At 46.1% G+C, this 144,179-nt stretch overlaps 1 protein-coding gene and 1 long non-coding RNA gene across 8 annotated transcripts; one reads left to right on the top strand and one right to left on the bottom strand.

Annotated features, from left to right (window-relative positions):
- Positions 1 to 23,547: 23,547 nt before the first annotated feature.
- On the bottom strand, positions 23,548 to 66,028 carry LKAAEAR1 (LKAAEAR motif containing 1). Of its 5 annotated transcripts, none has more exons than XM_056549386.1 (4): positions 65,930 to 66,028; positions 49,816 to 50,159; positions 38,396 to 38,518; positions 23,548 to 23,920 (listed from the first exon to the last, which is right to left on the bottom strand). In XM_056549386.1, the coding sequence occupies exons 2-4, from the start codon at positions 50,125 to 50,127 to the stop codon at positions 23,858 to 23,860; spliced, it is 498 nt and encodes a 165-aa protein (XP_056405361.1). In that variant the 5' UTR covers positions 50,128 to 50,159; positions 65,930 to 66,028; the 3' UTR covers positions 23,548 to 23,857. The 5 variants fall into 5 exon arrangements, with proteins under 5 accessions (XP_056405361.1, XP_056405359.1, XP_056405360.1 ...); XM_056549384.1 differs by lacking the exon at positions 65,930 to 66,028 and adding an exon at positions 65,560 to 65,684; XM_056549385.1 differs by lacking the exon at positions 65,930 to 66,028 and adding an exon at positions 65,431 to 65,514.
- Positions 64,613 to 98,072, top strand: LOC130297113 (uncharacterized). Of its 3 annotated transcripts, none has more exons than XR_008849400.1 (3): positions 64,613 to 64,724; positions 90,612 to 90,785; positions 97,883 to 98,072. It is a non-coding gene; the product is annotated as an uncharacterized LOC130297113 (long non-coding RNA). The 3 variants fall into 3 exon arrangements; XR_008849399.1 differs by lacking the exon at positions 64,613 to 64,724 and adding an exon at positions 65,373 to 65,464; XR_008849398.1 differs by lacking the exon at positions 64,613 to 64,724 and adding an exon at positions 65,901 to 65,963.
- The last annotated feature ends 46,107 nt before the right edge of the window (positions 98,073 to 144,179 follow it).

Below are 144,179 nucleotides of genomic sequence, written 5' to 3'. Positions count from 1 at the left end.
CCCCGGAGCGCTCACGGCGTCTTTCTCCCTGCAGCTCCCCGGTCAGTCCCGCTGACCGGGAGCGCTGCTCTGTCATGGCCGTTGGGGATGCGATTCGCACAGCGGGACGCGCCCGCTCGCGAATCGCATCCCAGGTCACTTACCCGTTCCCGTCCCCTGCTGTCATGTGCTGGCGCGCGCGGCTCCACTCTCTAGGGCGCGCGCGCGCCAGCTCCCTGAGACTTAAAGGGCCAGTGCACCAATGATTGGTGCCTGGCCCAATTAGCTTAATTAGCTCCCACCTGGTCCCTGACTATATCTAGCCTCCTCCCTTGCACTTCCTTGCCGGATCTTGTTGCCCTTGTGCCTAGTGAAAGCGTTTGTGTGTTTAAACCCTGTGTACCAGAACTACTGCTATCTCCCCTGACTACGAACCTTGCCGCCTGCCCCCGACCTTCTGCTACGTCCGACTTTGCTTCTGCCTACTCCCTTGTACCTCGCCTATCTTCAGCAGCCAGAGAGGTGAGCCGTTGCTAGTGGATACGACCTGGTCACTACCGCCGCAGCAAGACCATCCCGCTTTGCGGCGGGCTCTGGTGAAAACCAGTAGTGTCTTAGAACCGGTCCACTAGCACGGCCCTCGCCATCCCTCTCTGGCACAGAGGATCCACCTCCTGCCAGCCGGCATCGTGACACGTACTAATTTGGTTAAAAAGTTTGTGATTTTTTTAAGCACAACAATAATATAAAAGTATATAATAATGGGTATCATTTTAATCGTATTGACCCTCAGAATAAAGAACACACGTCATTTTTACCATAAATTGTACGGCGTGAAAACAAAACCTTCCAAAATTAGCAAAATTGCGTTTTTCGTTTTAATTTCCCCACAAAAATAGTGTTTTTTGGTTGCGCCATACATTTTATGATATAATGAGTGATGTCATTACAAAGGACAACTGGTCGTGCAAAAAACAAGCCCTCATACTAGTCTGTGAATGAAAATATAAAAGAGTTATGATTTTTAGAAGGCGAGGAGGAAAAAATGAAAACGTTAAAATTAAATTGTCTGAGTCCTTAAGGCCAAAATGGGCTGAGTCCTTAAGGGGTTAAAAGGATATCCTATTAATATAGGTTTGATTTTGTATTACTTCTGAAAAAATCATAACTACATGCAGGAAAATGTTTAAAATTGTCCTCTTCTGACCCCTATAACTTTTACATTTTTCCATGTACAGGGCGGTATGAGGGCTAATTTTTTGCGCCGTGATCTGAAGTTTTTATCAGTACCATTTTTGTTATGATCGGACTGGACTTTTTGATATCTTTTTATAAATTTTTTTATGGTATAAAAAGTGACCAAAAATACGCTATTTTGGACTTTGGATTTTTTAGCGTGTACGCCATTGACGTGCCATTTAATTAACAATAGATTTTTATAGTTCGAACATTTACACACGCGGCAATACCACATATTTTATATTTATTTTTATTTACACAGGTTTTTTTTTATGGGAAAAGGGGGGTCATTCAAACTTTTATTAGGGAAGGGGTTAAATCATCTTTATTAACTTTTTTTTCAATTTTTTTTATAGGGGGCTATAACATGCAGTTAATTGATTCAATACACTGATCAAGGCTATTGTATTGCAGTGCATTGATCAGTGTTATCGGCAGTTGATTGCTTAAGCCTGGATTTCAGGCTTGGAGCAATCAATTCCCGATCGGATGCACAGGAGGCAGGTAAGGCACCCTCCTGTTGCGTTCTAGCTGATCGGGACATCGCGATTTTACCATGATGGTCCCAATCAGCCCAACTGAGCTGCCGGGAAGCTTTTACTTTCAATTTAGACACGGCGTTCAACTTTGATTGCTGCGTCTAAAGAGTTAATGCCTAACATAAGCCCGATCGGCGATGTCCGGCACTAGCCGTGGGTCCTGGTTGCTTATAGCAACCGGGACCCACCGGGTATGATGCGCGCTCTCCGGCTGAGCGTGCATCATACCTCGGGAGCCGCTTATGGAAGTTTATAAATGTCCATATGCAGCAAGGGGTTAAGCATGCATGGGATAGGCATAAGTCTGTCCTTCATATAAGATAAGGCCAGGGACTATTCAGAATATTGGGCAGACAAGATGGGCCAAATGGTCCTTATACACTGACACATTATATATTTCTGCATAGGGGCAATATTATAGTAGTTTTTTTTTTTGACGTACATAGGGGGAGATCTATCAAATCCTGTGCAGAGGAAAAGTTGCCCAGTTGCCCATAGCAACCAATCAGATTGCTTCTTTCATTTTTCACAGGCCTTCATGAAAATGAAAGAAGCGTGCTGATTGGTTGCTATGGGCAAATGGGTAAGTTTTCCTCTGCACAGGTTTTGATAAATCTCCCCCACAGGGGGCAGTATTCTGTTACATTCTTTTACATAGAGGCAGTATTATTGTGGTTGTATTCTTGTTAATGAGAGGCAGTGTTATAGTAGTTATATTCTTGTACATATACAAGTATACAAGTATTATATTACATTGTACATATAGTTGAAAAAAGACAAGAATCCATCAAGTTCAACATACCGTATTTATCGGGGTATACCATGCTCCGCCCTATAACACGCACCCTCAGTTTTCCAAGGAAATTTGGGTAAAAAAGGTTTTTATCACAAATATCCTTGTGAAAATGAGGGTGCATGTGAATGCGTGTATACCCTTTTAAACTCTTTCTGGCCCCACAGAAGCCGCTGCAGTTCATTGATTTAAGGAGGCCGCTTTAAATCATGTAACTGCAGTGGCTTCTGTGGGGCCAGAGTCCTCAACGCGACGTCACTCCTCAGTGCGGAGTGTAGAGCGACAGTGCAGTATGCCGCCAGAGCCTGCAGGAGTGCGCTGACAGGTAAATATGAAAGCCGTGGATGGGAACGAAATGGGAATCTGGTGGCGGTGGCAGGACTCTGGCCCCACAGAAGCCGCTGCAGTTACATGATTTAAAGCAGCCGTGTTAAATCAATGAACCGCAGGGGCTTCTGTGGGACCAGAAAGAGTTTACTGGTGTATAACACGCAGATAGACTTTAAGTTTAAAATTTTAGCTTAAAAAGTGCGTGTTATACGCCGATAAATACGGTATATCCCTATTGTGTCCGTACTGTGCTGATCCAGAAGAAGGAAAAAAATCCTTATGAGGCCCAGGCACAAGCGCTCACGTGACCAGCCACCATGAATATTCAAATTCAGCCACCGGGCCCGCCTCCAGCGTGCAATTCAGAGAAGATAGAAAGGGATCTTCAGATGGACCGGGCGCTGGACAGAAGCTATGGATATTAGTCATCGACTCCGGTCTCCTGTTCACCCACACTATAACCCGGTGTATTGGGTTTGGTGTGGGTGAACAGGATGACTGTTTTCCTTTAATGTTGTTGTATTTTTGTGCAAAGTCTACCAGTATCAAATGGGTGGGGGTCTAACTCCTAGCATATCTGCCAATTATCTGATTAAAGGTCTAGAACGAGGGAAGGCAGCAGCCTATACATCCCCTGTAGTGGATTTTGCAGTTAGTACTGGAAAACTCCTTTAAAGGGGTACTCCGCCCCTGGCATCTTATCCCCTATCCAAAGGATAGGGGATAAGATGTTAGATCGCCGCGGTCCCGCTGCTGGGGACCCCAGGGATCACCGCTGCGGCACCCCGCCATCATTACTGCACAGAGCGAGTTCGCTCTGTGCGTAATGACGGGCGATACAGGGGCCGGAGCAGTGTGACGTCATGGCTCCGCCCCTCATGACATCACGGCCCGTCCCCTTAATGCAAGTCTATGACTGGGGGCGTGATGACCGCCACGCCCCCTTCCCATAGACTTGTATTGACGGGCGGGCCGTGTCATCACGAGGGGCGAAGCCGTGACGTAACGATGCTCCGGCCCCTGTATTGCCCGTCATTATGTGCAGAGCGATCTCGCTCTGCGCAGTAATGATAGCGGGGTGCTGCAGCAGCGATCCCCAGGGTCCCCAGCAGCGGGATCGCGGCGATCTAACATCTTATCCCCTATCCTTTGGATAGGGGATAAGATGTCTAGGGGCGGAGTACCCCTTTAATGTGTTGTAAAATATCTATGTTCAGATCAGGTAAATAGGTGTGAAAAATCACCTTTGTGACACAGAAATACAGTCAGATCAGTTGTTATTTTCCTCCCCCTACATATACCTTAAAACATAAAAATACAAAAATTGCTGAACAAGGCCTAGATCACAAAATGTCTTTTATTGCCATTTAAATTGCATTAAATAAGCATTTTAATACAACAACAAAAAATTACATTTTATCTTTATTCTGTAGGTCCATACGATTAAAATGATATCCTACTTATATAGGTTTGATTTTGTCGGACTTCTGGAATAAATCATAACTACATGCAGGAAAATTTATACATTTAAAATTGTCCTCTTCTGACTCCTATAACTTTTAAATTTTTTCGTGTAGGGGGCGGTATGAGGGGTCATATTTTGCGCCGTGATCTGAAGTTTTTATTGGTTCAATTTTTGTTCTGATCAGACTTTTTGATTGTATTTTGTAAATTTTTTTATGGTATAAAAAGTGACCAAAAATATGCTATTTCGGACTTTATATTTTTATAGTACGGACATTTACACACGTGGCGATACCACATAGGTTTATTTTTGTATGTTTATAAGATTTTTATATGGAATTTGGAAAAAGGGGGGTGATTTAAACTTTTAATAAGGAAGGAACTGGATAAAGGCACCTTTAGATGCCGCTGTCAGCTTTGACAGCGGCGATCTAAATGGTTAATAGCCGGCTGCTTCGGCTATTAACGCCGACCCCCAGCTACAGGAATCAGCTGGGGGCCAGCCTGTATGATGCGAGCTCGATTTGGGAGCCTGCTCCATACCCGGTTGACGGCACATGGATGAGTATAGACGTCCATGGTTGTTAAAGGGGTTATTCAGGAAAAAAACTTTTTTTTATATATGAACTGGCTCCCGAAAGTTAAACAGATTTGTTAATTACTTCTGTTAAAAAATCTTAATCCTTTCAGTACTTATGAGCTGCTAAAATTGAGTAGTTCTTTTCTGTCTAAGTGCTCTCTGATGACACCTGTCCCGGGAACTGTCCAGAGTAGAAGCAAATCCCCATAGCAAACCTTTTATACTCTGTGCAGTTCCAGAGACAAGCAGAGATGTCAGCAGAGAACACTGTTGCCAGACAGAAAAGAACAACTCAACTTCACCAGCTGGTAATTATTGGAAGGATTAAGATTATTTCATAGAAGTAATTTACAATTCTGTTTAACTTTCTGGAGCCAGTTGATCCTGGAATACCCCTTTAAGGTTGCAAGTCCTGGCCCGAGCATGAGTCTAATAGCCCAAACTGACAGCATTATAGGTCACTGTGAAGCTGTCAGTTTTGGTAATGAAACCCATATTTGGGCTGGGACATGCAGCCATAATATAGATGCAAAAACATGAACATATTACGTTCTTGTGAAACCAGCCCTATATTGGATACATATAACCTTGCCCATACTGTGGGAATGTAACTGTACATTTCTACTAAGAATTGTGAATCCTAAAATTCACACTTTCATAAAGTACTGTACCTCCAGGAGTACTAGTGCTTGCAGTATGGGGGCGCCAGACTAGATTGCCTATATCATAAATACATACCTTGTTAAAAGGAAACTACATAGAAAACATCTTTGGGGCATGTGTCCTGTGCAGAGGCAAATGTATATCTTTAAGATAAGCAGAGAAGGACTAATAAAATAATAGTATATGTATAGTATATTTCACCAGAAGTCTCTGTCTTTAAAAAGTATTTGGGAAAGAGCGTCTCAGTTTGGATCCTGGACGATTGGAATCTTGCTGCGTTCCCCTGTCTGGCGATCACAAACAATGGATGCTGGATGATGCACAACTGATGCCAACTGATGCACTGCTGGCATCAGTTGTGGCATCAGTTATGGTTGTCAGTATTATTGATCTGATCTACGATGGGACCTACCAAATAATGTCAGTATTATCCTATCTCGGTAGGACCTGCCAAAATCGGTCCGTATTATTGATCACACACGATGGTGACCCATGTGCGGACCTCCTTAAATTTGTGGGAGGAGATCACAGTGAGACCACTATTCATATGTAAATCATCCCTGTGGGCAACTCCCTGAATATAGGATTAGTCCTCAACACAGGATGACCCCCCTATGAATGTTGTGTCTATACCGCTATGCCGGGCGGTCATTACGTCATTGTGACATCATGACCTACAGTCACCAGTAATTTAATATATATGATCTTATGGATTGCTAATATATCTATAATGCAATTCATATCTCTGGGCCTGACTATTTACCCAGAATATTTAAAAGCTCATTGATTTACGCTATGGCGGTATGTTTTGCAATATCATGAAATAACACACAGGTATTATTAACTTATGCAGATTTATTGATTATGAGTAACAAACAAAATGAGTATATAAAGAGAAAGGTTATAAATATATGTATCCTAAATCAATATGACACATATAGGACATTATTTAAACGTTATTAATATATAAGCGCAATGGCTACATATATGAAGCATGTAAAATAAGAAATGTATAGAACATATATAGAAGCACTCTAAGCTTATGCAGATAGTTGCTATATAGAGGCTACAGAATTACAGTAGCTACAAGTGACTGTGTTGTATACACATCAGTAACCACACGGTCAGCAAATTAAATCTATGGCATCACTCCCCAAGAGAAAATTATACCAGGATGAATACAGAATGGACATCCCCCCCTACTTTTTAGATATAGGAAATACAAGTGACACAATCGTTAACACTATTGGGGGATATAAGTGACATAATCGTTATCACTAGCCCATCTGCCTAACCCCACACAGCCGGTACAACAATTTAGATACAGCACAATATCTAATGGTACTAAATTTGACAGGAGCACCTATCAGAAACTCTTTGGATATATTTTTTATTTATGACAAATAAAGTAGCGAAGGATCGGCAACAGTGCTAAATGTGCACTAATGTTGGTGCATTGATATGCATAGTCCATGCCCCCTTTCTCCGCAGATGAAAGTGGGATGATCGCTATATACTAAACATACTACAATCTCTAAATGGAGAGTTAATATATATATTCGCTATTTCAATTGCCTTAAGGACATCCACGTCTTAGGCTGCATTCACACCTCGTTTTCAGCCTACGGTTGCCGGATCTGGCTGAGGGAGGGAAAAGAACGGGCGCTCCCATACCCCAGCCAGACTGGCTCTGAAATTCATTTACTTTAATGGGCTGACCGGAGTCAAACGGTGACTCCGGTCGGCTCATTTTTGACCCGTATCCAGTTTTGTGACCGGACCTAAAACCATAGTATACTACAGTTTTAGGTCCGGTCAGGAAACCGCATATGGGTCAAAAGTGAGCCGACCTGAGTCACCATTTGACTCCGGTCGGCTCATTAAAGTAAATGGATTTCAGTGCCGGTCCAGCTGGGGTACGGGAGCACCCGGTTTTCCCCTCCCCAGCCGGATCCGGCAACCGTAGGCTGAAAACGAGGTGTGATTGCAGCCTAAACTCTGATTCTTACCATCTAAGAAGTTAACTTGTTGTTACCAGTTGCATGTAACAAAGTAGCTATTGTATATAGGAACAAAGAAAAGAGGAAAAGACGTAACTATAATGTTACCGGGTATCTTTCCAGGACACACAGCAGCACCTGGGATTGTCTCTCAGGGCCCTCATCTTGGCATGCGCCCCCCTTGGGGCGGGTGGAGACGGCTTACTACCTCATGACATCTTCTGGTGTCCTCTGTTCCCATTAACCACCCTTACTTCCTGTCCCCAGGTGCTTTTATGATCTCTTGCTGTCAATCAAGTAGATCTCATGCTATGGACTTCTTAACCAATGGGTATAAATGACCTCCCCAGGACAAAGGAAGGCCCCCCCCTTGACAGCACTGTGCAAAGTCCCCTGCAGATGGCACTATGCAGTACCCATCTACAGGAAAATTACCAGTGGCCACACAGATATAATGAGACAAGTAAACCTCGTCCTGTATGTCAACAACAGTCATATATTTTGGCTTTGTTAAATGATAGCGGCCACCTGGTCTAATTTACCGCAAGATTTGGCTGTAACCTTTAGATTGTTTTGGAACTTTCTCACTTTCGGCCTTTGTTATTGTAGAATTGGGAACTTGTGGGAATTGACCTCAGCATATTTCAAGTAACTCCATTTTATGTATTTTAAAGCTAATCTTTGACTAATGCAGTTTACACTTCATATAAAGATGGCTTGTTGGAGGCAAAATGGAGTCTTGCACGTTGGCTCAAATATGTCTGACAAATCCCCCCTTCCATTCCAGTGAGTCAACTGGAAGCTGACTTTACTGAAATGTAGGAAAGAGGGCTAAGTACTCCAACTCATTTCAGTTTTGAGAACTTAAATTTTACTCATAATAAATAGACCACAACACAACGCGTGTACTTTTATGACACAAACCCGACATACAATTAAGGTTATACCAAAACTTCAAATACGTTCTTTTGCCGAGTTATTAGGTGTGGGCTGTAAATTACTATAATGTGTTTTAATTATAGCAAAGTCATTTGGATGATCACTGTAGTACAGAATCGTTTTGGTCACTGATTTAGAGGAAACGTGTCTCTGGTGAACTTTTCTTGGGCCCCCTAACCAAAGGATGTACGAGTGGTGCTTTTGCATCAAGTGAGTCAGGCTGAATCTCCCCTGTGTGATGGATTGATGGCATGGCATAGGAAGGAAATCTTCTGGGCTTTGCCCACTTGTTTCTCCAGGATAATCATTGCTGTGTCGACTCCGATCCTTCTCGGTTTGCTCAATCCTCAGTCTTACACAACGCCATCCACCATTCTGTCACATGTCACCCATCTTGGGATTTACACATAGGGCTGCATCTAGGTGTGAGAAAACAAGACACATCACATTTGCACCTGCGAAGGCTGTGGGACATAGCTATATATTGGCTAAGAGCTGGGTGAAGGATACTCAATGTTACTGCCAAAGAAAAGAACTACTTGATCGGCCATTAACCAATTTTAACTATTAATCTACTGCAAGGCCAATGATATCCCAGAATTTACTTTTATCCATGACAGAAAATCATATTGGAGATATCCTCTTAGCGGAGTAACATGATACATGGAACATGGTGACAATTTTAGTCACGGATGAAAACAAACACACAAACAAACAACATGGGATAAGTACAACTGGACAATATAAAAGTACAATATAAAAGTACACACAAGATAATTTTTATCCTGTGGAGAAAAGTGTTAATTGGTAGCCAATAACAAATGAAATCTCTATTGCAAGAGCCCCCGTCATTCTGCACTGAAATTGCAAGGAAAAAGAAAAATATGAATAAATCAATAATAATTGGTAATCGATATTGATAATTGTTATTCAATGCTATTTCAATCAATGAACGGAACAAAAGCAGGAGGTCCAGCACTTCGAAATAGGCAGCTTTCATTGTTGAAACGACACACGTACAAACAGTAGTCAGACGCGTTTCGAGCGCATGCGCTCGAAACGCGTCTGCCTACTGCTTGTACGTGTGTCGTTTCTACAATAAAAGCTGCATATTTCTCCTGCTTTTGTTCCGTTCTGTGGTGTATGCCTGGCCGGGCACGGGTCCGTGTGGTGTGTGCCTGGCCGGGAACAGGTCCGTGTGGTGTGTGCCTGGCCGGGCACGGGTCCGTGTGGTGTTTGCCTGGCCGGGCACGGGTCCGTGTGGTGTTTGCCTGGCCGGGCACGGGTCCGTGTGGAGTGTGCCTGGCCGGGCACGGGTCCGTGCACCGAATCGGGAGAGGCGAGCTGAATATCGTCTTTACTTTGCTATATCAATCAATAATTGGTATCTCAGCTTGTTCTAGCTTGTATTAAAATTTTATAGCTTTAGCTGAAATTGTTTATAACTTCTACAGCGGTTTAAACTTTGTTTACAATACACGCTAGGAACCTCACTGATAACACTTCACAGCGAGCTGAAAAAGAATTTGTTTACCTCCCGCTGCAAGAATCTTACATGCTAGTCTCCTAGTTCGTGGCTAAGCCCCCCCCCCTTGCTTGGTCCACAAAGGGTGTATAAGACTATCGAGAGATTAAAACGCGTCCTCTTTCCTCCTCACAAGAAAAGAAAACATATTACACTATGATTTATATTATATTGGTGAGCGTTTACTTATCCTGCTATTTGGGATTTAATGGGGAGACTATGGGGGAGATTTATCAAAACCTGTGCAGAGGAAGAGTGGTGCAGTTGCCCATAGCAACCAATCAGATCGCTTCTTTCATTTTCCACAGGCCTCTAAAGAGGCCTGTGGAAAATGAAAGCAGCAATCTGATTGGTTGCTATGGGCAACTGCACCACTCTTCCTCTGCACAGGTTTTGATAAATCCCCCCATATGTTTTTAAAAGTTCCTATTTTATCCCGCCTTCCTAAGTAACTAATTTATTTTCCCTGTAACGAATTTTCCCGATATTTATCATTTCAGTGATCTGTTAGCTTATGGTCCACTTCAATTATGGAAGCTAATTTAGCAAAGGATTTTATAGGAAAGTTTAGGAGTTCAGAGTGCTAACTATTACACCATGGAACCCTATATATCGACTCAGGCTGATTAAATCTGTATTTAGGCTGCATTCACATCTGGTTTTTGCATTACGAATCCCGTATTCCGTTTCGATACAAAAAACGTATGTCTCCAAACCGGACCGAAACGTATGCAACTGCATATGCCTCCTCACGTTTTTAAACCGTATACGGTTTGAAAACGGATGTGCGTTTGCATACGTTTTAATACGCTTTCCTTGAAAAAAACGGATACGGTTTTATGTTTGTCAACATTTTAAATAAAGTTCTTTTTTTTTAATTGATTTTCACCCACCAAAAAAAAATAAAAAATGAAAAACAGTATTGTGCAAACCGGATGTAACCGTACGCACATACGGTTCAATATGGTTACCATAGAGCTCCATTTTAAAATAACCGTATACAGGTTGGATACGGTTTTTGACCGGGACACAAAACCGTGGTAGACTACGGTTTGGTGTACCGTTAAAAACCGTATAAACCCGTAAATGATGCAAAATGTACACAACCTGATGCTACGTTTGGCATACGGTTTACAATGAAATGTCTATATATACGGTTTGCAATACGGTTCGATACGTTTTTTTCAATGAAACCGGATACGGCAACCGTATTGCAAAAACGAGATGTGAATGCAGCCTTATTCTCCTAGGTTATTTTTAACATCACGGGACAAATGTGTAATCAATTTTAGGCTTTATATAACAAACAAAAAGAAACATTGGGCCTCATTTACTAAGCTAAAACCGACCAGTTTTTGTCTGGTTATTTTAGCGCAGAGTGTCTGAGACATGTCTGCGCAAGTGTGCGACAGTGTGTTATTTGCAAAACACAGCATCATTTATGGTTTTTAGGGGTTTAACCCTTTTTAGTGACTTGGCTATGTATAGACCACGCCCTATGGGACATTTCTAATCCGTGGTCGGGATTAGGCACGGTGAGACCACTATCCATATGTAAATCATAGACGATAGCGGCCACCTGGCTCATTTACCGTGAGATTTGGCTGTAACCTTTAAATTGTTTTGGAACTTCCTCATTATCGGCCTTTGTCATTGTAGAATAGGAAACATGCGGGAATTGGCGTCAGCATCTTTCATGTAACTCCATTTAATGTATTTTAAAGCTAATCTTTGATTGAAGCAGTTTACACTTCATATAAAGATGGCTTGTCGGAGGCAAAATGGAGTCTATCATGTTAGACTCAGCCCAAAATGTCCGACATGGTGATTTTCACCCAGTTTCGCCAGAGCCGAACGCCACATATATGTAACTCTAGCCTTAAAGGAGGAGGCCCATTTGCAAAAGTAGAAGTACCCCCTCTTTTTGGTGCCCGATTATGTCAGCAGAATCAAGGAAACACTTGTTTTCTCCCCTTCTTTGTCGGAGAGGAGGATAGCCTAAAGATGACGGTGGTTCTAAGCTCTTCAACTACTGGTCCATGGGGGGGGGGGGGGGGGGGGGTAGGACCATAGTGCATAGAGACATATTGGGGGACATTTATCAATGTTTGCTTATGTATTCCTTTTTTTAGTAATTTTTTTCTTACAATTTTTTTGTTTTGTGCGACGTATTTATCAACTGGTTGCAGCCTGTTGATAAATTTCTTTCACATAAGCAATTTTTTTTTTTTTTTTTTGCTTTGGTAGTGGCTTTTTCTGCTCCATGTCTGAGCTGGACTAAATTTAGTAGGTTTTTTCATGCCATGCGACTTTTTTTGCGACTTTCGCACTTGATAAATCTCTGACCACTGCAAGTCAAAAATCACTTTTTGCTTTGGTAAGCAAGATTTTAATTTTTTGTTTAGGACACTGCACAATCAAAAATAGTTTGGCATGACTTTTTGCGACAATTTTAAGCAAACAAAAATCTACTATATGCTTTGATAAATCTCCCCCATTGAGACTATATAGGACAGGGGTCTCAAAGCGGCCCTCCAGATGTTGCAAAACTTCAACTCCCAGCATGCCTAGACATGCCCAGAGAGCCATTTGCTGCAGCTAATAGCTGTCAGGAATGCTGGGAGTTGAAGTTTTGCAACATCTGGAGGGCCACCAGTTTGAGACCCCTGATATAGGAAGACCTGGCTGGGTCCCTTTACTGAGATCAGTCTGAGCTGAGGCTCTTTGATGATGTTGTTTTTGTGGTACAAAGGCTCTTGCACCCTGACATTGATACATCCCTAGATTTTCTGCTAATCTTCTATCATGGATTATATTAGTAGTACACATTTGTGATAATTTACAGCAGCAATATATACAGTGGTCCCTCAAGTTACAATATTAATTGGTTCTGGGACGACCATTGTATGTTGAAACCATTATATGTTGAGACCATAACTCTATGGAAACCTGGTAATTGGTTCTGAAGCCCCAAAATGTCATCCGAAAATAGGAAAAAGTGAGGATTAAAGATAAATAAGTAGATAACTAATACAGATAAAGCAAATCCTTCCATATAAAAGTAAGAAAGATCTGCTGGGAGCTGTAAATCACTGTCTATTTTAGTGTTTCCCAACCAGGGTGCTTCCAGCTGTTGCAAAACTACAACTCCCAGCATGCCCGGACAGCCTTTGGCTGTCCGGGCATGCTGGGAGTTGTAGTTTTGCAACAGCTGGAGGCAACCTCTTTGGGAAACACTGGTCTATGTAGAGGACAGAAGCGTCTTCAGGGTCCAGTAAAGAACACGCAATGTCCTAAAAAAAAAAAAGGAAAATGGAGCCGCCCTCACCTGATGCCCAAAGGAGCAGGTAACCCTGGCACAGGTAAAGAGTACAGAACATGTAATACCTCCCTGCTCTGTAGGGGGCGTTACCAGACACCAGTCAGTGCATGCACTTTAGGTTTTACCAGTGAAATATCCATTCTGATTGGTCGGTTCTTCCAGCCATTGACACGTTTCGCAGATTCCATAGCATTGTATGTTGAGTCTGGTTTCAAGTTACAATGGTCCAGAAAAGACCATTGTATGTTGAAACTATTGTATGTTGAGGCCATTGTAAGTTGAGGGATCACTGTAGAAGCATAGAAGACTAGGCCCACACTGTGGGAATATTCCCAGCACTGCAGATGTCACTGCTCATTCTTTAAATCTGTTGCTATTTTAACAATAAGAGCATTAAGTGTCCAGATAAGATTCATCCAGTTATAGAGAACTTCCTGCCAGCCGAGGCCAGGGAAATACAGTGTAGGCTCCTAAAGAATCCCAGCAAGTCATTCTTACTGTAGGCCCCACATCATAGGACTAGATACACAGCAGACAGTAGCACACATTATATGATTAGATACACAGCTCAGCAGACAGTAGAACACATGATAGGATTAGATACACAGCTCAGCAGACAGTAGCACACATGATAGGATTAGATACAACAGGTCTGTAGACAGTATCACACATGATAGGACTAGATACACAGCTCAGCAGACAGTAGCACACATGATAGGATTAGATACACAGCTCAGCAGACAGTATCACACATGATAGGATTAGATACAGCAGGTCTGTAGACAGTATCACACATGATAGGCTTATATACAGCAGGTCTGTAGACAGTATCACACATGATAGGCTTAGATACAGCAGGTCTGTAGACAGTATCACACATGATAGGCTTAGATACAGCAGGTCTGTAGACAGTATCACACATGATAGGCTTAGATACAGCAGGTCTGTAGACAGTATCACACATGATAGGATTAGATACAGCAGGTCTGTAGACAGTATCACACATGATAGGATTAGATACAGCAGGTCTGTATACAGTATTACACATGATAGAATTAGATACAGCAGGACTGTAGACAGTATCACACATGATAGGATTAGATACAGCAGGTCTGTAGACAGTATCACACATGATAGGATTAGATACAGCAGGTCTGTAGACAGTATCACTCATGATAGGCTTAGATACAGCAGGTCTGTAGACAGTATCACACATGATAGGCTTAGATACAGCAGGTCTGTAGACAGTATCACACATGATAGGCTTAGATACAGCAGGTCTGTAGACAGTATCACACATGATAGGCTTAGATACAGCAGGTCTGTAGACAGTATCACACATGATAGGCTTAGATACAGCAGGTCTGTAGACAGTATCACACATGATAGGATTAGATACAGCAGGTCTGTAGACAGTATCACTCATGATAGGCTTAGATACAGCAGGTCTGTAGACAGTATCACACATGATAGGCTTAGATACAGCAGGTCTGTAGACAGTATCACACATGATAGGCTTAGATACAGCAGGTCTGTAGACAGTATCACACATGATAGGCTTAGATACAGCAGGTCTGTAGACAGTATCACACATGATAGGATTAGACTTACATTGAGGGGGCGGGGTGTGACATCACACAGGGGCGGAGCCGTGACTTCACGATCTTCCGCTCCCGTGGTCGGGACCCAGACCCTCCAGCGCTTCCGGAACAGAAACAGGTGGGTGCTGCATGCTATATTGCGGGGGTCCCCAGCGGCGGGACCCCCGCGATCAGACATCTTATCCCCTATCCTTTGGAGAGGGGATAAGATGTCTAGGGGTGGAGTACCCCTTTAAGTAAGCCATATGTCTGGCTGCAGCTTTGGGTGTGATAGGAGTATAATAGCATAATCATGTAATCATTCTTGAGTATAACACATTGGGTGAGATAGACTGTCTAAGAATTAGTTGAAACTTTTTGTATATTTATATATCTATTATTATTATTATACAAACAACATTGTACAGTATAACTAGATAAGTGTATATATGAATAATCAATACGCTTAACTTATTTTCTTAAGGATTGTCCCATTATAACTAATTTAGTCCAGAAAACCTTTTTATTTTTATTTGTTTAATTTCCCTATCAATCCTAACTGAATCAAAATTCCAGTCTAATTTCCCACAGCAAAGTGTCCTAAACCAAGCCGAGGGTCCTAAATAATGATCACTATTCACAGGAGATAATTCTGCCTACCCTATAATTACAACTAGAGATGAGCGAACTTGCAGTAAATTCGATTCGTCACGAACTTCCCTGCTTGGCAGTTGATGACTTATCCTGCATAAATTAGTTCAGCTTTCAGGTGCTCTGGTGGGCTGGAAAAGGTGGATACAGTCCTAGGAAAAAGTCTCGAGCCCACCGGAGCACCTGAAAGCTGAACTAATTTATGCAGGATAAGTCATCAACTGCCAAGCAGGGAAGTTCGTGACGAATCGAATTTACTGTAAGTTCGCTCATCTCTAATTACGACCTTATATGACTTGTAAGACTCAAAGATTCACCTAAAATGCATTTGGAAAGTCTTCAAACTCTTTAATTTTTTTGTATCACACTTTGTTATGTTGGGGCCTTCAGCTGAAATAAAAGAAGAAACAAATCATGTTTTTTCATCATTCTACACTCAATACTCTATAATGTGAACACGAAAACAGAATTTTTACATTTTTTTGCAACTTTATTAAAAAAGAAAAAACTTACATGTTGCATAAACACACATATTTAGGACCTTTATCTCTGATACTTTTCTACATCTTCATTAGAGTCACTTGTGGTAAATTCAGCTGATTGGACAGGATTTGGAAAGACACGGCCCTGTCTATATAAGGTCTCACAGCTGACAATGCATATCAGAGCAAAAACCAAGCCATGAGGTGGAAAGAACTGCCTGTAGAGCTCAGAGACAAGATTGCATAGAGGTGCTGATCTGGAAAAGGTGACAAAACAATTTAATACTGATAATTTCCAAAGAGCACATTCTTAAATGAAAGACTATGGAACAAACGGGACTTTTCCTAGAGCTTGACCTACGTCAAACTTTGAATCAGTGGAAAAAGGCCTTGGTAAGAAAGATAACGAAGAGCCCAAATGGTCACTATGATTGAGATCCAGAGATCCTGTGTGATTTCCCCTTCTGCTCCACGTGAGGTTTCGGTCCTCCCTGAGCTCGCCTTTGTGACATCACATGGGGGCGTAGTCGTGACATCACGCTCTTCCGCTCGCGTGCCCTTCTGCTCCACGTGAGGTTTCGGTCCTCCCTGAGCTCGCCTCTGTGACGTTACATGGGGCGGAGTCGTGACGTCACGCTCTTGCGCTCGTGTGCCCTTCTGCTCCACGTGAGGTTTCGGTCCTCCCTGAGCTCGCCTCTGTGATGTTACATGGGGCGGAGTCGTGACGTCACGCTCTTGCGCCCTTCTGCTCCACGTGAGGTTTCGGTCCTCCCTGAGCTCGCCTCTGTGACGTTACATGGGGCGGAGTCGTGACGTCACGCTCTTGCACTCGTGTGCCCTTCTGCTCCACGTGAGGTTTTTGTCCTCCCTGAGCTCTCCTCCGTGACGTCACACAGGGGCGGAGTCGTGATGTCACGCTCTTCAGCTCGCGTGCCCTTCTGCTCCACGTGAGGTTTTTGTCCTCCCTGAGCTCTCCTCCGTGACGTCACACAGGGGCGGAGTCGTGATGTCACGCTCTTGTGCTCGCGTGGTCAGGATCCGAAGCCTCCAGCGTTGCCGGAAGGTGGGTGCTGCAGCAGAGATCCCAGCAGCGGGACCCCCGCGATCTGACATCTTATCCCCTATCCTTTGGATAGGGGATAAGATGTCTAGGGGTGGAGTACCCCTTTAAGTACTAAGTAGAGGGATGTCCAGATTTTAGTTTTTCCTCTTCAATAAATTAGCAAAGATTTATAACATTCTGTATTTGTTTTTTTATTTATCGCAAGGTCACAACATAAAAATGTTACAAATGTTTCTGAATGCTCTGTATATAATATATATAAATGTAAAATGCCCCATTTGGTGATCACTCATCGAGTTTCTCTCTGCTTGTTCTTTAGCACTGAGACCCCGACCAATAAAAACCTTCGACTTGTTTCTGTGTTCAGATGTTTTTTTAATATGACAGGGAGACTTTATTAAAGGAAAATGGTCATCCTGCTCACACTAAACCTTATACACTGGGTTATAGTGTGGGTGAAAAGGAGACCGATGAGGGGGTCACTGACTTCTATACGGAACTGCAAATCTGTCCTTCCAAAGATCGTCTTCCATGTTCCGTGAATTGCGCACTGTAGGTGGACCCACTGGCTCAATATGAATATTCATTGTCCCGGGTCATGTGAGCGTTGCACTGACTGAGCGCTCACGTTACCCACGGCAATGAATGTTCAAATTGAGCAGGAAGGCCTAACTCCAGTGCCCAATTCACGGAAGATGGAAGCCGATCTTCGTAGAGACAGATCTCTGGAGTGCAGGTACGTATAGAAGTCAGTGACTCCTCATCGGTCTCCTTTTTACCCACACTATAACTCAGTGTATTGGGTTTAATGTGGGTGAACAGGATGACCGTTTTCCTTTAAAGGGGTTGTGCGCTGCCCTGAATTTCGGAGCTCCGCTCACAGCGTCTGGAAGTTCATTACTCCGAACGCTGTGTGCGGGCTTCCGTGTTCGCGGCCACCGGGTGTGACGTCACGCCCGACCCCTCATGACGTCCCGCCCGCCCCCTAGTGACGTCACGCCCCCTCTACCAAAGTCTATGGGAAGGGGGCGTGACAACGGTCGTGCCCCCTTCCCATAGACTTTCGTTGAGGGGGCGGGCGAGGCGTGACGAGGGGGCAGGCGAGACGTCACGAGGGGCCGGGCGTGACATCACGCCCGGCCCCTCGTGACGTCTCGCCTGCCCCCTTGTGACGCCTCGCCCGCCCCCTCAACGAAAGTCTATGGGAAGGGGGCACGACCGTGGCCGCGAACACGGTAGCCCGCACACAGCGTTCGGAGTAATGAACTTCTTTAAACCATAAGATGGCATGCATGTAAGAAGGAACTCAACATTTACTGGCTAGCCAATATTGACGAGGGCCTCATTTCTCATACTAATATACAGCCCTGCATTGACTGATCCTATTTACCTTGGGGAAATAATCTTGCCTGTCATTGTAAAGTCCTTATCTCATGAATAGCCAAAGACAACAGCAGCAGATCATTATCAGGCTGATTATAAAAGGTTAGATGAAAGACGTGGACACATTACATGGCTGAGGCTTCCTCTTGATGACAGGGCTTGGGGAGGGTCCTCTTATCTTTAGTTATGGGGACCGGGCTGGATAATAGAGAAGATACCATACAAATGGTTATGGGACTAAAGGCCATTTAAATGGGCCAATGGGCTGGGGGGGAAACGATTACAGAGCCTTCAGAAGGCTCCATTAATTGTGCGGCCCTTCAGATTTATCACTGTCGTACACAGATCGATGTGCGGCCGATAATGGTGATTTAATTGGTGGCACAAAAGATATGCTCCGAAATAAGCGTTTTGTCTGTTCAGCCTATTACCTCCCCTTGTAATAGGGCAATCATTTTGCATCCTTTCACCTCCACGTGTCAGTGCAGCTCTGAAAAGGGTCTAGCTGTTATAGAGTAAAAACAAAAAAACAAAAATGGTTTGTTCTATACACAGCACCTCACCTGTCCATAGGTTGTATTTGGTATGACATTACTGCAACAATTAAGTGCAATACCACACACAACCTGTGGACAAGGGTAGCGCTGTTCTTGGAAGAAAGCAGACCAGTTTTTTCATTCCCTACTACCCGCATATTGTGGACCTCCTCTGTGCCGCAGGGAGCCCGGTCAATTTACACCAAAACTCTATGGGGGGTATTTATCAATTTTGCCTGTTGACAGTTTCTTTTTACCCTTTTTTTTTTCACTTTGGTTTTCGTGGACATGCATGAAATTTATCATTTGGTGCAAGTTGTTAGTAATTTTGGCTCAAATGTTGAAATTAGCCGTTCACAGCGCCTTTTACACAGAACTTACCACCACAGAGGACGCGTATTTTACCCTGTAGAGCAGCCATTTCGGAGTCCCTCCTGCAGTATATCAGCAAGAGACGTGAGTTATTTTCTTTTGTGGGGTTTATAGCCGCCATGTGAAATGGATTTTATTTTCAACTTGGGTAGTTTTTTTTTTTTTGGTACTTTAGAGCAGTGGTCTTCAACCTGCGGACCGCCAGATGTTGCTAAACTACAATTCCCAGCATGCCCGGACAGCCGTTGGCTGTCCGGGCATGCTGGGAGTTGAAGTTTAGCAACATCTGGGGGTCCGCAGGTTGGAGACCACTGCTTTAGTGCTTACCTTTCCTGAACCTGTGCGGCCATGTCCAATGCTGGCTCAACGGAGGGTGAAGGTCCCTCAGAGACAACTATGTCGCAGGATAGTATTGCGCAGCCCTGGAGGCGTCGCTGCTTTCAGAAAATAATTTTTATAATGTTTTTTGACGCCTTTACATTTTCTGACATTGCTAAGTGTGTTTTCCATGTGCAAAATTTCTTGGTGGGGATTTGCGCCCAAAAAAAACACTGGAATTTGCGCCGAAATTGCGCCAAAGATCGATTGGCGCAAATGATGAATTACTGACTAAAGTTAAAATCACACACAGGACCGAGTGATTTTGAGAAAGTTGTAAAAAGGACAGTGGAGAAGACACTGTGCCAAAGTATTGCGCCAAAGTTACGTGAAAAAAACCCACATAAATCCTTTGATAATCACCCCCCCTATGACCATTGTCAGAATGGAGATCCATGTATGCTTGACATGTTACGGGCCATCTAACTCATTAGGAAGTGATGATCTCTGGCTGTCATATAGCTATATAATTTGACAGATCTGCCATTCTGAGGTGTGACATCCCTAGCACAATATGTATATATCTATATTTCTACAATATGTTTAGAAAGAATCCTCTTGTATATAGTGATGGCCCTTGCTCACAGGTAGACACTTAGCTTTCATCATACAAGTCCCGACATGAATCCCATAGTACAACGCTGGAGCATTCAGGAATGTGACCGCCTCCAGATGAGGAGATCAAGCGTCTCTGGTGTGCCCTTTAGGCATTGCATTCAGTCATTTTGTCAACCAAATTGATTTTCATGGAAATACAGCCTCTCAGATCACTAGACCGATGTCTCTTCCTTGGATTCCTAATGCTCTGCCTGCACAAAGGGTGTCCAATCCCTATGCTGGGAAAGAAAAGCTTGGGTCACTAGAGATGGCCATATAATTTAGGTAGCTGTTGGTAATACACTTGTTTGGCTGCCAGCTATTCCTCCCAACACCCCCCATACACATACATGTGTTCTCAATAAGGAGAGCCATGTTGAAATCCAGCTCCAATGGGGACAACCACTGATTTATCGGGGTACTCCGCTGCCCCATTTTGTTCCGAACACTTGGACCGGGTGGCGGGGGTCGTGATGTCACGGCCAAGCCCCTTGTGATGTCATGCCACATCCCCTCAATGCAAGTCTATGGGAGGGGGTGTGGTGGCTGCCACGCCCCCTCCCATAGATTTGCACTGAGGGGGTGTGGCATGATGTCACGAGGGGCATGGCCCTGACATCACGCCACCCGCAATCAGAGTTCTAAACGAACATTGGGTGCTGCATAGAGATTGCAGGTGTCCCACCTGCGGGAACCCCCGCAATCAGACATCAAATCCCCTATCCTTTAAAGTACCACTTAAAGGGGCGGAGTACCCCTTTAAGTGAAATAAAAGCTCTGTGGTATATGTTGATACTATCTAAATAAAGAACTATTATTATTATTATTAGGGTATGTTCACATTAAGGTTGATTGGAATTGATTGGAAATAATTTCAGTCAGAAAATTCAACAAATCTGCCATCTTTTGCTTGGTGCAGAATTTTGTGTGGAATTAATGCAGAATTCAACGTGGAATTTAATCAGGAGGAGGATCAAGAGGAGGATCTGAAAATGCAATGGAGGAAGTTCAACCATTTTGGGGTTTGATCCGCATAAAAATTCTGCATCAATTCTGCTCCAAACTTATTTCATGAGGAAAAATAAAGTCCCTTTGACTTCAATGGACTTTTACGGATTCCACCAGAAGAATGAACATGTTCAATCCCCTGCTGAAATATGATTCTGTGTTAAAAGACCCATCTGTGGAAATTCCTCAGTGTGACCAGTGAGACAGAAAGATCAGTAAAGTCAATGCAACTTTCATTCAAGGCGGAAATGGGACAGAATACTGGCGCATATTACACAAGTAAATCCCTCATCAATTCCTTAATGTGAACATACCCTTAAAAGGGTACTCCAGCATTAAGACATCTTATCCCCTATCCAAAGGATAGTGGATAAGATGCCTGATCTCGGGGGTCCCACTGCTTCACAGCCGTCATGCCCCCTCCCATAGGCTTGAATCGAGGGGGAGGAGCCTGACATCACATGGGGCGGAGCCGTGACTTCACAATGCTCCGGCCCCGTGATCGCCAGTAATCAGACCTGGAGTGAACATGCTCCGGGGACTGATTGTAATGGGGTGCTGCGTGCAAGATCACGGAGGTCCACAGTGACGGGACCCCCGCGATCAGGCATCTTATCCCCTATCCTTTGGATAGGGGATAAGATGTCTTAGCACCGGAGTACCCCTTTAAGGCTGTATTCACATGGCAGAATTTCCGCATGCTGATTCTGCGTCAAATTACAGCCCAATAGACTTCATTGAGATTCCACACTCCCATTCACTCTTCAGAATTTCAGCATGCAGAACTACCGAAATTAATGCGGACGCGGAATTGGTGCGGATATGCGGAAATTCTGCCATGTAAATATACCCTTAAGGATGGAGCACTGACTGAGGCGCACACCACCAATCTGCCCTACAAGGGACAGAAAGAGGGTTGCATGAACAAGTACTTGTGCTGATATATGGGACAGTGGGATATTAAAATTTTTGGATTGGGGTCCCCTATCCTTTGTGCACATTTTGGGTTATCACAATTTTGTAGCCTATCAGGGACTCCCTTTGGTGATACTGAGAACTTTGGTTTATCAGAAGTGATCCTTATCCCTTGCTCCACTAAAGCAAGCCTGATTTTTTGACCATCTAATGTGTACAGTGACCAGTCGCCTCTTCCCGGCAGCAGATGTAAGGGGAAAGAAGGTGTGTTTTTGTTAGATTTCAACTTTCTTTTGTTTACTGAGAGATAAGCTACCACCAAGAGTCTGGTAGTAGCTTGCTCTCCTCTTTCTGTTCAGAATACATGAACGCACAGCCGAGCTGAGCGTTCTTATGTATGAGAGGATCAGAGGGCAGGAATTTCAGCAACAAATCTGCCATTTGTAATTAAATCCTTACTTACACATATTTATTACATATTGTACTTGCATTCCTTCTGTGATGATTCTGGATTAGTTGTGTTTCTATTATGTCATGCTGAATTTACAATGCCGGCATATGTCATGCAGGCAAATGTCTTGAAAGAAAGAAAAAGACGCACTCTATGTTTTTTTTTTTTCCCCCATGTCATGCACATATACCAGCACTATTTCTACAGCGCCATCTGTTTCATTCCAGCACAGCAACATCCATATTTTCCCACAGAAAATCAGAGTTTAATATGTCAGAGGAAATGGTCTATCCTGGGTAACCTGACTTCCGGTGAACTACGAGATTACTTCAGCACCTATCAAATCGCTCTTGGCAGTTCACATACCCCTCCCCTCCAGCTCTATCTACCTATATGGAACCAGGATCTAGTAGTTATACACCACTCATGAGTCTGTGTTCACATGTTACATTTTTACTTTGTTTTTCCTGGAGGTCAAATGCCGCAGAAATGCAATGTGTGAACACAGCTTGAAGATTTCAAATTAAACAAAATAATCTTTCATACAGATAGTGAATATTGCAGTACAAAAGGTGGGATAGGCATCAGCAAGGCACCAGGTCCTACTTATTTCGATGGTACATGGTATATATGGTATACATATGCTGTTTATATATATATATATATATATATATATATATATATATATATATATTTATATACACACACTCTCACACACACACAATTGTTTTTGCAGAGAATGTCTTTCTCTAAACATAACTGTCTGGAGGAACTGAGATCCAGTCAGTGAAGGAACAAACTCAGACAGGAATTGTGATTAGAAAGTGAAGCAGTAGGTGGCGCTCAAGCCCAGAGATACACGATGCATATTGGTAACAGTAACGGCTATGTAGACATGCATGATTCCTATAAATGGATTTTCTTATTTGCCAGGGTAAGAACGACTCACAACGTGACTTTAATACGGAGCTGGTTCAGGATGTATAGTTGGTAACAGACTATGGTGGAATATATCTAGATAACACTGCTTGAGTTACATATAATGAGGGCTAGCTCCGACCAGGTCTCTCAGGGGATGCGGTTAGTCATCAGTCCTCGATCATCCTCCAGGAGGCTTTCTACTCGTTCTCTCTGTAAAAGAACACAAGACAATACTAGTGTATGGTGATCTGAACTGATCTGATACCTCCCTCTAATGTACAGATCCCTCACCTTCCTCTAATGTACAGATCCCTCACCTCCCCATAATGTACAGATCCCTCATCTCCCTCCTATGTACAGATCCCTCACGTCTCTTCTATGTACAGATCCCTCACCTCCCCCTAATATACAGATTCCTCACCTCCCCCTAATTTACAGATCCTTCACCTTCCCCTAATGTACAGATCCCTAGCCTCCCTTTATGTACAGATCCCTCACCTCCACAACATGTACAGATCCCTCACCTCCCCCTAATGTACAGATCCCTCACCTCCCCATAATGTACAGATCCCTCACCTCCCCATAATGTACAGATCCCTCATCTCCCCCTAATTTACAGATCCCTCACCTCCCTCCTATGTACAGATCCCTCACGTTTCTCCTATGTACAGATTCCTCACCTACCCCTAATTTAAGATCCCTCACCTTCCCCTAATGTACAGATCGCTCACCTCCCCATAATGTACAGATCCCTCACCTCCCCATAATGTACAGATCCCTCACCTCCCCCAATGTACAGATCCCTCACCTCCCCCAATGTACAGATCCCTCACCTCCCCCAATGTACAGATCCCTCCTCTCCCCCATTGTACAGATCCCTCACCTCCCCCTAATGTACAGATCCCTAACCTCCCTCTTATGTACAGATCCCTCGCCTCCCCCTAATGTACAGATCCCTCGCCTCCCCCTAATGTACAGATCCCTCGCCTCCCCCTAATGTACAGATTCCTCGCCTCCCCCTAATGTACAGATCCCTCACCTCCCCCTAATGTACAGATCCCTCACCTCCCCCTAATGTACAGATCCCTAACCTCCCCATAATGTACAGATCCCTCACCTCCCACCTTACAGATTCCTCACCTCCCCCTGTTATACAGATCCCTCACCTCCCTCCTATGTACAGATCCCTCACCTCCCCCTGTTATACAGATCCCTCACCTCCCCCTAATGTACAGATCCCTAACCTCCTCCTAATGTACAGATCCCTAACCTCCCCCTAATGTACAGATCCCTAACCTCCCACTAATGTACAGATCCCTCACCTCCTCCTAATGTACAGATCCCTCACCTCCCCCTAATCTACAGATCCCTCACCTCCCCCAATGTACAGATCCCTTACCTCCCCCAATGTACAGATCCCTCACCTCCCCCAATGTACAGATCCCTCACCTCCCCCTAATGTACAGATCCCTCACCTCCTCCTAATGTACAGATCCCTCACCTCCCCCTAATGTACAGATCCCTCACATCCCCCTAATGTACAGATCCCTCACCTCCCCCTAATGTACAGATCCCTCACCTCCCCCTAATGTACAGATCCCTCACCTTCTCCTAATGTACAGATCCCTCACCTCCCCCTAATGTACAGATCCCTCACCTCCCCCTAATGTACAGATCCCTCACCTCCCCCTAATGTACAGATCCCTCACCTCCCCATAATGTACAGATCCCTCTCCTTCCCCTAATGTACAGATCCCTCACCTCCCCCTAATGTACAGATCCCTCACCTCCTCCTAATGTACAGATCCCTCACCTCCCCCTAATGTACAGATCCCTCACCTTCACCTAATGCACAGATCCCTCACCTCCCTCTAATGTACAGATCCCTCACCTCCCTCTAATGTACAGATCCCTCATCTCCTCCTAATGTACAGATCCCTCGCCTCCCTCTAATGTACAGATCCCTCGCCTCCCTCTAATGTACAGATCCCTCGCCTCCCCCTAATGTACAGATCCCTCATATCCCCCTAATGTACAGATCCCTCACATCCCCCTAATGTACAGATCCCTAACCTCCCTCTTATGTATAGATCCCTAACCTCCCACCCTACAGGACCCTCACCTCCCCCTAATATACAGATCCCTCACCTCCCCCTAATGTACAGATCCCTCACCTCCCTCTAATGTACAGATCCCTCACCTCCCCCTAATGTACAGATCCCTCACCTCCCCTAATGTACAGATCCCTAACCTCCCCCTAATGTACAGATCCTTCATCTCCTCCTAATGTACAGATCCCTCGCCTCCCTCTAATGTACAGATCCCTCATCTCCTCCTAATGTACAGATCCCTCACCTCCCCCTAATGTACAGATCCCTCACCTCCCCCTAATGTACAGATCCCTCACCTCCCCCTAATGTACAGATCCCTCACCTCCCTCTAATGTACAGATCCCTCACCTCCCCATAATGTACAGATCCCTCACCTCCCCTAATGTACAGATCCCTCACCTCCCCCTAATGTACAGATCCCTCACCTCCCCCTAATGTACAGATCCCTCACCTCCTCCTAATGTACAGATCCCTCACCTCCCCCTAATGTACAGATCCCTCACCTCCCCATAATGTACAGATCCCTCATCTCCCCCTAATGTACAGATCCCTCACCTCCCTCTAATGTACAGATCCCTCACCTCCCTCTAATGTACAGATCCCTCATCTCCTCCTAATGTACAGATCCCTCACCTCCCTCTAATGTACAGATCCCTCACCTCCCTCCTATGTACAGATCCCTCACCTCCCCCTAATGTACAGATCCCTCACCTCCCCCTAATGTACAGATCCCTCACCTCCCTCTAATGTACAGATCCCTCACCTCCCTCTAATGTACAGATCCCTCATCTCCTCCTAATGTACAGATCCCTCACCTCCCTCTAATGTACAGATCCCTCACCTCCCCCAATGTACAGATCCCTCACCTCCTCCTAATGTACAGATCCCTCACCTCCCTCTAATGTACAGATCCCTCGCCTCCCTCTAATGTACAGATCCCTCATCTCCTCCTAATGTACAGATCCCTCGCCTCCCCCTAATGTACAGATCCCTCATATCCCCCTAATGTACAGATCCCTCACATCCCCCTAATGTACAGATCCCTAACCTCCCTCTTATGTACAGATCCATAACCTCCCACCCTACAGGACCCTCACCTCCCCCTAATATACAGATCCCTCACCTCCCCCTAATGTACAGATCCCTCACCTCCCCCTAATGTACAGATCCCTCACCTCCCCCTAATGTACAGATCCCTCACCTCCCTCTAATGTACAGATCCCTCACCTCCCCCTAATGTACAGATCCCTCACCTCCCCCTAATGTACAGATCCCTCACCTCCCCCTAATGTACAGATCCCTCATCTCCTCCTAGTGTACAGATCCCTCATCTCCCTCTAATGTACAGATCCCTCATCTCCTCCTAATGTACAGATCCCTCACCTCCCCCTAATGTACAGATCCCTCACCTCCCCCTAATGTACAGATCCCTCACCTCCCCCTAATGTACAGATCCCTCACCTCCCTCTAATGTACAGATCCCTCACCTCCCTCTAATGTACAGATCCCTCACCTCCCCATAATGTACAGATCCCTCACCTTCCCCCAATGTACAGATCCCTCACCTCCCCTAATGTACAGATCCCTCACCTCCCCTAATGTACAGATCCCTCACCTCCCTCTAATGTACAGATCCCTCACCTCCCTCTAATGTACAGATCCCTCACCTCCCTCTAATGTACAGATCCCTCACCTCCCCTAATGTACAGATCCCTCACCTCCCCTAATGTACAGATCCCTCACCTCCCCTAATGTACAGATCCCTCACCTCCCCTAATGTACAGATCCCTCACCTCCCCCTAATATACAGATCCCTCACCTCCTCCTAATGTACAGATCCCTCACCTCCCCATAATGTACAGATCCCTCACCTTCCCCCAATGTACAGATCCCTCACCTCCCCCTAATGTACAGATCCCTCACCTTCCCCTAATGTACAGATCCCTCACCTTCCCCTAATGTACAGATCCCTCACTTTCCCCTAATGTACAGATCCCTCACCTTCCCCTAATGTACAGATCCCTCACCTCCCTCTAATGTACAGATCCCTCACCTCCCCCTAATGTACAGATCCCTCACCTCCTCCTAATGTACAGATCCCTCACCTCCCTCTAATGTACAGATCCCTCACCTCCCCTAATATACAGATCCCTCACCTCCCTCTAATATACAGATCCCTCACCTCCCCCTAATATACAGATCCCTCACCTCCTCCTAATATACAGATCCCTCACCTCCCTCTAATATACAGATCCCTCACCTCCCCTAATATACAGATCCCTCACCTCCCCTAATATACAGATCCCTCACCTCCCCCTAATGTACAGATCCCTCATCTCCTCCTAATGTACAGATCCCTCGCCTCCCTCTAATGTACAGATCCCTCATCTCCTCCTAATGTACAGATCCCTCATCTCCTCCTAATGTACAGATCCCTCGCCTCCCCTAATGTACAGATCCCTCACCTCCCTCTAATATACAGATCCCTCACCTCCCCCTAATATACAGATCCCTCACCTCCTCCTAATATACAGATCCCTCACCTCCCTCTAATATACAGATCCCTCACCTCCCCTAATATACAGATCCCTCACCTCCCCTAATATACACATCCCTCACCTCCCCCTAATGTACAGATCCCTCACCTCCCCCTAATGTACAGATCCCTCACCTCCCCCTAATGTACAGATCCCTCACCTCCCCCTAATGTACAGATCCCTCACCTCCCCCTAATGTACAGATCCCTCACCTCCCTCTAATGTATAGATCCCTCACCTCCCCCTAATGTACAGATCCCTCACCTCCCCTAATGTACAGATCCCTCACCTCCCCCTAATGTACAGATCCCTCATCTCCTCCTAATGTACAGATCCCTCACCTCCTCCTTATGTACAGATCCCTCACCTCCCCTAATGTACAGATCCCTCACCTCCCCCTAATGTACAGATCCCTCACCTCCCCCTAATGTACAGATCCCTCATCTCCTCCTAATGTACAGATCCCTCGCCTCCCCCTAATGTACAGATCCCTCACCTCCTCCTAATGTACAGATCCCTCACCTCCCCATAATGTACAGATCCCTCACCTCCCCCTAATGTACAGATCCCTCACCTTCCCCTAATGTACAGATCCCTCACCTTCCCCTAATGTACAGATCCCTCACTTTCCCCTAATGTACAGATCCCTCACCTTCCCCTAATGTACAGATCCCTCACCTTCCCCTAATGTACAGATCCCTCACCTCCCTCTAATGTACAGATCCCTCACCTCCCCCTAATGTACAGATCCCTCACCTCCTCCTAATGTACAGATCCCTCACCTCCTCCTAATATACAGATCCCTCACCTCCCTCTAATATACAGATCCCTCACCTCCCTCTAATGTACAGATCTCTCATCTCCCCCTAATGTACAGATCCCTCACCTCCCTCTAATGTACAGATCCCTCATCTCCCCCTAATGTACAGATCACTCACATCTCCCTAATGTACAGATCCCTAACCTCCCGCTAATGTACAGATCCCTCACCTCCCCATAATGTACAGATCCCTCACCTCCCCCTAATGTACAGATCCCTCACCTCCCCCTAATGTACAGATCCCTCACCTCCTCCTAATGTACAGATCCCTCACCTCCCCCTAATGTACAGATCCCTCACCTCCCCTAATGTACAGATCCCTCACCTCCCCCTAATGTACAGATCCCTCATCTCCTCCTAATGTACAGATCCCTCGCCTCCCTCTAATGTACAGATCCCTCATCTCCTCCTAATGTACAGATCCCTCGCCTCCCCCTAATGTACAGATCCCTCATATCCCCCTAATGTACAGATCCCTCACATCCCCCTAATGTACAGATCCCTAACCTCCCTCTTATGTACAGATCCCTAACCTCCCTCTTATGTACAGATCCCTAACCTCCCACCCTACAGGACCCTCACCTCCCCCTAATATACAGATCCCTCACCTCCCCCTAATGTACAGATCCCTCACCTCCCCTAATGTACAGATCCCTCACCTCCCCTAATGTACAGATCCCTCACCTCCCCCTAATGTACAGTTCCCTCACCTCCCCAAATGTACAGATCCCTCACCTCCCCTAATGTACAGATCCCTCACCTCCCCCTAATGTACAGATCCCTCACCTCCCCTAATGTACAGATCCCTCACCTCCCCCTAATGTACAGATCCCTCACCTCCCCCTAATGTACAGATCCCTCACCTCCCCCTAATGTACAGATCCCTCACCTCCCTCTAATGTACAGATCCCTCACCTCCCCATAATGTACAGATCCCTCACCTTCCCCTAATGTACAGATCCCTCACCTTCCCCTAATGTACAGATCCCTCATCTCCCCCTAATGTACAGATCCCTCACTTCCCCCTAATGTACAGATCCCTCACCTCCCTCTAATGTACAGATCCCTCACCTCCCTCTAATGTACAGATCCCTCACCTCCCCTAATGTACAGATCCCTCACCTCCCCCTAATATACAGATCCCTCACCTCCCCTAATGTACAGATCCCTCACCTCCCCATAATGTACAGATCCCTCACCTCCCCATAATGTACAGATCCCTCACCTCCCCATAATGTACAGATCCCTCATCTCCCCCTAATGTACAGATCCCTCACCTCCCTCTAATGTACAGATCCCTCACCTCCCTCTAATGTACAGATCCCTCATCTCCTCCTAATGTACAGATCCCTCACCTCCCTCTAATGTACAGATCCCTCACCTCCCTCCTATGTACAGATCCCTCACCTCCCCCTAATGTACAGATCCCTCACCTCCCCCTAATGTACAGATCCCTCACCTCCCTCTAATGTACAGATCCCTCACCTCCCTCTAATGTACAGATCCCTCATCTCCTCCTAATGTACAGATCCCTCACCTCCCTCTAATGTACAGATCCCTCACCTCCCCCAATGTACAGATCCCTCACCTCCTCCTAATGTACAGATCCCTCACCTCCCTCTAATGTACAGATCCCTCGCCTCCCTCTAATGTACAGATCCCTCATCTCCTCCTAATGTACAGATCCCTCGCCTCCCCCTAATGTACAGATCCCTCATATCCCCCTAATGTACAGATCCCTCACATCCCCCTAATGTACAGATCCCTAACCTCCCTCTTATGTACAGATCCATAACCTCCCACCCTACAGGACCCTCACCTCCCCCTAATATACAGATCCCTCACCTCCCCCTAATGTACAGATCCCTCACCTCCCCCTAATGTACAGATCCCTCACCTCCCCCTAATGTACAGATCCCTCACCTCCCTCTAATGTACAGATCCCTCACCTCCCCCTAATGTACAGATCCCTCACCTCCCCCTAATGTACAGATCCCTCACCTCCCCCTAATGTACAGATCCCTCATCTCCTCCTAGTGTACAGATCCCTCATCTCCCTCTAATGTACAGATCCCTCATCTCCTCCTAATGTACAGATCCCTCACCTCCCCCTAATGTACAGATCCCTCACCTCCCCCTAATGTACAGATCCCTCACCTCCCCCTAATGTACAGATCCCTCACCTCCCTCTAATGTACAGATCCCTCACCTCCCTCTAATGTACAGATCCCTCACCTCCCCATAATGTACAGATCCCTCACCTTCCCCCAATGTACAGATCCCTCACCTCCCCTAATGTACAGATCCCTCACCTCCCCTAATGTACAGATCCCTCACCTCCCTCTAATGTACAGATCCCTCACCTCCCTCTAATGTACAGATCCCTCACCTCCCTCTAATGTACAGATCCCTCACCTCCCCTAATGTACAGATCCCTCACCTCCCCTAATGTACAGATCCCTCACCTCCCCTAATGTACAGATCCCTCACCTCCCCTAATGTACAGATCCCTCACCTCCCCTAATGTACAGATCCCTCACCTCCCCCTAATATACAGATCCCTCACCTCCTCCTAATGTACAGATCCCTCACCTCCCCATAATGTACAGATCCCTCACCTTCCCCCAATGTACAGATCCCTCACCTCCCCCTAATGTACAGATCCCTCACCTTCCCCTAATGTACAGATCCCTCACCTTCCCCTAATGTACAGATCCCTCACTTTCCCCTAATGTACAGATCCCTCACCTTCCCCTAATGTACAGATCCCTCACCTCCCTCTAATGTACAGATCCCTCACCTCCCCCTAATGTACAGATCCCTCACCTCCTCCTAATGTACAGATCCCTCACCTCCCTCTAATGTACAGATCCCTCACCTCCCCTAATATACAGATCCCTCACCTCCCTCTAATATACAGATCCCTCACCTCCCCCTAATATACAGATCCCTCACCTCCTCCTAATATACAGATCCCTCACCTCCCTCTAATATACAGATCCCTCACCTCCCCTAATATACAGATCCCTCACCTCCCCTAATATACAGATCCCTCACCTCCCCCTAATGTACAGATCCCTCATCTCCTCCTAATGTACAGATCCCTCGCCTCCCTCTAATGTACAGATCCCTCATCTCCTCCTAATGTACAGATCCCTCGCCTCCCCTAATGTACAGATCCCTCACCTCCCTCTAATATACAGATCCCTCACCTCCCCCTAATATACAGATCCCTCACCTCCTCCTAATATACAGATCCCTCACCTCCCTCTAATATACAGATCCCTCACCTCCCCTAATATACACATCCCTCACCTCCCCTAATATACACATCCCTCACCTCCCCCTAATGTACAGATCCCTCACCTCCCCCTAATGTACAGATCCCTCACCTCCCCCTAATGTACAGATCCCTCACCTCCCCCTAATGTACAGATCCCTCACCTCCCCCTAATGTACAGATCCCTCACCTCCCTCTAATGTATAGATCCCTCACCTCCCCCTAATGTACAGATCCCTCACCTCCCCTAATGTACAGATCCCTCACCTCCCCCTAATGTACAGATCCCTCATCTCCTCCTAATGTACAGATCCCTCAACTCCTCCTTATGTACAGATCCCTCACCTCCCCTAATGTACAGATCCCTCACCTCCCCCTAATGTACAGATCCCTCACCTCCCCCTAATGTACAGATCCCTCATCTCCTCCTAATGTACAGATCCCTCGCCTCCCCCTAATGTACAGATCCCTCGCCTCCTCCTAATGTACAGATCCCTCACCTCCCCATAATGTACAGATCCCTCACCTCCCCCTAATGTACAGATCCCTCACCTTCCCCTAATGTACAGATCCCTCACCTTCCCCTAATGTACAGATCCCTCACTTTCCCCTAATGTACAGATCCCTCACCTTCCCCTAATGTACAGATCCCTCACCTTCCCCTAATGTACAGATCCCTCACCTCCCTCTAATGTACAGATCCCTCACCTCCCCCTAATGTACAGATCCCTCACCTCCTCCTAATGTACAGATCCCTCACCTCCTCCTAATATACAGATCCCTCACCTCCCTCTAATATACAGATCCCTCACCTCCCTCTAATGTACAGATCTCTCATCTCCCCCTAATGTACAGATCCCTCACCTCCCTCTAATGTACAGATCCCTCATCTCCCCCTAATGTACAGATCACTCACATCTCCCTAATGTACAGATCCCTAACCTCCCGCTAATGTACAGATCCCTCACCTCCCCATAATGTACAGATCCCTCACCTCCCCCTAATGTACAGATCCCTCACCTCCCCCTAATGTACAGATCCCTCACCTCCTCCTAATGTACAGATCCCTCACCTCCCCCTAATGTACAGATCCCTCACCTCCCCTAATGTACAGATCCCTCACCTCCCCCTAATGTACAGATCCCTCATCTCCTCCTAATGTACAGATCCCTCGCCTCCCTCTAATGTACAGATCCCTCATCTCCTCCTAATGTACAGATCCCTCGCCTCCCCCTAATGTACAGATCCCTCATATCCCCCTAATGTACAGATCCCTCACATCCCCCTAATGTACAGATCCCTAACCTCCCTCTTATGTACAGATCCCTAACCTCCCTCTTATGTACAGATCCCTAACCTCCCACCCTACAGGACCCTCACCTCCCCCTAATATACAGATCCCTCACCTCCCCCTAATGTACAGATCCCTCACCTCCCCTAATGTACAGATCCCTCACCTCCCCTAATGTACAGATCCCTCACCTCCCCCTAATGTACAGTTCCCTCACCTCCCCAAATGTACAGATCCCTCACCTCCCCTAATGTACAGATCCCTCACCTCCCCCTAATGTACAGATCCCTCACCTCCCCTAATGTACAGATCCCTCACCTCCCCCTAATGTACAGATCCCTCACCTCCCCCTAATGTACAGATCCCTCACCTCCCCCTAATGTACAGATCCCTCACCTCCCTCTAATGTACAGATCCCTCACCTCCCCATAATGTACAGATCCCTCACCTTCCCCTAATGTACAGATCCCTCACCTTCCCCTAATGTACAGATCCCTCATCTCCCCCTAATGTACAGATCCCTCACCTCCCCCTAATGTACAGATCCCTCACCTCCCTCTAATGTACAGATCCCTCACCTCCCTCTAATGTACAGATCCCTCACCTCCCCTAATGTACAGATCCCTCACCTCCCCTAATGTACAGATCCCTCACCTCCTCCTAATGTACAGATCCCTCACCTCCCTCTAATGTACAGATCCCTCACCTCCCCCTAATGTACAGATCCCTCACCTCCCCTAATATACAGATCCCTCACCTCCCCTAATGTACAGATCCCTCACCTCCCCATAATGTACAGATCCCTCACCTCCCCATAATGTACAGATCCCTCACCTCCCCTAATGTACAGATCCCTCACCTCCTCCTAATGTACAGATCCCTCACCTCCCCATAATGTACAGATCCCTCACCTTCCCCTAATGTACAGATCCCTCACCTCCCCCTAATGTACAGATCCCTCACCTTCCCCTAATGTACAGATCCCTCACCTTCCCCTAATGTACAGATCCCTCACCTCCCTCTAATGTACAGATCCCTCACCTCCCCCTAATGTACAGATCCCTCACCTTCCCCTAATGTACAGATCCCTCACCTTCCCCTAATGTACAGATCCCTCACCTCCCTCTAATGTACAGATCCCTCACCTCCCCCTAATGTACAGATCCCTCACCTCCTCCTAATATACAGATCCCTCACCTCCCTCTAATATACAGATCCCTCACCTCCCCTAATATACAGATCCCTCACCTCCCTCTAATATACAGATCCCTCACCTCCCCCTAATATACAGATCCCTCACCTCCTCCTAATATACAGATCCCTCACCTCCTCCTAATATACAGATCCCTCACCTCCCTCTAATATACAGATCCCTCACCTCCCTCTAATGTACAGATCCCTCACCTCCCCCTAATGTACAGATACCTTGGTTTTTTTCAATCTTTATTGAGTACTCCCCCCACCCCCCCCCCGGTGTGGAGAAAAAAAAGTCCATTATACATATAAAACGTATAGTAAGTATTGCACTATGGCCAATATCCCCAAGATCTTTCAAACAAGATAAGTTTCTTTTTTGACCTTCCTATTCTGAACCTTTGACCTTCCTATTCTGAACCTTTAACATTTTAACCCTACCCACTAGGGCTAACCAGGCCTCGACAGAGGGAGCATTCGGATCGAACCATTTACACATTATTAAGTGCTTAGCAAAAATATATAATTTTGGCAACAACATTTTTAAGACCCCTATCTCTGCGTTGTCACCCAGAATCACCAAGTTGAATTATTTATTTGGTTGCATTTTAAGTTTGTGTTCAGTTATTGAAAGAGCTTTATTGTCCGTTCAGTCATTACAAGTTATACAATAAATTACAGTCACACAAAGCATGACAGTACAGTACACAGCAAAGGTTCCCTAAGCTATACATCGCACATCATGCTACTCTAACACTCCGCTTAAGACTATGCACAGTGATATTTAATTTCTCCTTATTTTGTGTGAAATTATAAGCATGCCTAATCTGGTGGTACCAAAAAGAATTTTCTGGATCCATCCCAAAATCATCCATAAGTGTTTGAAAGGGGATTCATTCCCAGTGCAACACTATTTGTGAGACATAGTTTATGCCATATTGTTTCCAAAATAGACAATACCCCAAACTGTAGTGAATACCCCAAACTGAAATTAATTCCACAAACCCTCTTTATGTTTTGCCATACATTAATATATAAATTTAAATATGAAAAAGGTTTCAAACTACTGTGATGTGCTCATGCTTCTAAAATTTCTCCAATCCAAGAAACTGTCAGGCAGCCTCCCTACAGTGTCCCCTGGGCCCCTTGCATCTGCCCCCCATGTAAATATGTTTCTAATGTACTGTATTATACCATGTAATGTGTTCAGAAAGCGTTGTCACTTTAAGACTGTTTACCATGTGACTTGTCATGTGATTGTTATCCAGGAGATACCAGTGACCAGGTGATCCCAGGGGTGACCTATGGGCTCCCTGCTAGTCTCCCCATATAAGCCCTGGGTGGAGCTAGCTTTTCTCTTTCCTTACAAGTCTTTGCTGAGGTCAAGTCGAGTCCTAGAGTGTTCAGAATCATAGGAGGCCTCAAGTCCAGTCTGCAGCCACAAGCAGCTACAAGTAACCACAGTCTCAGTATTGTCAGTCATCAGTCAAGTCAGTCACAGTCATCATTTGTCAAGTCAACTTGGCCTGCATTAAATTGACCCTATCTACTACAAGTCCCAGCAAGCCATTAAGGTCTCTGAGTCACTGGTCACCTCCATGGGCCCCGGCTGAACTGTATAGACTTTACCACCTGTCTACCCTCAGTAAAGCTACCATTATCCGTAACTTGGCATCGGAGTCATTATTGCCCCTGCGCCTAGCCCAGGATCTAGCGGTATACCTTCGAGTGGTATCGAGGTTAAACCATGCCCTGGCGTCACGAATACAAGGGGTTAATTCCATCTGCCCCTAGGGTAACAACATCTGTCCTCATCACACCCCGTTACCACACTTATGTTTCAGAACTCTTACCTCCTCATATACAGAGCACTAACAACCCTTATGTTGCAGAGCTCCCAACTCCTCATATACAGAGCATTTATATTCTCCTTTTTTTGCAGAACTCTTACCTCCTTATATACAGAGCTCTTACAGTCTCCTATGTTTCAGGGTTGATGTTCCTGGAGGGATCCGCCAAATGGAAAAGGATTTAGGCAAACTAGAAGAATGGTCAGAACTCTGGCAACTGAAATTTTATGTGGATAAGTGCACGATAAGGCACCTGGGGCGTAAAAACCCTCAGGCAGAATATAGATTTTGACACAGCCCTGACCTCAGTATCTGAGGAAAGGGATTTAGGAGTAATTATTTCAGAAGACTTAAAGGTAGGAAGACAATGTAATAGAGCAGCAGGAAACACTAGCAGAATACTTGGATGTATAGGGAGAGGTATAAGCAGTAGAAAGAGAGAAGTGCTCATGCTGCTGTACAGAACACTGGTGAGACCTCACTTGGAGTATTGTGCGCAGTACTGGAGGCCGTATCTCCAGAAGGATATAGATACTCTAGAGAGAGTTCAGAGAAGATACTAAACTAGTACATGGATTGCAGGATAAAACGTACCAGGAAAGGTTAAAGGACCTTAACATGTATAGAAGAAAGAAGAGACAGAGGGGATATGATAGAGACTTTTAAATACATAAAGGGAATCAACACGGTAAAGGAGGAGAGCGTATTTAAAAGAAGAAAAACTACCACAAGAGGACATAGTTTTAAATTAGAGGGGAAAAGGTTTCTGCAGTAATATCAGGAAGTATTACTTTACTGAGAGAGTAGTGGATGCATGGAATAACCTTCCTGCAGAAGTGGTCGCTGCAAATACAGTGAAGGAGTTTAAACATGCATGGGATAAGCATAAGGCTATCCTTCATATAAGATAGGGCCAGGGACTATTCATAGTATTCAGATTATTGGGCAGACTAGATGGGCCATATGGTTCTTATCTGCCGACACATTCTATGTTTCTATGTTTCAGAGCTCTTAGCTCCTTATATACAGTGCACTTATATCCTCCTGTTTTGCAGAGCTCTTAGCTCCCTCTCATATAGACCGCTGCTGTACGCAGACCTCACATAGCCCATTCAATGTGAAGCTCCATAATTACATGATATTTCCTCTTTATTTGACAATGTTATCTGCACAAGCTAGAGAACCGTCCATTCTAAGGATCTGCTCAGACTGGATAACACAGATCATGTAGTAAATTTACAGCTGCGGACTATAAAAGAAGTAGCCCAGACCTGCCCCTATGACCTCCACTCTCACTGTACATGTACACAGTTGGCACGGCCAAGCTTTTGCTTATGTTAAAGAGCGAGAGAGCAAATCGTCTGTATGAGCTTTGGCAGTTGTGCTTTCCCCATACACAGCAGATTGACTGAAATCATCAGTATCCACTAACAAACATCTAATGCGTCTACCAGACCATGAGACATCTCTACCCCCCTATGGACCATCCTTGCATTGAGTTTTTCCACCACTCTGTAATGTGTGATGATGAATTCTGTAGGTATTGTCATATGAAGCATCCTAAATAGTTAGTGCAAAAGAACTTATCAGCAGAACGTTCACCTGTTGCCAACGTAAAGGATCACAGGACTTGTCTGTATGTGGTCGGGGTGGCAAGAACACTTCCAGTCTGATGGCATCACGGGCAGTCGGTTGGCAGGAGATCAGATTGTTTAATTCCTGGGCCTTAAAAGAAAGTGTTAAATTGTTATTGTCAATTTATAGGATATATTCACACCCAACAGATTTCTTCTTAGAAACCCTGTCCTCCTCACCAATACAACCCAATTCAGATGGATTTTTCAGAAAATCTGCAGCAAATCTGCCATGTGTAAATATGCCCTTAGGGTAGGATCATCGTATTTGACACTTTTTCTTTCAGTTATGAAATACACTGTGAATGTCCGTGCCAGCAAAATCTATGGCACTTTATATCTGCAGCGTATTTTCGTACATTAGCACAACATAAATTCGCGACCACTCCAAAGCTAAAACTGTTTGCTACTTTATACATACCCACAAAAGTCGCAAAAAAAAGTGCTTAGGCACATGTGTGACATTTTGTGCGCCCGGTGTAAGAAAAAAAAAAAAAGCTCTAATGCAATGATAAATCTTCCTTATGGTTTCCAATATGGCGCCATGATAGTCTATAGCCTTCCGAGCACCCGTTCTCCCTGCTGCATATTACTATGCATTAGATTTGTCTCGATAGCACCCATCTGTATTACAAGACCCAGCACCGTAGAATCCCGTTACCCTGGGTCTAAGGCTGGAGATGGGTGCCATAGAGACGAGTGGGAAGCTCAGTCTCATAGTGCAGTCCAGCAGCAGGGAGAATGGGTGCTCGGAAAGCTATTCCGGTGCTTAATTCAAAGTCAAAGTGAAAAATTACTATTATTTACAGTACTGCACTAAGTAGAGGTACACTTTAAGGCCCATAAAACCATAGGGTCCCCTACATAGAATTACGGTAGTTGTATATTTTAAATTAAGACATATTTATTTGGTTGGGACTGACCTGTCATCAAATCATATTTTCTAATCTAACTCAGATTATATTCCCTAACTACTCCTAACTGTCACGATTCGGCTGGCAGGAGGTGGATCCTCTGTGCCAGAGAGGGATTGGCGTGGACCGTGCTAGTGGACCGGTTCTAAGTTACTACTGGTTTTCACCAGAGCACGCCACAAATGCGGGATGGTCTAGGAGCGGCGGTAGTAACCAGTTCGTATCCACTAGCAACGGCTCAACCTCTCTGACTGCTGAAGATAGGCGCGGTACAAGGGAGTAGACAAGAGCAAGGTCGGACGTAGCAGAAGGTCGGGGCAGGCAGCAAGGATCGTAGTCAGGGGCAACGGCAGGAGGTCTGGAACACAGGCTAGGAACACACAAGGGAACGCTTTCACTGGCACGATGGCAACAAGATCCGGCGAGGGAGTGCAGGGGAAGTGAGGTATACATAGGGAGTGCACAGGTGAACACACTAATTAGACCAACTGCGCCAATCAGCGGCGCAGTGGCCCTTTAAATCGCAGAGACCCGGCGCGCGCGCGCCCTAGGGAGCGGGGCCGCGCGCGCCGGGACAGGACCGACGGAGAGCGAGTCAGGTACGGGAGCCGGGGTGCGCATCCCGGCTGGGGGCGGTATCGCAGCGCACCCGGTCAGTAGATCTGACCGGGGCGCTGCAGTAGCGAGGATGTTGCGAGCGCTCCGGGGAGGAGCGGGGACCCGGAGCGCTCGGCGTAACAGTACCCCCCCCCCTTGGGTCTCCCCCTCTTCTTGGAGCCTGAGAACCTGAGGACCAGACTTTTGTCTAGGATGTTGTCCTCAGGTTCCCAGGATCTCTCTTCAGGTCCACAGCCCTCCCAATCAACCAAAAAGAATTTTTTTCCTCTGACCGTCTTGGAGGCCAGTATCTCCTTCACTGAGAAGATGTCAGAAGAACCGGAAACAGGAGTGGGAGAAACAAGTTTAGGAGAGAAACGGTTGATGATGAGTGGTTTAAGGAGAGAGACATCAAAGGCATTGGGAATACGAAGAGAAGGAGGAAGAAGAAGTTTGTAAGAGACAGGATTAATTTGGCACAAGACTTTGAAAGGACCAAGATAGCGTGGTCCCAGTTTGTAAATGGGGACACGAAAGCGGACATATTTAGCGGAGAGCCATACCTTGTCTCCGGGAGCAAAAATGGGGGGAGCTCTTCTTTTCTTATCGGCAAACTTTTTCATGCGAGATGAAGCCTGTAAAAGAGAATTTTGGGTCTCTTTCCATATGGTGGAAAGATCACGAGTCACTTCATCTACAGCGGGCAAACCAGAGGACAAGGGAATAGGGAGGGGGGGGGAAGAGGGTGACGGCCGTACACCACGAAAAATGGGGATTTAGCAGAAGATTCAGAGACTCTAAAGTTGTACGAGAATTCGGCCCAAGGTAGAAGATCTGCCCAGTCATCCTGGCGGGAGGAAACAAAATGCCGTAAATAGTCACCCAGGACCTGGTTAATTCTTTCTACTTGCCCATTGGATTGAGGATGATAAGCAGAAGAGAAGTTTAATTTAATCTTGAGTTGTTTACAGAGAGCCCTCCAGAATTTTGACACGAATTGGACACCTCTATCCGAGACAATCTGCGTGGGCAAACCGTGAAGACGAAAAATGTGTACAAAAAATTGTTTTGCCAACTGAGGCGCTGAAGGAAGACCAGGAAGAGGAATAAAATGTGCCATCTTGGAAAATCGATCAACGACCACCCAAACAACAGTGTTGCCACGGGATGGGGGTAGGTCTGTAATAAAGTCCATACCAATCAGAGACCAAGGCTGTTCGGGGACAGGCAGAGGGTGAAGGAGACCAGCAGGCTTCTGGCGAGGAGTCTTATCCCGGGCACAGACAGTACAGGCCCGCACAAAATCAACAACATCTGTTTCCAGAGTCGGCCACCAATAGAAACGAGAGATGAGTTGCAAGGACTTTTTGATGCCCGCATGGCCTGCGAGGTGGGAGGAGTGACCCCATTTGAGAATCCCGAGACGCTGGCGTGGAGAAACAAAGGTCTTCCCTGGAGGAGTTTGCCTGATGGAGGCTGGAGAAGAGGAGATCAGACAGTCAGGAGGAATGATGTGTTGCGGAGAGACCTCTACTTCCGAGGCATCCGAGGAGCGAGAGAGAGCATCGGCCCTAATGTTCTTGTCGGCAGGGCGAAAATGAATTTCAAAGTTAAAACGGGCAAAGAACAACGACCACCTGGCCTGGCGAGGATTCAGCCGTTGGGCAGACTGGAGATAGGAGAGATTCTTGTGATCGGTGAAAATGATAACTGGAAATTTTGATTCCTCCAGCAGATGCCTCCATTCCTCAAGTGCCAATTTAATGGACAGTAGTTCTCGATCCCCGATGGAGTAGTTCCTCTCCGCCGGAGAGAAGGTCCTAGAAAAAAAACCACAAGTAACAGCATGCCCGGAAGAATTTTTTTGTAGAAGGACCGCTCCAGCTCCCACTGAGGAGGCATCAACCTCCAATAGGAAGGGTTTAGATGGGTCAGGTCTGGAGAGCACGGGAGCAGAAGAAAAGGCAGACTTGAGCCGTTTAAATGCGTCTTCCGCTTGAGGAGACCAGGACTTAGGATTGGCATTCTTCTTGGTTGAAGCCACGATAGGAGCCACAATAGTGGAAAAATGTGGAATAAATTGTCTGTAATAATTGGCGAACCCCAAAAAACGTTGGATAGCACGGAGTCCGGAGGGGCGTGGCCAATCTAAGACGGCAGAGAGTTTATCTGGGTCCATTTGTAGTCCCTGGCCAGAGACCAAGTATCCTAGGAAAGGAAGAGATTGACATTCAAACAGACATTTCTCCATTTTGGCATAAAGTTGATTGTCTCGAAGTCTCTGAAGAACCATGCGGACATGCTGGCGATGTTCTTCTAAGTTGGCAGAAAAAATCAGAATATCGTCCAGATACACAACAACACAGGAATATAAGAGATCACGAAAAATTTCATTAACAAAGTCTTGGAAGACGGCAGGGGCGTTGCACAGGCCAAAGGGCATGACCAGATACTCAAAGTGTCCATCTCTGGTGTTAAATGCAGTTTTCCATTCGTCCCCCTCCCTGATGCGGATGAGATTATATGCACCTCTTAAGTCCAGTTTGGTAAAGATGTGGGCACCTTGAAGGCGATCAAAGAGTTCAGAGATAAGAGGTAGGGGGTAGCGGTTCTTTACCGTGATTTTATTAAGTCCGCGGTAATCAATGCAAGGACGTAGGGAGCCATCTTTTTTGGACACAAAGAAAAATCCAGCTCCAGCAGGAGAGGAGGATTTGCAGATAAACCCCTTTTTTAACTTTTCCTGGATGTATTCAGACATAGCAAGAGTCTCTGGGGCGGACAGAGGGTAAATTCTGCCCCGGGGTGGAGTAGTGCCCGGGAGGAGGTCAATAGGACAGTCAAAAGGCCTGTGAGGGGGTAAAGTCTCAGCTTGCTTTTTGCAAAATACGTCAGCATAGTCCATATAAGTCTTAGGGAGACCGGTTACAGGAGGAACCACAGGGTCACGGCAGGGAGTACTGGGAACCGGTTTAAGACAGTCCTTGAAACAAGAAGTACCCCAGCTCTTGATCTCTCCTGTGGACCAATCAAGGGTTGGGGAATGGCGTTGAAGCCACGGTAGTCCAAGGAGAATTTCGGAAGTGCAATTGGAGAGGACCAAAAACTCAATTTTTTCGTGATGAGGTCCGATGCACATTAGGAGGGGTTCCGTGCGGTAACGCACGGCACAGTCCAATCTTTCATTGTTAACACAATTGATGTAGAGGGGTCTGGCGAGACTGGTCACAGGGATGTTGAACCTGTTGATGAGAGAGGCCAAAATAAAATTTCCTGCAGATCCGGAATCCAAGAAGGCCTTAGTAGAGAAGGAGAAGGTAGAGGCAGATATCCGCACAGGCACAGTAAGGCGTGGAGAAGCAGAGTTGACATCAAGAACTGTGTCACCTTTGTGCGGAGTCAGCGTACGTCTTTCCAGGCGGGGAGGACGGATAGGACAATCCTTCAGGAAGTGTTCGGTACCGGCACAGTACAGGCAAAGATTCTCCATGCGGCGTCGTGTCCTCTCTTGAGGTGTCAAGCGAGACCGGTCAACTTGCATAGCCTCCACGGCGGGAGGCACAGGAACGGATTGCAGAGGACCAGAAGAGAGAGGAGCCGGGGAGAAAAAACGCCTCGTGCGAACAAAGTCCATATCCTGGCGGAGCTCCTGACGCCTTTCGGAAAAACGCATGTCAATGCGAGTGGCAAGATGAATGAGTTCATGTAGGTTAGCAGGAATTTCTCGTGCGGCCAGAACATCTTTAATGTTGCTGGATAGGCCTTTTTTAAAGGTCGCGCAGAGGGCCTCATTATTCCAGGATAATTCGGAAGCAAGAGTACGGAATTGGATGGCGTACTCGCCAACGGAAGAATTACCCTGGACCAGGTTCAGCAGGGCAGTCTCAGCAGAAGAGGCTCGGGCAGGTTCCTCAAAGACACTTCGAATTTCCGAGAAGAAGGAGTGTACAGAGGCAGTGACGGGGTCATTGCGGTCCCAGAGCGGTGTGGCCCATGACAGAGCTTTCCCAGACAGAAGGCTGACTACGAAAGCCACCTTAGACCTTTCAGTAGGAAACTGGTCCGACATCATCTCCAAGTGCAGGGAACATTGTGAAAGAAAGCCACGGCAAAACTTAGAGTCCCCATCAAATTTATCCGGCAAGGAAAGTCGTAGGTCGGAAGCGGCCACTCGCTGCGGAGGAGGTGCAGGAGCTGGCGGAGGAGATGACTGTTGAAGCTGTGGTAGTAGCTGCTGTAGCATCACGGTCAGTTGAGACAGCTGGTGGCCTTGTTGCGCTATCTGTTGCGACTGCTGGGCGACCACCGTGGTGAGGTCGGCGACAACTGGCAGTGGAACTTCAGCGGGATCCATGGCCGGATCTACTGTCACGATTCGGCTGGCAGGAGGTGGATCCTCTGTGCCAGAGAGGGATTGGCATGGACCGTGCTAGTGGACCGGTTCTAAGTTACTACTGGTTTTCACCAGAGCCCGCCGCAAAGCGAGATGGTCTTGCAGCGGCGGTAGTAACCAGGTCGTATCCACTAGCAACGGCTCAACCTCTCTGACTGCTGAAGATAGGCGCGGTACAAGGGAGTAGACAAGAGCAAGGTCGGACGTAGCAGAAGGTCGGGGCAGGCAGCAAGGATCGTAGTCAGGGGCAACGGCAGGAGGTCTGGAACACAGGCTAGGAACACACAAGGGAACGCTTTCACTGGCACGATGGCAACAAGATCCGGCGAGGGAGTGCAGGGGAACTGAGGTATACATAGGGAGTGCACAGGTGAACACACTAATTAGACCAACTGCGCCAATCAGCGGCGCAGTGGCCCTTTAAATCGCAGAGACCCGGCGCGCGCGCGCCCTAGGGAGCGGGGCCGCGCGCGCCGGGACAGGACCGACGGAGAGCGAGTCAGGTACGGGAGCCGGGGTGCGCATCGCGAGCGGGCGCCACCCGCATCGCGAATCGCATCCCGGCTGGGGGCGGTATCGCAGCGCACCCGGTCAGTAGATCTGACCGGGGCGCTGCAGTAGCGAGGATGTTGCGAGCGCTCCGGGGAGGAGCGGGGACCCGGAGCGCTCGGCGTAACACTAACACCCCTCCTGCCCTTACATTTTTTTTCTGAGTTTTAAAAAGCTGTGTAGTATATCTTTCCCCTTGCTCACATTGTCTGAGCTCCCGGCAGGAGAAAGTGGGCATTCCCCAGCAGGCACTACGTCACTGAAGCCAATGAGAGCTGTGCCTCACCATGCTCCACACGCACTTCCTGAGTTTGGTCTCCTGCCAGGACGGGAGAAGACCAAACTAACTGTTTGACTTGTGCAGGGAACAGAGCCACCTAGTGGCCGTTTTTTTCAATCACATTAAAAACATTTAAAGGTTAAGAATTTTAACAGCAACTAAATAGCAAAGTGTCTTACAATGATATTAAAACTCAATCAGGTCACAAAAAATAAATAAATGTGGGAGGGGGGCACTTTGGAGGGCACTCTCAAACAGTCTCACAAAAAGTCGCCACTTTGACTTTTCAGCAGAAAAGTCACAGAGGAGAAGATGAAACATATAAAGTGGTGTTCTGAAGTCATTTATAGTTTTTTTTGCTTATGTGTCCCAAATTTATCAACCCCTAACCTAAATAGTATGTTAAATGTTTTGCACATAAGCAAAACCAAATAAAAAAAAAATAAAAAAATGACTTCGAAACTCACTTTCCAAAGACAACAATGATAAATCTCCCCCCCCCCCCCCATATGGATAGGGGGTTTCTGTAGATTTACCAGCACTCTTCTTTTTATTGATCCAGCTTGGTGAGCAGAAGACATATCATAAGTCACCCCTCCCCCTCATGCTTCTGGCCCTGTGGGCCCAGTTTCAGATCTAGCACTGGGTTACACTCAGCCCCTGGCACATTCTTGACCCCGTCTCGGTGAGAGGTATTTCTGGCGCATGTGACATGGGATGGATGAGGATGAAAGCAGGGAGGCTGGATTTCTAATTTTGGGTGTCTAAAAATAACTACAGTGGGGATCTCGAGAGGAAATGTAGAAGACATTCCAGATGTTGTAGGAGATACGGTTCAAACAATATCACCCTGTGCTGGAGGAGGCCACAGGCCTTAACCATTAGCTGGCGGCACACTTCATGACTGGAAGTAATAAAGTTTTTATTGAAGAAAGTCCATTCCAGACATGCTCCCCTTACTTTGTCAAACAGACTACTGTTATAGAGATGTAGACGAGGGAATGGAATGTAATAGACCACAGTCTAGTGCTGCTGCAGAACCTCTTTGTATCACAATCTACCATTGTGAAATAAAATAATCTTAGAAATTTACTAGTGAACGCAAACGCCCTCCAGCTCAAAATGTAATTTCAGTACAGTGACCCCTCGACCTACGATGGCCCTGACATACGATAATTTCAACATGCGATGGCCTCTCAGAGGCCGTTGCATGTTGGAGGCAGCATCAACATACGATGCTTTTGTATGTCGGGGCCATCGCATAAACGGCTATCCGGCAGCGCAGACTGCTTCAGCTGCCACCGGATACCCGTTTACGGTGCCCCGTGTGGTCCGGTGATGATCACTTACCTGTCCTCGGGGCTCCGGCGCATCCTCTTCGGGATCCCCTGCATCGTCTGTGCTCTCCATTGGCGTCATCACGTCGCTGCGCACGCCGTCCTGTCATCCAATAGGAGCGGCGTGCATAGTGACGTCATGGCGGCGACGGAGAGCGAGGATGTCGGGGAAGCAGAGGCCTTGCTGGAGCTTTGGGGACACCTTGGGGACGCGGTGACAGCGATGGAGGGCGACATCCCGGGCAGCAGTGACGGTCCGGAGCGGCGGGGACACGTGAGTACAACTTTCTCTAACAGTGGTCTTCAACCTGCGGACCTCCAGATGTTGCAAAGCTACAACTCCCAGCATGCCCGGACAGCCGTTGGCTGTCCGGGCATGCTGGGTGTTGTAGTTTTGCAACATCTGGAGGTCCGCAGGTTGTAGACCACTGTCCTATACTTTACATTGCATGGATGCCTCAACATGCGATGGTTTCAACAAACAATGGTCCGTTTGGAACGGATTACCATCGTATGTTGAGAGACCACTGTATATGTTTCAGGTTAGCACTGCGAGAGTCCTATTTTACTTGAGAAATTCATAAAAGTCTGTCAGGGCATGATTGGAGTTGTAGTTTAGTAGCAGCTGAAAAGCCCCAATTTTTGGAATAGTGTCAAAATGGTTCTTATACAATCAGCTAAGTTTAATCCATATGCAGCCCCAAGGAATCTTGCCACCCCTTTTAGATTTAAATCTACCCTTGTGCAGCCATAATGCACATTAGTGATGAGCAGCTGGGGCCATATTCGAATTTGTAATATTTCACGAAAATATGGATGAATATTCGTCCTTAGTTCGCGAAATTCGCATATTCGTTCATTCACTTTTTCTGTCCATGCAAAAATTCGTAATGAAATTTGCATAGTGCGCGTGCGTGAGTAAATCTTTCACCTAAAAGAAGGGAGAGATCAGTGTCCTCTGGAAGGGCCGATATTCAGGAATATTTGCATATTCGCGTATACTAAATATTCACGCTCCACACAGACTCATATACCAATAATATTGGAGCCTTCTTTGGACCACAAGCTGGAAGCAGGGAGGGATGATCACTTTTTTTTGTACATGGTACACATTGTTGTGATGTGTACTGTGAAGAAGAAAAAACAAAAACGAATATTCATCATTACGAATGTATATCGCTATATTCAAAATATTCGCAAAATCGCAAACTGCCGATATTTGCGGAAAAAATAGACATTTCGAATATTTGCGCTCAACACTAATGTGCATGCAAAAATGTACTTGTATTATGATTACATAAATCCAGCCTTAGGCCGGGTTCCCCTGACAGAATATCTGCATTGAATTCTGCATGGATTTATAGCCAACACACTTTAATGGGATTCCACTGTCCCATTTACACAGCAAAATTTCTGCTGCAGAAATATCATACAAGTGAATTGGCTATAAATGCATGCAGAATTTTCATGCAGAATTCAGTGTAGAAATTCTGCCGTGTGAACCTGGCCTTAGGGTTGTGGTGTCCCAGCACCAAAGGCTGTCCTGTGGGCTGCGAATCTCCTCAGGCAGACCTGTGGCACAGGTGTTGGGCCCGCTAAGAGACTGGTTGTCATAATTAATATGTTTGAGCACTTTATCAAATGTTTATTATATTTCTTATATGCATTGTATTATGTTATTTATGTGTGTTGTACCTTTAAGAGCAAAGGAGCACTGTAAGCCCATGTGACCCTACCTGCCCAATGGGAACCCCTCAATTGTGAGCTATATAGAGTAGTGTGGGGATGAGTTGCCCAAGGTAGGGGAGAGTTGAGTAAAGTGTGGTAAAGGAGTGAGTGGTGTGTGGAGAAGCTCTGAGGGAAGTCCAGAACAAATCTCTTCCAGAATCCTATCCAGCCATTCTGCAAGGGATCTCCCCGGACAGAGGAAATTCAAGCCCTGGCAGAGAAAGTTACAGGACCTTGTCAGAACACTAGCGACCTAAAAATCTTCAGTCTCATATCAAGTCAGTATTAATCAATTGGGTGAAAAGAACCATAAGTCCCAGCAAGGCAAGAGGATTCCCAAGGGGTTACACTGCATCCTCTCCACTCTGCATTATACTGTTTGTGTGTAATAATGTCTGCACCCTGCTCAGTAAAGACAGTTATCCATAACCTGACTTCGGTGTGTTTCTTTACTCCTCGTGTCTGGCCCAGGAGAAGCTGTCTCCAACCTTGGACCGTGTATAGGCTAACCGTCCCCTGGCGTCACAAAGGGATGAGGTATTCCTAGCACCCCCATGTCACCACAGGGTCGCTGCGGCATCCACAGTTATGTTAATGGCCAACGGCAGTACAATTTTGCTGGTAACAGTTTTCCTAGCTAAGTCATACAGCCATTGGCCACTTTACGTGGGTGTGGTTTTGTCCGCACCCACTATTTGCAAAATGGAGCAACACCATAAGTGTTAGGCTAGGTTCACTAGCATAATACTGATAGATTTTTGTGTCGCAAGTGTGGGTCTGGTGCACCGAACTGACAGTTGCCTGTTTGGGTCACCAGATGGGGACTTGCCATTCAGCAATGAGCATTAAAACTAGTCTTAGGTTGTGCCCCCATGGTGCGGCTGCCGCAGGCGGACAGGACAATGTCTGAATGTGGGAGCATCATTTTGCCAGTAATACAGAGCTTACAGTCTGACCTTGCTGTAGGTAAGAATATCTGCCTGTGCCGTACACTTCCAACTGCATCCATAATAAAACATAATTTGGTACATCCAGAATTTTGCTCAGAGGTGAGAAAGTCATTTCCAGTGACTACACTTAAAAAAGCACATTTATAGATCTCTGCTGAAACGTAATTGCTGTGCATTTAACTAAAAGCACTGAGACCTCTCGGGAAGGCACAAGCGCTGGATTTAATACAAGATGAAAAGCTACCACATTCTCTGCCGCCAGCTTGCTGTTCTGTGTTTATGACCTGTCCTTTTCTTTCTCCACCTGACTAAAGAGTAATGTCTATAGACATGGACATTGAATGTCCAGAATCACTGTGGGGCCCATGTAGAGGAGGACTCCCCAGCCCAGATTCCCCTATCCCCCTTCCTATGGGTGATGTATACCCGTGCAATATTATTAAACTCTACTGAGGAATCAGCTTGAAAGTCAGATCACCCATAGTTCCTCACAAGGGGGGGGGGGGGGGGGAGGCACTTTGGCTATCAAGTTGGATGCCCTTCGGTCCGAGATGGGCTGTATGATGGAATGTCTTGGGTGCCCAGGAAAGATATGAACCCTTTGGACATCTTATGTCACATATCTATTATTGAATCTCACCCTCATGTGCTGAAAACGAATTCTCATCAGACGTATACGGTTGTGAGCTTCTGCGGCTTTTAGCTGCCCAACCACCTTATTCTGCATTTCTTGTTGTGGGTCCAGGACCCGCTGTTTGGATGCTGAGATGGACTTGAGAGCATGCTCCTTCAGTCGGGTCTGAGTCACGGCCAGGGACGCTGCTATTGATTTGCTGGGTTGTTCATAAGCCATGTGTCTTGCCCTCTGTATTGGATCCATCTTCTTGATTTCTCCAGGACCAATAGCCTTCTTGCCTAGAACACCAGGCTTGTTATTTCCTGAAGCCATCATGAGGTATAAGGTCTTCTATCAATATCATATACCTGCAAATGAACACAATATAGTGTCTGTCAAGGTAAGGACTGAATACCAGTGGTGGTCAATCTACGATAGACTTTGGGAGCCAGTTAGCCCCCCTCCAGAAGAGACAATGGGGGACATTTATCAAGACATTTACACAGGTTTTCTGTTTAGATATGTCACTGAAATGTGGCAATTGCGACAAATTGTTCGACTTTTTGATGTACGCCGGTCTGCACGAATTCTATCCGAACAGATATTATACACAGGTTCTTTTTTTTTACTTTGCAGTGGTCAGTGATTTACGGCATGCGACTTTTCTAAAAAGTCACAGATTTGTCGCACAGCCTTTAAAGGGGGTATTCCGGCTTTATACATCTTATCCCCCCCATCCAAATGTCTAAATCTATCTAAAAGTAACAGTATCAGATGGGAAAGTGCACGCACAAATTTCTCACTGTATGGGGTCAGGACTTTGTAGAGCTAAAAAGTAAGAAAAGCCTCTGCTGGTGGAAACAATAAAATTTAGGGGCTTTAACTTTGAGATTTCGATGTTTTAAATAAGAAAATTGATCTGAATGAGAAATAAAATACATTACATTTGAGAACAAATTAGAAGGCTCTTCTGGGAGGTCCTTAAATAGGCCCGCAATCCTGAATCACTAAATACCGCAAGGATTATTTTCTTATTGGAACAACATAGATTTGACAGAATTTTCTTTAAGGGTTTTGCTATTTGCAAGTATAAACTTCAATATATTCCCTCTCTCCCTGTGCCCCCCGAGTACTGAGGCTTCGCTGGAAACTGCTCGGAATGCTGCAGTCAATCCATTACACGTGCGAGGCATGGAAGGAACGGATCTTCTAGCATTCACATAGTGGATCATTAAAAGAACAAAGTGCACATGTCTGAAAGGAGCCTGGGAGGCAAGAAGGTGGTGTTACAGCTGAGATCAAACCAGAGAAGCAAAACGATTTCTATAGATCGGGGTCAAACACTGTGTTCTGCACTTTCCAAAAAGTGTAATGCAATGCAGCTCCATTTCTATTTACTGGGCACTACCCTTATACTTACACTATGTGCAACTGTCTGCAGTGTTGGACCTTGACTATTTACAGCATTTTAGCCTGGAAAAACTTTTGGCGCTTTGACAAAAACACTCCCAAAAACTCCATAGTCGCAACATTGTGTTTTTATGGGCCAAAAACACAGTAGCGAGATGTTAGCTTGGAGTCAGTAGGGAAATATATAATGCCATATAGACGTTTTGTTTGGTATTTACACCCCTTCATTGTGTATTTAGGTTCTGGGGCATTGAAGGGGTACTCCGCTGCCACAGCATTCAGAACATTTTATTCCAAATGCTTGGAGCGGGTGGCGGGGGTCGTGACGTCACAGCCACACCCCCTCATGATGTCACGTCATGCCCCCCTCAATGTAAGAGTATGGGAGGGGGCATGACGGCAGTCACGCCCCCCCCCATAGACTTGCATTGAGGGGGCGTGGTATGACATCATAAGGGGGGTGGCTGTAAAGTCACGACCCCCGCCACCTGCTCCAAGTGTTTGGAACAAAATATTCCAATATATTCGATCAGACATCCCAGCGGCGGAACCCCCGCGATCAGACATCTTATCTCCTATACTTTGGATAGGGGATAAGATGTCTAGGGGCGGAGTACCCCGTTAAAGCTGCAAATGGATCTCTGGGGCTACACAGCAATTGTGGTTGTATGAAGGGTGGTGCACCCAAAAATTGATCTGTCACAATGCAATGATCGTGCTGTGTCAGGGGTAATCGCTGCACTGCAATACAGTGGTTTTTAGTCTTGTGACCCCTGATATGGTCAAAACATTTAATAGCTGAGGTGGGATCTGTCCCATTTCTAATAGCTGAGGTAGGATCTGTCCAAATTTCAATTTCTTTGGTGGGATCTGTCCAATTTCTGATGGCTCAGGTGAGATCTGTCCAATTTTCAATGGCAATCCGTGGTAGGCCACTTCACGCTTCCACATGGATGCCCTTCCTGCCTGGCAGTGCTACTACCATCCCTGTATCATTTATCTGGACTGTGTGTCTCAGAGTGATCTCTTCTATCCTGCATATGCTGATTCTGACACCTAATTAGGAAGGGGGCAGATACTCATCTGATACTGGGTCTGGTTGCGATCCATTTCAACATTTGCAGGTGCCAGGGAGCTGCTTCTCCTCAACTTCTGCTTGCAGCCCTCCCACATCACTTAGGCCCCCTCACCTTTCAAGTTGAAGGTTGTTGCAGCAGCCAGGACCAGCTTTTGTGTTGATTGCTTTTTATAAATTTTGTCGGATATATAAGGCGACCAAACATCAGAAATTATGACATTTTGGCATTCTTTTTCTTTATGCCATTAACATGTGGGATAATAAACATTATATTTACCCCTTTAACCCCCAATTTTTTATCCTCTAGTGTTTTTTCAAGCTATTATTTAACTTCAAAATTTAATCTACAGGGCCATATGAGGGCTTGTCTTTGTTTTTGTGCACTGGACTTTATTGTAAAACTTCTATAGATCAGTATGATTACAACAATACCAAATTTATATAGGTTTTGTTTCATTTTAGTATATAAGTTGAAACAAAAATTACAAATAAATAAATAATAATTAATATGTTCAAAATTGCCCAATTTCGACCCCTACGGAAGTATGTGGGAACAAATTTTTTGGGCCAAGGTCTTTAGTTTTTATCAGTATGATTTTGATGTGATGTTTTGATCACTTTTTATAATTTTTTTTGACCAAAAATCTGCAATTCTGGTGATTGATATTTTTTTGTCTATGCCACTCACCCCACAGGATTGTAAATATCATATATCAAAAGATTGCACATTTCCACATGTGGTGATACCAGATATGGTACCGCTGCTGGGTTGCTGGTCGAAACCCGACTGCTATCTGACATCGGGAGCTCAGGCCTCTCGCTGCGACTCCGGCTGCCACACACCCCTACTTTGCTGCGACCTCTGCCTGCACCTGATGAATGTAGGCCTCTGCCACTCCTCTGTGCACATCCTGGCACTTCTCTGCCTGACATACTTATTGCGTATATCAGGGGAGTAAAATACGCTTCACTACATTAAAACAGTATTTGTCTAGAACAGCAGCAGATGTGTACTATTAGCTGTCTTTTCACAGTATATAGGCCCCTTAACAGATTAACAGGTACAAAATGGTACACTACTTAGATGTAGGTATGTGGTATACAATTATGAGGGCAGAAAAATGCTGTGCAGTACGGTTTAAAAAACAGATTTTAGTACTTTTGCCTGGACTTTCACAGTATGTAGGCCCACAACAGATTAACAGATACAAAATAGTACACTACTTAGATATACGTATGTGGTATGCACTTATAAGGTCAGAAAAATGCGCTATAGTACACTTAAAAAAGAATCTGAGTACAACACCAGCTGGTGAGTACTTTTGCCTGGACTTTCACAGTATGTAGGCCCTTGACAGATTAACAGGTACAAAATAGTACACTACTTAGATGTAGGTATGTGGTATCTGGTATGCACTTATGAGGGCAGAAAAATGCGGTATAGCACCCTTAAAAAAATATTAAGGGTATTTTAGTAAAACACCAGCCGGTGATTACTTTTGCCTGAACTTTCACAGTATGTAGACCCACAACAGATTAGCGGGTAACAAATAATACACCACTTAGAGATGTAGATATGTGGTATGCACCTATGAGGGCAGAAAAATGCGGTACAGTACGCTTAAAAAAACTTCTTTTTGCACAACACCAGCAGTACACAACAGTGCTGGAGCACACAAAAGCTGTGTACTAAATCCAAAATTGCACTCTGTCAAAGACTATTAGGAATGGACTGTTGGATATTATACCATCTACAGACTAGTATAACCAGCAGATGCTTTGTTGTGGACTAATACCCTTCTAATACCCTTCCTGTCAACTAAAAAAATATATATATTTACCCTAAGCGTTTCTGCTAAATAACTACTTTTAATCAGCATCATCAGGTGTATATGTGTAAGCAGCCATGGCCTGGTTCTGGCACAATCATTGCTTTGTGGCAGGGTAGCCATAAAGTCCAAGGATTGACTTCCTGCAGTAAGCACACCGCAATGGTGGAGCTGCATAGGGTGCCGACTGGTTGTTAGTGCCCTGCTGATAAAGAGGGACAATCACATGGATTAATGCAATTCATATATATATTGCATTGATCTACGTAAACAGTGAAATTATTGCTTATGAAAGGAAGTAAAGAAAGTTTTAAAGAGTCTATTCACATGTACAGTATCCTCTGCATATTTAATGTACAGTATTTGAAGTTGCAGATTTGATGCTGTGTTCAGTCATTTAGTTTACATGAACTCTGCAGCATAAAATCTGCTGCTTCAAATCCTGCACATCAAACATACTCAGGATACTGTACGTATGAATACAGGGCTGGTGCAAGGATTTTTGCCACCCTAGGCAAACGCTAATTTTGCCGCCCCTTGACCCCACCCATTGGCTTCGCCCTTTGACACGCCCCACCTTACTATTGGGGTGGCACACTGTAACAAACCTCCTCCTCAGGTAATCACCTTAATAGGGTGACACACTGTAACAAACCTCCTCACCATGTAATCACCTTACTGGGGTGATGCACTGTAACAAACCTTCTTCTCATGTAATCTCCTTACTACTGGGGTGACACACTGTAACAAACCTCCTCCACATGTAATCTCCTTACTACTGGGGTGACACACTGTTACAAACCTCCTCATCATGTAATCACCTTACTGGGGTGATGCACTGTAACAAACCTTCTTCTTATGTAATCTTCTTACTACTGGGGTGACACACTGTAATAACCCTCCTCCTTATGTCATTTCCTTACTACTGGGGTGACACACTGTAACAAACCTCCTCATTGTGTAATCACTTTACTAGGGTACTGCACTGTAACAAACCTTCTTCTCATGTAATCTCCTTACTACTGGTGTGACACACTGTAACAAACCCCCTCCTCATGTAATCTTCTTACTACAGGGGTGACACACTCTAATAACCCTCCTCTTTATGTCACTACCTTACTACTGGGGTGACACACTGTAACAAACCTCCTCCTCATGTAACCTTTGTTACGCCGAGCGCTCCGGGTCCCCGCTCCTCCCCGGAGCGCTCGCAACATCCTCGCTACTGCAGCGCCCCGGTCAGATCTACTGACCGGGTGCGCTGCGATACCGCCCCCAGCCGGGATGCGATTCGCGATGCGGGTGGCGCCCGCTCGCGATGCGCACCCCGGCTCCCGTACCTGACTCGCTCTCCGTCGGTCCTGTCCCGGCGCGCGCGGCCCCGCTCCCTAGGGCGCGCGTGCGCCGGGTCTCTGCGATTTAAAGGGCCACTGCGCCGCTGATTGGCGCAGTGGGTCTAATCAGTCATTCACCTGTGCACTTCCCTATTTAACCTCACTTCCCCTTCCCTTCCTTGCCGGATCTTGTTGCCATCGTGCCAGTGAAAGCGTTCCCTTGTGTGTTCCTAGCCTGTGTTCCAGACCTCCTGCCGTTGCCCCTGACTACGATCCTTGCTGCCTGCCCCGACCTTCTGCTACGTCCGACCTTGCTCTTGTCTACTCCCTTGTACCGCGCCTATCTTCAGCAGTCAGAGAGGTTGAGCCGTTGCTAGTGGATACGACCTGGTTACTACCGCCGCTGCAAGACCATCCCGCTTTGCGGCGGGCTCTGGTGAAAACCAATAGTAACTTAGAACCGGTCCACTAGCACGGTCCACGCCAATCCCTCTCTGGCACAGAGGATCCACCTCCTGCCAGCCGAATCGTGACAGTAGATCCGGCCATGGATCCCGCTGAAGTTCCACTGCCAGTTGTCGCCGACCTCACCACGATGGTCGCCCAGCAGTCGCAACAGATAGCGCAACAAGGCCACCAGCTGTCTCAACTGACCGTGATGCTACAGCAGTTACTACCACAGCTTCAGCAATCATCTCCTCCGCCAGCTCCTGCACCTCCTCCGCAGCGAGTGGCCGCTTCCGGCCTACGACTTTCTTTGCCGGATAAATTTGATGGGGACTCTAAGTTTTGCCGTGGCTTTCTTTCACAATGTTCCCTGCACTTGGAGATGATGTCGGACCAGTTTCCTACTGAAAGGTCTAAGGTGGCTTTCGTAGTCAGCCTTCTGTCTGGGAAGGCTCTGTCATGGGCCACACCGCTCTGGGACCGCAATGACCCCGTCACTGCCTCTGTACACTCCTTCTTCTCGGAAATTCGAACTGTCTTTGAGGAACCTGCCCGAGCCTCTTCTGCTGAGACTGCCCTGCTGAACCTGGTCCAGGGTAATTCTTCCGTTGGCGAGTACGCCATCCAATTCCGTACTCTTGCTTCCGAATTATCCTGGAATAATGAGGCCCTCTGCGCGACCTTTAAAAAAGGCCTATCCAGCAACATTAAAGATGTTCTGGCCGCACGAGAAATTCCTGCTAACCTACATGAACTCATTCATCTTGCCACTCGCATTGACATGCGTTTTTCCGAAAGGCGTCAGGAGCTCCGCCAGGATATGGACTTTGTTCGCACGAGGCGTTTTTTCTCCCCGGCTCCTCTCTCCTCTGGTCCTCTGCAATCCGTTCCTGTGCCTCCCGCCGTGGAGGCTATGCAAGTTGACCGGTCTCGCTTGACACCTCAAGAGAGGACACGACGCCGCATGGAGAATCTTTGCCTGTACTGTGCCGGTACCGAACACTTCCTGAAGGATTGTCCTATCCGTCCTCCCCGCCTGGAAAGACGTACGCTGACTCCGCACAAAGGTGACACAGTTCTTGATGTCAACTCTGCTTCTCCACGCCTTACTGTGCCTGTGCGGATATCTGCCTCTACCTTCTCCTTCTCTACTAAGGCCTTCTTGGATTCCGGATCTGCAGGAAATTTTATTTTGGCCTCTCTCATCAACAGGTTCAACATCCCTGTGACCAGTCTCGCCAGACCCCTCTACATCAATTGTGTTAACAATGAAAGATTGGACTGTGCCGTGCGTTACCGCACGGAACCCCTCCTAATGTGCATCGGACCTCATCACGAAAAAATTGAGTTTTTGGTCCTCTCCAATTGCACTTCCGAAATTCTCCTTGGACTACCGTGGCTTCAACGCCATTCCCCAACCCTTGATTGGTCCACAGGAGAGATCAAGAGCTGGGGTACTTCTTGTTTCAAGGACTGTCTTAAACCGGTTCCCAGTACTCCCTGCCGTGACCCTGTGGTTCCTCCTGTAACCGGTCTCCCTAATGCTTATATGGACTATGCTGACGTATTTTGCAAAAAGCAAGCTGAGACTTTACCCCCTCACAGGCCTTTTGACTGTCCTATTGACCTCCTCCCGGGCACTACTCCACCCCGGGGCAGAATTTACCCTCTGTCCGCCCCAGAGACTCTTGCTATGTCTGAATACATCCAGGAAAATTTAAAAAAGGGGTTTATCCGCAAATCCTCCTCTCCTGCTGGAGCTGGATTTTTCTTTGTGTCCAAAAAAGATGGCTCCCTACGTCCTTGCATTGATTACCGCGGACTTAATAAAATCACGGTAAAGAACCGCTACCCCCTACCTCTTATCTCTGAACTCTTTGATCGCCTTCAAGGTGCCCACATCTTTACCAAACTGGACTTAAGAGGTGCATATAATCTCATCCGCATCAGGGAGGGGAACGAATGGAAAACTGCATTTAACACCAGAGATGGACACTTTGAGTATCTGGTCATGCCCTTTGGCCTGTGCAACGCCCCTGCCATCTTCCAAGACTTTGTTAATGAAATTTTTCGTGATCTCTTATATTCCTGTGTTGTTGTGTATCTGGACGATATTCAGATTTTTTCTGCCAACTTAGAAGAACATCGCCAGCATGTCCGCATGGTTCTTCAGAGACTTCGAGACAATCAACTTTATGCCAAAATGGAGAAATGTCTGTTTGAATGTCAATCTCTTCCTTTCCTAGGATACTTGGTCTCTGGCCAGGGACTACAAATGGACCCAGATAAACTCTCTGCCGTCTTAGATTGGCCACGCCCCTCCGGACTCCGTGCTATCCAACGTTTTTTGGGGTTCGCCAATTATTACAGACAATTTATTCCACATTTTTCCACTATTGTGGCTCCTATCGTGGCTTTAACCAAGAAGAATGCCAATCCTAAGTCCTGGTCTCCTCAAGCGGAAGACGCATTTAAACGGCTCAAGTCTGCCTTTTCTTCTGCTCCCGTGCTCTCCAGACCTGACCCATCTAAACCCTTCCTATTGGAGGTTGATGCCTCCTCAGTGGGAGCTGGAGCGGTCCTTCTACAAAAAAATTCTTCCGGGCATGCTGTTACTTGTGTTTTTTTTTCTAGGACCTTCTCTCCGGCGGAGAGGAACTACTCCATCGGGGATCGAGAACTACTGGCCATTAAATTGGCACTTGAGGAATGGAGGCATCTGCTGGAGGGATCAAAATTTCCAGTTATCATTTTCACCGATCACAAGAATCTCTCCTATCTCCAGTCTGCCCAACGGCTGAATCCTCGCCAGGCCAGGTGGTCGTTGTTCTTTGCCCGTTTTAACTTTGAAATTCATTTTCGCCCTGCCGACAAGAACATTAGGGCCGATGCTCTCTCTCGTTCCTCGGATGCCTCGGAAGTAGAGGTCTCTCCGCAACACATCATTCCTCCTGACTGTCTGATCTCCTCTTCTCCAGCCTCCATCAGGCAAACTCCTCCAGGGAAGACCTTTGTTTCTCCACGCCAGCGTCTCGGGATTCTCAAATGGGGTCACTCCTCCCACCTCGCAGGCCATGCGGGCATCAAAAAGTCCTTGCAACTCATCTCTCGTTTCTATTGGTGGCCGACTCTGGAAACAGATGTTGTGGATTTTGTGCGGGCCTGTACTGTCTGTGCCCGGGATAAGACTCCTCGCCAGAAGCCTGCTGGTCTCCTTCACCCTCTGCCTGTCCCCGAACAGCCTTGGTCTCTGATTGGTATGGACTTTATTACAGACCTACCCCCGTCCCGTGGCAACACTGTTGTTTGGGTGGTCGTTGATCGATTTTCCAAGATGGCACATTTTATTCCTCTTCCTGGTCTTCCTTCAGCGCCTCAGTTGGCAAAACAATTTTTTGTACACATTTTTCGTCTTCACGGTTTGCCCACGCAGATTGTCTCGGATAGAGGTGTCCAATTCGTGTCTAAATTCTGGAGGGCTCTCTGTAAACAACTCAAGATTAAATTAAACTTCTCTTCTGCTTATCATCCTCAATCCAATGGGCAAGTAGAAAGAATTAACCAGGTCCTGGGTGACTATTTACGGCATTTTGTTTCCTCCCGCCACGATGACTGGGCAGATCTTCTACCTTGGGCCGAATTCTTGTACAACTTTAGAGTCTCTGAATCTTCTGCTAAATCCCCATTTTTCGTGGTGTACGGCCGTCACCCTCTTCCCCCCCTCCCTATTCCCTTGTCCTCTGGTTTGCCCGCTGTAGATGAAGTGACTCGTGATCTTTCCACCATATGGAAAGAGACCCAAAATTCTCTTTTACAGGCTTCATCTCGCATGAAAAAGTTTGCCGATAAGAAAAGAAGAGCTCCCCCCATTTTTGCTCCCGGAGACAAGGTATGGCTCTCCGCTAAATATGTCCGCTTTCGTGTCCCCAGTTACAAACTGGGACCACGCTATCTTGGTCCTTTCAAAGTCTTGTGCCAAATTAATCCTGTCTCTTACAAACTTCTTCTTCCTCCTTCTCTTCGTATTCGTAATGCCTTTCACGTCTCTCTTCTTAAACCACTCATCATCAACCGTTTCTCTCCCAAGCTTGTTTCTCCCACTCCTGTTTCCGGTTCTTCTGACGTCTTCTCAGTGAAGGAGATACTGGCCTCCAAGACGGTCAGAGGAAAAAGGTTCTTTTTGGTTGATTGGGAGGGCTGTGGACCTGAAGAGAGATCCTGGGAACCTGAGGACAACATCCTAGACAAAAGTCTGCTCCTCAGGTTCCCAGGCTCCAAGAAGAGGGGGAGACCCAAGGGGGGGGGGGTACTGTTACGCCGAGCGCTCCGGGTCCCCGCTCCTCCCCGGAGCGCTCGCAACATCCTCGCTACTGCAGCGCCCCGGTCAGATCTACTGACCGGGTGCGCTGCGATACCGCCCCCAGCCGGGATGCGATTCGCGATGCGGGTGGCGCCCGCTCGCGATGCGCACCCCGGCTCCCGTACCTGACTCGCTCTCCGTCGGTCCTGTCCCGGCGCGCGTGGCCCCGCTCCCTAGGGCGCGCGCGCGCCGGGTCTCTGCGATTTAAAGGGCCACTGCGCCGCTGATTGGCGCAGTGGGTCTAATCAGTCATTCACCTGTGCACTTCCCTATTTAACCTCACTTCCCCTTCCCTTCCTTGCCGGATCTTGTTGCCATCGTGCCAGTGAAAGCGTTCCCTTGTGTGTTCCTAGCCTGTGTTCCAGACCTCCTGCCGTTGCCCCTGACTACGATCCTTGCTGCCTGCCCCGACCTTCTGCTACGTCCGACCTTGCTCTTGTCTACTCCCTTGTACCGCGCCTATCTTCAGCAGTCAGAGAGGTTGAGCCGTTGCTAGTGGATACGACCTGGTTACTACCGCCGCTGCAAGACCATCCCGCTTTGCGGCGGGCTCTGGTAAAAACCAGTAGTAACTTAGAACCGGTCCACTAGCACGGTCCACGCCAATCCCTCTCTGGCACAGAGGATCCACCTCCTGCCAGCCGAATCGTGACAACCTTCTTACTACTGGGATGACACACTGTAACAAACCTCCTCCTTATGTAATCACCTTACTACTGGGGTGACACACTGTAACAAATCTCCTCCTCATGTAATCTCCTTACTACTGGGGTGACACACTGTAACAAAATTCCTCCTCATGTAATCACCTGACACACTGTAACAAACTTCCTCATCATGTAATAATCTTAATAGGGTGACACACTGTAACAAACCTCCTCCTCATGTAATCACCTGACACACTGTAATAAACCTCATCATGTAATCACCTTACTGGGGTGACACACTGTAACAAACCTCCTCCTCGTGTAATCACCTGACACACTATAACAAACCTCCTCATCATGTAATCATCTTAATAGGGTGACACACTGTAACAAACCTCCTCCTCATGTAATCACCTGACACACTGTAACAAACCTCCTCATCATGTAATCACCTTACTGGGGTGACACACTGTAACAAACCTTCTTCTCATGTAATTTCCTTACTACTTTAGTGACACACTGTAACAAACCTCCTACTCATGTGATTACCTTTCTACTGAGGTGACACGGTGGTGCTGGCTGGGCAGCATCCCCATCTTGCAGCGTGCAGAGTGGTGACCCCATGAAGAGGGCGCTCTAGGCGGCTGCCTATTTTGCCTATACATAGAACCGGCCCTGTCTGAATAGACCCTAAAAAAATCCATTAAAAAAAAAATAATAACTCATATCACCCTCCTTTACCCTACAAATATTTTTTTTCTGGCTTCATATACCTTATAGGAAAAAATGCATGGTACCAGTAAAAATTAAACTTGTCCCGGAAAAAAATTATAGGCCCTTATTCGAAAGTGGAAAAATAAAAATGTTATAGGTAAGGAGAAAGAGTATCTAAGCCAAAAATCTATCTATCTATTTTTTTTTTAAACCAATGACAGCTCTGGGGTTAATTGCTATTTTAGCAATTGCCTTAGGCTATGTTCACATGGTTATTATGTGCCCACATTCTGCACACATGATAGTTCCGACCACTAGGACTACTAGGACCACTAGCACTAGGACCACTCGGAAATGTGCTGTCTCGTAGATAGCAATGCATTTCCGAGCGGAATCCCTCAATCGGACTCTGCAGCAGAGTTTCTGATTGTAATCCCAGTGTAATGCCGCTCAGAAACTCTGCCATGTGAACAAAGGCTTAGTCGTCAAATTGCAGGTTGGAGGACTGTTTGGGCTTGTATCAATGTACCCTATTGACCTTTAGGGTAGTGTAATTGCATTGAGCAGCTGAAGGGGTACTCCGGTGGAATTTTTAAATTTTTTTTATATCAACTGATGCCAGAAAGTTAAACAGATTTGTAAATGACTTCTAGGAAGTTCTTATCTTTTTGAATTTCTTTTCAGTCTGACCACAGTGCTCTCTGCTGACACCTCTGTCCATATCAGGAACTGTCCAGAGCAGCATATATTCGCTATGGGGATTTGTTCCTACTCTGGACACTTCCTGACATGGACAGAGGTGTCAGCAGAGAGCATTGTGGTTAGACAGAAAAGAATAACTCAACTTCCTCTGTAGTATAAAGCAGCTGATAAGTACTGGAAGAGTTAAGATTTTTGATCAGAAAGTGCGCTAAGAGCCTCCATTTTTTGACCTAGAGTGCTGTTGCAACTTTCTTTCTTCTTTTTTGTACATTTTGTATTTGCCACAACAGCGAGCACCTGTGTATTAGGTTGTTGTGCTGGCTATTTTTCCTTTTGTTTTTAATTTACAAATCTTTAACTCTTTAGCACCAGTTGTTTAAAATAAATAAAGTTTTCCACTGGAGTACCCCTTTAAGCCGCATTAGGTTGCAGCATGATAAACTATTATGACGGCACGTATACCTTTATGGAGGTAATAAAAATGTAGTTATTCAGCAGAAATGCGTAGGGAAAACATATTTGTTTATTAATTAAAGGACATGTCCGGTGCTCACTTTTCTTATTGTATCCATTCCGGGCTGCAAAAAAAAAAGAAAATAAGCTTTCTCTTGCCTGCCTACACTCCCCCGGTGCTCCGGTACAGGTGTTCGGTCCCCGGGCTGTACAGTGCTCCCTCAAGTTACAATATTAATCGGTTCCAGGACGGCCATTGTATGTTGAAACCATTGTATGTTGAGACCATAACTCTATGGAAACCTGGTAATTGATTCTGAAGCCACCAAAATGTCATCCAAAAATAGGAAAAAGTGAGAATTAAAGAAAAATAAGTAGATAACTAATATAGATAAAACAAATCCTTACATTTAAAAGTAAGAAAGATCTGCTGGAAGCTGTAAATCACTGTCTGTGTCAGTGTTTCCCAAGCAGGGAGCCTCCAGCTGTTGCAAAACTACAACTCCCAGCATGCCCGGACAGCCAAAGGCTGTCCAGGCATGCTCTGAGTTGTAGTTTTGCAACAGCTGTGGGCACCCTGCTTGGGAAACACTGGTCTATGTAGTGAACGGGAGCTTCTTCAGGGTCCTGTACAGTACAGGCAATGTGCTAAAAAAGTAACATGGAGCCGCCCTCACCTGGTGTCCAAAGGAGCAGGTAACCCTGGTACAGGTAAAGAGTACAGAACATGTAATACCTCCCTGTACTGTAGGGGGCGCTACCAGACACCAGTCAGTGCATACGCTTCAGTAATACAGGGGTTTTACCAGTGAATGTCCATTCTGATTGGTCGGTTCTTCCAGCCATTGAGACGTTTCACAGATCTGTACTGTCTGTACATTGTATGTTGAGTCTGGTTTCAAGTTACAATAGTCCAGAAAAGATTATTGTATGTTGAAACTATTGTATGTTGAGGCCATTGTAAGTTGAGGGATCACTGTATTCTTCTTACTTCCTGTTAGCCCGGCACGTCACATGGAGCTTCAGCCTATCACTGGCCGAGGCGGGACATCGCTGCAGCCGGTGATAGGTTGCAGCTGCGTGTGACGTGCCGGGCTAACAGGAAGTAAGAAGAATACAGCACGGGGACCGAACACCGGGGGAGCCTAGGCAGGTAAGAGAAAGTTTGTTTTCTTTTATTTTTCAGCCCGGGATGGATAAAATAAGAAAAGTGAGCATCGGACACCTCCTTTAACAGAAAGGTTCATTTACTGAGGTGAAAACGATGATAGAATCAGCTTGTTAGCTGCTAAAAAATCATAACGGACCAAGTCATTGCCTGGATTTAAAGAAATAAAAACATATATATCAGTTTTAGGGTGTATTCACATGAACAGAATCCTGCACAGCTTCAAATCTGCAGCTTCAAATACTGTGCATCAAATATATGTGTGAACAGACCCCTAAATATCCTAATCCAGGCAGGATTTAGTTAAAGAGATGAATACCTGAATGTGGTCATGTCTAATCTATGCCAGCACACCATGTCTTCTGGACCTGTACTGCAGAACGTAACCTCTTCTATCTCTGTGGGGCAGAACACGATCTCTAATGCAGGAAAAGATCTCTGCCATCCCCCAATCACAGCCTATAGACTCTAATGTCTCTCACCATCCAGCAGCACGTAAGTCCTGGAAATCCACTGTGAGGTTTTGTTGACAAACTTTACCAAGGAGACGTTTTTCCCTGCCCCCGGCTTGGTCACATGTTCCGCAGGCAGCCAATAGTCACGAGCAAAGATAAGAAAAAAGGGCTGCCCAGTTTCTTAACATATTTATCTCTCATGTATATACTGGTAAGGTGTTGGAGCTGCAGATCCACGTTGGGTGTGGTAAATTCCCATAGCAGATAAAGTTCCCTAGCAAAGTTGACGTGTTTCAAGTCCTACCCTTGGGCTCTTCCTCATGAATAGAAAACAAGGTGACTTAAAGTCAATACCATATTAACCCTTCTAAACTGCACCTACACGGTACCTGGGCTAATACAGTGGTCCCTCAAGTTACGATATTAATCGGTTCCAGGACGACCATTGTATGTTGAAACCATTGTATGTTGAGACCAGAACTCTATGGAAACCTGGTAATTGGTTCTGAAGCCACCAAAATGTCATCCAAAAATAGGAAAAGGTGAGGATTAAAGAAAAATAAGTAGATAACTAATACAGATAAAGCAAATCCTTACATATAAAAGTAAGAAAGAGCTGCTGGGAGCTGTAATCACTGTCTATGTCAGTGTTTCCCAACCAGGGTGCCTCCAGCTGTTGCAAAACTACAACTCCCAGCATGCCCGGACAGCCAAAGGCTGTCCGAGCATGCTGGGAGTTGTAGTTTTGCAACAGCTGGGGGCACCCTTCTTGGGAAACACTGGTCTATGTAGAGGACAGGAGCTTCTTCCGGGTCCTGTACAGTACAAATGGGGGAGATTTATTAAAACCTGTGCAGAGGAAAAGTTGCCCAGTTGCCTATAGCAACCAATCAGATCGCTTCTTTCATTTTTAACAAGGCCTCTGCAAAGTGAAAGAAGCGATCTAATTGGTTGCTATGGGCAACTGGGCAACTTTTCCTCTGCACAGGTTTTAATAAATCTCCCCCAATGTCCTAAAAAAGTAACATGGAGTCGCCCTCACCTGATGTCCAAAGGAGCAGCTAACCCTGGTACAGGTAAAGAGTACAGAACATGTAATACCTCCCTGTACTGTAGGGGGCACTACCAGACACCAGTCAGTGCATACACTTCAGTAATACAGGTGATTTACCAGTGAATGCCCATTCTGATTGGTCAGTTCTTCCAGCCGTTGGCTGTCCGGGCATGCTGGGAGTTGTAGTTTTGCAACAGCTGGAGGCACCCTGGTTGGGAAACAATGGTTTATGTAGAGAACAGGGGCTTCTTCAGGGTCCTATACAGTACACACAGTGGAAGGGGGGGGGGGGATTTATCAAAATCTGTCCAGAGGAAAAGTTGCCCAGTTGCTCATAGCAACCAATCAGATTGCTTCTTTCATTTTTGAAAAGGCCTCTGAAAATGAAAGAAGCAATCTGATTGGTTGCTATGGGCAACTGGGCAACTTTTCCTCTAGACAGGTTTTGATAAATCTCCCCCAGTGTCCCAAATGGAGCCGCCCTTACTTGGTGTCCAAAAGAACAGCTAACCCTGGCACAGGTAAAGAGTAGTACAGAACTTGTAGTTCCTCCCTGTACTGTAGGGGGCGCTACCAGACACCAGTCAGTGCAGGCACTTCAGTAATACAGGTGATTTACCAGTGAATGTCCATTCTGATTGGTCGGTTCCTCCAGTTGTGACACGTGTCACAGATCTGGACTGTCTGTACATTGTATGTTGAGTCTGGTTTCAAGTTACGATGGTCCAGAAAAAAACATTGTATGTTGAAACTATTGTATGTTGAGGCCATTGTAAGTTGAGGGATCACTCTAACGTGCCTAATCCAGTGCTTCCCAACCAGGGTGCCTTAAGCTGTTTCAAAACTGCAACTCCCAGCATGCCCGTACAGCCTTTTGCTTGACTAAATTTTAAAAATTATAACTTTTTGTAAAAAAAATTATATGTTTAAAATTGTCCTCTTCTGAGCCCTATAACTCTTTTATTTTTCCTCATACGGGGCTGTATGAAGGTTATCTGTGATCTGTAATTTTTATCGTAACCATTTCTGTTTAGATGGGACGTTTTGATTACTTTTCCGTTTTTTTCCTCATATATGAAGTGACCAAAAATCAGCAATTCTATACTTTAGTACTTTTACATTTAGGCCATTGACCGTGTGGTTCAATTAATGTTCGGACATTTCCACACGTGGCGATACTAAATATGTTTATGTTTTGCAGTGTATTCACGTTTATTACATTTAAAGAAAACATATGTTATTGACTATTTATTAGCCTCCATAGGGGACTATTACATAGAATCTTACGATACATTGATAGATATGAGATAAATATGAAATGGATAGATATGATATAGATATAGAAACATAGGAACACAGAATGTGTCGGCAGATAAGAACCATTTGGCCCATCTAGTCTGCCCAATAATCTGAATACTATGAATAGTTCCTGGCCCTATCTTATATGAAGGATAGCCTTATGCTTATCCCATGCATGTCTAAACTCCTTCACTGTATTTGCAGCGACCACTTCTGCAGGAAGGCTATTCCAGGCATCCACTACTGTCTCAGTAAAGTAATACTTCCTGATATTACTGCAGAAACCTTTGCCCCTCTAATTTAAAACTATGTCCTCTTGTGGTAGTTTTTCTTCTTTTAAATATGCACTCCTCCTTTACCGTGTTGATTCCCTTTATGTATTTAAAAGTCTCTATCATATCCCCCTGTCTCTTCTTTCTTCCAAGCTATACATATTAAGGTCCTTTAACCTTTCCTGGTACGTTTTATCCTGCAATCCATGTACTAGTTTAGTAGCTCTTCTTTGAACTCTCTCTAGAGTATCTATATCCTTCTGGAGATACGGCCTCCAGTACTGCGCACAATACTCCAAATGAGGTCTCACCAGTGTTCTGTACAGCAGCATGAGCACTTCTCTCTTTCTACTGCTTATACCTCTCCCTATACATCCAAGCATTCTGCTAGTGTTTCTTGCTGCTCTATTACATTGTCTTCCTACCTTTAAGTCTTCTGAAATAATTACTCCTAAATCCCTCTCCTCAGATACTGAGGTCAGGGCTGTGTCAAATAATCTATATTCTGCCTGAGGGTTTTTACGCCCCAGAAGCACTATCTTGCACTTATCCACATTAAATTTCAGTTGCCAGAGTTCTGACCATTCTTCTAGTTTGCCTAAATCCTTTTCCATTTGGCGGATCCCTCCAGGAACATCAACCCTGTTACATATCTTTGTGTCATCAGCAAAAAGACATACCTTACCATCGAGACCTTCTGTAATATCGCTAATGAAGATATTAAACAATATTGGTCCCAGTACAGATCCCTGAGGTATCCCACTGGTGACAAGACCTTGCTCTGAATTTTCTCCATTGACTACAATCCTCTGTTGTCTGTTACTCAACCACTGCCTAATCCACTCAACAATATAGGAGTCCAAGCTCAATGACTGTAGTTTATTGATAAGTCTTCTATGTGGGACAGTGTCAAAAGCCTTACTAAAATCTAGATATGCGATGTCTACTGCCCCTCCGCCATCTATTATTTTAGTCACCTAGTCAAAAAAATCAATAAGATTTGTTTGACATGATCTCCCTGAAATAAACCCATGTTGTTTTTCATCTTGCAATCCATGGGATTTTAGATGTTCTACAATCCTATCCTTTAGTAGGGTTTCCATTAATGTCCCCACTATTGATGTCAGACTTACTGGCCTATAGTTGCTTGATTCCTCCCTACTACCTTTCTTGTGAATGGGCATGACATTTGCTAATTTCCAATCTTGCGGGACGGCTTCTGTTACCATTGATTGGTTAAATAAATCTGTTAACGGTTTTGCTAGCTCACCACTAAACTCTTTTAATAATTTTGGGTGTATCCCATCAAGCCCCTGTGATTTATTTGTCTTCACTTTAGAATGCAAACGTAGAACCTCATCCTCTGTAAAGACACATGCATCAAACAATTCCTTAGTTTTCCTCTCTAATGGAGGTCCTTTTCCTTCTTTTTCGTCTGTAAAAACTGAACAGAAGTATTCATTAAGGCAGTCGGCTAGCTCCTTATTCTCTTCTACATACCTTCCTTCCTTTGTTTTTAATTTAGTTATTCCTTGTTTTAATTTCCTTTTTTCATTTATATATATCTGAAGAATGTCTTAACCCCTTTTTTTCACAGACTGAGCTAGTTTTTCTTCTGCCTGTGCTTTAGAAGTTCTTATAACTTGCTTGGCCTCTTTCTGCCTAGTCTTGTAGATTTCCCTATCTTCATTGCTCTGGGTTGTTTTATAATTAGTAAATGCTAGTTTTTTATTTCTTTATGATTTTGGCCACTTCTGCTGAGTACCACAGTGGTCTCTTCCTTTTTCTGCTTTTACTGACAAGTCTAGTGCAATTTTCTGTTGCCTTCAATAAAGCGTCTTTTAAGTAGTCCCATTTCTCCTGAACTCCATGTAATTTGTTCCAGTCTGATAGGGACTCATTTATGACTAATCTCATTTTTGAAAAGTCTGTTTTTCTAAAATCTAAAACTTTTCTTTTTGTGTGGTGTGACTCCTTCACTGTTCTCATATTAAACCACACTGATTGGTGATCACTAGATCCCAAGCTTTCGCCAATAGATAGATATGAGATAGATAGATATGAGATAGATAGATAGATATGAGATAGATAGATAGATATGAGAGAGATAGATAGATAGATATGAGATAGATAGATAAGTAGATATGAGATAGATAGATAGATAGATAGATATGACAGATAGATAGAGATATGAAATAGATAGATAGATATGAGATAGATAGATATAAGATAAATAGATATGAGATAAATAGATATGAGATAGATAGATGTGATATAGATATATAGATATGAGAGATAGATATGAGATAGATAGATATGAGATAGATCGATAGATATGAAATAGATAGATACAAGATAGATAGACAGATATGAGATAGATGTTAGGGGCAGCGCTCCAGCCTCCATCCTGGCCGTGAGCACTCCCCCTCCTCTGTTCCAGCCCTACCCAGGACTTGCGGTGCGGGACGCGCCCGCACGCGTGTCCCGGGTGTTGCTAGGGGCAACGCTCCCGCCGTTCTGTCCGGCCGTGAGCGCTCCCCATCTTGTGCCCCCCGGTAGCTCACCCGCATCCGAGTACCGAGCGTCCACTCACCTCTTCACTCCTCTGTCCGCCGCCGCGCATGCCCCCGCCTCCAAGGACGCGCGCCCCCGCCTTCAAGGGCCGGCTCTGTAAAATTTTACGGGCCAAAGCACCATTAATTGGTGCTTGTATAGTTTGACCCTATTTAACCATGCACTTCCTTTAAGCCTTGCCGGATCTTCGTGCCTTGTGCCATTACCTTGTGTGTGCGCCATACAGTGTTCCTGACCCTTCGCTTGTGACCTAGGGAGCTATGGCACTGCACACACTGATCTCCTATGCTGATCCCTGCAAAGCCATAGCTTTGCACGGATCAGCGAGATAGGGGCTTGATTGCTCAAGCCTGTAGCTCAGACTTGGAGCAATCAATCGACGATCGGACACCGCGGAGAGAGGTAAGGAGACCTCCACCTGCGTCCCATCTGATCGGAACATCGCGATTTTATCCTGTGTTATGCGGGGTCACGGCATGACCCCGTTTTTCACACCGGGACTGGGCTCAGGGCGTACAGGTACGCCCTGAGTCCTTAAGAGGTTAAACAACACAATGTAACTCCAAGTCAATCACACTTCTGTGAAATCACACTGTCCACTCAGGAAGCAACACTGATTGACAATCAATTTCACATGCTGTTGTGCAAATGGAACAGACAACAGGTGGAAATTATAGGCAATACGCAAGAATCCCGCAATAAAGGAGTGGTTCCCTAGGTGGTGACCACAGACCACTTCTCAGTTTCTATGCTTCCTGGCTGATGTTTTGGTCACTTTTGAATGGTGGCGGTGCTTTCACTCTAGTGGTAGCGTGAGATGGAGTCTACAACCCACACAAGTGGCTCAGGTAGTGCAGCTCATCCAGGATGGCACATCAATGCGAGCTGTGGCAAGAAGGTTTGCTGTGTCTGTCAGCATAGTGTCCAGAGCATGGAGGCGCTACCAGGAGACAGGCCAGTACACCAGGAGATGTGGAGGAGGCCGTAGGAGGGCAACAACCCAGCAGCAGGACCACTACCTCCGCCTTAGTGCAAGGAGGAGCAGGAGGAGCACTGCCAGAGCTCTGCAAAATGACCTCCAGCAGGCCACAAATGTGCATGTGTCAAATGGTCAGAAACAGACTGCGTGAAGGTGGTATGAGGGCCCGACGTCCACAGGTGGGGGTTGTGCTTACAGCCCAACACTGTGGAGGAGGTTTGGCATTTGCCAGAGAACACCAAGATTGGCAAATTCGCCACTGGCGCCCTGTGTTCTTCACAGATGAAAGCAGGTTCACACTGAGCACATGTGATAGATGTGACAGAGTCTGGAGACGCCGTGGAGATTCTGCTGCCTGCAACATCCTCCAGCATGAACGGTTTGGCAGTGGGTCAGTAATAGTGTTTGGAAGCATTTCTTTGGGGGGGCCGCACAGCCCTCCATGGGCTTGCCAGAGGTAGCCTGACTACCATTAGGTACCGAGATCCTCAGACACCTTGTGAGACCATATGCTGGTGTGGTTGGCTCTGGGTTCCTCCTAATGCAAGACAATGCTAGACCTAATGTGGGTGGAGTGTGTCAGCAGTTCCTGCAAAAGGAAGTCATTGAAGCTATGGACAGGCCCGCCCGTACCCTAGACCTGAATCCGATTGAGCACATCTGGGACATCATGTCTCGCTCCATCCACCAACGCCACATTGCGCCACCTCATCAGGAGCATGTCCAGGCATTGTATGGAGGTCATACGGGCACGTGGAGGCCACACACACTACTGAGCCCCATTTTGACTTGTTTTAAGGACATTACATCAAAGTTGGATCAGCCTGTAGTGTGGTTTTCCACTTTGATTTTGAGTGTGACTACTTATCCAGACCTCCCATGGGTTGATAAATGTGATTTCCATTGATAATTTTTGTGTGATTTTGTTATCAGTTCATTCAGCTATGTAAAGACGAAAGTATTTCATACGATTAGTTCATTCATTCAGAACTAGGATGTGTTATCTTAGTGTTCCCTTTATTTTTTTTGAGCAGTGTAGATAGATAGATAGATAGATATTCCCAAATGGCGGAGGACAGCACTACCACTGTAAGTCTCAAGATAGTAATCCGGGTGCAATAGGAAAGAAACGTGGTCCCAGTCGCAGACCACATCCATAAATTCCAGCAATAAATCCAACAGCACTCACGGGTTCAAGTGAAAAAACACAACGGTGTTTATTTAAACCATGTTCAGATGCAACGTTTCAGTGATATCCACCACCTTTTTCAAGCTTGAAAAAGGTGGTGGATATCACTGAAACGTTGCATCTGAACATGGTCTAAATAAACACCGTTGTGTTTTTTCACTTGAACCCGTGAGTGCTGTTGGATTTATTGCTGGAATAGATAGATAGATAGATAGATAGATAAAAGAGAGATCAGTGTTTTTTTCAACCAGGGTGCCTCCATCTGCTTCCTGGATAACCCTGCTGGGAGTTGTAGTTTTCCAACAGCTCTAGGCACCCTGGATGGGAAACACTGATCTAATGGTGTATGCATTAATACAGTGATAGGGTATATTCACCTGTACAGGATCTGCTAGAGGTTTGATCAGTGTAACTTAACTTAAAGGGGTACTCAGGCCCTGAGACATCTTATGCCCTATCCACTATTTGCCACCCACCTGTTTGAGCTGCACGCCGTGGTGCCAGTTCACAAACAGCCGAGTGGCGACCACGGGGCCGGAGTATCGTGACGTCACGACTCTGCCCCCGTGTGATGTCACCCCCCGCTATGCAAGTCTATGGGAGGGGGCGTGACGGCCATCACGCCCCCTCCTCCCATGGACTTGCATAGCAAGTGCGGGGGGTGACGTCACACGGGGAAGGAGTCGTGATGTCACGATACTCCGGCCCCTTGGTCGCCACCCTGCTGTTTGTGAACTGGCACCACGGCGTGCAGCTCAAACAGGTGGGTGGCGAATACAAGATTGTGGGGGTCCCCAGCGGCGAGACCCACGCGGTGAGACATCTTATCCTCTATCCTTTGGATAGGGGATAAGATGTCTCAGGGCCAGAGTACCTCTTTAATGATTGAATGCAGCTTCAAATCTGCATTACATTTTGTATGTGTGAATGTAGCCATATACTGTACAGAATTCAGGCATGTCCAACAAGATAGGTGTCTATTCTTAAAGAATATGCAATAGTGACACGAAAAAAAATTGTGAACAAACCTAATAAATACAGATGTATTAAATAAGAACAAGCATATATTCACATATCAAATCATGTAGGTTCACAGGCAATCTGTTTACATATTTGTAATAAATACTTAATGAGTAAAATAAATCTGACCTCACTTTCAAACCATATGGGTGCCTATTAATAATATCGAAAAAGCATCTCTGTGTCTTAGGGTGTGTTCGCACAATGAGTTTTTTTTTATTGCAATTATTGAATACAAAACCAGGAATGGAAGATATGAAATCTCAGTCTTTCCTGCATAAGCGTTCACCATTTAGGATCTGTTCCTAGTTTTACATTCAATAATTGCAATTAAAAACCTGACGGTGTGAACACAGCCTTACCACGCTTGTCCAGTCACCATCTCTAGATGGTCTATTGAGCGCTTTTATACTTTACTTATAAACTCTCTATGTTACCAGTGTGGTATACTACAAAATGGCGTGACGCTCTAGATAAGTTTCTATCTGTAGGATTCTTTTTACATAATAAATAGGCTCAGTAAGGCCTGCTTCACACAACGGACTTTCCGAATTGAAACTCGAAATTGATTCCCTCGTATGTTTCTGGCTGACGAGTTGGTTTTGTGGCGAGCTGGCTGTGCCGAATTTTGGTTTTTCTGGGTGGGATGCAGGCGGATTGTCTGTGCAGAATTTTTTACGCAATTCCGTACGGAAGATCCGTCTGTATTCTTTGGAAGATCTTCCTACATTTCGCACATCCCGGAAACCAAAAACCAACTCGCTGGCCAGAAATATACAATAATGGGATCAATTACAAACTTCCATCTGGAAAGTCCATCATGTGAACCCAGCCTAATAATTTTGTGTAATGTATGTGTTATGCTACCTTTGTAATGCAGATAACATGATGCATGTGATCCTATTCCCCACAAGGGGTATTCCAAAGGGGCCTTTGTTCTTTCAAAGACAGCACCCTCCTTTTCTCCATTTTGGGTGTGGTATTACAACTTGGCTCTATTCACTTCAATGGAGCTGAGCTGCAGAACCACACCCAAACTGGAGACAAGGAGGGCGCTGTCTTTGAAAGAAAACAGGCCTGTTTTTTTATTCCTGGAATACCCTTTTAAGATTTAAATAGAAGTAATTTACAAATCTGTTTAACTTTTTGGCACAAGTTGATTTGAAAACATTTGTTTTCGACCAGAGTACCCCTTTAAAGTAAAAAACACAATTTTCAACTGCATTCTCACAAGCATACAGCAGCTGATAAGTACTGCAAGGATAAAGATTTATCCTGGTACTTAAGGACCCAGGGCGTACCTGTACGCCCATGGGAATTCCGGTCCCTGCCGCTTGCCAGGCGGGGACCGTGATCGTGATGCCTATTGAATTCAACAGGCACCCTGTGCAAACCCCGGGGGTCAATTCAGACGGGTGATTTGCCACCTCACTCCTACTGGTAAAGACTGTGCCACCTCACTCCTACTGGTAAAGAGTGATAGGTGCCATCTGGAACGCCATCTATAACCCTTTTTTCCGGGTCACCGGAGACCCAGAAAAAAAGAGTGATAGGTGGCGTCCAAGATGGCACCTATCACCCTTTACCAGTAGGAGTGAGGAGGCACGGAACGACCGACCAATCACTGTTCTGCTGTGCAGTGATTACTGGTGATCGGGACGGCAATCAGGGCCCTACTTACCTCGGCGGAGTTCAGCGGGGGTCCCCTCAGGCAGCGACAGGATCGGGATGGTAGCGGCAAGAGCAGCGGCGGTCGAGGCGGCAGGATACAGCAGGAGGTGAGGCCTGTTTGCCTCCTGCTGTTGCTAAGAAACAACTCCCAGCATACACTGCCAAAGGGCATGCTGGGAGCTGTAGTTTTGCAACAGCTGTTGCATAACTACATCACTCAGCATGCCCTTCGGCTGTCAGTGCATGCTGAGAGTTGAAATTTTGCAACAGCTGTAGCCACACTGGTTGCGAAACACTGAGAGTTTGTTACCTAGCTCAGTGTTTCGCAACCAGTGTGCCTCCAGCTTTTGCAAACTACAACTCCCAGTATGCACTGACAGACCGTGCATGATGGGAGTTGTAGTTTTGCAACAGTTGGAGGCACACTGGTTGCGAAACACTGAGTTAAGTAACAAACTCTGTGTTTTGCAACCAGTGTGCCTCCAGTGTTGCATAGCTGCAACTCCCAGCATGCACGGACAGTCAAAGGGCATGCTGGGAGTTGTAGTAGTGTGCCTCCAGCTGTTGTATAACTACAACTGCAAGCATGCCCTTTGTCTGTCAGTGCATGCTGAGAGTTGTAGTTTTGCAACAGTGGAAGGCACACTGGTTGCGAAACAGGGAGTGTGTTTCTTAACACAGTGTTTTGCAACCAGCGTGCCTCCAGCTGTTGCATAACTACAACTCCCAGCATGCACGGAGAGCCAAAGAGCATGCTGGGAGTTGTAGTTTTGCAACAGCTGGAGCGTTGCCCACCCCCCCTACATGTGAATGTACAGGGTACATTCACATGGGTGGGGGTTTACAGTGAGTTTCCCGCTGCAAGTTTGAGATGCAGCAAATTTTCCGCACAGCTCAAACTACCAGCGGGAAGCTCGCTGTGAACCCCTGCCCTTGTGAATGTACCCTGAAAACACTACACTACACAAAATAAAAAGTAAAACACTACATACACACACTCCCCTACACAGTTACACTCCCCGCCAATAAAAATGAAAAACTTCTCATACGGCACTGTTTCCAAAACAGAGCCTCCAGTTGTTGTAAAACAGCAACTCCCAATTCTTGCATCTGGGTCCGTCCCTATGCAAATCCCTCATTTAGGCCTCAAATGCGCATATCGCTCTCTGACTTCGGAGCCCTGTCGTATTTCAAGGAATCAGTTTAGGGTCACATATGGGGTATTTTTCTACTTGGGAGAAATTGTGTTACAAATTTTGGGGAGCTTTTTATCCTTTTACCCCTTATGAAAAAGTAAAGTTGGGGGCAACACCAGCCTGTTATTGTAAAAAAATAAAAAATGTTACACTAACATGCTGGTGGTGCCTCATACTTTTTATTTTCACAAGAGGTAAAAGGAAAAAAAGACCTCCAAAATTTATAATGCAATTTCTCCTGAGTACAGAAATACCCCATATGTGGACGTAAAATGCTCTGCGGGCGCACAACATAGCTCAGGAGCGAATTGGAGATTTGGACAGGGGTGGTTGATTTTACAGCGGTTCTGACATAAACGCAAAAAATTAAATACCCACATATGACCCAATTTTTGAAACTACACACCTCACAGAACGTAACAAGGGATATAGTGAGCCTTATCACCCCACAGGTGTTTGGGGAATTTTCGTTAAAGTTGGATGTCAAAATTTTCACTAAAATGCTGGTGTTACCCAAAATTTTTCATTTTCACAAGGAAAAAAGCCCCCCAAAATGTGTAACCCTATTTCATCTGAGTATGGAAATACCCTATATGTGGATGTAAAGTGCTCTGCGGGCAAACTACAATGCTCAGAAGAGAAGGAGCAACATTGGACTTTTAGAGAGAGAATGTGTCCGGAATTGAAGGCCATGTGTGTTTACAAAGCCCCCATGGTGCCAGAACAGTGGACCCCCCCACATGTGACCCCATTTTGGAAACTACACCCCTCACGGAATGTAATAAGGGGTGCAGTGAGCATTTACACCCCACAGGTGTCTGACAGATTTTTGGAACAGTGGTCTTTGAATTTGAAAAATAAAATTTTTCATTTGCACAGATCACTGTTCCAAAGATTACCCCTTTAAGGATCTGATAGGTTTAATATACCAACACACTGCGCATCTTTTCTGCATTTAAAGGAACTTCTGGTCATTAACTATTGAGATTCAGCACGGGTCAATGTAAATGTGGTATAAATACTAGGGGATATACTTCTTATGGTTTTATCCCTATGTGCGACAAATCTCAGCCTCAGGTGAGACCATATATAGAAAGGGGCGTGTCTTTCCAGATCCCGTCCAATCAGCTGAATTTACCACAAGGGACTCCAGTAAAGGTGTAGAAACATCTCAGAGATGATCCAGAGAAATGTGAGGAGCCAGAGCTAAATATCAAGTGTTATAGCAAATGTTTTGAATACTAAAGTTTATGCAAAATTTTTGTTTATCCTTTAAAAAAAATGTGTTAAAATGTCTAAAATTCAGTTTTCACTTTGTTGATATTGAGTGCAGATTTATGGGGGGAAATTTCTTTTTTAGTGCAAAGCCTTCACAAGTGGGAAATAAGGGAAAGAGTCTAAAGAATTCCCGTATGCATTGTACACGGATCCTATCAGGAACCATAAAATGCAAATGGTTAAAAACAATATTATTGTCATAATCCCTTATTGATGGGACAGTACAACGATAAGGAAACACATGAGCACAGCCAGTCCTAAAAAAAGAAAAGCACAATAATATCAGTTTCTACATTTAATTAAAAAGATTTCAGATATTCCCTCCATATTTTGTTTGGCTATTGTTCCATTAAATTAATTACTCTCTTACTGATACATAATTTAATAAATCTGAATTAGCATCTATTCATATATAGTATTACTGGATGCCATTCACAAGCCATCCAATTATAGCTTTGGCTCTTCCATTCCATCCATATGAATAGCGGGAGATATGGGACAATATCCCTGATATGAGGATATTATTCATGTGACAGGCGCCAGGCTTTTTAATAGAGCTGTTCGGCTCAGGAGAGGACACTCTGGTGTAGACCTCTCTTAGAAACTAATAATGCGCTTTGCCGAGGTGAGATATTATCTATTAATGAATGAAAGAAGAGAGTTCTGTGTTGCTTTGATGGCGGAGGCCTTTCTGTTAAGTCATTCTGCAAAATCGGATCTAATCCTTCATAACCATTCACTGACAAATCCATATGAAAGGAGTGAGGGTGGAGAGGGAGTGAAGAGGTTTAGTTGAACATCAACAACCAATCGTGCTTTATATTTGATATGACATTGGTGGAATATTTAAAGGGGTACTCCGGTGGGAAACAAATGTTTTCAAATCAACTGGTGCCAGAAAGTTATACAGATTTGTAAATTTCTTCTATTTAAAAATCTTAATCCTTCCAGTACTTATCAGCTGCTGGATGTTCCAGAGGAAATTGTGTAGTTCTTTCCAGTCTGACCACAGTGCTTTCTGCTGACACCTCTGTTCGTGTCAGGAACTGTGCAGAGTAGGTGAGGTTTTCTATGGGGATTTACTTCTACTCTGGACAGTTCATTATATAGACAGAGGTGTCAGCAGAGATCACTGTGGTCAGACTGGAAAGAACTTCACAGCTTTCTCTGTAGTATACAGCAGCTGGTAAGTACTAGAAGGATTAAGATTTTTGAATAGAAGTAAATATAAGTCTGTTTAAAGAGTTCCTCTCATGATCTTGTTAAATTTTATAATCCTCCCAGTTCACTGCCCCCATCATGATAAACCACCCCCTACCTTTATTTTTATAATTTTTTTAGTTTTTTACCTTGATATTGCTCTGTATTTTCTGCTCAGTCTCAGTCAAATTCACAGACTGGGAAGGGGCGTTCCCCAGCAGACATGACATCATCTGAAGCCATACAGGGGAGAACTTCCTCTCTCACTTTGCTACACTCAGCCTAGAGCAGTTCAGTGTGAGATGAGCTATAATTGGCTAAGGCTGCACGGGGCCCCCCTCAGCATGTTCTGATTTTATGCCAGCAGGAGTGCAAAGACTGTGCAAAAGATGGGGGGAAAATGTGCTCTAGACAAGTAGGGAGACACCTAGTGGCAACTTTTTTAAACACAAATAAAACATAGAAAACTTTTTTTAAAACAAAATACATGAGAAATATTTTTTTATTTATCATAAGGAGTGCAATAGCAAAAATTAATTTTAATGAGCGTGCCCATTTAACTTTTTGGCACCAGTTGATACCCCTTAAAGTGAAATGCACAATTTGCAGCTGGGTTCACACGCAGTGTGAATTGTAACATGAGGCCAAACTCCAGGAAGCAAAACCACACTTCATGTACAAGATTTGCTACAGTTATTGGCTACATGGCTTAAAACAACATGGCCAAAAACTGTACCGCAAAAATGTTATACATTTTATATGGTTTTATGTAAACAATGTGGTGTATTTTTTGTATAGGACAGTGCATCAGGTTATGCCTTCCTAGACAGAAAAAAAGGTACGGAGGCGCATACCAGCCCAGATGATCCCAAAAGGACACTGCCGGGTTAACTATACACTTCCCCTCCAGCTCTATCTGTATACTGATGCTATCTCTATGGGATCAGGATATATAGTAGTTATACACCTCCCCTCCAGCTCTATCTGTATACTGCTGCTATCTCTATGGGATGGGGGGCCTATAGATATATCAACGCTCTCGGTTAGAGGCAAGCAAATCTACAGTATTTTCACGTAAATCTGATTCTTCCTAGAATTGTTTTGCAAGATTTGTTCAGCTGTCAAAGTGCGACAATTTCCCGGATGAGTCAGGTATGACCCTCTTAGGTTTCCTAGGACATGGCTGCAGCCCTAGGAGACCTAATAATGTCATACTAGACTTTTCTGTTCAATTGCAGCACTTTAACAGCTGAACAAATCTTGCAAAAGAAATCGTCAGAAGATTTAGAATAGAGCGGAAATATTGTAGATTGGCCCATCTTCTGTCCCAGCACAAACACAGAACATAGGGAAAACATTATGTAAAAGCAGCCTTACATAAATCATCAGTAATACAGCAGCTGCCAGCAAATACTGTCCTCTTCTGTGTGCGCATTCTGCCAATGTCATGTCATGCCAATCAATAGCTGCCATCCATACAAGACAATTGGCGCTATGTGTGATCTTCACAGCTGGACAAAGGTCTTCACACATTTTTATTGAGAACATCGTGCAGTCATATTGTGTGACACTCTTGTGCTAAAGGGTGCATGGCAAAAATGCTTATGATATTGGAACACCACAGCAGGGAAAATGACAGCACGTGCAAAGCCACTTCTAAACGCATTGATGAGCGGAGTACATGACTTTGGCCAAATGATATTCCTTTCTCAAGCATTTTGAAAGGTGTCGATTAAAAGGGCTGTGTCTAAGAGTGCAAAATGTTTGTGAAGATTCACTCCGACCATGAGGTGGCAAATGGAAAAGAATTGTCTGATAAGCATAATACTCTTTTTGGATTGGTAGTTGTGGTGTTTTTGTCACATATCATGCTGGATACTTAAAGGGGTACTCTGCTCCTACACATCTTATCCCCTATCCAAAGGATAGGGGATAGGATGTCTGATTGCAGGGGTCCCGCTGCTGGGGACCCCCGCAATCTCCCTGCTGCACCCGGCATTCGTTTAGAGTGTCGGGTGCAGCGCCGGAGGCTGGTGACATCACGGCCACGCCCGATAGTGACGTCATGGCCACGCCCTCTCAATGCAAGTCTATGGGAGGGTGCGTGACGGTGGTCATGTCCCCTTCCATAGACTTGCATTGAGGGGGTATGGCCGTGATGGCACGTCACGAGCCTCTGGCCCATATCGCCAGTCATCCTGCACAGAGCGAAGTTCGTTCTGTGCACCGGATTTCTGGGGTGCCGCAGATCAGACATCTTAGCCCCTATTCTTTGGACATGGGTGGAGTACTTCTTTACCCCTATCCAGCTAGAAATGTTTTTAATAAAATTACCCAGGCTGTGTGATAACATTAAAAAAATGTACTTACCTTCCTTACTCCCCACAGCCTCCGGTATTACAGTTCCCAGTCTGCACTGAATGTCACCTCTCTGAGCTGCAGACAATTCTTCACTTTGGCGCTCAGGTGGAACACTATTGCAGTCAGAGGCCCTCTGAGGGGCACCAAGGCTGCCATGGGAGATCTGCTATTACATACTAGATCTTATCTTGTCCAATTTGAATTTTATGGCCACTAGACCTTTGTTCAAAAAGGTGAGATCTATAATGAGCCTCCACCTGTTGTTTGGCTTCAGAACCACAAAGATTCTGGAATAAATGCCTTCCCCTCTGTCATAGTTTAGGACCTCTTCAAGAGCACCTTTTTGAGGAAACTCTTCTACAAGAGGAAGATGTGTGGATTCTGCTTAGTTTATAGTGATGTCGGGAACTTACGTAAATGTTCGCGAACCGCCATTGACTTCAATCAGCAGGCGAATTTTATAACCCACAGGGACTCTTTCTGGCCAGAATAGTGATTTAAAAGTTGTTTCAAGGGTACTAACACCTGGACTGTGGCGTGCTGGAGTGGGATCCATGGCAAAACTCCCATGGAAAATTACATTTGATACAGTTGATGCAGAGTCTGGTTTTAATCCATAAAGGGCATAAATCACCTATTATTCCTAAATTCTTTGGAATAACGTGCTTTAGCCCCCTTTAGGCAGCACATAGAGCCCCCCTTTAGGCATCACATTGTTAGATCCCCCCTTTAGGCAGCACATAGATTCCCCCATATTAGGCAGCACATAGTTAGAGCCCCTTTAGGCAGCACATAGGTAGAGCCTCCCTTTAGGCAGCACATAGAGCCCCCTTTAGGCATCACATAGTTAGATCCCCCCTTTAGGCATCACATAGTTAGATCCCCCCTTTAGGCAGCACATAGATCCCCCCATGTTAGGCAGCACATAGTTAGAGCCCCCCTTTAGGCAGCACATGGAGCCCCCCACTTTAGGCAGCACATAGATTCCCCCATATTAGGCAGCACATAGTTAGAGCCTCCCTTTAGGCAGCACATAGATTCCCCCATATTAGGAAACACATAGTTAGAGCCTCCCTTTAGGCAGCACATAGATTCCCCCATATTAGGCAGCACATAGTTAGATCCTCCCTTTAGGCAGCACATAGAGCCCCCCTTTAGGCATCACATAGTTAGATCCCCCTTTAGGCAGCACATAGATTCCCCCATGTTAGGCAGCACATAGTTAGAGCCCCCCTTTAGGCAGCACATAGAGCCCCCTTTAGCCAGCACATAGATTCCCCCATATTAGGCAGCACATAGTTAGAGCCTCCCTTTAGGCAGCACATATATTCCCCCATATTAGGCAGCACATAGTTAGAGCCTCCCTTTAGGCATCACATAGTTAGATCCCTCCTTTAGGCAGCACATCATAGATTCCCCCATATTAGGCAGCATATAGATAGAGCCCCCCTTTAGGCAGCACTGGTTTTATTTCACAGCCAAATAAGGTATTTATTTTATTTTATTTGAACAACTGTCACACGAAATGTGATTTGCACTAGTGTGACAATAAGCAAAAAAGGTTGCCAGCGGAGTTCCCCTTTTAAGCAGAGGTCCCCAACCAGGGTGCCTCCAGCAGTTGCAAGACACACGGACTGAACTTATAGTCCTTTTAATACTGTAGTTAGTTGCTTGAAGGAAATTAAGTTTTACACTGGAGTACCCCTTTTAACCAGCGGTTCCCTCCCAACCAGGGTGCCTCCAGCTGTTGCAAGACACAAAAACTGATATTTGAGCCCTAAAAAGGGCTTTTTTGGGTGCTGTCCTTAAAGCAGATGTTAGACTAGTGCTTTAGGAGTAAAGTGGAACCTAAATACACCACCTAGCAGCAACCTAGATATCGCTTTCCCTATTACTCCCTATTACTCCTTTCTAAGCCTGCAGCATGCCGAATGATGGTAAAATGGCATCCGTGCAGGAGGTAGGAGGGTCTGGAAGGGAGGGACTGCTGCTGATTGGCTGTAATGTGTCTGCTGACTCACAGGGTCAAAGTTTACCGCAATGTTAAAGTATAGGAAGCGAATCAAACTTCACATATGTTCGCCCGGCGATGCGATGGCGAACATGCTAAGTTCGCCGGCGAACAATTTGCGACATCTCTATTAGTTTAGCATATAACTGTCTGCTGGAGTCTCTTTGAGCTCCTAGGGTATTTTCACACTGCGTAATTCCCGCAGAATTCCGCTCAAAAGTGGAATTACGCACAGTGAACATTACCATCAGTGTGAATGGGTCTTTTGCGGATCCATTCACACTGAGGAATTTCAGCGGCGGACATGTTCTGTGCGGAAGTCCGCGAGCAAAGATTCCGCAGTGTGAACATACCATTAGGCATAGCCTATGTTTATCATGGAAAGAACCCAGACATTCTTCTGCATTCTCTGCCCAGATTGGGGCTAACCTTGATCATTTTGCTTCTGTCTAGAGTTCTGGTGTCAATGGTAAGAGGATTTTGGGAGTAAACTTTCTTCTGTTTGAAGATGCTGTTTTTGTTTAAAGTTGAGAAATGTGTCCACTTTAAAGTTTCTCTTGACTTTAGGAGATGTTCTTTCTCTCTGACAAAAGGGCTTGGGTGGTCATTTTCTTCCAACAGAAGGAAAACACAGTCACAATCAAACATGGAGGAAGAGTTCACCTTTTTTTTTTTTTGCTAAAGAGTTCACCTTTCTATCTATATAATCCCTGAGGAGAAATAATTCCTAACATAGAAAAACAGACTTTTTGATGAGCTTAGCTCCTGCTAACTCCAAGTAAGGTTGCCACTCCCAGGACACTGTCTAAGGCTACTTTCACACTGTAACTCGGCTCCACCACTAATGGCCGTTAAGGCTCTCTTTTTTTTTTTTTTACCTTTAAAGGCCGTTAGTGTGACGGAGCCCAACGGGAGGCATAACAGGCACAGAGGATCCCTTTCACTTGAATGGGGTTCTCTGACATCTGTTATTGCGGTTGTTATTCCGCCAGAAGATAGCGGGAGAAAAAGATGTTGCAAGCACAATTTTTCTCCCACCATCTTATAATGGCCGTCACACTGCTGTGCATCATCGGCAGTGTGAAAGGAACCTAAGCAAGATTTAATTTGTATACATATTGTTTCTCAGGTTTATTCCAGATCATTAGGCAAGAGGGGAAAAGAAAATACTTTATTAGTGGATAGGGGCAATAGTAAGGGGCTTTCTTTTTAGCGTTGCCTTGGTTGTCTTTTTTCAAACTCCACTGCAGACTTGACTGCCTAAAGAAGTTGAGATAGTTCATCCTTATGGAATAAAGGAAAATCTTCCGGGGCCCCTAGATCAGAATCACCAGATGAACTGGAATCATCCTCTACTACTGAAGTAGGGAGAAGTCTGGGAGACAAACACTTGGTACTCAGCTTAGGATTCTATTAAAGGGGTACTCCGGTGGAAAAGTTATTATTATTTTTTTTTAAATCAACTGATTTGTAACTTACTTCTATTAAAAAATCTTAATCCTTTCAGTACTTATTAGCTGCTGAATACTACAGAGGAAATTGTTTTCTTATTTGAACACCATGCTCTCTGCTGACATCATGACCACAGTGCTCTCTGCTGACATCTCTGTCCATTTTAGGAACTGTCTAGAGCAGCATGTTTTCTGTGGGGATTTTCTTTTACTCTGGACAGTTCTTAAAATGGACAGAGGTGTCAGCAGAGAGCACTGTGCTCATGATGTCAGCAGAGAGCACAGTGTTCCAAAAAGAAAAGAATTTCCTCTGTAGTATTCAGCAGCTAATAAGTACTTGAAGGATTAAGATTTTTTAATAGAAGTAACTTACAAATCTGTTTAACTTTCTGGCACCAGTTGATAACAAAAAAAAAAAGTTTTCCAGTGGAATACCACTTACATATCCATAAACTGATCCTTAAAACGGGAAAAAAACTATTTAGGTTCAGAATGGAAATGTCTTTTAAGATGGAGACATACATGAAGTTGTCAGGATTCGGCAGGCAGGAGGTGGATCCTCTGTGTCAGTGAGGGATTGGCGTGGACCGTGCCGGCGGACCGGTTCTAAGTTGCTACTGGTATTCACCAGAGCCCATCGCAAAGCAGGATGGTCTTGCAGCGGCGGTAGCAACCAGGTCGTATCCACCGGCAATGGCTCAACCTCTCTGACTGCTGAGATAGGCGCGGTACAAGGGATTTGGCATGAGCAAGGTCGGACGTAGCAGAAGGTCAGGGAAGGCAGCAAGGATCGTAGTCAGGGGCAACGGCAAGAGGTCTGGAACACTGGCTTGGGATACACAAGGAACGCTTTCACTGGCACAATGGCAACAAGATCCGGCAAGGAAGTGAAGGGGAAGTGAGGTAATATAGGGAAGTGCACAGGTGAAGACACTAATTAAAACCAGGCGCCAATCAGTGGCGCACTGGCCCTTTAAATCGCAGAGAGTCGGCGCGCGCGCGCCGGGACAGCACAGACGGGGAACGAGTCTGGTAAGCGGGCCGGGATGCGCACCGCGAGCGGGCGCGTCCCGCATCGCGAATCGCATCCCGGCTAGGGACATTATCGCAGCGCTCCCGGTCAGCGGGTCTGACCGGGGCGCTGCGAACAGGAGAACGCTGCGAGTGCTCCGGGGAGGAGCAGGGACCCGGAGCGCTCGTCGTAACAGAAGTGATCAGGTTATCTGGGAAATGATCTGGCACTGTCCATGTTTGATCTTAGATCTTTTCTCCAAGGTAGCAGAGGACTTACCATATTTTTCGCCAAATAAGACACACTTTTTCTTCCCCACAACTGGGGGGGAAAAGTTGTTGCGTCTTATACGGCAAATACACATTAAAACCCTGTCCTATCGCAGCGGTCCTTGCGGCCATCAACGGCCGGGACCCGCGGCTAATACAGGACATCACCGATCGCGGTGATGCCCTGTATTAACCCTTCAGACGCGGCTATCAAAGCTGACCGCCGCGTCTGAAGCAAAAGTGACACTAACCCGGCTGCTCAGTCGGGCTGTTCGGGACCGCCGATGTGAAATCGCGGCATCCCGAACAGCTTACAGGACACCGGGAGGGACCTTACCTGCCTCCTCGGTGTCTGCTCCGTGCCGGGATCCCCTGCATGGCTGGCGCTCTCCTTCGTCGTCATCACGTCGTCGCGCACGCCGTCCCGACATCCAATAGGAGCGGCGTGGGTAACGACGTGATTGCGGGGACAGAGAGTGAGGATACCGGGCAGCAGAGATGTTCCGGAGCGACGGGGACACTCCAGGGACATCCACAGCGATGGAGGGCGACATCCAGGGCAGCGGTGACGAACGGTGACGGGTCCGGAGCAGCGGGGACACGAGAGTATTACCTCCTATACCAGTGGTCTACAGCCTGCGGACCTCCAGATGTTGCAAAACTACAACTTCTGGCATGCCCGGACTGCCAACGGTTGTCCGGGCATGCTGGGAGTTGTAGTTTTGCAACATCTGGAGGTCCGCAGGTTGAAGATCACTGTCCTATACTTTAAATTGTATTTGGTTCAGAATCTTTTTTTTTCTAGATTTTCATCCTTTGACCCCTTACAATGAAGGACGTATATTTACTTCCTCCGCCGGCACTAGGGTTGCCACCCTGCCGGTATTTTACCGGCACAGCCGGTATTTTCATCTACATTCCGGGCTGTGCCGGTAAGTTTGGATGAAAAATACCGGCCATGCAATGGCCGGTATTTTTCATTCACTGACGGGGGCGGACTGAGCAGCATCCCCAGAAGAGAACTTCTTTCATGACCGGCAACTAAATTTTTGCCTGTGACCTGCAGGCTGCCGCACTACAGTTTCTGCCCCCGACACAAAGCCCACTGACTGTCGGGCCGTACAATGCCCAGGTCTGACACCACCAGCCTGTGACCGGAAGAGATTGTACAGTGCTGGGGAGGGGGCGTGACCTCCTGTCTCCTCTCTCCCCCTCCCCCTCCTTCTCTCTGCCGTGCAGTCTTACAACCCTCCATAGGCAGAGCAGGGAGGGGAGAGGAGGAGAGGCCGTGTATCCTGTCTCCCTCTGCTGCGCAGGGCGGGTGAGTGTATATATGTGTATGTGTCTGTGTTTACATGTGTATGTGTCTCTGTGTATATGTGTGTCTGTGTATATATATATATATATATATATATATATATATATATGTGTATTTGTGTGTGTGTGGAGCGGGTAAACTGCCTAATCTGGGGGACAACTATGCTGCCTAATCTGGGGGACAACTATGCTGCCTAATCTGGGGGACAACTATGCTGCCTAATCTGGGGGACAACTATGCTGCCTAATCTGGGGGACAACTATGCTGCCTAATCTGGGGGACAACTATGCTCCTAATCTGGGGGACAACTATGCTGCCTAATCTGGGGGACAAATATGCTGCCTAATCAGGGGGACAACTATGCTCCTAATCTGGGGGACAACTATGCTCCTAATCTGGGGGACAACTATGCTCCTAATCTGGGGGACAACTATGCTGCCTAATCTGGGGGACAACTATGCTGCCTAATCTGGGGAACAACTATGCTCCTAATCTGGGGGACAACTATGCTCCTAATCTGGGGGACAACTATGCTCCTAATCTGGGGGACAACTATGCTCCTAATCTGGGGGACAACTATGCTCCTAATCTGGGGGACAACTATGCTCCTAATCTGGGGGACAACTATGCTGCCTAATCTGGGGGACAACTATGCTGCCTAATCTGGGGGACAACTATGCTGCCTAATCTGGGGGACAACTATGCTGCCTGATCTGGGGAAAAACTACCCGGCCCTCCACAATCTTTTTAGTTTCTCATGTGACCCCATGGGATAAATAATTGCCCCCCCTCCCCCCCATTCCTCCTCAACCCCGGACATTCCTTAACCTGGAGCCGCCCGGGGAAAGGAGAAAGTGAAGACAAGAGACTGGTGAGACCTCTCTGCAAAATTGTGTATTTAATGCAGTGTTTCCCAACCAGGGTGCCTCCAGCTGTTGCAAAACTATTACTCCCAGCATACCCAGACAGCCTTTGGCTGTCCGGGCATGCTGGGAGTTGTAGTTTTGCAATAGCTGGAGGCACCCTGGTTGGGAAACACTGATTTAATGTTTTAATGTGTGAAACTATCTGCTGCGCTCTGTATCTAATCCTGTCATGTGTGATACTGTCTGCTGAGCCTGTATATCCAAATCTGTCATGTGGGATATGAGCCAGTGTATCTAATCCTGTCATGTGCGATACTGTCTGCTGAGCCTGTGTATCTAATCCTGTCATGTGTGATACTGTGAGCTGAGCCTGTGTATCTAATCCTGTCATGTGTGATACTGTCTGCTGAGCCTGTATATCCAAATCTGTCATGTGGGATATGAGCCTGTGTATCTAATCCTGTCATGTGCGATACTGTCTGCTGAGCCTGTGTATCTAATCCTGTCATGTGTGATACTGTGAGCTGAGCCTGTGTATCTAATCCTGTCATGTGTGATACTGTGAGCTGAGCCTGTGTATCTAATCCTGTCATGTGTGATACTGTGAGCTGAGCCTGTGTATCTAATCCTTTCATGTGTGATACTATCTGCTGAGCCTGTATATCCAAATCTGTCTTGTGGGATATGAGCCTGTGTATCTAATCCTGTCATGTGTGATACTGTCTGCTGAGCCTGTATATCCAAATCTGTCATGTGGGATACTATCTGCTGAGCCTGTGTATCTAAATCTGTCATGTGTGATACTGTCTGATTAGCCTGTTTATCTGACGTTGCGCAGGGGGACGTCACTCGTCATCAGAGAGAGCCAGCGTTGCTGTCGCGCACCACCACTACCGCCGCCGCTGGCATAAATAGGGTTTTGGTAGGTATTCTCTAAATGTAATTTTTTTGTGCGATATAGGAAAATTCCCCCCGCATATATATTGTATCCCTCCAATCCCCTATGCCATTTCTTAAACCCCCTCCCATCCCCCGTGCCATTTCTTAAACCTCTGATCCCTCAGCCCCTGTGCAATCTGGCCCCTCCCCTTTGTAGCTCCACCCCCACATAGCCACACCCATGACCGGTATTTTTTTGAGGGAAAGGTGGCAACCCTAGCCGGCACCCGCGATATGCCGCGTCATATCGGGTCGGTCCCGGCGGCTATCAACGGCCGGGACCCGCGGCTAATACAGGACATCACCGATCGCGGTGATGTCCTGTATTAACCCTTCAAAGCTGACCGCCGCATCTGAAGTGAAAGTGAAAGTATCCCGGCTGCTCAGTCGGGCTGTTCGGGACAGCCGCGGTGAAATCGCGGCATCCCGAACAGCTTACAGGACACAGGGAGGGCCCTTACCTGCCTTCTTGGTGTCCGATCAGTGACTGACTGCTCCGTGTCTGAGATCCAGGCAGGAGCAGTCAAGCGCCGATAACACTGATCACAGGCGTGTTAATACAAAAAAAGTAAAAACATTTGTTAATAAAGATCATTTAACCCCCTTCCTAATAAAAGTTTGAATCACCCCCCTTTTCCCATAAAAAAATAAAACAGTGTAAATAAAAATAAACATATGTGGTATCGCCGCGTGCGTAAATGTCCGAACTATAAAACTATATAATTAATTAAACCGCACGGTCAATGGCGTACACGTAAAAAAAGCTTCTTTTTGGTTTAAAAAATGAATAAAAAGTGATCAAAAAGTCCGATAAAAACTTCAGATCACGGTGCAAAAAATTAGCCCTCATACTGCCCTGTACGTGGAAAAATAAAAAAGTTATAGGGGTCAGAAGATGACATTCTTAAACGTATAAATTTTCCTGCATGTAGTTATGATTTTTTCCAGAAGTGCGACAATATCCAACCTATATAAGTAGGGTATCATTTTAACCGTATGGACCTACAGAATAATGATAAGGTGTCATTTTTACCGAAACAAGCACTGCGTAGAAACGGAAGCCCCCAAAAATTTTTCTTCGATTTTGTCGCACAATTATTTTTTTTTCCGTTTTGCCGTGAATTTTTGGGTAAAATGACTAATGTCACTGCAAAGTAGAATTGGTGAGCCATAAAATAAGCCATAAAATTGATTTTTAGGTGGAAAATTGAAAGGGTTATGATTTTTAAAAGGTAAGAAGGAAAAAAATGAAAGTGCAAAAACTGAAAAACCCTGCGTCCTTAAAGGAAAACTGTCACATATTTTCTCCCGCACTATCCACATGTACTGGTGGATAGTGCCGGAGACGCTTATTAAAACGAGCCCTACCTTGGTCTGATCCGCGCCGCCGTTCGCCCGCAATTGTAGTTTTAATCTCTGTGTATATCCGGCTGTTACATAGTTACATAGTTAGTATGGTTGAAAAAACACATACGTCCGTCAAGTTCAACCAGGGAATTGAAGGGTAGGGGTGTGGCGCGATATTGGGGAAGGGATGGGATTTTATATTTCTTCATAAGCATTAATGTTATTTTGTTCCAGGAATGTATCTAATCCTGTTTTAAAGCTGCTAATTTTTCCTGCTGTGACCAGTTCCTGAGGTAGACTGTTCCATAAGTTCACAGTTCTCATGGTAAAGAAGGCGTGTCGCCCCTTGAGACTTAACTTTTTCTTCTCCAGACAGAGGGAGTGCCCCCTCGTCCTTTGGGGGGGTTTAACCTGGAACAGTTTTTATATACTTATATACATTTATCATATCCCCCCTTAAACGTCTCTTCTCAAGACTAAACTGTAACTGGCAAAGGCGGGGCTTCTGTGGGCTAACTGACACTGACGTCAGCGCCGCTCATGAATATTCATCCCTCCCTCCGGTTAGGAGTGGCGAAGAGAGGGAGAACAGGAGGGATGAATATTCATGAGCGGCGCTGACATCAGTGTCCGTTAGCCCACAGAAGCACCGCCTTTGCCAGTTACAGCAGGATATACACAGAGATTAAAACTACAAGTGTGGGCAAACGGCGGCACGGATCAGACCGAGGTAGGGCTCGTTTTAATCAGCGTCTCCCACACTATCCACCAATACCGGCGGATAGTGCGGGAGAAAATATGTGACAGTTTTCCTTTAAGGGGTTAAAATTGGGTGCGTCCTATATGACGAAAAATACAGTTGACATCTAAATAAGAGAACGGACAGTGTAAAAAATATGATATGTGTATTTTCACAGGAGGACAAAGCCTGAGTGCAGAGAAAAGCCTAAATAAGATGCTGACGCATGTGCAAACAAATGTGGACACCTAAAAGTTACTTTTGGTACCGGCTGACTTGACTAGAAGGATGGCAGCGCCCAAGGACAGACAGCAAAAATGGAGCTGGCCCCTGACCTCAACCCTGGTAGTAGGTAAATACGTACGCCCACAATGTTAAGTGCAAGCAATAGGGGCAAAAAAAAGAAGGAATATACTAAATATAGATACAATAGAAGCCCGGCCATAAGGTAATAGCTTACCTTTATAAGGGCATACATGCAACGGTCACCCAAGAATGAATGCCAATGAGCACCCAAAGGGTGGGATCAGCCACAGAAAGTGAGCAGGGTGTGTCACAAAATGTGCAACGTGACAGGAATCACTTCAATGTACTGACACAGACAGATGATGAATAGTGTTGCTCGCGAATATTCGCAATGCGAATTTTATTCGCAAATATCGCATATTCGCGAATATTTGCGAATATAGCACTATATATTTGTAATTACGAATATTGTTTTTTTTTTTTTTTTTTCACAGTTCACATCACAGTGATCATCCCTTTCTGCTTCCAGCTTGTGTGGTATATGCGAAAATTTGCATATGCTGATTTTCGCATATGCAAATTTTCGCATATGCTAATTTTTGTATATGCTAATTTTAGCATATGTTAATTTTCGCATACGCGAATTGTCGCATATGCGAAAATAAAACAAGAATATTACGAATATGCGAATTTAGCGAATATATGACGAATATTCGTCCATATATTCGCGAATTCGAATATGGCCTATGCCGCTCAACACTAATGATGAATGTTCCAATGAGGGATAATACAGGAGGTCTATTCTCTTTTCCCAGCACAGAAGAATAAAAGCTCAGAGTGTCAGTGCTTAGTGAGGTCATTTATTCTGTATTATTGGTCTATTTGATTACTTACAGGGTGGTGGAAAACTAATTTTTTTCAGATCAAATGGCTCCAGAAAGTTAAACAGATTTGAAAATTACCGTATTTTTCGTCATATAAGACGCTCCGGCATATAAGACGCACCCAATTTTAAAGGGTAAAAATCCAGAAAATAAAGATTCTGAACCAAATACAATGTAAAGTATAGGACAGTGATCTTCAACCTGCGGACCTTCAGATGTTGCAAAACTACAACTCCCAGCATGCCCGGACAGCCGTTGGCTGTCCGGGCATGCTGGGAGTTGTAGTTTTGCAACATCTGGAGGTCCGCAGGTTGAAGACCACTGGTATAGGAGGTAGTACTCACATGTCCCCGCCGCTCCGGACCCGTGACCGCTCGTCACCGCTGCCCTGGACGTCGCCCTCCATCGCTGTCGCCACGTCCCCGTCGCTCCGGAACGTCTCTGCTGCCCGGTATCCTCACTCTCCGTCGCCTCCATCACGTCGCTACGCACGCCGCTCCTATTGGATGACGGGACGGCGAGCGCGACGACGTGATGACGACGAAGGAGAGCGCCGGTCATGCAGAGGATCCCGGCACGGAGCAGACACCGAGGAGGTAGGTAAGGTCCCTCCCGGTGTCCTGTAAGCTGTTTGGGACGCTGCGATTTCACCGCGGCGGTCCCGAACAGCCGGGTTAGTGTCACTTTCGCTTCAGACACGGCGGTCAGCTATGATCGCCGCGTCTGAAGGGTTAATACAGGGCATCACCGCGATCGGTGATGTCCTGAATTAGCCGCAGGTCCCGGCCGTTGATGGCCGCAGGGACCGCCGCGATAGGACAGGGTTTTAATGTGTATTTGCCGTATAAGACGCACCAACTTTTCCCCCCAGAGTTTTGGGGAAGAAAAAGTGCGTCTTATATGGCGAAAAATACGGTACTTCTATTAAAGATCTTAATCCTTCCAGTACTTAACAGCTGCTGTATACTAGAGAGGAAGTTGAGTTGTTCTTTTCTGTCTGACCACAGTGCTCTCTGCTGACACTGACAGGGCACGGAGCAGAGCAGCGCCGGGAGAACGGGATGCCGATTTCTGCGCAACAGGGGAAAATAGGAAGGTGAGTTAAAGTTTTTTGGGGGGTTTTTTGCAGTTCGGGCACAGGATGAGTTAAAAGATTTTTGCTGCATATCTCCTTTAAGAATTTTTAATAGAAGTCATTTACAAATCTTAACTTCCCGGCAACAGTTGAAATAAATACTTTTCCCCCGGAGTACGGCTTTAATTGATAATGAAAGTCTATTCTGCCGTATTTTAGGGCATGAGACTAAAACCCATACTGTGTTGCCTATGGACTTCAGAAAAGTAGTGATATTAAAGGGGGCTATCCAGGAAAAAACTTTTTTTTTCTATATCAACTGGCTCCGGTAAGTTAAACAGATTTGTAAATTACTTCTATTCAAAAATCTTAATCCTTTCAGTACTTATGAGCTTCTGAAGTTAAGGTTGTTCTTTTCTGTCTAAGTGCTCTCTGATGACACCTGTCTCGGGAAATGCCCAGTTTAGAAGAGGTTTGCTATGGGGATTTGCTTCTAAACTGGGCGGTTCCCGATACACGTGTCATCAGAGAGGACTTAGACAGAAAAGAACAACCTTAACTTCAGAAGCTCATAAGTACTGAAAGGATTAAGACTTTTGAATAGAAGTAATTTTTAAATCTGTTTAACTTTCTGGAGCCAGTTGATATATAAAAAAAAGTGTTTCCTGGATAGCCCTTTAAGGTTGTTCTTTTCTGTCTAAGTCCTCTCTGATGACACGTGTCTCGGGAACCACCCAGTTTAGAAGCAAATCCCCATAGCAAACCTCTTCTACTCTGTGCAGTTCCCGAGACAAGCAGAGATGTCAGCAGAGCGCACTGTTGCCAGACAGAAAACAGCAACTCAACTTCAGCAGCTGATAATTATTGAAAGGATTAAGATTTATTTTTTATAGAAGTAATTTACAAATCTTTTTAACTTTCTGGAGCCAGTTGATTATAAGAAAAAAGTTTTTCTCTGCAATACCCCTTTAAACATTCCCTGTATTTCCTTTCAGATTTTCAGTTTTTAAAGATAACTTTTTTTGCTGTGGTTTTAGATGTGGGTTAGCACAATGTCGATGCGGCTAATGTGCATCTTGGACTTCCAGCTTATTTTCCATGCACAATAAGTAACACAGAATATCTGAAATTTACACTGAAAAAAACGACATGTTGCGGTTTACTGTGTGAACTACATTTTGTATTAATATTAACAGTAGGATGTGCATTTCAACCATTTTATGGTGGGGATATTGGCCCCAATATCCAATGCCAAAATGTGGTTTAAAACTGCTTTGTAAACACTGCTTATGAAGAAAACCATAAACATCTGGCTTCCATTTCCCATAGGACCCTGAAAAGGGGACCTTTTCAGAATTTTATGGGGTTTTCCGAGGTCATAACCTCATGCACTATTTTGGCTAAAATACAGCTCTTTATCTGTGACTATTCTATCAGGGGGAAAATACAGTGATCCCTCGACTTACAATGGCCTCAACATACAATAGTTTCAACATACAATGGTCTTTTCTGGACCATTGTAAGTTGAAACCAGACTCAACATACAATGTACAGACAGTCCAGATCTGCGATACCTGTCAATGGCTGGAGGAACTGACCAATCAGAATGGGCATTCACTGATAAATCACTTGTATTACTGAAGTGTATGCACTGAATTCCTGTCTGGTAGCGCCCCCTACAGTACAGGGAGGTATTACATGTTCTGTACTCTTTACCTGTACCAGGGTTAGCTGCTCCTTTGGACACCAGGTGAGGGCGGCTCCATGTTACTTTTTTAGGACATTGGGGGAGATTTATTAAAACCTGTGCAGAGGAAAAGTTGCCCAGTTGCCCATAGCAACCAATCAGATCGCTTCTTTCACTTTGCAGAGGCCTTGATAAAAATGAAATAAGAAATCTGATTGGTTGCTATGGGCAACTGGGCAACTTTTCCTCTGCTCAGGTTTTAAGAAATCTCCCCATTGTGTGTACTGTACAGGACCCGGAAAAAGCTCCTGTCCTCTACATAGACCAGTGTTTCCCAAGCAGGGTGCCCCCAGCTGTTGTAAAACTACAACTCCCAGCATGCCCGGACAGCCTTTGGCTGTCCGGTCATGCTGGGAGTTGTAGTTTTTCAACAGCTGGAGGCTCCCTGCTTGGGAAACACTGACATAGACAGTGATTTACAGCTCCCAGCAGATCTTTCTTACTTTTATATGTAAGGATTTGCTTTATCTATATTAGTTATCTACTTATTTTTCTTTAATCCTCACTTTTTCCTATTTTTGGATGACATTTTGGTGCCTTTAGAACCAATTACCAGGTTTCCACAGAGTTCTGGTCTCAACATACAATGGTTTCAACATACAATGGTCGTCCCGGAACCGATTAATATTGTAACTCGAGGGACCACTGTACACGATATGTCAACTGTGTGCGGCTAAAATTCATCGGCCAATCACTGTGTGCATTTGCCAACAAACCCGTGCAGCGGTTGGCTGCTACATTTTGGCTGCATGCAATGTCGCATTGTTTGTTTTCACCCTAATAGGACCAAGTTTTGCAACAATAGAGGAGATAATTATTCTTGTTACATTGATTAATACTGGGGACATACAGAAATGTTCAACTTGAACGTTTCTGAAATCGTATTTGGACATTTCATCTGTATTGCCCTATGTGTGTTTGAGCATAAGTTCACATTTCCCACTTTAATGATGTCTGTATACAGCAGTTTCTGCTCTCATTAGATGTATATGGCCCATCGGAGGTCACTGCTTATTATATCCCTCTTCCACCCCCACTTGCCATATGTTGCAATTAAGAAGCCGTAATGATTGGTGGCAAGGAAAAGCGTGGTGCTATTGATGGATTTCCCGGGATTACGCAGACGATGGAGGGCTCACACTGTTGAGTTATTTCCACCTAATTAGACACCTTGTTATTATTACAATTATTTACCTACGTCAGAAATGAATCAATAATATCCTGAATAGTTGACCTTTTTGACTATTCTAACCTGTGTATCTCCTGTCTGGTTCATTGGCAAAAAGGATGTCAAGAAAGCGGATGTCGCGAAACTGGTATCTGTATGATAAATATTACCACATAAGCTTCAAAATGACATTTTATTTAACTATGAAGAAAAAAAAAATGTAAACTGTAAAAAGAATTTAGAATTTTGGAGAAGAAAGAGGAAAGAAAGAAAGAATAGTCTATTTGGCTTCTTCCATGTAAACTGTTTCACTATAAAAATGTCTGGATATTTTAAAGCTGACCTGTCAGCAGGAGTACAGGGGTGGAAATAAGCCTGTGAAATACCAACCTTTTTGTCTTTATGCAAATGAGGCTCAAGTGCCCAGAGGGTGTTTCCCAGCATAGAAAGAGCCCAGGTATGTCCAGCCTATGTTCTTTCTATCAGTCCAACGGGATAGGTGGAGGCAAGGCTAGGGGGGAAGGCGCAGTGATGAAGAGGACATGGGTTGGACTTGACTGACTATTCTTGTACTGGGGAAAGCCCACTTAGCCTATTTACATATTAATAAAAAGGCTTATAACTTATAGTTGGAAAGGACTATGGCGATAAAGAAAAGGTAGAACTAAAATCCTGATGACTAGCCCTATCTAGCCATGGACTTATTTATACTTAGTTTTTTTCTTTAAAGGAGTAGTGTACTGCAAAGTATTTCTACTCCATTGTACCCAGGATGCAAAAAAATAATAATAAATAAATAAACTTTAACTCACCTTCCTGTGTTTCCCCATAGCACAGGACCAGCCCGGTCTTCTTCCTTATTCCGTGTGCAGAGGCGGAACATCGTTGCGGCCAGTGATAGGCTGAGCACCGTGTGATGATCGGTGCACGTGGAAGAAGGAAGAAGACCGGACCGGAGGACCAGCTCTTTACATGACGTTGCGCTCAGCCTATCAATGGTCGAGGCGGGACATCACTGTGGCCGGCGATACGCTGCCTGCACTGTGACATTTCGAGCCTAAGAAGCCAGAAGCCAGCAGCGCCGGGGGAACGGGACGCTGATAGCTCCACAACGGGGGAATGTAGGAAGGTGAGTTAAGATTAGTTTTTTCTGTTTTTGCAGCCCGGGCACAGGGGGACTTAAAAAATGTACACCGCAGTTTTCCTTTAAAACCACAGCAACAATGAAAAGTAAAAGTCAGGAAATGGGCTATTGTAGCAGTCTACTTCCATATATATATATATATATATATTTATATACAGTGACCCCCCCGACCTACATTGGCCCCGACATACGATCATTTCAACATGCGATGGCCTCTCAAAGGCCATCGCATGTTGAAGGCAGCATCAACATACGATGCTTTTGTATGTCGGGGCCATCACATAAACGGCTATCCGGCAGCGCAGACTTCTTCAGCTGCCACCGGATAGCTGTTTACGGTGCCCCGTGTGGTCCGCTGATGATCACTTACCTGTCCTCGGGGCTCTGGCGCGTCCTCTTCGGGATCCCCTGCATCTTCTGCGCTCTCCATCGTCGTCATCATGTCTCGGGCGCCGTCCCGTCATCCAATAGGAGCGGCGTGCGTAGCAACGTGATGGCGGCGACGGAGAGCGAGGATGCCGGGGAAGCAGAGGCCTTGCCGGAGCGTCGGGGGGGACGCGGAGACAGCGATGGAAGGCGACATCCAGGGCAGTGGTGATGGTCCGGAGCGGCGGGGACACGTGAGTATAACCTCCAATACCAGTGGTCTTCAACCTGCGGACCTCCTAATGTTGCAAAACGGCTGTCCGGGCATGCTGGGTGTTGTAGTTTTGCAACATCTGGAGGTCCGCAGGTTGTAGACCACTGTCCTATACTTTACATTGCACAGATCCCTCAACATACAATGGTTTCAACAAATGATGGTCCATTTGAAATGGATTACCATCGTATGTTGAGGGTCCACTATATATATATATATATATACCGTATATATATATAGATAGATAGATACACTGTAAGCACTGTTGGCCATGTATGTTTATGAGTCTTTGAGTCAATAGCCACTAATTATACAATGTTCTGAACTGTCTCTAGGGGCGACTGATATGGTACATAGACCCTTGATTCCTAATAATATCATCATAGTATGTGACATTTCTTCCTCTTACCCCCACAGACCATTTATGCTGCATATTTTCATTCTTTGCCTTACTACTTGTTATAGTCTTGTTATTCCGCACTATAATTAGTTTTCTATTCTCTTTACATCTATGCTTTTTGCTGTCACCACACTATGATATTAAGAAGCTTTTTTCCTTGGAGTAACTACATCCTTCTATTCAATCACTGCAGCCTGGGACCAGTTGCTGTAGAGACCATATTCCAGCTATTATCTGAATAAAGAACTTATATACATAAAGAACCATTTGATGCATTTTTCTAAGGTGGGTGAGTCAGACATAAATGCTGCTTGCATCTTTAGCCGATGGCTCCATTACTGACCCACGTGAGCGGAATGACTCCTCACAGCTGTCTGTCATGGCCATTTACGTCCAAGAAAGGGCCAGGCTAATCTTCTATGACATCTTTTTGTGCTCATAATTGTAATACTGAACAAAGCCTTTATATATTTATTCTCATTTTCCTGAGTATAATTATATTGTATATTTCTGGAACCTTCACTTCCACTACTTGGAAGTGCACCTTGTTTTATAATGTTTTTATATCTATAACATATGAAACTTTAGTGATGTGTCCTTGTGATGATAACTCTTAAAATGTAGCGTCTTCCTTCCATTCATTTCTCGCTCCACAGCATTAAGCATCATTTAGAGATAATAGAATAGTTAAAGGGTACCTCTCATCAAAAAAACTTTTGATATATTATAGATTAATGTATGCAGAATAACTTTACAATTGCATGTTATTAAAAAATATGCTTCTTTCTATTTAATTTTCCACTTTGAAGAAATGACCACTAGGGGTCTCCCTACCAGTCCTGGCAGCAAGCATTTCAGACTCATGCTGGAGTCCTAAACACTACGAGCTGCCAGTCTGCTTTGTTCACAAAGGAGAACACTCAGAGCTGCTGTCACAATGCCGGCAGGCAGGAGGTGGATCCTCTGTGCCAGAGAGGGATTGGCGTGGACCGTGCTAGTGGACCGGTTCTAAGTCACTACTGGTTTTCACCAGAGCCCGCCGCAAAGCGGGATGGTCTTGCTGCGGCGGTAGTGACCAGGTCGTATCCACTAGCAACGGCTCAACCTCTCTGACTGCTGAAGATAGGCGCGGTACAAGGGAGTAGACAGAAGCAAGGTCGGACGTAGCAGAAGGTCGGGGCAGGCAGCAAGGATCGTAGTCAGGGGCAACGGCAGGAGGTCTGGAACACAGGCTAGGAACACACAAGGAAACGCTTTCACTGGCACAATGGCAACAAGATCCGGCGAGGGAGTGCAGGGGAAGTGAGGTATACATAGGGAGTGCACAGGTGAACACACTAATTAGAACCACTTGCGCCAATCAGCGGCGCAGTGGCCCTTTAAATCGCAGAGACCCGGCGCGCGCGCGCCCTAGGGAGCGGGGCCGCGCGCGCCGGGACAGGACCGACGGAGAGCGAGTCAGGTACGGGAGCCGGGGTGCGCATCGCGAGCGGGCGCCACCCGCATCGCGAATCGCATCCCGGCTGGAGGCGGTATCGCAGCGCACCGGGTCAGTGGATCTGACCGGAGCGCTGCAGTAGCGAGAGTGTAGCGAGCGCTCCGGGGAGGAGCGGGGACCCGGAGCGCTCGGCGTAACAGTACCCCCCCCCTTGGGTCTCCCCCTCTTCTTAGAGCCTGAGAACCTGAGGAGCAGACTTTTGTCTAGGATATTGTCCTCAGGTTCCCAGGATCTCTCTTCAGGACCACAACCCTCCCAATCGACCCAAAAAAAAGTTTTCCCTCTGACCTTCTTGGAGGCCAGTATCTCCTTTACGGAGAAGATGTCCGAGGAGCCGGAAACAGGAGTGGGAGAAACAAGTTTGGGAGAGAAACGGTTGATGATGAGTGGTTTAAGAAGAGAAACGTGAAAGGCATTAGGAATACGAAGAGAAGGAGGAAGAAGAAGTTTGTAAGAGACAGGATTAATCTGGCACAAAATTTTGAAAGGAAAGATAGCGTGGTCCCAATTTGTAGCTAGGGACACGGAAGCGGACATATTTAGCGGAGAGCCATACCTTGTCTCCAGGAGAAAAAAATGGGGGGAGCTCTTCTTTTCTTATCAGCAAACTTCTTCATGCATGATGAAGCCTGTAAGAGAGAATTTTGGGTCTCTTTCCATATGGTGGAAAGATCACGAGATATTTCATCCACAGCGGGCAAACCAGAGGGCAAGGGAGTAGGGAGGGGGGGAAGAGGGTGACGGCCGTACACCACGAAAAATGGGGATTTGGAGGAAGATTCAGAGACTCTGAAGTTATACGAGAATTCGGCCCATGGTAGAAGATCTGCCCAGTCATCCTGGCGGGAGGAAACAAAATGCCGTAAATAATCACCCAGGACCTGGTTAATTCTTTCTACTTGCCCATTGGATTGAGGATGATAGGCAGAAGAAAAGTTTAATTTAATCTTGAGTTGTTTACAGAGAGCCCTCCAGAATTTTGACACGAATTGGACGCCTCTGTCCGAGACGATCTGCGTGGGCAACCCGTGAAGACGAAAAATGTGTACAAAAAATTGTTTTGCCAACTGAGGCGCTGAAGGGAGACCAGGAAGAGGGATGAAATGTGCCATCTTGGAGAATCGATCAACGACCACCCAAACAACAGTGTTGCCACGGGATGGGGGTAAGTCTGTAATAAAGTCAATACCAATCAGAGACCAAGGCTGTTCGGGGACAGGCAGAGGATGAAGAAGACCAGCGGGCTTCTGGCGAGGAGTCTTATCCCGGGCACAGACAGTGCAGGCTCGCACAAAATCCACAACATCCGTCTCCAGAGTCGGCCACCAATAGAAACGAGAGATGAGTTGCACGGATTTCTTGATGCCCGCATGACCTGCGAGATGGGAGGAGTGACCCCATTTGAGGATTCCGAGGCGTTGGCGTGGAGAGACGAAGGTCTTCCCTGGAGGAGTTTGCCTGATGGAGGCTGGAGAAGTGGAGATCAGGCAGTCAGGAGGAATGATGTGTTGCGGAGAGAGCTCTACTTCCGAGGCATCCGAGGAACGAGAGAGAGCATCGGCCCTAATGTTCTTATCGGCAGGCCGAAAGTGAATTTCAAAATTAAATCGGGCAAAGAACAGAGACCACCTGGCCTGGCGAGGATTCAGCCGTTGGGCAGACTGGAGATAGGAGAGGTTCTTGTGATCGGTGTAAATAATAACTGGAAATCTTGATCCCTCCAGCAGATGCCTCCATTCCTCAAGTGCTAATTTAATGGCTAGTAGCTCTCGATCCCCGATGGAGTAGTTCCTCTCCGCCGGAGAGAAGATCCTAGAAAAAAAACCACAAGTAACAGCATGCCCGGAAGAATTTTTTTGTAGAAGGACCGCTCCAGCTCCTACTGAGGAGGCATCAACCTCCAATAGGAAGGGTTTAGATGGGTCAGGTCTGGAGAGCACGGGAGCCGAAGAAAAGGCAGACTTGAGCTGTTTAAAGGCGTCTTCCGCTTGAGGAGGCCATGACTTAGGATTGGCATTCTTTTTGGTTAAAGCCACGATAGGAGCCACAATGGTAGAAAAATGTGGAATAAATTGTCTGTAATAATTGGCGAACCCCAAAAAACGTTGGATAGCACGGAGTCCGGAGGGGCGTGGCCAATCTAAGACGGCAGAGAGTTTGTCTGGATCCATTTGTAGTCCCTGGCCAGAGACCAAGTATCCTAGGAAAGGAAGAGATTGACATTCAAACAGACATTTCTCCATTTTGGCATAAAGTTGATTGTCACGAAGTCTCTGAAGAACCATGCGGACATGCTGGCGGTGTTCTTCTAGGTTGGCAGAAAAAATCAGGATATCGTCCAGATACACAACAACACAGGAATATAAGAGATCACGAAAAATTTCATTAACAAAGTCTTGGAAGACGGCAGGGGCGTTGCACAGGCCAAAGGGCATGACCAGATACTCAAAGTGTCCATCTCTAGTGTTAAATGCCGTTTTCCATTCATCCCCCTCTCTGATGCGGATGAGATTATAAGCACCTCTTAAGTCCAGTTTGGTAAAGATGTGGGCACCTTGGAGGCGATCAAAGAGTTCAGAGATGAGAGGTAGGGGGTAGCGGTTCTTTACCGTGATTTTATTAAGACCGCGGTAGTCAATGCAAGGACGTAGGGAGCCATCTTTTTTGGACACAAAGAAAAATCCGGCTCCGGCAGGAGAGGAGGATTTGCGGATAAAGCCCTTTTTTAAATTTTCCTGGATGTACTCAGACATAGCAAGAGTCTCTGGGGCAGAGAGAGGATAAATTCTGCCCCGGGGTGGAGTAGTGCCCGGGAGAAGGTCAATAGGACAGTCATAAGGCCTGTGAGGAGGTAGAGTCTCAGCTTGTTTTTTGCAAAAAACATCCGCAAAGTCCATATAGGCCTTAGGGAGACCGGTTACAGGGGGAACCACAGGGTCACGGCAAGGAGAACTGGGAACTGGTTTAAGGCAGTCCTTGAAACAAGAGGAACCCCAACTCTTGATCTCCCCAGTGGACCAATCCAGGGTTGGGGAATGGTGTTGAAGCAGGGTAGTCCGAGGAGAATTTCGGAAGTGCAATTGGGGAGGACCAAAAACTCAATTTTCTCGTGATGAGGTCCGATGCACATTAGGAGGGGCTCCGTGCGGAAACGTATGGTACAGTCCAATCTTTCATTGTTAACACAATTGATGTAGAGGGGTCTGACGAGACTGGTCACCGGGATGTTGAACCTGTTGATGAGAGAGGCCAAAATAAAATTTCCTGCAGATCCGGAATCCAAGAAGGCCATAGTAGAGAAGGAGAAGGTAGAGGCAGATATCCGCACAGGCACAGTAAGAAGTGGAGAAGCAGAGTAGACATCAAGGACTGTCTCACCTTTGTGCGGAGTCAGCGTACGTCTTTCCAGGCGGGGAGGACGGATAGGACAATCCTTCAGGAAGTGTTCGGTACCGGCACAGTACAGGCAGAGATTCTCCATGCGGCGTCGTGTCCTCTCTTGAGGTGTCAGGCGAGACCGGTCGACCTGCATAGCCTCCACGGCGGGAGGCACAGGAACGGATTGCAGGGGACCAGAGGAGAGAGGAGCCGGGGAGAAAAAACGCCTCGTGCGAACAAAGTCCATATCCTGGCGGAGCTCCTGACGCCTTTCGGAAAAACGCATGTCAATGCGAGTGGCTAGATGAATGAGTTCATGTAGGTTAGCAGGGATTTCTCGTGCGGCCAGAACATCTTTAATGTTGCTGGATAGGCCTTTTTTAAAGGTCGCGCAGAGGGCCTCATTATTCCAGGATAGTTCAGAAGCAAGAGTACGGAATTGTACGGCGTACTCGCCAACGGAAGAATTACCCTGGACCAGGTTCAACAGGGCAGTCTCAGCAGAAGAGGCTCGGGCAGGTTCCTCAAAGACACTTCGAATTTCCGAGAAGAAGGAGTGTACAGAGGCAGTGACGGGGTCATTGCGGTCCCAGAGCGGTGTGGCCCATGACAGAGCTTTTCCAGACAGAAGGCTGGTTACGAAAGCCACCTTAGACCTTTCAGTAGGAAACTGGTCCGACATCATCTCCAAATGCAGGGAACATTGAGAAAGAAAGCCACGGCAAAATTTAGAGTCCCCATCAAATTTATCCGGCAAGGATAGTCGTAGGCCTGAAGCGGCCACTCGCTGCGGAGGAGGTGCAGGAGCTGGCGGAGGAGATGATTGCTGAAGCTGTGGTAGTAGCTGCTGTAGCATCACGGTCAGTTGAGACAGCTGGTGGCCTTGTTGCGCTATCTGTTGTGACTGCTGGGCGACCACTGTGGTGAGGTCGGCGACAACTGGCAGAGGGACTTCAGCGGGATCCATGGCCGGATCTACTGTCAGGATGCCGGCAGGCAGGAGGTGGATCCTCTGTGCCAGAGAGGGATTGGCGTGGACCGTGCTAGTGGACCGGTTCTAAGTCACTACTGGTTTTCACCAGAGCCCGCCGCAAAGCGGGATGGTCTTGCTGCAGCGGTAGTGACCAGGTCGTATCCACTAGCAACGGCTCAACCTCTCTGACTGCTGAAGAAAAAGCGCGGTACAAGGGAGTAGACAGAAGCAAGGTCGGACGTAGCAGAAGGTCAGGGCAGGCAGCAAGGATCGTAGTCAGGGGCAACGGCAGGAGGTCTGGAACACAGGCTAGGAACACACAAGGAAACGCTTTCACTGGCACAATGGCAACAAGATCCGGCGAGGGAGTGCAGGGGAAGTGAGGTATACATAGGGAGTGCACAGGTGAACACACTAATTAGAACCACTTGCGCCAATCAGCGGCGCAGTGGCCCTTTAAATCGCAGAGACCCGGCGCGCGCGCGCCCTAGGGAGCGGGGCCGCGCGCGCCGGGACAGGACCAACGGAGAGCGAGTCAGGTACGGGAGCCGGGGTGCGCATCGCGAGCGGGCGCCACCCGCATCGCGAATCGCATCCCGGCTGGAGGCGGTATCGCAGCGCACCGGGTCAGTGGATCTGACCAGAGCGCTGCAGTAGCGAGAGTGTAGCGAGCGCTCCGGGGAGGAGCGGGGACCCAGAGCGCTCGGCGTAACAGCTGCCAGCCTGCTTTGTTCACAGCCTGTTTGGCTGTGAACAAAGCAGGCTGGCAGCTCTGAGTGTTTAGGACTCCAGCATGAGTCAGAAATGCTGATCGGACTGATCGGGAAAAATACAATAGAAAGAAGCATATTTTTCATTAACATGCTATTGGAAAGTTATTCAACATTCATTAATCTAAAATATATCAAAAGTTGATTTGATGAGAGGTACCCTTTAAAACCCTAGAGCTTCAATGCTTCAATGAAGACAAGACATTAGACCCTCCTGGACTGAACGGTTCCAGTGACTAAATAAACTCTGGCTGCTCATAACCATGGTGGATTACAAGAAGAAATGTAACACTACATTCATACTGGAAATGCTGCAGATTTCTCCTTCACATTTTGGATGGACAATCTGTAAGAGAATAGAGTATCAGCAGTGTTGCTGAAATTGGAAACAATCTTATTCACACTGTAGACATTTCTGCACAGATATTGAACCGTGGTGCCACGTGTCCCTCTCTGACTTTCTGAGATTTCTTGTGGATTTTTAGTTAAAGGGGTACTCCTGTGAAAAAAAAGTGGAAAACAAATGTATTCAAATTTGCCTCCCAGTACTTATCAGCTGCTGTATGCTACAGAGGAAGTTGTGTAGTTCTTTCCAGTCTGACCACAGTGCTCTGTGCTGCAGTCATTTTCTTTTTGTCTGGTCAAATCCTCAAAATAAAAGGACACAGACAGAAACCAGATGGACCCCACTGAAGTCAACGGGATCTCTTGGGATTCGTCTGTGTGTTTGTGCAACAGATCGTCCAGCTCCCTTTTTTTGGCACTTAACAGAATCAGTGACAGAGGTTTTGAATGGAGCCTCTCATCCAATTGTGAATGTCATCCAATTGTGAAAGCGTACCTGTCAGATCCTCCCAAAAAAAACTGTTATACATACCTCTCCTGATCACGTACATCTAATTATTATGTATCTATCACTGATATTTCATTTAAAAAAAGTATATTACATCTGATTAATGTCTTTTTCATCTTTCCAAATGGAGGGGGCGTGTCATTCTCTTGCCTGCACTGTGATGACTCCTTCCCTCCCTCACTCTGCTGACTCACTGCTCTTAGCGGAGCCTGGCAGCCCGGCTCTGTAACCCTTTCCTCTATGGTTTTATACTGTACACACACACACACACACACACACACACGATTATTGGCGATTGCCTGTACTCTACCAAAGACAATATGGTAAGTGTATAACTTACATCTTCCTATATTAGTGCAAAGGTTTATTGTGAAAAGTACAGTAGTTTTTAATGTATACATTTTCTATATGTTTCTATCTCATTCATGTGTATCATCTTTAGGCAGTCCTGTTATGCTGGGACTTGTAGTTTTGGAATAGTTGGAGGTAGAGTGTTTGGATAACTCTTTTTTGCAGCAGTGTTACCTTTAGCTGTGTACCTACAGCTTTTGCAAAATTACAACTCCTAGCATGCCCAGACATCCTTTGACTATCCAGGAATGCTTAAAGTTGTAGTTTTGCAACAGCTGGAGGCACATGTTTGGTAAAACTCTGTGTTACAGCAGTGTTGCTGCAGGCTGTGTTCCTCCTGCAGCCTTGTCAATCAGCCATCTCGTGTCCATGACCCTTGGACATGCTCATGCTGCTGTGGGACTCATCGGTGTCCCAGGAGGTATGGGGACCCCTAGTGGTGGGATTTTTTCAAAGGCAGTTTTCTAAATGTTTTAAAGAAGTATACTAGAAAAGCTATTATTTTGCCAAGATGTACAACATAAAAAAGTATTTATATCTAACAGTGCCTATTTAAACATAAAAACACTATACCCTCCTCCCTTGGTGCATCTGTGGCAGTACTTTTTCTTGTTCCCTGCTGATCTATATAGAACCCAGTCTCCAGCATTGATGTTCTGTCACACATAACTGTTGTAACCAATGGCAAAAGGTAATTGCTGGAGGCCAGGTATACAGTGACTAGAAAAGCATGACCACAGCAGCGGGAGAGGAGGTGCTTTAAGTTTTTTTTTTTATATGTTAAGCTATTTTAAGATTACCTCCTATACTCAGGTGACAGACTGACATCAACCTCTATCACTACCACTTGTGCCCCATATAGTAGTTAGGCCCCTATAAAGCAGCAGGCCACCATATTGCCCTTATATAGCAGTAGGTTCCCATACAGTAGTAAGGCACTCATACAGCCCCCATACAGCAGTAGTAGACCCCCATACAGCCACCATTTGGCAGTAGTAGTAGTTAGTTACATCCAGTGACGTTCTCTCTGAACTGAGTTATTTCATTTTACTCTCTATTTGTCTCAATGTAGACCTCTATTAGCCAAAACATGTTGTGACAAAATCTGCAAGTCAGACAAATATTTTAGGTTTCTTTTTCCAGTACTATGCCAACCTCTATACCACTATTTCTCAAGCGCTGTCCTCAAGACCCCCCAACAGGTCATGTTTTCAGGATTTCCTTAGTCTTTCACAGGTGATATGATTATGGTCAGTGAATCAGGTATCATCACAATTACTATATATCACATGTGAAAGACTAAGGAAATCCTGAAAACTGAGGACCGCGCTTGAGGAACACTGCTCTATAGAAACTCCCCAGTGCATTGCCCTACACAGTAATAGTGGCCACTTTGTGCTCCCATATAGTAGTTAGGCCCACCTCTGCACCCCTGTGTAACAGTAGAAGGCCTCCATGATGGGATCAAAGTGGTCAAACCCAACACTGTTCAATCATCTAATGCAATAAAATATCAAATGCCCCTTTGACCATATATTAGCGGTCAGTTCATGCCTGTATTTCATGCATTTTGGATTTTTGTTTCCTCCTAGACTGGTGTCCTGTTCACACTGTGGAATGTGCCCGCCAGTTAGGAGCCCATTTGGAGTTATTATTGATGTTCCTTCATGTTTGGAGTGGGGTGTAATTTTGTCTTGAGTGAATAGTGCTCTTGTTATCCTGACCTGTTTAGTTTGCTATATCCTGCCTTGTATTGTCTGTTAGTTGCTTTGTAGCATTTTTGTTATGTTCCTGTCTTGTTTCTCAACACATACTTATTCGTCTGTTTTGTTTGTATTGACACCCATGCACTTTAGCGCAGTATAGGGACTGTTGTTGACAGTACAGGGATCATGCTTGTCGATCCGTCGTTAAGAGTGGATGGGCAATAGGAAGGGACAGCGGCCTTAGGGACAGTGAGGGCTCACTTACTCCCAGGCAGGGCCAGATGAGGGCTTGTTTTTTTAAGGGCCAATTGTACTTTGCAATCAAACCTTTTATTGTACAGCAAAGCAAAAAAAATAAAAAAATGGGAGAAATTGGAAAAAAACTTAATTTTGCTACTTTTGGGATAGGAATTGTTTTTAGCAGTGCACCTTATGATAAAACTTCATATTTTATAGTTTGTTAATACATTTTCTAGATTTTATCTCTTATTGTTTCTAAGACACCTTGGAAGTAATAGGATTCTGTCTTTTCTAATCACTTATGTTCCACATTATATAGGTCCATTGTGTAGTATATAAAAAAAATAAACCTCTAATCACCTCCCGCACTTCTGCGGTGTCTTATCCTGTCCTCAGTGAGATCCCCTTCCTGCTTCTGGGGTTGACATATCCCGCTGCATCTCAGTTAATTGCTGGCCATAGCGGTGGTGAGTGTGACTTATTGGGCCTGGGCATTAGGAAGAAGACAGGTTCTGAGGCTCAATACATGACACTGCTGCTCAGCCTATCACTGGACAATGCTGAGTGTTTATTTTGTGTTTGTTGTGTTTGAATGGGAAGACTGTATTTTTTGTTTGCTGAAAGTAATAGGAAAAGCCCTGTTTTAATGTGACTTCTATGTTCATGTCTCTGACTGCAATTTGCCGTGACTTGCCTGGCTTTATGGAGCTAATCTAATCTACAGAAGAGCTGACATGGAAACTGCAGGGAACTTCAACTCCACCATGGGAACACTACATCATGTAAAGGAAGAGACTCAGATAATATTTCTATATTAGGGAAATTTCTAAAGTAGAGAAGAGCCTGTAGAACCCGATAGGCAAACATTAGAACTTTGCGCAAGACTGACAAAAGCCTTTTCACTTTGTTGCGGCCGCCATCTTGGAGAGAAAGCTGAGCAGTGAACAGTGCACAGAACAGCTCACAACTCACTGTGGAACAACTGATTTCAGAAAGCTTCTACACTACAATACAAAGCAAATGAGCAAATAATTGTGCAGTGGGCTGATCCTAGTGACCTGTATTACTGTGTCCAGTTGCTGCACTACAAATCCCAGCAGGGTGACAGCAGAATGATCCCTTATTACACTACAACACAAAGCAATTTAAGCAAAGCATTGAGCAGTGGCTAACCTGTGTTTTACCAGTTTTTTTTTTTTTTTGGGGGGGGGGGGGTTAGCTGGGTGTAACAAAATTTTTTATTTCTTATGGTGAAAGTTCACTGGGCCTGCTAAGTCACTTTACCTGCATTTTCTAGGTTTGAACATGTATAAAGCATTTCTTGCTGTGTTTAACAAAAAACAAAACAAAAACACATTTGAAGCAGTGAGAGCAAAAGTTCACTGGGCCTGTTATACCCCATTACCTGTATTTTCTGGGTTTAAACAAATATAGAGAATTTCTAGCTGGGTTTAACAGATAGAGTTAAAGTTGACTTTGCAGTTTCTCATTTGACTAGTTGGTGACAAATCAGCCAGGTGTTATGGTAGTAATAGTAGCAGCATCAGCAAGCAAAAGTTGTCAATTTCTGTGGACTGGTCAACTCATCTAACTCATCTAAGGCTGGGTTCAAATGGCAGAATGTCAGCACAAAAACTGTCTGTGAGAACATTCTGCAAACTGAGCCGGTGCTAAACCTGCCAAAAAAGGCACCGTCTCAATAGACAGCAATGCATTTCTATTCAGACTCCGCAGAAACATTAACCTCTTCAGGAAGCCGGGCGTATGCATACGCCCTGCATCCCGAGTCCTTAAGGACGTGGGGCGTATGCATACGTATGCATTCAGCAGGCATCCTGGCACATCGCTGAGGGGGGTCCTGAGACCCCCCCCCCCCCCCATGTCGGCGATCGCAGAAAATCGCATGTCAATTCAGACATGCGATTTTCTGCTATTCCGGGCTGATCGGGTCTCTGGTGACCCGATAACCCGGAAAATAGGGATGATCAGAGCTGTCAGTGACAGCCCCGATCATCCTGAGGGATAGTAACGAGGTTGCAGTGATGCGATCTCCTCCTATCCCCTGCCATTGGTCAGAACTGATTCTGACCAATGGCAGCGCAGGACAGTGGGTTGCCATGGCAACCCCCCTGTTCTGCCCACCCCTGGATGTCGGGCAGAATGGGGGGAGAAGATGGAGACCGGTACCTGACCAGAAGATGCGTGGGGACCGAAGATCATCCTGGAGACAGCGGAGATCCCGGCTCAGGTAGGGAAACGACGGTGGGGGAGGGAAAGTAAAGTGAAAGTAAATCGATCTTTACTGTGGCAACCACTAGGAAGGCAGAATTGCAACTCCCAGCATGCCCAGACAGCCAAAGGCTGTCTGGGCATGCTGGGTTTTGTAGTTTTGCAACATCTGGAGGGTCACAGTTTGGAAACCACTGTTGCAATGGTGCCCAAACGGTAGCCCTCCAGATGTTGCCAAACTACAACTCTAAGTAAAAATATGTCCATTTTATGATGCCAACATTAAGTGGACATATTGTATTTGTGAAGAAAAATTAAATTTATTTGGAATATCCATTTTCTTTACAAGTAGAGAGCTTCAAAGTTAGAAAAATGCTACATTTTCAAAAATTTCATGAAATTTGGGGATTTTTCACCAAAAAAGGATGCAAGTAACAACGAAAATTTACCTCCAAAATAAAGTAGAATATGTCACGAAAAAACAATATCAGAATCAGAATATTCGGTAAAAGCGTTTTAGAGTTATTAATGCGTAAAGCGACGGTGGTCAGAATTGCGAAAAAGGGTTCAGTCCTTAAAGGAGAACTACGGGATTGAAAAATGTATCCCCTATCCTAAGGATAGGGGATAAGTTTCAGATCGCGGGGGGTCCGACCGCTGGGGCCCCCCGCGATCTCCCGTACGGGGCCCCGGCTCTCTGGTTGGAGAGGGCGTATTGACCACCGCACGAAGCAGCGGCCGACACGCCCACTCTATACACTGCTATGGGAGAGCCGGAAATTGCCGAAGGCAGCGATTTGGCTCTCCCATAGCAGTAAATGGAGGGCGCGTGTCAGCCGCCGGCTAGTGCGGTGGTCGACACGCGTTCTCTATGCAGAGAGCCGTGGCCCCGTACGGGAGATCGTGGGGGGCCCCAGCGGTCGGACCCCCCGCAATCTGAAACTTATCCCCTATCCTTAGGATAGAGGATAAAATTTTCAATCCTGTAGTTCTCCTTTAAGGGGAAAAAGGGCTGCGTCCTTAAGGGGTTAAACGTGGTAAAAGTTTTTGCTGACGCCGGAATTAGGATTTCCACTAGAAACATCTTGCACAGAAACTCTGCTGTCTGCACATTGCAGCTGAAAATTTGCCATGTGAAAATAGCCTAAGGAGGAGAAAGAGTCCAAAGATATAACGTTGTGCCAGATGTCAGTAGATTCCTCATCATCCATTGTAACATGGCGTGGTGGAAGTGGCCTTTCTGGAAGGCCTGTTCCATTATCTCTGTCTTTGCTTCCCCCTAGTGCTAAGCAGAAGGATAACATTCGTCATGAGGAGGAGTTGTGTGAGGACAGTCAGCCATTGTATGTTGCACATAGTAGAAAAGAAGGTCCCGGCACTCACCAATCTTCAAACAAATAGTAGTTTTATTGCATATCCTTATGACACAGGACGCATTTCGGCATTATCAACAGCAGAGGAAGGCTTGATGCCGAAACACGTCCTGTTCCATAAGGATATGCAATAAAACTACTATTTGCTTGAAGATTGGCGAGTGCTTGGACCTTCTTTTCTACTATGTGCTAATTCATCAACGTGCACCACCACATGCAGAAGTGCCGACCACCACTTGCTATACATTGTATGTTGCAGACATGGTGGAGTTGGAAGCACTGGCCAAGAATATTACTAGTGGGACTGGTGGTGGTAGGCTTGAGGGTAATATTGTTAAGGCATCATGGTTGATATGCTGTGGGGGAGCAAGGAGCCCATGATCCGACATCAGACATTCATGCGGAGAGGAGTGGCGGGACGATAAGGAGGAGTTTGATGATGATGCTGTAATTTTTGACAGGATGTGAAAACCAGGTGATGAGGAGGTGACGTGTTCAGAGCAGGAGGGTAGTTGTATTGTCAGCAATGAAGAGAAAGCAGAGCAGCGGTAGGTCCAGAAAATCTATCAAACTTATGAGACGTAGGCCTGCTGGTATAATCAGCTCAGTTGTAGGTGATGGGGATGCTGCGGCATCTGTAGGCTCAAGAAAAAAACTTCCAGAAGAGGAGCACTGCCAGATGATGGTCCAGTATTCTGTTGTGTGGAAATTGTTTTCTACCTTACCAGATGCAGAAAATGGCATAATGCACATGTATTGGCAGTGCAAGGCCCCATGGGACACTTGAGATGCTCAACAATGAGAAGAAAACCTTGCCCCTGCTGTTGATCCTCCAAATTCCTCTCATCTGTCTACCAGCCAGGCCTCGCCTGATTAGACAGTACTTCCACCACCTCTGCTGTCTGCTGCCTACTACCACTCCCACCAGTCCACAACTGCCTTCTTCTATGTCTGCTGCCTACTACAACTCCCACCTATCCACCACTGCCTGCTGTCTGCTGGCAACTATACCTATCACCAGTCCACCACTGCCTGATGTCCACTGTCTACTGCAAGTACCACCAGACCTCCACTGCCTGATGTCCACTGGCTACAAGTATCTCTAGCTCACCACTGCCTGCTGTATGCTAGATACAACAACTACCAGTCCACCACTACCGGCTGTCCGCTGGCTACAAGTATCACTATTCTACCTTTGCCTGTTGTCTGCTGGCTACTACAACTACCAACAATCGACCACTGCCTGCTGTCAGCTGGCTACAACTATCACTAGTCCAACTATCACTGCCTGCTATTTGTTGACAACTACAACTATCACAATCCCACCTACCACTGCCTTCTGTTCACTGGCTACAACAACTTCAACCAGTCCACCACAGCCTGTTGTCCGCTGGCTACAACTACCAGCAGTCCGTCTGCCAGGCCTACACATACATAACAACAAAAGGGATCATTTTTCAGCTTTTCATACTAAAGCTCTTCTTCACTATATTGGGACATCAATCCTGTAGTAACTCCCAAATTTTTTTTATTTTTTGGACACTTCTGAAAATCCATTGTATCTTCTGATACCTCTGTATGCATTTTAACCCCGGCAAGCATCTGTCAATGAAAAGTATGTATCAGTTAGTATGTATATATATATTATATCTCTGAGATGACTTTTGCTGGGCACACAGTGAATTAGTACATAGCTAAAACACACCATTAAGGCTAAGGCTTCTCTCTAAAAATATCATGTTATTCTTCACTTTTAGTCCTTTTTTAATGATCACTTAAAGGGGTTATCCAGGAAAAAACTTTTTTTTATATATCAACTGGCTCCAGAAAGTTAAAGGGGTTCTTCGGTGCTTACACATCTTATCCCCTATCCAAAGGATAGGGGAAAAGATGTTTAAGCACCGGAGAACCCCTTTAAACAGATTTGTAAATAACTTCTATTAAAAAAATCTTAATCCTTTCAGTACTTATGAGCTTCTGCAGTTCAGGTTTCTCTTTTCTGTCTAAATCCTCTCTGATGACACCTGTCTCGGGAAACGCCCAGTTTAGAAGCAAATCCCCATAGCAAACTTCTTCTAAACTGGGCGTATCCTGAGACAGGTGTCATCAGAGAGCACTTAGACAGAAAAGAACAACCTTAACTTCAGAAGCTCATAAGTACTGAAAGGATTAAGATTTTTGAATAAAAGTAATTTACAAATCTGTTTAACTTTCTGGAGCCAGTTGATATATATAAAAAAAGTTTTTTCCTGGAATACCCCTTTAATTTCTATAAAAAAACAACTCTCCACACTTCACTTGTTCTGTCATTTCTGAACCACTTAAGTGACCAGGAGAAATGCAAGCACCAGATAAAATGTTGTCAGTGTTCTCATAGGAAAATAAAAGTTTCATTGTGTGCAGATTACTGGTAATCTTGGCTCTTTTTGGCAGCGGTGACATCTCGCTGCCTCCTCTCCCTTAGGATGGTGATACGTCTGCTCTATTGAAAACATTATCTCAGCCCAACCAAGATCCAATTATACACTGAGCTGGTTATATACTTCTTTGTCCGCTGCTCCATGAGATTTAGCGCTCTTAGCATTAGCAAGTTAAAGGAATTTTAAACAGTTTTTCTTTTAGGTAGGAAAATCAAAATGAAAAAAAAAAAAGTGTTATGTTAGAACATTATTGGTCATTATTATTATCATTTTAGATAACTTTAGATGACTTAAGGCTATGCTCATATCAGTGTTGCTGATAATGGGGCTGGATGGCGGATCTGACACCGGACTGATCAAGACAGGTCTTATTTAGTTTAAATGGGGTCCATCGGGGTTCTGTTAGATGTTAATGTGCAGGATTTTCTCAGAGAAGAAAACCTGACATGCAGTATTTTCTCAGCTAAACTCTCAACTGAGCTCACTAACAAAGGTCCTAAAGCTGATGTGAACATAGCCTAATATATATATCGCATTGCTTGCATTACTATGATCATGTGTGACAAAATGAAAGATACATGTTAAATGGTTGTTATACAACTTATGGTCATTCATTATTATATATTTATTAGTATCCAAAGTGCAATTTACTTAAAAATCTTGCCGTTTTTTTAAAATAAAAAAATGCCTAGTAACTGAGAGAGGAGAACCGCTGGCGAGAGAGGAGCCTGGCAGGGATAACCTCTCTGGACCAGGAGGAAAAAATCTGATTATTAGGCTCTCAAGGCGCACTCCCAGAGACTAGAGATGAGCGAATCGAAGCAGACGAACCCGAATTCGTTACAAATTTCAGCATTTATTCGATTCTCAACGAATGCGAATATCGCCGTGATTCTATTGTGCAAATTGCTTCAGTAAACTCCATTTAAAAGCATTCCAGGCTCCAGGACACCTAAAATGGCAGATCCCAGGGGATGCTGGGAAGGCAAGGGAAGTAGGCGGGATGACCCTGAATCACATGCAAGAGCAGCCTATCAGCAGCCAGTCACCCCTGTTATGTCACAGCCCTATATAATCGGCAGCCATTTTGTGGCTGCTCATTTCATGCCATACACTGCAGAGATAGGACGGACTGCGTGTCTGTGTGTGTAAACAGACACGCTGAATTGATTTTAACGCAGTGCTTTGCTTGTTCTCACTGTCCTCCCAGTCACGTTATTCAGCATTTTATTAGAAAGGGGCAGATAGCTTTTCGTTGCCTCATACATATCAACAAGCTGCCTTAACTTCATGAACCATATCACAGGAGGCAGGAATGATTTTTCAGCGCAATTCTATGTATTTTTTCCACAAGAAATCATCTGCTGCTTTTACTAGTCTGTAGACGGTATAATAACCAGCAGTTCACTCCATTCTTAATACTCTGTGACAGAGTGCAATTTTGGGTTTAATACACTTTTTTTTGTGGTGCTGTTGTGTCCTATGTTTTTTCAGTGGGCTGTAGTGCATTTTACTGCCCTCATACGTGCATACCACATACCTACATCAAAGCAGTCTACTATTTTGTATCCTTAAATCTTTGACAAGTCTAAATACTGGGAAAGTCCAGGCAAAAGTAATCACCGGCTGGTGTTTTACGAAAATAAGTTTTCCAAGTGTACTGTAGCGCATTTTTTTGCCCTCATACATGCATACCACATACCTACATCTAAGTAGTGTACCATTTTGTACCTGTTAATCTGTCAAGGGCCTACATACTGTGAATGTCCAAGCAATAGTACTCACCGGCTAGTGTTTTACAAAAATACAGAGTTTTTTGCGTATTGTAGCGCATTTTTCTGCCCTCATCAGTGCATACCGCATACGTACATCTAAGTAGTGTACTATTTTGTACCTGTTAATCTGTCAAGGGCCTACATACTGTGAAAGTCCAAGCTACAGTACTCACTGGCTGGTCTTTTACAAAAATGCAGAGTTTTTAGGCATATTGTAGCGCATTTTTGTGCCCTAATCAGTGCATACCGCATATCTACATCTAAGTAGTGTACTATTTTGTACTTGTTTATCTGTCAAGGGCCTAGATACTGTGAAAGGACAGCCAATAATACACATCTGCTGCTGTTCTAGACAAATACTGTTTTAAGTGTAGTGAAGCGTATTGTACTCCCCTCATATACGCAATAAGTATGTCAGGAACAGTATTGCCAGGACGTGCACAGAGGAGTGGCAGAGGCCTAATCTCATCAGACGCAGGTAGAGGTCGCAGTAGAGTAGGGGTGTGTGTCAGCCTGAGTCGCAGTGAGAGGTCTGAGCTCCCGGTGTCAGCTAGCAGTCGTGTGGCGACCAGCAACCCAGCAGCCGTGATTGATCGGTTCACTCGGTCATCCATGTCATCTCAAGTGACATCCCCAGTCAACAGTCGGTGGGTTCCTCACACTCAACCCTCAGTTGGCATGGCCCTCATGCTGCTGCTGCCACCTCCAGGCTCTGTCATTGTGCTGCTCTATGGTCTCCTCATGCTATTGCTACCACTTCCAGGCTCTGTCATTGTGCCGCAATATGGTCTCCTCATGCTGATGCTGCCACCTCCATGCTCTGTCATTGTGCCACTATATGGTCTCCTCATGCTGATGCTACCACCTCCAGGCTCTGTTGTTGTGCCACTATATGGTCTCCTCATGCTGATGCTGCCCCCTCCAGGCTCTCTAATTGTGTTGCTCTATGGTCTCCTCATGCTGATGCTGCCACCTCCAGGCTCTATAATTGCGCTGCTCTATGGTCTCCTCATGCTGATGCTGCCACCTCCAGGCTCTATAATTGTGCTACTCTATGGTCTCCTCATGCTGATGCTACCACCTCCAGGCTCTCTCATTGTGCTGCCATGGATACTGCAAAACATAATTAAGGTGCTGGTCCCCAGTTTCAGAAATTCCTTGCATTAGGGTCACTTTCATGACTCATGATGCCACCTCCAGGCTGTGCCATTCAGCCACTATATGGTATCCTCATGCTTCAGCCACCTCCAGGCTGTGCCATTCAGACATTATATGGGCTCCTTATGCTTTCCCCACCTCCAGGCTGTGTCATTCAGTCAATATATTGTTTTCAGATGCTGCTGGGACTGTCTTGGATATTACCTACAATTTTTTTTTTCATGGTAGCACTAGAAAACATACATGCTCAATAAAGATTTCAACATTGATCTTTTAATGTTAGAGGATGTGCACACATCCTGCTACCTGATCCAGGCTGTGTGCTTCAGGAACTACTTGGCTTACTGATGCTGCTGGGCCTGTGCCTAAATTTTTTGGATGTTAGCACTAGATAACATACATCTTCTATACAGATTTCAATATTCACCTTTTAATGTTAGGGGTTATTAAGCCCTCTTGTGCACTCCTACTGCTGACTGCTCCTGTCTGTGTCATTCAGCAACTACATGGTTCGGTGATGCTGCTGGGCCTAGGACATTACCGATATATGTTTATGGTAGCACTAGGTACCATAGATCTTCAATGGAAATTTCAAAATTCATCTTTTATTCTGAGAGATAGTGATATTGTCTCCTCATCTGCCGCCAACTCCAAGCTGTGCTGATCAGACACTATATGGCATCCTCATGCTTCAGCCATCTCCAGGCTGTGTCATTCAGCCACTATATGGTTTCCATATATTGACTGTGCACTGTAGGAAACATGTGGCTATCCTTGAATTACTCTCCCAGCATTATTGTCTTGTTGATACCAGAGCAGTAATAAAAGGAATATTGCCAAGGACTAGCAGAAACAGGGAACTGTGGATACTGACCACCGGCTGTTGGAATTGATTGACTATCCCAGGTGGTAGATTTACCATTTTGAAGTTCCTCAGTTCCAGTAGGCTTTAAGTTGTTCATTCATTTTAGATGTTTAGCACTAGCTAAATACATGCTTAATAGAAATTTCAACATTGATCTTTCAATGTAAGGGGTTATGAAACCTTCTGGTGTACTGCTGATGCCTGCTCCCAACTGTGTGTTTCAGGAACTACTTGGCTTATTGATGCTTCTGGTCTTGGGCCTTAAATCTTTGGATGTTTAGCACATGCTAAATACATGCTTAATAGACATTTCAACATTGATCTTTCAATGTAAGGGGTTATGAAACCTTCGGGTGTACTGCTGATGCATGCTCCTGACTTTGTGTTTCAGGAACTACTTGGCTTATTGATGCTTCTGGGCTTGTGCCTTAAATTTTTGGATGTTTAGCACTAGCTAAATACATATTTAATTGAGCTTTCAACATTGTTCTTTCAATGTAAGTGGTTATGAAACCCTCTTGTGTACTGCTGATGCCTGTTCCTGACTGCGTGTTTCAGGAAGTACTTGGCTTACTGATATGCTGCTGGGCTTGGGGCTTACATTTTTGGATGGAAGCTCTAGCTAACATGTATCTTCAATAGAGATTTCAACATTCACCTTTTAAAGTTAGGAGTTGTGAATCCCTCTTGTGTACCCATGCTGCTGCCTGCTCCTGTATGTGTCATACAGCAACTACATGGTTTAGTGATGCTGCTGAGCCTAGGACATTACCTATATTTGTTTATGGTAGCACTAGGTACCATACATCTTCAATTGAAATTTCAAAATTCATCTTTTATTATTAGAGATTGTGAGGCCCTATTGTCTCCTCATCTGCCGCCAACTCCAGGCTGTGCCATTCAAACACTATATGGTCTCCTCATGCTTCAGCCAACTCCAGGCTGTGCCATTCAGGCAATATATGGTTTACAGATGCTGCTGGGACTGGGAATAAAACTGTTGTTATGGTAATACTAGCTACCCAAAATCTTCGGTTTAAATTTCAGAATTCATCTTGTAATCTTAGGGATTGTGAAGGCCTAGTGTCTACTCATGCTGCTGCCAACTCCTGGATGTGCCATTCAGACACTATATGGTCTCCTCATGCTTCAGCCAACTCCAGGCTGTGCCATTCAGGCAATATATGGTTTACTGATGCTGCTGTGCCTGGGTCTGGGAATAAAAATTTTGTTATTGTAGCACTAGCAACCCAAAATCTTCTGTTTAAAATTCAGAATTGTCACGATGCCGGCTGGCAGGTAGTGGATCCTCTGTGCCAGAGAGGGATTGGCGTGGACCGTGCTAGTGGACCGGTTCTAAGCCACTACTGGTTTTCACCAGAGCCCGCCGCAAAGCGGGATGGTCTTGCTGCGGCGGTAGTGACCAGGTCGTATCCACTAGCAACGGCTCACCTCTCTGGCTGCTGAAGATAGGCGCGGTACAAGGGAGTAGACAGAAGCAAGGTCGGACGTAGCAGAAGGTCGGGGCAGGCAGCAAGGATCGTAGTCAGGGGCAACGGCAGAAGGTCTGGAAACACAGGCAAGGAACACACAAGGAACGCTTTCACTGGCACTAAGGCAACAAGATCCGGCAAGGGAGTGCAGGGGAAGTGAGGTGATATAGGGAAGTGCACAGGTGAACACACTAATTGGAACCACTGCGCCAATCAGCGGCGCAGTGGCCCTTTAAATCGCAGAGACCCGGCGCGCGCGCGCCCTAGGGAGCGGGGCCGCGCGCGCCGGGACAGAACAGACGGAGAGCGAGTCAGGTAGGGGAGCCGGGGTGCGCATCGCGAGCGGGCGCTACCCGCATCGCGAACCGCATCCCGGCTGGCAGCGGAATCGCAGCGCCCCGGGTCAGAGGACGTGACCGGAGCGCTGCCGCGGGGAGAGTGAAGCGAGCGCTCCGGGGAGGAGCGGGGAACCGGAGCGCTCGGCGTAACAGTACCCCCCCCCTTGGGTCTCCCCCTCTTCTTAGAGCCTGAGAACCTGAGGAGCAGACTTTTGTCAAGGATGTTGTCCTCAGGTTCCCAGGATCTCTCTTCAGGACCACAACCCTCCCAGTCCACTAAAAAAAAATTTTTCCCTCTGACCTTTTTGGCAGCTAAAATTTCTTTGACCGAGAAGATGTCCGAGGAGCCGGAAACAGGAGTGGGAGGAACAGATTTGGGAGAAAAACGGTTGAGGATGAGTGGTTTGAGAAGAGAGACGTGAAAGGCATTAGGGATACGAAGAGAGGGAGGAAGAAGAAGTTTATAAGAGACAGGATTAATTTGACACAAAATTTTGAAAGGACCAAGATAGCGTGGTCCCAACTTGTAGCTAGGGACACGGAAGCGGACATATTTAGCGGAGAGCCATACCTTGTCTCCAGGGGAAAAAACGGGGGGAGCTCTTCTTTTCTTATCCGCGAACTTCTTCATGCGTGATGAAGCCTGTAAGAGAGAATTTTGGGTCTCTCTCCATATGATGGAAAGGTCACGAGAAATTTCATCCACAGCGGGCAGACCAGAGGGCAAGGGAGTAGGGAGGGGGGGAAGAGGGTGACGGCCGTACACCACGAAAAATGGGGATTTGGAGGAAGACTCAGAGACCCTGAAGTTATACGAGAATTCGGCCCATGGGAGGAGATCTGCCCAGTCATCCTGGCGGGAGGAAACAAAATGTCGCAAATAATCACCCAAGATCTGGTTAATCCTTTCTACTTGTCCATTGGACTGGGGATGATATGCAGAAGAAAAATTTAATTTAATCTTGAGTTGTTTACAGAGAGCCCTCCAGAATTTAGACACGAATTGGACGCCTCTATCCGAGACAATCTGCGTAGGCAACCCGTGAAGACGAAAAATGTGTACAAAAAATTGTTTAGCCAACTGAGGCGCAGAAGGAAGACCAGGAAGAGGGATGAAATGTGCCATTTTGGAGAATCGATCAACGACCACCCAAATAACAGTGTTGCCACGGGAAGGGGGTAAATCAGTAATAAAATCCATACCAATCAGAGACCAAGGCTGTTCGGGGACAGGCAGAGGATGAAGAAAACCAGCGGGCTTCTGGCGAGGAGTCTTATCCCGGGCACAGATAGTGCAGGCTCGCACAAAGTCCACAACATCCGTCTCCAGAGTCGGCCACCAATAGAAGCGGGAGATGAGTTGCACAGATTTCTTGATACCCGCATGACCTGCGAGATGGGAAAAAACCACAAGTGACAGCATGCCCGGAAGAATTTTTTTGTAGAAGAACAGCTCCAGCTCCCACTGAGGAGGCATCAACCTCCAATAGGAAGGGTTTGGAAGGGTCAGGTCTGGAGAGGACGGGAGCCGAAGAAAAGGCAGACTTGAGTCGTTTAAAGGCGTCTTCTGCTTGAGGAGGCCAGGACTTGGGATCAGCATTTTTTTTGGTTAAAGCCACGATAGGAGCCACAATGGTAGAAAAATGTGGAATAAATTGCCTGTAATAATTGGCGAACCCCAAAAAGCGTTGGATAGCACGGAGTCCGGAGGGGCGTGGCCAATCTAAGACGGCAGAGAGTTTGTCTGGATCCATCTGTAGTCCCTGGCCAGAGACCAAATATCCTAGAAAAGGAAGAGATTGGCATTCAAACAGACATTTCTCAATTTTGGCATAGAGTTGGTTGTCACGAAGTCTCTGAAGAACCATACGGACATGCTGGCGGTGTTCTTCTAGATTGGCAGAAAAAATTAGGATATCGTCCAGATATACAACAACACAGGAGTATAACAGATCACGAAAAATTTCATTGACAAAGTCTTGGAAGACGGCAGGGGCGTTGCACAGTCCAAAGGGCATGACCAGATACTCAAAGTGTCCATCTCTGGTGTTAAATGCCGTTTTCCACTCGTCCCCCTCTCTGATGCGGATGAGGTTATAGGCGCCTCTTAAGTCCAATTTAGTGAAGATGTGGGCACCTTGGAGGCGATCAAAGAGTTCAGAGATGAGGGGTAAAGGGTAGCGGTTCTTAACCGTGATTTTATTAAGACCGCGGTAGTCAATGCACGGACGTAGGGAGCCATCTTTTTTGGACACAAAGAAAAATCCGGCTCCGGCAGGAGAGGAGGATTTACGGATAAAGCCCTTTTTTAGATTCTCCTGGACGTATTCGGACATGGCAAGAGTCTCTGGGGCAGAGAGAGGATAAATTCTGCCCCGGGGTGGAGTAGTGCCCGGGAGGAGGTCGATAGGGCAATCATAAGGCCTGTGAGGAGGTAGAGTCTCAGCTTGTTTTTTGCAGAAAACATCCGCGAAGTCCATATAGGCCTTAGGGAGACCGGTTACTGGAGGAACCACAGAGTTACGGCAAGGGTTACTGGGAACCGGTTTTAGACAGTTCTTGGAACAAGAGGACCCCCAACACTTGATCTCCCCAGTGGACCAATCCAGGGTAGGGGAATGAAGTTGAAGCCAGGGAAGTCCAAGGAGAATTTCCGAGGTGCAATTGGGGAGGACCAAAAGTTCAATCCTCTCATGATGAGATCCGATGCTCATAAGAAGGGGCTCCGTGCGGAAACGTATGGTACAGTCCAATCTTTCATTATTTATACAATTGATGTAGAGGGGTCTGGCGAGACTGGTCACCGGGATGTTGAACCTGTTGACGAGAGAGGCCAAAATAAAATTTCCTGCAGATCCAGAGTCCAGGAAGGCCACTGTAGAGAAGGAGAAGGCAGAGGCAGACATCCGCACAGGCACAGTAAGACGTGGAGAAGCAGAGTAGACATCAAGGACTGTCTCACCTTTGTGCGGAGTCAGCGTACGTCTTTCCAGGCGGGGAGGACGGATAGGACAATCTCTCAGGAAGTGTTCGGTACTAGCACAGTACAGGCAGAGGTTCTCCATACGGCGTCGTGTCCTCTCTTGAGGTGTCAGGCGAGACCGGTCGACCTGCATAGCCTCCACGGCGGGAGGCACAGGAACAGATTGCAGGGGACCAGAGGAGAGAGGAGCCGAGGAGAAGAAACGCCTCGTGCGAACAGAGTCCATATCTTGGCGGAGTTCCTGACGCCTTTCGGAAAAACGCATGTCAATGCGAGTGGCTAGGTGAATAAGTTCATGTAGATTAGCAGGAATTTCTCGTGCGGCCAGAACATCTTTAATGTTGCTGGATAGGCCTTTTTTGAAGGTCGCGCAGAGGGCCTCATTATTCCAGGACAATTCTGAAGCAAGAGTACGGAATTGTACGGCATACTCGCCAACGGAAGAATTACCCTGGACCAGGTTCAACAGGGCAGTCTCAGCAGAAGAGGCTCGGGCAGGTTCCTCAAAGACACTTCGGATTTCCGAGAAGAAGGAGTGTACAGAGGCAGTGACGGGGTCATTGCGGTCCCAGAGCGGTGTGGCCCATGACAGGGCTTTTCCGGACAGAAGGCTGACTACGAAAGCCACCTTAGACCTTTCAGTGGGAAACAGGTCCGACATCATCTCCAGATGCAGGGAACATTGGGAAAGAAAGCCACGGCAAAACTTAGAGTCCCCATCAAATTTATCCGGCAAGGATAAGCGTATCCCAGGAGCGGCCACTCGCTGCGGAGGAGGTGCAGGAGCTGGCGGAGGAGATGACTGCTGAAGCTGTGGTAGTAACTGTTGTAGCATAACGATCAGTTGAGACAGCTGTTGGCCTTGTTGCGCTATCTGTTGTGACTGCTGGGCGACCACCGTGGTGAGGTCAGCGACAACTGGCAGCGGAACTTCAGCGGGATCCATGGCCGGATCTACTGTCACGATGCCGGCTGGCAGGTAGTGGATCCTCTGTGCCAGAGAGGGATTGGCGTGGACCGTGCTAGTGGACCGGTTCTAAGCCACTACTGGTTTTCACCAGAGCCCGCCGCAAAGCGGGATGGTCTTGCTGCGGCGGTAGTGACCAGGTCGTATCCACTAGCAACGGCTCACCTCTCTGGCTGCTGAAGATAGGCGCGGTACAAGGGAGTAGGCAAAAGCAAGGTCGGACGTAGCAGAAGGTCGGGGCAGGCAGCAAGGATCGTAGTCAGGGGCAACGGCAGAAGGTCTGGAAACACAGGCAAGGAACACACAAGGAACGCTTTCACTGGCACTAAGGCAACAAGATCCGGCAAGGGAGTGCAGGGGAAGTGAGGTGATATAGGGAAGTGCACAGGTGAACACACTGATTGGAACCACTGCGCCAATCAGCGGCGCAGTGGCCCTTTAAATCGCAGAGACCCGGCGCGCGCGCGCCCTAGGGAGCGGGGCCGCGCGCGCCGGGACAGAACAGACGGAGAGCGAGTCAGGTAGGGGAGCCGGGGTGCGCATCGCGAGCGGGCGCTACCCGCATCGCGAATCGCATCCCGGCTGGCAGCGGAATCGCAGCGCCCCGGGTCAGAGGACGTGACCGGAGCGCTGCCGCGGGGAGAGTGAAGCGAGCGCTCCGGGGAGGAGCGGGGACCCGGAGCGCTCGGCGTAACAGCATCTCTACATCTTCCCACACATCTTCAGCAGGAGGTGCTTCCCCTGGGGCCATGCGAGAAAGTACATCAGCATTAACGTTAGTCTTTCCACTGCGGTACTTGATGTTGAAATCATAATTGGCCAGCCGAGAGGCCCAGCGCTGTTCTAGAGCTCCCAACTTAGCAGTGTTCAAATGGGCCAAGAGAATGTTATCAGTGTAGACCGTGAAGGGAGTAGCCGCTAGATAATCTTTAAACTTCTCAGTAATGGCCCAGACCAAAAAATAAAGGTAACACTTAAACAACACAATATAACTCCAAGTCAATCACACTTCTGTGAAATCACACTCTCCACTCAGGAAGCAACACTGATTGACAATTTCACATGCTGTTGTGCAAATGCAACAGACAACAGTTCCTATGCTTCCTGGCTGATGTTTTGGTCACTTTTGAATGCTGTAGGTGCTTTCACTCTAGTGGTAGCATGAGACGGAGTTTACAACCCACACAAGTGGCTCAGGTAGTGCAGCTCATCCAGGATGGCACATCAATGCGAGCTGTGGCAAGAAGGTTTGCTGTGTCTGTCAGTCTAGTGTCTAGAGCATGGAGGCGCTACCAGGAGACAGGCCAGTACATCAGGAGACGTGGAGGAGGCCGTAGGAGGGCAACAACCCAGCAGCAGGACCGCTACCTCTGCCTTTGTGCAAGGTGAAGCAAGAGGGGCACTGCCAGAGCCCTGCAAAATGACCACCAGCAGGCCCAAATGTGCATGTGTCCACTCAAATGGTAAGAAACAGACTGCATGAGGGTGGTATGAGGGCCCAACGTCCACAGGTGGGGGTTGTGCTTACAGCCCAATACCGTGCAGGACATTTGGCATTTGCCAGAGAACATCAAGATTGGCAAATTCGCCACTGGCACCCTGTGCTCTTCACAGATGAAAGCAGGTTCACACTGAGCACATGTGATGGACGTGACAGAGTCTAGAAATGCTGTGGAGAACGTTCTGCTGCCTGCAACATGCTCCAGCATGACCGGTTTGGCGCTCGGTCAGTAATGGTGTGGGGTGGCATTTCTTTGGGGGCCATACAGCCCTCCATGTGCTTGCCAGAGGTAGCTTGGCTGCCATTCGATACCGAGATGAGATCTTCAGACTCCTTGTGAGACCATATGCTGCTGCGGTTGGCCCTGGGTTCCTCGTAATGCAATACAATGCTAGACCTCATGTGGCTGGGATTTGTCAGCAGTTCCTGCAAGAGGAAGGCATTGATACTATGGACTGGCCCGCCCATTCACCAGACTGTCCAGGAGTGGGCGGATGCTTTAGTCCAGGTCTGGGAGGACATCCCATCAGGAGCATGTCCAGGCGTTTTAGGGAGGTCATACGGGCACGTGGAGGCCACACACACTACTGAGCCTCATTTTGACTTGTTTTAAGGACATTACATCAAAGTTGGATAAGCCTGTAGTGTTGTTTTCCACTTTGATTTTGAGTGTGACTCGATATCCAGACCTCCATGGGATGATAAATTTGATTTCCATTGATAATTTCCGTTGACGAATGTATTTCATACGATTAGTTCATTCATTCAGATCTATGTTATCCTAGTGTTCCCTTTATTTTTTTGAGCAGTGTATAACAATACAATATCTGGAGCAGAAATAGGTTCCTGCACTTACCGAAGCCTGGATCAAACCCGAGGAGTGTGAGGCGGACAGCGTGGGGCGCTCAGAGGCGACTGCATGAAACCGGGCTACAGGATAGCTACAGTTGCGTTGAGTGCAGGAATCTATTTCTGCTCTAAAAGACAAAACAAAGCTAAACCCCCTGTGATCAGCTGTTGTCTCAATTCAAACAGGATTCTGGGAAAGGCTCCAGACAACATCCAGAGTCCAGAGGAGTATTGAAACTGGGGGGACCATAAAATCACAAAAATGGGTCAATCTACCCCAAGGCAAGTAAAGCACTTAAAGGGGTACTCCGCCCCTAGACATTTTATCCCCTGTCCAAAGGATAGGGGATAAGATGTCTGATCATAATGGGTCCCACCGGTGGGGACCCAGTCGATTTCCCTGCTGCACCAGGCATTCGTTTAGATCGTCGGGTGCAGCGCCGGAGGCTTGTGACGTCATGGACACGCCCTGCTCGTGATGTCACGCCTCCTCCCATAGACTTGCATTGAGGGGGCGTGGCTGTGATGTCACGAGCCTCTCTCCCACATTGCCAGTCATCCTTGCACCAGATGTCTGGGGTACCGCAGCCAAGATCAACGAGGTCCCTAGCGGCGAAACCCCCACGACCAGACATTGGATAAGATGTGTAGGGGTGGAGTGCCTTTAAGATATTACTTGGCATCACAGGCACAATAGGGAAAAGTTAATAGAAGCTGGATAACCCTGTTAATGTCCACAGTCTATGCATTATTTTTGAAGATTCTTCTCACAAAATATGTATCTTATCCCTTTGCATGACAATGGGGTTAATCCACATATGGATCTTCTGACATATCCACAACAGCAGTTCAGGTTTCAGCTCCACATTTTTCGTGGAAGAAAAAAATACTGACTGCTTAATTCCTATAAAATAGCAAACAAGGTATACATACTTTTTGAGGACAATAAAACAAAACAAAATTAAATTAAAAAAAAGGTGATATGGAATGTCGAAACCCAGTGCATCTTCTATTTAATTTAAATTTTTCTGGTGGAAAACACATTTTTTTTAATTAACTGGTGCCAAAAAGTTTAACGGATTTGTAAATTACTACTATTAAAAATCTTACTCCTTCCAGTACATTACAATACAGAAATTTAGGTGCACTACTGTGGTAAATGTATACAATGACATTGGCTATCCCTCAACACTGATGTTAAAATTGAGACATTCGCCAGTGTATCCTTATATGAAGGACACACCAGAGCCCGCACACGGGACCTAATGCTAACCTACCTGTGCATTATGAGCAAATGTATGTGTGCTCAGTCACACTGGAGGGAACTGGGAGCAGGCTGCATGTTGGCCTAGTGCTACTGTAATTGCCCACTGGCCCCTGGTTTTGCTTATCATGCACAGGTAGGTTAGTGTTAGGTCCCGCACCATTTGAGAAAACTTGGCGTTGGTGTGCGGGCTATGGTGTGTCCTTCATATAAGGATACACTGGCAAATGTCTCAATTTTAACATCAGTGTTGAGGGATAGCCAATGTATTGTATACATTTACCACAGTAGTGCACCTAAATTTCTGTATTGTATTATTCTAATTGTTACACATCCACACTGTTTATCTGGTGTAGGATTCTATTGTGGCACTTGTAGTCCGCTGCAGGCATCCTCCATTGTATGCATTTTTATGCTGGGGATCGCCCCTAGCAACGGACTACAAGGACAGGATCTGCTCCCCCAATATAAATGCACAACTGCATTTGGGGTTGAGCACCTCCAGCCATTTGAGACCACGTTTTTTGTTGTTGTTTAAAAATTTATACTTGGAGGTGTGTAAACTCCATATGTTAATGCACCTTGAACATTTTCCAGGCAGCATTAAGGTTGCACCTGTGAGGCCATGCACCTATATCAGCCAACTTGGGTGGGGCTTGTAGCCTCTCTCCCCCCTTCCATTGTATGTGTGCTCAGTCACACTGGAGGGAACTGGGAGTAGGCTGCATGTCGGCCTAATGCTACTGTAATTGCCCATTGGCCCCTGGTTTTTGCTTATTACGCACAGGTAGGTTAGCGTTAGGTCCCGCGCCATTTGAGAAACCTTGGCGTTGGTGTGCGGGCTCTGGTGTGTCCTTCATATAAGGATACACTGGTGAATGTCTCAATTTTAACATCAGTGTTGAGGGATAGCCAATGTCATTGTATACATTTACCACAGTAGTGCACCTAAATTTCTGTATTGTATTATTCTAATTGTTACACATCCACACTGTTTATCTGGTGTAGGATTCTATTGTGGCACTTGTAGTCCGCTGCAGGCATCCTCCATTGTATGCATTTTTATGCTGGGGATCTGCTCCCCCAGTATAAATGCACAACTCCCCCAGTATAAATGCATAAATGCACATTGGGGTTGAGCACCTCCAGCCATTTGAGACCACGTTTTTTGTTGTTGTTTAAAAATTCCGTCCAGTACATATCAGCTGCTGTATGCTCCACAGAAAGTTGTATAGTTCTTCTCTGCCTCCCCACAGTGCTCTTCGCTGAGACCACTGTCCATGTCAGGAACTGTCCAGAGTAAGAGCAAATCCCTATGGCAAACCTCTCCTGCTCTGGACAGTTCCTGACATGGTCAGAGGTGTCAGCAGAGAGCACTGTGGTCAGGCAGTAAAAAACTATACAACTTCCTGTGGAGCTTACAGCAACTAATAAGGACAGGAAGGATTAAAGAGGTTCTCCCTTGTTTATACTGTTTTTTGTTATTATGTTTGTGTGTTATGTGTGTATAAGTATGTGTTTTTTAATGTGTGTTGTGATTATGTATATATGTATTTTCTTACCTTTTGTGAAGATCCGGAAGCTGGCCCCTTTTTCTTCCAGCGGCTTGCTGTGTAACCTCGGCCTCCACCATGTTGTGTTCGGTAAGTGGGATGTCGGGGGGTGGGTTCTTGCTTCTGTCCTTCCTATCTTCTGATGTCCGAGGCAAATCTTTTCTTCCTGTTTCTTCCGTGGCTCAGCGACGAATCTGTGGCCTCTTCCAGCGCATGCGCAGGTAGTTTTTTTTTTTTACCAATAAAGTTTTTTTTGTCTAAATGACAAACTGTCTGCGCATGTGCGAGTACGCAAGTGCTACGCTAACAGCGTAGCATACGTTAGGTCTACGCTAATAACGTAGCTTCGCGCAAGTGCAATTAGACAAAAAAAAACTTTATTGGTAAAAAAACCAAACTTTTCCCATTTTAAAAATAAAATAATGTAATAAGAAATAAAAATAATAATATGTGGTACCCTGCGTGCGTAAATGTCCGAACTATTAATATTAGCTAAATATTAGTTAGCTAAACCGCACGGTCGATGGCGTACATGTAAAAAAAATACTAAAGTCCAAAATTTTGCCTTTAGTAAATCGAAGTCGTCTTTATTGGAACCAGGATAAGAGCCGCTAAGACGCGTTTTGGGTCTTAACCATTCGTCTATGCACGACGCATAGACGAAGGGTTAAGACCCAAAATGTGTCCACGCCTACTTTTCTGTGCTCTGTTGCATGCTTTTACCTGGCTGTGCTGCGAGCCTAGCGGCTCTTATCCTGGTTCCAATAAAGAAAACTTTGTTTTACCAAAGGCTGTAATCTGCTAATTTACACATCTGTTTAACTTTTTGGCACCAGTTGACACCAGTTTTCACCGGTTTCCAGAGGAGTACCCCTATATTATTATTAATTTTAGTATTTGCTTTTAGTCAGTATTTTACTACATTGTTGTACAAGTAATATCAGGCAGTGACTGCAAGGGCCCTGCAGTGATCTCTCAGTATATTTCATGTGTTTCCTAAATAAATTTTAATTACCACCATTACATTTCTATATTATTTTACATTTATTTGGTCTATCTATGTTAGTTTTATTGTGGCAGGAACCAGTTTTGGGACCCCTGGAGCTTTCAGGACCGTTCTTCTTTTGATTATTTTAGCTTAATCTTTGATTTAAGACAAGAATGGCGCCATCTAGAGGTATTTGTAGCTTATAAAAGACTTTAACTTAATGTAAATGCATCTTGCAACATACGAGCCTCAGAGTGACAGTATCTGATGAATGATATTCACACCAAGTGCGCTGAATAGATTTGGCTACAGCTGTGAACGTGCTGTGGAGACTGAGCAGAGAAGGTTACATCTCCATAGGAATGCTGTGTATGGAGAACTCACAGAGAGGCCATGAATAGATTCTAGACATGTAACCCACTTGTCCGTGTACCCACAATGGAAAGAAAACATAAAATAATGTAAATTTTAGCTGAAATCCACTCTAGTTTATTCCTTCATATATTTTTTTTATACAATAAATGTGGTTACGTTTTATTATGTACTAGCTACATTTTTATTTTTTTACATTTTTATTTTTTTGATATAAAATCAATTGTGAAACAAAAAGTAGCTAAAATCTACAACAGCTCTTAACAATGGACAGCCACAGATGCAACAAATTTATTAAGAGCGTGGTGCCGCTTGTTTAGGCCCCTCCCCCTCTGGCTTGTCTATAGGACAAAATCACAAAATATTTTGAAACAAAATGACATGAAATGCTTGGTGTTTTTTATGTGTTTGATAGGTGTTTGTATTCCGGATTAAATTATATGTTTACAAATCAACTGTCACCAGAAAGTTATACGGACTGTATATTACCTTTTCTGTATGGAAGTCATGTAGTTCTCTCCAATCTGTCATTAAGCTTTCTGCTGCCATCTCAGTCTGTGTCAGGAATTGCCAAGAGGAGTTGTTACTGCTCTGGACAGTTCCTGACATGGACAGGGGTAGCAGCAGAGAGCACTGTGTCTAATTAAAAAGCATACACCACTTCCTCCAGGGCATACAGCAGCTAAGTACTGGAAGGCTTTTTATTTTTTATTTTTTTAAAGACATAATTTACACACATATATATATATATATATATAACTTTCTGGAACAAGAAAATAAACTATATACACTGCTCAAAAAATAAAGGGAACACTAAGATAACACATCCTAGATCTGAATGAATGAACTAATCGTATGAAATACTTTCGTCTTTACATCACACAAAAATTATCAATGGAAATCAAATTTATCAACCCATGGAGGTCTGGATATGGAGTCACACTCAAAATCAAAGTGGAAAACCACACTACAGGCTGATCCAACTTTGATGTAATGTCCTTAAAACAAGTCATTTTGCAGGGCTCTGGCAGTGCTCCTCCTGCTCCTCCTTGCACAAAGGCAAAAGTAGCGGTCCTTCTGCTGGGTTGTTGCCCTCCTAAGGCCTCCACGTCTCCTGATGTACTGGGCTGTCTCCTGGTAGCGCCTCCATGCTCTGGACACTACGCTGACAGACACAGCAAACCTTTTTGCCACAGCTCGCATTGATGTGCCATCCTGGATGAGCTGCACTACCTGAGCCACTTGTGTGGGTTGTAGACTCGATCTCATGCTACCACTAGAGTGAAAGCACCGCCAGCATTCAAAAGTGACCAAAACATCAGTATAACTCCCTAACCACAACCAGGGGGCAGTGGGCAATTACAACAGCATTAGGTCCGACTTACAGGCTGCTCCCAGGTTACCTCCAGTGTGACTAAACACACATACAATGGGAGGAGGGAGACAGGCTATAAGCCCCACCTAATTTGGCTGATATGTGGTCGGCCTCACAGGTGCACATAAATGCTACCTCAAATGGTAATGAGGCGCATTAATAAAACATATCAAAATTTAAACTACGAAGACATGGTCAAAGATGGCAGCATGTGAACAACCCAAAATGTCGATATGCATTTATACTGGGGAGGTAAATCCTGCACTTGAGGTCCATTGCTATGGGCGATCCCCAGCATAAAAAATGCATTCAATGGAGGATGCCTGCAAAGAACCACAAGTACCACAATGGCATCCTACACTGGATGAGGTGTGGATGTGTAACATATAAGTTAATCCAAAATTACGAAAAGTACAAAGATACGTGCACTACGGTGATAGATGTAAATGATAACATTGACTAACCCTCAAAACTGATGATAAAATTGAGACATTAGCCAGTACATCCTTATATGAAGGACACACCGGAGCCCGCACACCAACTCCAAGGTTTCTCAAGTGGCATGGGACCTAACACTAAACCTACCTATACTGCATGTACACTCACAACACAGTGACCGGTCACCGAGGGCGTCTGAAGAAACGCCCACTGGCGTGAAACGTCACCGTCGTGCTCCGGTGAACGTCCCTGCCTGCGATACACCCTGCTCTGCACCTTCCACACGGGGGATACTGTTCAGGACTATTACGTTGTACGATTATGTACTGTGAATAAACAGAAGTCCATTTGAACGGGTGAGTGCACTGGCTTTTTCTTCTTTCAATGTGTTGTTACTTGGATGTCTGGTCGCCATTGTTGCACCCCCGTACAGACCCCGTAGTTTCATATTCATGAACATTGGCCACACAGAAATACTAGGCAGTGCCCAGTTCATACCTTTGTTCTCCCACTCTGATGTACTTACAGTATACTGCTAGTACGCTCTCAGCATTCATTCTGCATGTACACTAATAGCATTTATAATAACTTTGCTCATAGTATTCATACTGCATTTTATGCCCATAGCATTATACTGCACATTTGCTTATAGAATTTATAATGCTCTTACACTCATAGTATTCATACTGCACTTGCGCTCAAAGCATCTGTACTGCACTTACGCTCATAGCATTTATACTGTACTTATGCTCATAGCATTTATACTGTACTCTGTACTTATGCTCAAAGCACTTATACTGCATTCACGTTCATAGCATTTATACGGCACATACACTCATAGCATTTATATCGCACTTACGCTCACAACGTGTATACTGCACATATGTGCATAGTTTTTATACTGCACTTATGCTCATAGCATTTATACTGCACTTACGCTCATAGCATTTATGCACTTACGCTCAAAGCATTTATATAATTATATTGCACATATGCAATAGCGTTTATATTGCACATATTGCTCATAGCATTTATACTGCACATACGCCCATAGCATTTTTTTGAACACACTCTCATAGCATTTATACTGCATGTACAGCATGTAAGCCCATAACATTTGTACTGTATGTACGCTTGTAACATTATATTGCATGTACGCTATACTGCACGGATGTTCATAGTTTTATAATGCACATACGCTCTTGCAGATACGTTCATAGCTTGCATATTGCACATACGCCCACAGCAGTTCTTGGGCTATAGTGTGGTGGTACAAAAGTGCATAGTTTTATACTAGTCACAAGCTCATAGCTTTTATGCCAGGAATATATTCATAGCTTTATAAGGTACATATGCTTATAGCAGTCATCTGTTCATACCCACATAGCATATTGGTCATACGCTAGTAGACATATGGTACCTACGGTCATAGTGTTTAGACTGCATATACTGCTGATAGCATCTATACTCTACATACGCTTGTAGCATTTACTATATATACGTTTGCTAGCATTCATATGGTACACATGCTCATACATAGCATTGAATTTTTTTTTTTAATATATATATATATATATATATATATATGAAGTTCATGGATATAGCAGCATATGTAAGTATTCCATGCATTAGAATGTAATGCGTTCATAGCAACGTTAGTGTTAAATGAAGAAAGAGAGGAATAAAAAAAAAATCTCTTAGTAACATGTACGGGATGCAAATGCTCATAGAATCACAGTGTCATATGTTCATAGCGCATTTCCCTCATTACATTCATAGTACGCAAGGGTGCATTAGCATTTATAGCATGTTCACGTTCATAGTATATACCGTATTTACGTTATAGCGTAGAATGGGCTTATGTTCAAATTTATAATGTGCGGCATAGAGGATTTTGGTGTTTAGGATATTATAACTGATTGCAGGGAGAGGCAAGACAATAGCATACATGTCAGACCTGCCATGACTGCAGGGGGAGGCACTGCACAATTATTGTTACTGACACGTCTTCAGAGCAATAATAGCATGACTCAGAGGCGGTAGTATACCCGTTGTGCCTGCCACATCTGCAGGGGGATGCACTGAATAATCTTTATTACTGACACATTCAGAGCATAATAATTATTGTTACTGACACATTTTCAGAGCAATAATATCTCGATCTGTATGCGGTAGTATGCTTGTTATGCCTGCCATTTTTGCAGGTGGATGCACTATGTAATTATAGTTAATTACACTTTCAGAACTATAATATCATGACCCAAAGGCGTTAGTATACCTGTTATGCCTGCCACGCCTGCAGGGGAATGCACTGCACATTGTTATTACTTTCACCTCTTCAGAGCAATAATTTACGACTTTCATGGGTTGTATACCTGTTGTGTCTGCTTTGTTTGCAGGGGGATGCACCGCTCAATTATTGTTACTGAGCAATAATATAACGTCCTGTATGCGGTACTATGCCTGCCACGTCTGCTGGGAGATCTACTACATATTTGCTACTGACACGTGAGGCAGTATTCCCGTTGTGCCTGCCATGTCTGCAGGGGGATGTACTGTGTAATTATTGTTACTGACACATCTTCAGAGTAATAATATCACGACTCATAGGAGGTAGTATACTTGTTATGCCTGCCACGTCTGCAGGGTCAAGCACTGCATAATTATTGTTACTGACATGTTTTCAGAGCAATAATATCCTGGGTAGGTGTAAGTAGGGAGTCAAAGGACATTGTTTTTTTTTTTAGCCCTCTATGGGCGGTGCCATGCAAGAGCTTATAGCTCACTACTAACTATCATGTCAAGTATCATCAATCGTACAGGTACAGATACAACATTAACAACTAGTCGAACAGATGTTACAAAGGCTCTTGTACACCCCTGACACCTCAACCCGGAGGGTAAGTTATGTGGTTCCTGGTATTCTGTACTATTCTTCAAGGTCGAGTGTTTGAAAGAGGTAAGTGATAATTGGTTTTCTGATTACTGCCAGGTTTTTTGGCCCGCTATTTGGGCACACTTCTGACCGCTGTAAGTATGTTATTATTCCTGTTATTGTTATATTCAGTGGTATTGGTATTTTTATTATTGGTGTCATTTGTAGTGTTATTGTTATGAGTATTATTATTATTGTCATTACTCGTTATTATGGTATTGTTATTACGGTCATTCTTATTTCTGCCATCATTATGGTTATCGCTAATACTGTTATCATTACGGTGGTTATTGTTATAACCGTTATTATCACTATATCGTTATTACGGTTTTTCGTTATTACCGTTATTGTGTGTTATTGTAGTGATTAGTCGCAGGCAACTCGTTACGTTGTTGCCTCGACCGCAAGTGTAAACCTGTTAAGGCTAAGTTTGTGGGAGGGGCGTGAGAGTATATAACGCCCCCATGCATACAGGTCAGGGTGTGTCCGGCCTTTGGCGACACCTGCCCAACCCACCTGTCACGACTCGGCTGGCTGGAGGTGGATCCTCTGTGCCAGAGAGGGATTGGCGTGGACCGTGCTGGTGGACCGGTTCTAAGTTGCTACTGGTATTCACCAGAGCCCGCCGCAAAGCGGGATGGTCTTGCAGCGGCGGTAGCAACCAGGTCGTATCCACCAGCAACGGCTCAACCTCTCTGACTGCTGAAGATAGGCGCGGTACAAGGGAGAAGACAAGAGCAAGGTCGGACGTAGCAGAAGGTCATGGCAGGCAGCAAGGATCGTAGTCAGGGGCAACGGCAGGAGGTCTGGAACACAGGCTAGGAACACACAAGGGAACGCTTTCACTGGCACAATGGCAACAAGATCCGGCGAGGGAGTGCAGGGGAAGTGAGGTATAAGTAGGGAGTGCACAGGTGAGAATACTGATTAGGCCTGCTGCGCCAATCAGTGGCGCAGCGGCCCTTTAAATGGCAGAGACCCTGCGCGCGTGCGCCCTAAGGAGCGGGGCCGCGCGCGCCGGGACAACACAGACGGGGAACGGGTCAGGTATGGGAGCCGAGATGCGCATCGCGAGCGGGCGCGTCCCGTATAGCGAATCGCATCCCGGCTGGGAGTAATATCGCAGCGCACCCGGTCAGCAGGTCTGACCGGGGCGCTGCGAATGAGAGAAAGCTGCGAGCGCTCCGGGGAGGAGCGGGGACCCGGAGCGCTCGGCGTAACAGTACCCCCCCCCCCCCTTGGGTCTCCCACTCTTTTTGGAGCCTGAGAACCTGAGGATAAGACTTTTGTCCAGGATGTTGTCCTCAGGTTCCCAGGATCTCTCCTCAGGGCCGCAATTCTCCCAGTCGACCAAGAAGAATCTTTTACCTCTGACCGTTTTGGATGCTAGAATCTCCTTCACAGAAAAGACGTCAGAAGATCCGGAAACTGGAGTGGGAGAAACCACTTTGGGAGAGAAGCGGTTAAGGATGAGTGGTTTAAGGAGAGAGACATGGAAGGCATTGGGAATACGGAGAGAAGGAGGAAGAAGGAGTTTGTAAGAGACAGGGTTGATCTGGCACTTGATTTTGAAAGGACCAAGATAGCGTGGTCCCAGTTTGTAACTGGGGACACGAAAGCGGACATATTTAGCGGAGAGCCATACCTTGTCTCCGGGAGCAAAAATGGGGGGAGTTCTTTTTTTATCAGCAAATCTTTTCATCCGGGATGAAGCCTGTAAAAGAGAATTTTGGGTCTCTTTCCATATGGTGGAAAGATCACGAGTCACTTCATCCACAGCGGGCAAACCAGAGGGCAAGGGAGTAGGGAGGGGGGGAAGAGGGTGACGGCCGTACACCACGAAAAATGGGGACTTGGCAGAAGATTCGGAGACTCTGAAGTTGTATGAGAATTCGGCCCATGGTAGAAGATCTGCCCAGTCATCCTGGCGGGAGGAAACAAAATGCCGTAAATAGTCACCCAGGACCTGATTAACTCTTTCTACTTGCCCATTGGATTGGGGATGATAAGAAGAAGAGAAGTTTAATTTGATCTTGAGCTGTTTACAGAGGGCCCTCCAGAATTTAGACACGAATTGGACGCCTCTATCTGAGACGATATGCGTGGGCAAACCGTGAAGGCGAAAAATGTGTACAAAAAATTGCTTTGCCAACTGAGGCGCTGAAGGAAGACCAGGAAGAGGAATAAAATGTGCCATCTTGGAAAATCGATCAACGACCACCCAAACAACTGTGTTGCCACGGGATGAGGGCAAGTCCGTAATAAAGTCCATACCAATCTGTGACCAAGGCTGTTCAGGAACAGGCAGAGGATGAAGGAGACCAGCAGGCTTCTGGCGAGGAGTCTTATCCCGGGCACAGACAGTACAGGACCGCACGAAATCAATAACATCAGTCTCCAGAGTCGGCCACCAATAAAATCGAGAGATGAGTTGCAAGGATTTTTTGATGCCCACATGGCCTGCGAGGTGGGAGGAGTGACCCCATTTGAGAATCCCGAGACGCTGGCGTGGAGAAACGAAGGTCTTCCCTGGAGGAGTTTGCCTGATGGAAGCTGGAGAAGTGGAGATCAGACAGTCCGGAGGAATGATGTGTTGCGGAGAGACCTCTACTTCAGAGGCATCAGAAGAACGAGAGAGGGCATCGGCCCTAATGTTCTTGTCAGCAGGGCGAAAATGGATTTCAAAGTTAAAACGGGCAAAGAACAACGACCACCTAGCCTGGCGAGGGTTCAGTCGTTGGGCAGACTGGAGGTAGGAGAGATTCTTGTGATCAGTGTATATGATAACTGGAAATTTTGATCCCTCCAGCAGGTGCCTCCATTCCTCAAGCGCCAATTTAATGGCCAGTAGTTCTCGATCCCCGATGGAATAGTTTCTCTCCGCCGGGGAGAAGGTCCTAGAAAAAAAACCACAAGTCACAGCATGCCCGGAAGAATTTTTTTGTAGAAGGACAGCTCCAGCTCCCACTGAGGAGGCATCTACCTCCAATAGGAAGGGTTTAGATGGGTCAGGTCTGGAGAGCACGGGAGCGGAAGAAAAGGCAGACTTGAGATGTTTAAATGCGTCTTCCGCTTGGGGGGACCAGGACTTGGGATTGGCATTTTTCTTGGTTAAAGCCACGATAGGAGCCACAATAGTGGAAAAGTGTGGAATAAACTGTCTGTAATAATTGGCGAACCCCAAAAAACGTTGGATAGCACGGAGTCCGGAGGGGCGTGGCCAATCTAAGACGGCAGAGAGTTTACCTGGGTCCATTTGTAGTCCCTGGCCAGAGACCAAGTATCCTAGGAAAGGAAGAGATTGACATTCAAAGAGACATTTCTCCATTTTGGCATAAAGTTGATTGTCACGAAGTCTCTGAAGAACCATGCGGACATGCTGGCGGTGTTCTTCTAAGTTGGCAGAAAAAATCAGAATATCGTCCAGATAAACCACAACACAGGAATATAGGAGATCACGAAAAATTTCATTAACAAAGTCTTGGAAGACGGCAGGGGCGTTGCATAGGCCAAAGGGCATGACCAGATACTCAAAGTGTCCATCTCTGGTGTTAAATGCGGTCTTCCATTCGTCCCCCTCCCTGATGCGGATGATATTATAAGCACCTCTTAAGTCCAGTTTGGTAAAGATGTGGGCACCTTGTAAGCGATCAAAGAGTTCCGAGATAAGAGGTAAGGGGTAGCGGTTTTTTACCGTGATTTTATTAAGTCCACGGTAATCAATACAAGGACGTAGGGAGCCATCTTTTTTGGACACAAAAAAAAATCCAGCTCCGGCAGGAGAGGAGGACTTGCGGATAAACCCCTTTTTTAAATTCTCCTGGATGTACTCCGACATGGCAAGAGTCTCTGGAGCAGACAGAGGATAGATTCTGCCCCGGGGTGGGGTAGTACCCGGGAGGAGGTCAATAGGACAGTCATAAGGCCTGTGAGGAGGCAAAGTCTCAGCTTGCTTTTTGCAAAAAACGTCAGAATAGTCCATATAAGCCTTAGGAAGACCGGATACAGGGGGAACCACAGGGTCACGGCAAGGAGTACTGGGCACCGATTTAAGACAGTCCTTGTGACAAGAAGTACCCCAGTTCTTGATTTCTCCTGTGGACCAATCAAGGGTTGGGGAATGGCGTTGAAGCCACGGTAATCCAAGAAGAATTTCAGAAGTGCAGTTGGAGAGGACCAAAAATTCAATTTTTTCGTGTTGAGGTCCGATGCACATTAGGATAGGTTCCGTGCGGTAACGCACGGTACAGTCCAATCTTTCATTGTTAACAGAATTGATGTAGAGGGGTCTGGCGAGACTGGTCACCGGGATGTTGAACCTGTTGATGAGAGAGGCCAAAATAAAATTTCCTGCAGATCCGGAATCCAAGAAGGCCGTAGCAGAGAAGGAGAAGGTAGAGGAAGATATTCGCACAGGCACAGTAAGGCGTGGAGAAGCAGAGTAGACATCAAGAACTGTCTCATCTTTGTGCGGAGTCAGCATACGTCTTTCCAGGCGGGGAGGATGGATAGGACAATCTTTCAAGAAGTGTTCGGTACCGGCACAGTACAGGCATAGGTTCTCCATGCGGCGTTGTGTCCTCTCTTGAGGTGTCAAGCGAGACCGGTCAACTTGCATAGCCTCCACGGCGGGAGGCACAGGAACGGATTGCAGAGGACCAGAGGAGAGAGGAGCCGGGGAGAGAAACCGCCTCGTGCGAACAAAGTCCATATCCTGGCGGAGCTCCTGACGCCTTTCGGAAAAACGCATGTCAATGCGGGTGGCAAGATGAATAAGTTCATGCAGGTTAACAGGAATTTCTCGTGCGGCCAGCACATCTTTAATGTTGCTGGATAGGCCTTTTTTAAAGGTCGCGCAGAGGGCCTCATTATTCCAGGATAATTCGGAGGCAAGAGTACGGAATTGGATGGCGTACTCGCCAACAGAAGAATGACCCTGGACCAGGTTCAGCAGGGCAGTCTCAGCAGATAAGGCTCGGGCAGGTTCCTCAAAGACACTTCGGATCTCCGTGAAGAAGGAGTGTACAGAGGCAGTGACGGGGTCATTGCGGTCCCAGAGCGGTGTGGCCCATGACAGAGCTTTCCCAGACAGAAGGCTGACTACGAAAGCCACCTTAGACCTTTCAGTTGGAAACTGGTCCGACATCATCTCCAAGTGCAGGGAACATTGCGAAAGAAAGCCACGGCAAAACTTAGAGTCCCCATCAAATTTATCCGGCAAGGATAATCGTAAGCCGGAAGCGGCCACTCGCTGCGGAGGAGGTGCAGGAGCTGGCGGAGGAGATTGTTGCTGGAGCTGTGGTAATAGCTGCTGTAGCATCACGGTCAGTTGAGACAGCTGGTGACCTTGTTGCGCTATCTGTTGCGACTGCTGGGCGACCACCGTGGTGAGGTCGGCGACAACTGGCAGTGGGACTTCAGCGGGATCCATGGCCGGATCTACTGTCACGACTCTGCTGGCTGGAGGTGGATCCTCTGTGCCAGAGAGGGATTGGCGTGGACCGTGCTGGTGGACCGGTTCTAAGTTGCTACTGGTATTCACCAGAGCCCGCCGCAAAGCGGGATGGTCTTGCAGCGGCGGTAGCAACCAGGTCGTATCCACCAGCAACGGCTCAACCTCTCTGACTGCTGAAGATAGGCGCGGTACAAGGGAGAAGACAAGAGCAAGGTCGGACGTAGCAGAAGGTCAGGGCAGGCAGCAAGGATCGTAGTCAGGGGCAACGGCAGGAGGTCTGGAACACAGGCTAGGAACACACAAGGGAACGCTTTCACTGGCACAATGGCAACAAGATCCGGCGAGGGAGTGCAGGGGAAGTGAGGTATAAGTAGGGAGTGCACAGGTGAGAATACTGATTAGGCCTGCTGCGCCAATCAGTGGCGCAGCGGCCCTTTAAATGGCAGAGACCCGGCGCGCGTGCGCCCTAAGGAGCGGGGCCGCGCGCGCCGGGACAACACAGACGGGGAACGGGTCAGGTACGGGAGCCGAGATGCGCATCGTGAGCGGGCGCGTCCCGTATCGCGAATCGCATCCCGGCTGGGAGTAATATCGCAGCGCACCCGGTCAGCAGGTCTGACCGGGGCGCTGCGAATGAGAGAACGCTGCGAGCGCTCCGGGGAGGAGCGGGGACCCGGAGCGCTCGGCGTAACACCACCCTTATTTCTATTATTCTCCATCTGGGTAGGCCCTCTATAGGCATGCCCACAGTCGCGGTTTTGGGCACACCTCTGACCACTGTAAGTATGTTATTATTGTTGTAATATTCAATGGTATTGGTATTATTATTATTGGTCTCGTTCGTAGTGTTGTTGTTATGAGTATTATTATTATAATCGGCATTATTGTTATCATTATCACGGTTATCATTATTACGGTATTGTTATTACAGTCATTCTTATTTCTGCCATCATTATTATGGTTATCGTTATTACTGTTATCATTACAGTGGTTATCGTTATAACTGTTATCATTATCACTGTATCGTTATTACGGTTTATCATTATTACTGTTATTGTATGTTATTGTAGTGATTAGTCGCAGGCAGCTGGTCACGTTGTAGCCTCGACCACAAGCATAGTTTCCCCAAATTAAGTAGCATAGATTCCCTACTCTAGGTAGCAGTTTCCCCACATTAGGTAGCATAGATTCCCCACATTAGGTAGCAGTTTTTCCACATTAGGTAGCATAACCCCCCCAACACACAGACAGACACACACAGACACGCACACACACAGACACACACCTAGACACACTTACCTGGCCTGCGCAGCGCTTCTCCTCTCCGGCGGCGTGTCAGACCTGGGTCTAAAGCAGTGTTTACATGGGTGACAGAGGGGTGTAGAGGAGTGTACATGGGTGACAGATGGGTGTAGAAGAGTGTACATGGGTGACAGAGGGGTGTAGAGGAGTGTACATGGGGACAGATGGGTGTACATGGGTGACAGAGGGGTGTAGATGAGTGTACATGGGTGACAGAGGGGTATAGAGGAGTGTACATGGGTGGCAGAGGGGTGTAGAAGAGTGTACATGGGTGGTAGAGGGGTGTAGAGGAGTGTACATGAGTGACAGGGGGGCTTATGAGGTGACAGATCGGTGTAGAAGAGTGTACATGGGTGACGGGGGCATTGGGGGTGACAGGAATGACAAGGTGGTAACAGGGGTGGAAAGCGAGGGGTGGACAGGAGTGACAGCGAGGGGTGGACAGGAGCGACAGCGAGGGGTGGACAGGAGTGACAGCAAGGGGTGGACAGGGGTAACAAAGGGATAGAGGGGTGAATAGTTGACATGGGTGACAAGGATGTGGTCAGAGGGGTGGACAATGGGGGTGAACATGGGTGACAGGGGAATTGACAGGAGTGACAGAGGGGTGGATAGGGGGGTGGCCAAGGTGGACATGGCTGACAAAAGGGTGGACATGGGAGACAGGGGGTCAGAGGGGTGGATAAGGGTGACAAGGGGGTAAAATAGGGGTGGACAGGAGTGACAGAGAGGGGTGGACTGGGGTGACAAAGGGACAGAAGGGGTGAATAGGGGGGTGGACATGGGTGACAGAGGTGTAGACTGGGGGGTGGCCAAAGGGGTGGACAGGGGGGGGTGAACATGGGTGACGGGGGATGGACAGGGGTGACAGAGGGGTGGCCAAGGTGGACATGAATGACAGGGGGTGGACATGGGAGATGGGGGGTGGTGGATATGGGAGACAGGGGGGGGGGACAGGGGTGACTGGTAGTCAGAGGGGTGGACAGAGGTGACAAGGGCGTAAAAGAGGGGTGGACAGGAGTGACAGCGAGGGGTGGACAAGAATGACAGCGAGGGGTGGACAGGAGTGACAGCGAGGGGTGGACAGGAGTGACAGCGAGGGGTGGACAGGAGTGACAGCGAGGGGTGGACAGGGGTGACAAAGGGAAAGAGGGGTGAATAAGGGGTGAACATGGGTGACAGAGGGGTAGACTGGGGGGTGGCCAGAGGGGTGGACAGGGGGATGAACATAGGTGACGGGGGATAGACAGGGGTGACAGAGGGGTGGCCAAGGTGGACATGGATGACAGGAGGGTGGACACGAGAGACAGGGGGGTCGACAAGGGTGACGGGGGGGGTGAACAGGGGTGAGAGGGGGGTGGACAAGAATGACAAGGGGAACAAAAGAGGGATAACAGGGGTGACAAAGGGACAGGGGGTGAATAGGCAGGTTGCCATGGGTGACAGGGGGTAGACTGGGGGGTGGACAGGGGGATGAATATGGGTGACATGGATGGATAAGGGGGTGGACAAGGTGGACATGGATGACAGGAGGGTGAACATGGGTGACAGGGATGGACAAGGGTGGACATGAATGACAGGAGGGTGGACATGGGTGACGGGGGGGACATGGGTGACAGGGGGGGACATGGCTGATGGGAGGGGGCGGACATGGGTGATGAGAGCGGGGTGGACATGGATTGAGAAGGGGTAACAGAGGGGTGGAAAGGGTACAGTACCTACCTTAAGCAAGCCATTTATTTTCACTCCACCGGGAATCTCCATATTCTTCCCCTCTCCGGCAGGGCCCCGACTCCGGGAGGGCATCGACAGGGCGCTCATTCACTGCGCCGCAGGGGGAAGGGGGATGCTGTGAGACGTTGGGGGACGCTGTGTGTGCATGCACAGCAAAGCGCACAGGCTTCCCCTCACTCCCTGAGGCGCCGTGGGCCACAGGCACGCAGGCAGGGTGGAAAATTTAAAAACCCCGGCTGGGAATCATTGGAGTCTAAAGGGCCCGCTGTGCTATTATGCTCTGCACTGCTGCTCACATGTGTGTGGTGTGAGGGTGTCTGCCGCTGTGTGAGGGTGTCCAATATGTCGGCTCCCATATATATTTATACACATAGGCGGGGGGCCTGAAATGGAGTGTGTGCAACTCACTTAACTGAAGACTCCTCTGCTTGTTTGGGCCGAGCCATTGCTAGTGACAAGTTGAGGCCAGCACATGCCCTGCCCCCCAGCTTTATAAATGCAGTAGCTGAAGGGGGGGAGGCTGGTCATGTGATCTATAGAATAATCCCGCTTGACTGCAGCATGGAGCATTTTAAGTGTAGTAACCCTCTTGGCTGGCGCTAAGCACAGCCAGTAAGAGATATGGTACTGTGGTGACCCAGTACGGAATACTGTATCCTGCTCCTCCTGTCAGGCAGATGTTGCCTTCAGTGTCCGTCTTGGGCCCACTAAGACGGACACTTTTGCCCTGTATATAGTGTAGGGGGTGGTGGTGGTGGTGGGGGGGAGCTTCCCAGTCTACCGCTAACAGAGCTCCTGAGGTACAGTGTGGAGAACTCAGAGAGAAGTGTGAGGTGATCAGAGGAGGCCTCAAGCTAATCAGAAGTCTAATCCTCCAACCACGCTTTTCCAAAGGAAAATCCCCTATGCTCAGGTGAACGTGGTAAGCATTAAACCCTGGGGAAGAAAAGTGATAGTCTTCAGTCAGTCAATCTGCAGCACCAAAGTCAGTGTGGGTTGCCATTCATCACAAGTCAGTCACCATACAGCACAGCACAAACAACTACAAGTCCCAGCAAGGTGATAGGCTTCCAAGGTTTACTCTGCACCTCCCTTTGCACCAATCTTTGCTGTAAAGGAATTATAATCTATCCTGCCTCAGTAAAGACAGTTATCTGTAACCTTGTATCGGAGTATTTATTGCCCTGTGTCTGGCCCAGGAGAAGCTGTCTTAAACCTCGGACGGCGTATAGGCTAACAATGCCCTAGCGTCACGAAAAGGTTAATTTCACGTTATCCACCCCGTAGACTCCACAGTACAGTGCCA

The sequence above is a fragment of the Hyla sarda genome, chromosome 12 (genome assembly GCF_029499605.1).
Source record: "Hyla sarda isolate aHylSar1 chromosome 12, aHylSar1.hap1, whole genome shotgun sequence".
Classification (NCBI taxonomy): domain Eukaryota; kingdom Metazoa; phylum Chordata; class Amphibia; order Anura; family Hylidae; genus Hyla; species Hyla sarda.
This window is presented reverse-complemented; position numbering and strand designations above follow the sequence as displayed.

What these genes read in the sequence shown, in the direction of transcription:
- LKAAEAR1 (XM_056549386.1), bottom strand. Translation starts at nt 50,127, where the DNA reads ATGATGGCTTCAGGAAATAACAAGCCTGGTGTTCTAGGCAAGAAGGCT. An exon ending in TTCGTTTTCAGCACATGAGG is followed by an intron (nt 38,519 to 49,815) that starts GTGAGATTCAAT and finishes CTTTCTTTTAAG; the next exon opens with GCCCAGGAATTAAACAATCT. An exon ending in ATCCTTTACGTTGGCAACAG is followed by an intron (nt 23,921 to 38,395) that starts GTGAACGTTCTG and finishes GTTCTTTTACAG; the next exon opens with AGAGAACGAGTAGAAAGCCT.